Source organism: Aptenodytes patagonicus, chromosome 1 (assembly GCF_965638725.1).
Source record: "Aptenodytes patagonicus chromosome 1, bAptPat1.pri.cur, whole genome shotgun sequence".
Classification (NCBI taxonomy): Eukaryota; Metazoa; Chordata; class Aves; order Sphenisciformes; family Spheniscidae; genus Aptenodytes; species Aptenodytes patagonicus.
In genome coordinates, this window is record NC_134949.1 from 152,909,638 (window position 1) to 153,013,071 (window position 103,434).

At 40.1% G+C, this 103,434-nt stretch overlaps 1 protein-coding gene across 1 annotated transcript; it reads right to left on the reverse strand.

Moving 5' to 3' along the window:
* Positions 1–5,439: 5,439 nt before the first annotated feature.
* Positions 5,440–83,332, reverse strand: VWA3B (von Willebrand factor A domain containing 3B). The gene is made up of 29 exons (XM_076359101.1): positions 83,299–83,332; positions 81,022–81,108; positions 79,184–79,402; positions 77,246–77,340; positions 74,616–74,866; positions 72,368–72,527; positions 68,320–68,489; positions 66,289–66,413; positions 59,463–59,579; positions 57,020–57,216; positions 56,218–56,372; positions 54,234–54,372; positions 52,699–52,830; positions 49,474–49,572; positions 46,982–47,164; positions 45,384–45,511; positions 42,658–42,833; positions 41,842–41,979; positions 40,643–40,682; positions 40,366–40,522; positions 35,922–36,040; positions 32,466–32,516; positions 30,035–30,254; positions 23,268–23,388; positions 22,233–22,357; positions 20,940–21,077; positions 20,360–20,457; positions 10,396–10,637; positions 5,440–5,793 (listed from the first exon to the last, which is right to left on the reverse strand). The coding sequence occupies exons 2-29, from the start codon at positions 81,059–81,061 to the stop codon at positions 5,555–5,557; spliced, it is 4,074 nt and encodes a 1,357-aa protein (XP_076215216.1). The 5' UTR covers positions 81,062–81,108; positions 83,299–83,332; the 3' UTR covers positions 5,440–5,554.
* Positions 83,333–103,434: the final 20,102 nt, after the last annotated feature.

Here is a 103,434-nt window from a genome sequence, read left to right on the forward strand (position 1 = left end):
GTTGGAGTGGAAGAACTGGGCAAAAAGAGCTGGTGTTCAGTTTAGGCCACAGACGTGTTTGTATTTGTTTGCTTCTAACCTTTTCTTACAGCCCTGTAATTAGAAGACCGAGCTTACGATGTGCTGAAATCAACCCTCACACAGTTTTGCCCTTCAGCATGTTTTCTATTAAATTGGAATGTGGGTACTACTGAGCCGGTTTGAGGCGAGTCTCTCCAGAAGCAGCAAGGCTTCATCAGCAAACCTCATCTCGTGACTTGGTTAGGGACAGCACTTGCTTAGCGCTGTTGGCCTGGCTCGTGACTTGGTTAGGGACAGCACTTGCTTAGTGCTGTTGGCCTGGCTCCAGGGCCAGTGTGGGAGGACTGGCATTGCTAACTGCTCGGTTTTCAAGAGCAGTCGGCATAAGCCTGCACCCTTTTCTGCCAAGCACCCCCTCCTCCCAGGAGAGGCACCTCCCAGCTGGGGGAAAACCTCAGGTTTGATGCTAACACCCTCGTTTTATCAACAGGAGGTGGTTACAGGTGACCCCAGATCCACTCGGAGCAGTGTGGATGTGTGGTTAAGAGCAGCTGTGTGATCTCTCACAGTGTCGTTTATCAGAGGACTGAGCCCTTTGGAGCTCAGTTGTATTTATGCAGCAGTCAAGCTAGCAGTGTTCTCACTAGGCAAGGAAGGAAATAGCCATGGAGGAAAAGGTCCTTTGCATACCTGTGCAGATCGAGTCAAAGTTTGCTATACAAACTTCCTCCATGAAGCTGCCCTTTTTCTTGGAAGATAGGACATTGATCCGATTCCATGGTTTCACAACTGAGTAGGAGGTTACTGATGACTTGCTAAAGGAATTCAATCTCAAAAGCTTTTCCACTTCCTCCAGTTCAATCAGCTGGTCTCATAAAAGCCTTTACCCTCATTTCCCCTTTTATCCTTACTTCCCTTGGACCTCGGGAGTTTCATGGTCACACTGCCAATATGACAGCTAACTGGCAGGTGTTCTCTTCCTATGCCTTTCTTTTGCTCAACCAAGCAGCCCAGCATAAAGCATTTCTTTTTTACCTTCTTGTGCAGCACCAACGAATGCAGCTAATGCTGAATGCCAGGGGCTGAGTCTCAACCCCTGGGGTCCAGAGTTTGATCCAGAATGACAAATACAGGTGGGGGTGAATGTAACTTTTTTCTTTTTTGTTTTTTGTTTGTTTGTTTGTTTTGAAGACTATCTTTATGAAAAACAAACGGGGGGGGGGGAGGGGGGGGAGTGAAAAGGAAAAGTACCATCTCAGTAGTTGGAAAAGAATCACAAAGAAGAAGTCTGAGCATAGCCTTGGCCAGTCCCAAAGCCAGACAGGCAACCCAAACCCCACCACTGCCAACTTTGTATGAGGCAGCACGAGGAACCAGCAACCTGGGTTTTCGGTGGTCTGGTTATGCTCTATTAACAGAACCTGAAATTAGGCCATCCCGGTCAAGCAAATCTAATTGGAAAATTCATCTTGTTGACAGACCACCATAATACTACTTGCCTATAAGTAAGCATATGAAAACATAACCTCCTGTGCATCTGCAGCACGGTGTGGAACTCGGGACAGAGCTCATGTTGTGAGAACGGACCAACAGGAATGTTCGAATGAAAAGAATAAATCATCCTGACAATTCCCAGGCTTAATACAAAGCAATGCAACAAAACATTTGAGCAAACTCAGGCAGGAAAAAAGTCTTGTGGGCCGTGGTAGGGAAAGTTAATAAATGTTATCCCACAACAGGTGTTTTTTGAGGTCAGACTGCACACCCAGAAAGGAACAGTGAAATGGATCCTTAATAACAAGCGAAAAGAGAGCTCATCCATCACCATTTATTTCTATAATAAATTGGTCTTTAAATATAGCTTGTCTGAAGAACCGACAGTGATTGATGATCACCCTTTATGCAGAAGAAGAATTCACCAGCAGACTACCTGTGCTGCCAGTTTTGATCCTGCGCTTGGTTAACATTCCTGTTTGTATTTCTCACAAATTTGTATTGCACCCAGTGGAATACTAAGGTAAGGTTTTTTCAGCTATTTTTTCAAGAGGATCCCGGTCTTCATCACTGTGGGGTGGCATACAATCCATCTGCACATACTTCAACAATATGTACTTGCAAAATTGGCCCACACTCCATTTTGTTCATGTCATTGGAATTGCACACATTCAGCCTCAAATACACAGTAATGGCAAGAGACGTAGGTGGGATGATCATGTCAGTGCTCAATAAGTCTGATTGAGACGTATCTTCTTCTGCTAAAAATGTGAGCTGGTAGATTCCACGGTCCATGTGATTGGAAGCCGTTCTTGGGGGAAAAGTAGATTTTCTCTTCAACAAACTTTTCATTGAGGTATCTTTTCTACCAAAATTTATAGGGCTCTTCCATTCATTGGTAGTGCCATTTGCTCCAGAAAACCAAAGTGTTCATGTCCACAGTAGAAATATTTCTTCCCAGCTATCCTGGCCGAAAATTTCATGGATGCTGTGGTATAATGATACCACTTCCAGTTTTTCCTCTGGGTAGAACAGATCCCCAGTGACTCCCTATAACCAGGGTCTCCGTGTGTGTGCCAGCTTCATTCTCCAAGAGAAAACTCCAGGACACCATGGAGTAAGTAAGGAGGCTGAGCAGCAGAACAGAAGGTAACATGAACTATCCAAACTGCAACTTCCAGGATAGACCATTTCAGAATTACAGTTTTTCCCAGGTTTGAGTCTTCCCTGAATCAGGCTAGACAGAAATTTCAATCATCTCTCTCACATCCCACTGAAGTATCCTGGCTGCAAGGTCATTCTGGCTACACAAACTCTGTAATTCTCCTTTACTAAACAAAAATATCTCCACACTGAGACAGAAACAGGTATCAAAATCTCAAAATTTTCCAAAAACGGATAGCTCAGTGTTCTCCTGGGAAATACTTACCTACACAGACAGTGGATAGGATTTTCCTGGTCAAGTGTACACCTGAACTAGCTGCCTAGAGCCGGCACTTGCAATATGCCTAAAGGAAGCGCCTGAGAGGAGATGCCTAAAATATATCCTCAAAGACTCTGTTTGCCTCCATTGGCTCTAGAAATGTTATTTTTTATACTCTCTCCTAAATGATGGCATCAGGCTATTCTCGCTTCGTATTAATGTCTGTTAAAAATGTGAAGCACAGACAGAGTGGGGCTTGAGATTTTCACTGTGCTTGTATATGGAAGCACAGCCAGTAAATCGAGCCCAGGAGAAGCACGGTATTGAGTATGGTACTTTTAGTTCTCCTATGGCAGGGGACACCCATTCATCTGAAAATAATGTGGGACCTTCTCCTCCTCTGAGTCGCTCCTTGAGATTTGGCAATAAGCACCACGAGCAGCTCCAGGTGTTGTCTCCACACTGGCCTCAAGGGAGACTCTACCAGCTTTGCCATAAACCAAACGTCACCTTCCTGCATCTGTAAAATCAAACCAGAATGTTTCACCCACTCCATTGTACCGGGAATTTACCTCACAAGAGCAAGGCACTAGCAACACAGAAAGACCTTTGGTGGGAGCTGAGCATTTCACAGTGTTTGGGACGTCTTCTGTTCATTGCTTTGTTTCTTTTAGATTTCAGAGCCAAAAGTCAAGGTTCTCGCCATGCTATCATGGTTACATTGTGCTAAGTGAAATATTTAGTGCTCGGAAGAAGTGTGCTGCATGAAATAGAGATCCCTCACTCAAAGAAGGCGCTTCCTCACTATTATTCTAACCAGACACAAACACACAGAAAGACCGTAAGAGAAGCCATATGGTAAAACGCCTGGGCTCCAGCCAACCCCAACTTAGAAAAACCTTTCTTGAGCAGAGGAAATGTCTTCTGTATTTCTGTCCCACACATTTTGCCACTGATGGAAATTATTTCCCCACATATCTATGCAAAAGCCTCCCTAACAACATGCAGAAATCAATGCTCAGCTGCAGAGATGTCCCTGGCTCACCATATCACTGGCTCTGTCAGGGCCCTAGAGTCCCTGGGTACAGTAGCACAGCACCCCTGTCACTGCCGTTTGAAATCTGCAGTAACGATGTTACACTCTAGGCATCCAGAAGAGCCAGGACGGCCAGAACACCGTCTTGTAAGGTGAAATTGTCTCTATTACTCTTTGTTTAATCATGCAGCAATCTTTAGTATTTGCTAATTCATTCAGAAAGATATGGGGAATGTAATAATAATGCAGTATTAATCTAAGAATAGTCTTCATCTGAGAAAGACATTTAAAAAGAGAAGAATTGAAGTGTAGAGGAGATAATAAAGGAAAAGACCTGAGATATTACTGCTACATCAAAGCAAAAGAATATCCTAGCAGCCAGACCCAGTTATAAATGTGTCATTTATCTGAAACACAAAAAAGGTCCATGATTAAATTTGCTACCATAAAAGCTGGAATTCATCAAATATAAATGTACCACTGGGTTACAATATATACATGTGTATACATTAATTGGCCACCTTCTGTTTCTTTTTGGTTAAATGTGTCTTTTCAACTCCACTTTACTTCAAATGCGAAGATGAATACATACATCTGCCTGGAAATTGCATAGGTATCTAAAGTCAAGCTTGCAAGAATCTTTAATGTCCATTCACCTCGATATGTCAAAAGTATTAAGAATCAGTCTTCACCTTCTTAACAGAAAGCCCTACACAAGCATACAATTGTGTCACTACATCCACAAGTCAAACTTTGGTTGAGGCGAGGATCTTCAGCGCTAAACACACTACATCCCCCCAACTGTGTGCCATTTCAAACGTCATGTCTTAGACAGTGAATATCACATTACATTTTTTAGATAGAGAAAATGAATCTTTATTTGGATTTTTTTTTTTTTACTGGGTTCAGTCACCTATCCATTATTTGGGAGTTAAGAGTAGACATGCTCCTAAATGTGTCTAGGTGCAATTCCTGCTTTCATTTATAATGCTGTAACCCTGAAGCAATTCCTCTGCCTTCAGAGTAGCACTGGCTTTATATCAAAAGTCACAGAGAAAAATTCAGCCCTTGGTCTAAGTCTGTGTTACCAAGAGGTTAGTCTTCAAGGGCAAAGCACTTCATCTCTGTTCTCGTGGGACAGTCTCCATCAGTGGGAAAACTTTAGGACAGATACATGTAAAAGTCAGCACCAGTGGAAAACTGGGTAAGCTCCCTGCCGCAGGTCTTCCCGGATGCCTTACAGACTGAGTCTGTGAAAAAGGAGTTTTGGAAAAAGGCATTTTGTAAGAAAGACCCACAGTTAATAAATCAAATAGGTCTACTGCAAACAAAGGATACTCAGACAAGTACAGTTTTCCATTCGCTCTTCTCATATTGATACTTTTCAGCAGCACAGCTGAACCTCTGACACTGTTTCTCTTTCATACCTCCAAAGTAAGTCTGCAAAATCATAGATAAATCAGCATTAACTAGTCGGTTTATTTTTGATTCAAGCAATAAAATTTCACAGTTACAGGTGCTAAAAATCTTCCCTATTCGCAGCCTCATCCATTCCTCACAAGGTCCTTCATCGTGCACCCTTAACGTGGCTTCCTTTGCTCTGTGCAGTGGTGCTGAGGCTGTCTTGCCAATCCTTGCTGCTCAATGTTGACTCTAATAATTCTGGTGATGTGGCTTTTACCAGGCTCTGGAGACTTTTCTACAGCAGGACTGTGCAAGCAACAGGGATGCTTTGGTGAGCTGGGAGTTGAAGCACTCAGCAACTGCAGAGTTTGACGCCTTGATGAGCACCAGGATGATGAAATGGAGAATGAAGATGCTAGGAGAGAACAGGTACTCTTTAGGGAGAGAAAATATTGACCCACCGTGAGCTTGGATATAACAGTTCAACACCCCCCCAACACAGGCCCTGAAATTTATCGTGGAACGAATGACTCCATGACTATGGTAACAGAGCAGTAGCCTTGTGTAAAGAGGCTTTTCACCGCTTTCCTTTTTGCTTTCACCCTCACAAGTTCAAACCAGTCTGCTTTTTAAGTATTCTTTAAGCTTGTAGCTGTTGTTATTCACATGCCAACTGTTGTTCTTACTCTTCCTCAGGAATCATCTTCTAGCCACTGCTGGGGACAGGGTCCGGGCTACATGGACCTTTGTCTGACCCAGTACGACCATGCTGATCTTCTCTGGTTTGCTGTTAACAATACTGTGGCCCTGAAAAGTCACTTTTTACAATCATATCAAATGAGACCACCAACTACTAGGCACCTTCCTGGCACAAAATGATGACAATCATAATGAATGAATGGCAAAAGACTGGAAGCAGGAGGAAAAATGAAAGAGAATAAAATAGGAAGAAACAAAGTAAACAAAATCACATGCTCTATTTTGCTTTGCGTATTTCTTTAGGGGGGATTTTGGGCTTTTAAATGATCGTATAATAAACACTCGTGTAGCAGAAAACAAAATGGTGGGAGGCATCTGAAGAATAGTTATGATACACGGGGTGGGGAAGCAACAGCACAGACTGAGTATGTAGAGAGTACGAGACATGAGTATGATTAGTTTTAAGTATGCTGATCATCCATAGCTACCACTGAAAACCCTGAAGCTGAGGGCTTAAAAATCAAAAGCGTGCCTTTGGAAATTGTCTTATACATGCACATCAGCACTTAGATACACAAAAGGAACATTCCGATTCTTCTTGGGCAACCTAAGAGACAGACAGGAGTCTGGAGTTCACCTGTGTGAGGTTCAGGAAATTTCTTGACTGTATCCTATAAGCTGACGGTACCTGCCTGCAGTACAAAAACATTGCTGGACTAAAATACTGAAGGGTATTTCAGCCATACTGCTGCCTCGAATAAAATGAAAGATGCACTGTTAAATGAGTGTCCCCCATCACACACAGTTCACAAACTGTTTCTTTTCTTTACCCAGCGCACGTGCTCTCTATGTACCTTCCCAAGATGTTGAAAGAAATCATTCTGGTCTTGCTCCCAGAATCTGGACAGAATTACCCTTCCTCTCCCCCCTCAGACACCTCAATACGTGCCTCCTACACCAATGGAACTGCACTTTCTTCCCTTGCACATCTTCACGTTTCACTCTTTACGGGGAAAGAGATGGAAAGTTTAACACACTTTCCTCTTTCGATGAGCGGACAACCCTGACAGAAGAGAGAGTCGTTTTGGCCAAGCTGTAACACGCTATCAAGAGAAAAACAAAAGCTAAATCTGGAGGCTGTTGGGGAGCCCTTAACAACACACAGCTGCAGTAAGTACCAGATGCAAGCATAGCTGAATTGACATCAACTGCTTATTAAACAAGCCATGACCAACAGATGGGAACACTGCTTTATTATGATAGCCTTCTCCAAATGCTGAATGAACTATCTGGAAAATGGGATTGGAAAACAAGTGGGTGCTAAAAATGTGAAATCGTACTGTGGGAAACCCAGCCAATCCACTAGACTGCCAGGTGCCACAGCTGTTACACACTTGAAGCCAGTTCAGAGGAACTAGATTTGCCATAGAAAAGGATAGAAAAGGATCATTTTCAAAGGTCTCCCACCTACTCCATATTGGCAGTTACAGTAATTATCAGTGTAATTGCTTCAAGTCACATCTCATTATAAATTAAAAAGGACAGTTGGGCTCTGTTAGCTATGATTTGCTAATGCATCAGGCAATGCAGTCTATTACTATGTATCATACCTGTACTTCACTCTGAATTGTTTTCTGATTTAGTTTTTTACTAGATCACCATTTTGGAAAATCAACAAGGAAATCATGTGAAATGAACATTGATTTTAGGCATTACAGAACAGAGAGAAGACTAGAAAGACAGGGAGAAGAATTTTTCTATAGAAACAAATGCATGTTTTTTAAAGTATCTATAAAACCAATGCTTGCAATAACCACCGAGTTAAGCATTTGTGATCTTGTTCAAGCAAGTAGTTTTATTTGAGTTACCTAGGCAAAGAATCATTGGCCCACTAACAGCGGCTATTTGCCAGGACTTCATTCACTCTCTCATAAACATACAGAACTAACTAACACAATAGGAGTAGGCATGCACATTAAAATAATAATGTGTTAAATATAATAGTTCTGGAATAAATAAGACAAAATTACACATCAACACAATAATGCAGCTAATATACACTAAATAACTAACATAATTTCTTAATCTTTATTCACTTCTGTTAACGTTATTTCCCTGAGTGGGAATAACAGGAATGGGTTGTTGATTCCTCCTAACAATCAGCAATATTTTAGCTAAGCACAAACCAAACCACAAACATTCCAAAGTACTCCATTAATTCATACAGGACCCACAGCTCTGTGGAAATATAAGGCTTCATGGAAATACAAGGCTTCATCAACCACCTATATAAGAGCCACATAGCTGAATCCACATTATCTTGGAGAGCACAAAAATCCATCTCTATATTGGGCAATGCTCATTCAAGTTCAGGAGAACTTCCTCATATAACAGAGAAATGTACACATGAAGTCAGCAGAACCGTAGGAAGAAGTGTTGATTAATACATGGACTAGTTACAAAACACGGCCCAAACAGATTATTTAAAAAATATATATGTATCTGGAGACTTCATAAGAAGTGACAAGACAAACCTTTGGAAAGGAAATGTAGGAATTGCTGATGGCATCGAATGCTTTTAACACATTACACACATACTAACATTCACGGAAAACTATTCTTTATAAATATGAAGAGAAAGCCTTTATATCAGGCAAATAGATCAGGACTATTGAGCTTTTTTGAAAGTTAAAAGATATCCAAATTATTCAGGTATTAGATATTACAAGGAAAAGAATATGCAGGAGGATTGTGCATCTTTCAGATAAACCAGTTCCCAGTTTAACAGACTGCTTTTAGAAATCTTGAAAAAAAAAGTATAACCTAGTTACTGTAAAAGATATTTAGCTACCAAAGTTATTAGCTTTAACTATTAATGGTATTTACAGATATTCAAAACATTTCTCTGAGATGCTGACTCTATTTTAAAAAAATCTGCCTTTGTTATAAACAATCAAGAAATAATGAAGTATTGAAAACAACTACTAGGAAAATCAGGTAAGGGATCACTCTGATGAACATTTGTGCATCCAGCATATGAAGGGCAACAATCGAGATTTCAGGGTTATGTAGGTGTCTGAAGATGAAAACAGGGTGTTTCAGCTCTCTGACTTTCCCCTTTCTGATAAAACACAGAAGGATATGTAAATGAAAATACATTTAAACAAAAAAAAGCCATATCCAATGTCCATGGTGTCATAAGAACAGGACAGGGTACCCTCTTCAGCATGTTCAACCTGCATACCACCTTGAAGCCTTGTTAGAGTCTTGATAGAGTACTATGAGATTATTTGGTAAGGCTAGGCAGGATTCAAGTGCATAGATAGCCACAGCTCTCATCTGATCTTTCCTTCAGCCTGCATGGAATCAGTAACAGGACTTGCTGATCACATTAGCATTATTTCACATTTACTCAGCATCTGCATCTCAAAATGTCACACAGCTACAGGACAAGAGCAGCACCTCTGCTCTCATACACTTCTGACCAGGCCACCCCTAAAATGCAGTGGCACCATAATACCTGTTACAAGCAATGTAAATGGAATTTGCAGACAGTCTTTAAAAGATGAGTGAGAACATGGAAGGAAAGTTCAAGCCAAATCAAGTTGATTGACAACATGATGATTGAGTGAATCTATAATCCACTACTTCTGGAAGTAAATAATTAATGAGGATGTTGAGAACATGTTTAAAATAGTACAAGGAGGTACAACTAGCACATATGGATAAAAATCCTCTTACCTTTCCACTGACAGTAGGATCTTTAAAATGAAGAGCTGACTGTGGCATGTAATGGCATACCTACACTAGCCCAGGTCTCTACTGCAGAGTGACACCGAGTATAGATACTGACGTCCGCTTTAACTGAGCTAGCTCAGACACTAAAAGCAATTTAACCTCTGAAGCATTGAGCTCCGTATGCAATAATTTAATGTCTGCAATATAGACATACCTTTAATCTAACAAGTAACAAACAGTAGAGGGACTGGAATATATACTCTGCTTACTAGCAGGTGCTGAGGTTGGTGTTATTGCATCTTCACTGCTACTACAAATGTTAAGGAAATTAAGGTAGCATATGCCAGAACATGCTTTATTCAGTTCTTCCCTTTGCTGTGGAAACACATGCTGAGAATGATCAGTGTGAAGAATGGTTTCCAAAGGAGGTGAAAGAACCTTGTCACATAGGACACGGGAAAGCAGGCTGGTCTAACACCCAGAAATGCAGAAACCTGGTTCCCTGTGTGGGGATTAACTGAAGGTCCATCAGATTTGTTTAATCCCTAATATTTATAATTTTCCAGATCTACTTCTTTACCTTCAAATTCTTCTTCATTGCTAGGCAGTGAATTTCTTCCTCTCTGTTTTACTTCCCTTCTGGAGACAAACAAAAGATCATCAGAGTCCAACATCCTCTCCCTGGGATGCCTTTCGTCTTCTGCCCTTGTCTTCTTTTTCTTTTTTCCCCTATCTTCTTTCATAATACTTTTCTTTCCTTCTTCTCCTTCTTCATCTTCCACAGATGAGTGAGGATAGGGCTTTGTGGTCTCTCTGTCCAGGCTAGAAAATCAGGCAAGGAAATTCACTAAGCTAAAAGCACACATATCGTATACTATTTTAAATCCTTTTTTACATGACATAGATTTCACCTTTTCCCACATCTCTCAGTACTGACAAGAGAAGGACTTATCACACTCTTGACCATTTGATAGGGCTATAAATGTCTTACAATTCAGTTTCCCTTTTATTTATAAAATAAGTAAATAGCAGCCTAAAACAGGGCTCTGGCCCCTAATTCTGTCTACCTCTTATGACTCCAAAAAGGATTTGGACAGTAATTGCCTTTTATGGTGTGGGCCCAGAGCACATAGTGTTTTACTTTGCATATGGAATTTGTTAGTTACATTTGCAGAGTGCTTGTTCTGCCATAATTATTTCTTTCCACTGTGATGGCAGGAAAACACCCCAAACAGATGCTAGCATCTGATATTAAAATGATGAGAGCTATATTAGTACCTCTGAAGATTAGTGAATTAAGCATGACCTGTAGTACACACCACATAAACATCAAAAGAAATCCCAAAGAACCCAGAGCTGAAGAGTTAGCCAAGCTACTGTAATACATCTATGTGCACTGTAGACTCCTGGTCAACAGGGGATCCTGGGCTACCCCTTTTACTTTTTTTACCTTACTTCTACAGGACTTAGCACACAAGGATTGTCTCTTTTTGAGCTTCTAATATCGTACTGCATTCAAACTCTTTGTTTCCTTTTTGATTAAATCATGCTTCTACTTTCTTTGTTTCTATTAACAATGTCAGCATGCTCTCATTAGATCTGTGTGCACCCATGAGCAATACGCTGCACTGTTGCCCTCTGTAAGTATGACATGGGAGGTAGGTATCTTTTTTAGAATATAATAAATAATAAGTTTCAGCAGGAAGCACACTTCCATGCCCTCTAAAAGGTAGGGGCTCTAATGGAAACTCCAACTCAATCTGGGCTAGAGCACTACCATAGCATTGCTAATATTAGTAACTGATTAATGTGTAACTAATGAAACACAGTTGTTTAATGGCTTTGAATGTACACCTCCTCATAACAGAAAACAATAATTCAACACGGCACGGCGGTTACACAAAGAAACAAATATAAAGTAAAATCATGGCCAGTAACAGCTTTTTATGATGCAGCCACTGAGTTAATGTAGTCAATGCCCAGAAGAGGACATTATGTATGTCTATATGATACTGAAGTGACATGTTAAGCAGCAAGAAAGGAATGGGATTTCACTTTACAAGTATGTGGCTTTACAGAGAACTCAAAACCTAGCTGAGAACACTAAAAGCAAAAGATGAACTTTCTGAATTAGTAAGTGCAATGCCAGGGACTGTCTACTCAAATCTTACAAAGCAATTTACTGTAGAGAGTTATAGATCCAAGAAGTAGGAAACTTAAAAGACTCTTAACTATAAAAGCTCTATAGTACCAGGCTTCTGTCATTAATTCTTGGAAAAGAGACTAAGAATTCAGCAGAACCAGATATGACACATAATGTGGAAAAAGATGGAGAGAAATATATTGCAGTAGATGATAAAGTTGGGAATGTGCAAAAGAAGGTGCTGTGATTCTGGCAGCAAACTGTGGAATATTGTGGATCAGTAGTGATCACCGAGGTTTTTATTGGCACACCAGTGCACTTCATCTGGGTACCTGGGAGTTAGGTCTATGTTGCCTATATGCTAAAAATTACTGTTTATGTAGTTTATCCAATGCCAACAGAGGACCCTGGGAATCCCAAAGGCTCAAATATGTCTAGTTCAGGGCTGTAAGTGGGTATATAAGTTAAGAGAATCTCAGTTTCAGATGCTCAGCTCTCTTCGTCATTTCTTATTAGCTGCTTTACACATTTCACAGCACTCTGCACTATAAATCTCGACATTCAATATACATCCATGGAGCCAAAGTACCTAAATTCCACTCTAAGAGCTGCCAAATGCTCAAGTGTTACTGCTCTGAGTCCCATGATGCCCCTTTGTGTATCTGGGCCTTGATGTCTTTAAAACACTAGCAATCAGATGTAAGTAATAGCATTTGAAATAATATTGTTTGGAGGCACTTCTCATGTTCCTTTAATGGGGGTAATTTGAGGACAATCTGAATAGTGCTATCCTCAAAAATAGAGACATTTTGCAGTAAAAACATTGTCATTTCAAATGTGGTGGTTTGGTTCTACAATCTACAACTGCTGCGAGAAAAAACAGAAACGATGTAGTGAAAACTTCAGACCTTAAAACAACTGTAAGACATTGGTGTGCTCAATCATTATGCTTGCAAAATTTATGCTCTCTTCCAGGCCATGCTACAAACTGGTTTAGTTTCGTTTAAAGGCAATAAAATTAATACCTTAACTGAGAGTCCATTATTTTGTGCTGTAGCAACAATACTGTTTAGAATATTTTATTTAGATTTCATTAATTTAATTTCAATCATCTGCTATGCAAACTGGCCAGTGCATTTACAACCAAATCAGTGTTTACCAGCTGGAAACACTATATAGAAATTCACAATTAATATGACTTGAATATGCAGTTTCACATACTATTTTACCCAGAGATCTGCCAGATTTGATATCACTTCATCTAAAATTTAGATCTAATGAGTACATTTATTTCTTGTTTGCAAAAATTCAGTGTATTCACTTCAGTCAGTTCTCCAAAGAATTCCTCTGTTTGCCAGTGAATAACCCAATTTTCTCATCATTTGTACATAACAATGGCAAGTCAGCTTGCCAATAAAGTCTGTTTGGGGAATGAATATTAAATTTGATATTAAAGCACCCAGTCATGAAGCAAAGCATGTAGAATGGAAGCCACTCTTATCACTTATGCATTTAGTCACATCTTTTCTTAATAAGGTACCTCATTTAGAATATAATCCAACTCAGTGGAAGGGAAAGACTTCCACTGATTTTGCTGGAACTCAGCTCATTTATATACCTGCCTCTTTTCAACTGGTTGTATGCATTAAGTAGGAAACCATGGTCTTCAGGTTTACTTTTCGGCGAAAAGAGGCTACCATCATGTAGGTGATCCAGCCTGGAAAAAGGCATTGATGTATTTCCAGATTTGGAATTCTGCTCAGTAAAGTGGGGGTATTCATTTGTTTATGATGTGCTGTGGCTGCAAGCTGGCAGAAGAGCAAGTTTCAAACTGCGCTAGAATCACTACTAGAAGATGTGTGGGAAACAGGTGAATCAGTGTTGCTTTTTTGTTCCATCATTCTCAGGGAATCCATAGATTAGCTCACGACTGCTACCCTCACCCATCATTTTTAGATGTAATCTTTAACACTGATCATCATATTAGAACATTTCAATAAAAATGAAGAACTTCTAAAATTGCCTTTAAAGATGGGATTTGTCCTGTTCATGCAACCTCTTGGGAAGAAATCTCCCATGACGGAGATGATGATACAATTCTTTGGCAGCAGTGCCCATACTACGTTGACATACACGGAAGAGGAAATCCTTCAGTCTAGAATCCCTATGGGATGTCAAGGCAGATGGAAGATTCAAAACAAAAGTATATGTTTTCTCACACAAAATGTGAAACTGCGCAGCTCCTTCTGGGAAGAGGCTATGGATGATAAAGGTTTACATGGGTTCAAAAAAGTAACTGCAAAAATTCATGCAAGAAAAATCCATCAAGGCTGTTAATACAGAGACTCCAATTCTGCTTCAGAAAATCCTTAAAGCACAAATTGCTGTAGGTTGGGAATGTATTCTGAAGAAATATACCCAGATGATTGTTCTGATCTTATTCTACTTCCTAAGATCTGTTGTTGCTTGCTGTCAGAGATTGTTGGTGCTCTGAAGGTTATCATCACAATCAATTTCAATTGAAAAATCACTATTTCAAGTGGATTAAACTAGAATTTAATACAAGATGAAAAAGTGATCCACAATCACTTGGAACCACTGCACGTTCAGCACACACTTCACATGAGAAAAATGTTACCCCTGCTGTATGTAAGTTCTGCAGAACTTAAGTAGGGGCTCATATTCATCCTACACGCTCTCTCCCCATCATTCCCCAGATTTAAGCCCAGTGGAAGATTCAGTGTCTTAGAAAAAACTTGTAATTTAATGCATAGCTTTATATCACAATAAATATCTTAAAGAAGAATAAGGTCTACAATAAATAGAAACTCCATCTCACCTTTCAGCAATCCTCTAACAGCTTCCTGGGGCTAAGCTTCAAACCACCACATAGAATCATAGAATAGTTTGGGTTGGAAGGGACCTCTAAAGGTCATCTAGTCCAACCCCCCTGCCGTGGGCAGGGACATCTTCAACTAGATCAGGGTGCTCAGAGCCCCATCCAACCTGACCTGGAATGTTTCCAGGCATGGGGCATCCACCACCTCTCCGGGCAACCTGTGCCAGTGTCGCACCACCCTCAGCGTAAAAAATTTCTTCCTTATATCTAGTCTAAATCTACCCCCCTTTAGTTTAAAGCCATTCCCCCTTGTCCTGTCGCAACAGGCCCTGCTAAAGAGTTTGCCACCATCTTTTTTATAAGCCTCCTTTAAGTACTGATAGGCCGCAATAAGGTCTCCCCAAAGCCTTCTCTTCTCTAGGCTGAACAACCCCAACTCTCTCAGCCTTTCTTCACAGGAGAGGTGTTCCATCCCCCTGAGCATTTTTGTGACCCTCTTCTGGACCCGCTCCAACAGGTCCGTGTCTTTCTTATGCTGAGGGCTCCAGAGCTGGACGCAGTACTCCAGGTGGGGTCTCACCAGAGCAGAGTAGAGGGGCAGAATCACCTCCCTCGACCTGCTGGCCACGCTGCTTTTGATGCAGCTCAGGGTACGATTGGCCTTCTGGGCTGCAGGCACGCGTTGCTGGCTCCTGTCGAGCTTTTCATCCACCAGTACCCCCAAGTCCTTCTCGGCAGGGCTGCCCTCAATCCCTTCATCCCCCAGCCTGTATTGATACCAGGGGTTGCCCCGACCCAGGTGCAGGACCTTGCACTTGGCCTTGTTGAACCTCATGAGGTTCACATCCCACCAATGTTTCCAAAATGAAAATAGGGCAATAAATCGCCAGATTTATTTAATCACCTAAGTGACGGGGGGGAATGGAAACAGGTCCCTGCTCGGGGTGCCAGGTGAACCCCCTGCCCAGCCTCCCTCACCTTCCCAGTTGCCTTTACACAACAGATATGGGGCCCTGGAACTTGAGGGCCAGGCAAACGAGGATGTAGATGAAGGTCCATCCAGGAGGTTGCCTAGGGTGAGGCAGTCAGCCCCACGCATTATGACTGCCTCTGCTAAGAAAAAAAGGAGGGTAATTGTCATAGGCGATTCCCTTCTGAGGGGAACAGAGGGCCCCATATGCTGACCGGACCCATCCCACAGGGAATCATAGAATAGAATCATAGAATCATTGAGGTTGAAAAAGACCTCTAAGATCATCGAGTCCAACCGTCAACCCAACACCACCATGCCCACTAAACCATGTCCCTAAGCGCCTCATCTACACGTCTTTTAAATACCTCCAGGGATGGGGACTCCACCACTTCCCTGGGCAGCCTGTTCCAATGTTTCACCACTCTTTCAGTAAAGAAATTTTTCCTTACATCCAATCTAAACCTCCCCTGCCGCAACTTGAAGCCATTTCCTCTCGTCCTATCGCTTGTTACTTCGGAGAAAAGACCAACACCCACCTCGCTACAACCTCCTTTCAGGTAGTTGTAGAGAGCGATGAGGTCTCCCCTCAGCCTCCTTTTCTCCAGGCTAAACAACCCCAGTTCCCTCAGCCGCTCCTCAGAAGACTTGTTCTCCAGACCCCTCACCAGCCTCGTTGCCCTTCTCTGGACACGCTCCAGCACCTCAACGTCCTTCTTGTAGTGAGGGGCCCAAAACTGAACACAGTATTCGAGGTGCGGCCTCACCAGTGCCGAGTACAGGGGCACGATCACTTCCCTACTCCTACTGGCCACGCTATTTCTGATACAGGCCAGGATGCCATTGGCTGCCTTGGCCGCCTGGGCACACTGCCGGCTCATGTTCAGCCGGCTGTCGACCAACACCCCCAGGTCCTTCTCTGCTGGGCAGCTTTCCAGCCACTCTTCCCCAAGCCTGTAGCGCTGCATGGGGTTGTTGTGGCCGAAGTGCAGGACCCGGCACTTGTCCTTGTTGAACCTCATACAGTTGGCCTGGGCCCATCCATCCAGCCTGTCCAGGTCCCTCTGCAGAGCCTTCCTACCCTCGAGCAGATCAACACTCCCACCCAGCTTGGTGTCGTCTGCAAACTTACTGAGGGTGCACTCAATCCCCTCATCCAGATCATCAATAAAGATATTAAACAAGACCGGCCCCAGTACTGAGCCCTGGGGAACACCGCTTGTGACCGGCCGCCAACTGGAGGTAACTCCATTCACCACAACTCTCTGGGCCCGGCCATCCAGCCAGTTTTTGACCCAGCGCAGAGTCCACCTGTCTAAGCCGTGAGCCGCCAGCTTCTCTAGGAGAATGCTGTGGGAGACAGTGTCAAAGGCCTTGCTGAAGTCCAGGTAGACCACATCCACAGCCTTTCCCTCATCCACTAGGCGGGTCACCTGGTCATAGAAGGAGATCAGGTTGGTCAAGCAAAGTCAAGCGAAGTCTGCTGCCTCCCTGGGGCCCGGGTCAGAGACATTACTAGGAAACTCCCTGGTCTGGTACGGTCTTCCGACTACTACCCGCTGCTGGTTATACAGGCTGGCAGTGATGAGGTTCCAGAGAGAAGTCCTGCAGTGATCAAAAGGGACTTCAGGGCACTGGGGCGACTGGTTGAAGGATCGGGAGCACAGGTAGTGTTTTCCTCAATCCCTATGGTGGCAGGGAAGGATACTGAAATGAACAGGAAAACACACCTGATCAACATGTGGCTCTGGGGCTGGTGCCTTCGGAGGAATTTTGGCTTTTTTGATCACGGGGAGGTTTACACGGCACCGGGCTTGCTGGCAACAGATGGAGTCCAGCTGTCTCACAGGGGGAAAAGGATCATTGCTCATGAATTGGCAGGGCTCACTGAGAGGGCTTTAAACTAGGTTCAAAGGGGGAAGGGGATAAAACCAGGCTCACTAGAGATGAGCCTAGGGGTGGCATGCTGATGCTGGGGGCGAAATCGATAGCCCAGCTTAAGTGCATCTACACCAATGCACGCAGCATGGACGGCAAACAGGAGGAGCTGGAAGCCATTGTGCAGCAGGAGAGATATGACTTAGTCGCCATCACAGAAACATGGTGGGGTGACTCTCATGATTGGAGTGCTGCAATGGATGGCTATAGACTCTTCAGAAGGGACAGGTGAGGAAGGAGAGGCAGTGGGGTGGCCCTGTACGTTAGGGAGTGTTTCGATTGTCTAGAGCTCAATGATTGTGATGACGATACGGTTAGGCGTTTATGGGTAAGGATGAGGGGGAAGGCCAACGAGGCAGATATCCTGCTGGGAGTCTGTTATAGACCACCCAACCAGGATGAAGGGGCAGATGAAGCATTCTACAGGCAGCTGGCAGATGTCTCACAATTGCTAGCCCTTGTTCTCCTGGGGGACTTCAACTTCCCGGATGTCTGCTGGAAATACAACATGGCAGAGAGGAAGCAGTCTAGGAGGTTCCTGGAGTGTGTGGAAGACAACTTCCTGACACAGCTGGTAAGGGAGCCTACCAGGGGAGGTGCCTCACTCGACCTGCTGTTTACAAACAGAGAAGGACTGGTGGGAGGTGTGGTGGTCGGAGGCCATCTTGGGCTTAGTGACCATGAAATGATAGAATTCTCAATTCTCAGTGAAGTAAGGAGGGCGGCCAGCAAAACCGCAACCATGGACTTCCGGAGGGCGGACTTTGGCCTGTTCAGGACCCTGGTTGAGAGAGTCCCTTGAGAGACAGTCCTGAAGGGCAAAGGGGTCCAGGAAGGCTGGACGATCTTCAAGAAGGAAGTCTTAAAGGCGCAGGAGCAGGCTGTCCCTGTACACCATAAGAAGAATGGGCGGGGAAGACGACCGGCCTGGCAGAACGGGGAGCTCTTGCTGGGACTCAGGAAAAAAAGGAGAGTTTACCGCTTGTGGAAGAAGGGGCAGGCGACTCAAGAAGAGTACAGGGATCTCGTTAGGTCGTGCAGAGAGGAAATGAGAAAGGCAAAAGCCCAGCTTGAATGCAATCTGGCTGCTGTCATTAAAGACAACAAAAAAAGTTTTTACAAATATATTAATGACAAAAAGAGAGCCAAGGAGAATCTCCATCCTTTATTGGATGCGGGGGGGAACATTGTCACCGAGGATGAGGAAAAGGCTGAGGTACTTAAGGCCTTCTTTGCCTCAGTCTTTAACAGGCAGACCAGTTATCCTCAGGGTACTCGGCCCCCTGAGCTGGAAGACAGGGACGGCGAGCAGGATGAACCCCCCATAATCCAAGAGGAAGCAGTTAATGACCTGCTACGCCACCTGGATGCTCACAAGTCTATGGGGCCAGATGGGATCCACCCGAGAGTGCTGAGGGAGCTGGCGGAGGAGCTCGCCAAGCCGCTCTCCATCATCTATCAGCAGTCCTGGTTAACGGGGGGAGGTCCCGGACGACTGGAGGCTTGCCAATGTGACGCCCATCTACAAGAAGGGCCGGAAGGAGGATCCAGGGAACTACAGGCCTGTCAGCCTGACCTCGGTGCCGGGGAAGATTATGGAGCGGTTCATCTTGAGGACGCTCACAAGGCATGAGCAGGACAACCAGGGGATGAGGCCCAGCCAGCACGGATTCATGAGAGGCAGGTCCTGCTTGACCAACCTGATCTCCTTCTATGACCAGGTGACCCACCTAGTGGATGAGGGAAAGGCTGTGGATGTGGTCTACCTGGACTTCAGTAAGGCGTTTGACACCATCTCCCACAGCATTCTCCTAGAGAAGCTGGCGGCTCATGGCTCAGACAGGTGTACTCTGTGCTGGGTAAAAAACTGGCTGGGCGGCTGGGCCCAGAGAGTTGTGGTGAATGGAGTTCAATCCAGTTGGCGTCCGGTCATGAGCGGTGTTCCCCAGGGCTCAGTTTTGGGGCCGGTCTTGTTTAATCTCTTTATCAATGATCTGGACGAGGGGATCGAGTGCACCCTCAGTAAGTTTCTGGGCGACACCAAGTTGGGCGGGAGTGTTGATCTGCTCGAGGGTGGGAAGGCTCTGCAGAGGGACCTGGACAGGCCTCATCACTCTCTACAACTCCCTGAAAGGAGGTTGTAGTGAGGTGGGTGTCGGTCTCTTCTCCCAAGTAACTAGCGATAGGACAAGAGGAAATGGCCTCCAGTTGAGCCAGGGGAGGTTTAGATTGGACGTGAGGAAAAATGTCTTTACTGAAAGAGTGGTGAAACATTGGAACAGGCTGCCCAGGGAAGTGGTTGAGTTCCCATCCCTGGAGGTATTTAAGAGACGTGTAGATGAGGCGCTTAGGGACATGGTTTAGTGGGCATGGTGGTGTTGGGTTGATGGTTGGATTCAATGATCTTAGAGGTCTTTTCCAACCTTAATGATTCTATGATTCTATAATAAAATGGTAGGACAGACAGTTAATGCTCTTCTGATTGACACGCTTGTGGGTCAAATCACTTGGTTGCATGTGTAGAGCAAGCCAGTTCATAACAACTGTAGTTAGAGTACTACATGTGGAAATCTGACAGCATAGTTGAACCCAAAGTGCAACATTTAGGATTCACGTAAAATAACTTTTATATTTTTAGGTTCAAGCATACTCACGTCATATGATCCACCATCTGCACCATTCTTATGTACCGGCAGGAAAAGGCATACTTCGTCTGGCTGATTTTAATAAGCCCACTTCTTACACAGTGTTCCTGCAATAATACAATCAACATTCATCTAATTTAAATCTAAATCTCAGAAACAATGAAGATATATATATGTATAAAAAGCCAACTGTTTTAATGTAACTGCAATCAGCCTCTAAATAATGAAGATAAAAGTTTCAAGTACAAAGTGCATTTTCTTAATAGGCACTATGAAAAATACAGTAAGATTATCATAATGGCTAACAAACAAACAAACAAACAAACATAATGAAATGAACTGAAGACCGAATGGATTAAAGAGGAAAGAACAGAGTATAATTTAAGAAAAAATTACCCTGCAGAATTTCTTGGTTCATGTCTATTACATGAGCTCTTCATTGAGCCCTGAAATCTTATTTACTTTGGTTAGCTGGAGACAGGGATTGGGACAGTGAGCTCATTAGCCTGGAAAATTATATCTGCCTCATCAGAAACAGAACAATGGTAATAGCATTGCCAAATTGGTATCATCTTCAAGGTTTACTTACTTTCCTGTTGTTGAACAGCAGAACTGTGTAGAGTTTATCACCCGCTTCCACCCTCTTTGGTGTTGCTATGACAATGGCAGGTGCATAATATTCATTTCCTGTCTGTGTCCCAGTTCTGGCAAACACATAGTCTCCAACCTGCACACCAGGAAAGCATCAGTTTGCAAGAACAGTGTAACTTGTAAGTTTTACAAGACATAAAAGGTAAATATTAAGGTATTTTTACATGAATCATCATTCTAACATGTTCCCATGCTTTAATACGGATCTTTAAAAGAAAAGAAGAAGAACTTGGTCCTTGCATGTACTGATAACTCACAATTTCCACTGAATCAGGGAGAGAACACAAAGCAAAAATAAAGGACAGAGCCCTACAAAATGTACCAGGGCTCAACTAGCAATTCAAACAGAATGAGGAAACTCTTACAACCCTTCAGCCCCTTGAACTTCACACAGATTTGTATCTTTTTAGTAAGCTTTTAAACCAACCTTGGGAATTTTAGAGAATTCCATATGTAACTGACTTATACAAAATCAATTTAAAAATGAACACAGAACTCAGGATTTTCTATCAAATTCTGCAGATTTTCTCTAGAACTGGATGGTCCCCTTACAGAATATCAGGAACTACCTGATCAGGATTTGCTTTCATTTCAAAGGGAAAAAAAGGCACGTGTCTAGGTTTAAGTGTAACAAAACAGTTATAAAATGCTTTTTGTATTCAAAACAGCTGTATTCATTCTGTATCCTTTCTGTATCCATCATTACTCTCGTACGTAAAACAAGAATCACTTGAAAAATACAACTGTGATTACAGATAGTCAGCTGATAAATTTTGAACAAAACCAGAAATGGAATAAGAATTTTTTTTTTTCATTACTGTTATTTGCTGGATTTAAAATATGCTGTGAAAGACAAATGGTTATAACCTGCTGTACACTGCATTGTGTATACAAGGCTGTCCTTGATTCATAATCTATGTGCTAGGAAACAATCATTCTGCTGGTAGATAGCCCACCTTTCTTCTATACGTGGCCAAATATTCACATTTTACAAAGAAAATAATATAGAATTCTAATAAACAAAGGAATAGGATTACAATGAAAACAAGCTCCAAACATGAAAAATAGCATGTTGAAAATAGCATGATATTACTATCACTAAAAACTCTTCTTCAAAATAAATAGATGTATTTAAAAGATTAAAAAATCATCTATCCTTTATTCTATGTGTGACCATATGAACAAAATTAAAAATACGTATTTGCTGTCATAAAAAAATACGACTTTTCACCTGCAGATACGGGCATGGCATAGCACCTCCCACAGGTATAGCGAACTTCACAGGTACAATCCAGGTCTCCCCACTGTTGAAGTCAACAAGTGCACAGGTAGAACTGATATTCTTTATCACAGTTCCTAAAAAACCAACATAATAAAATATTAAAATGATTTTTCTTTTACCCCTTGTGGAAATTTTCTTTAAAAATCCTATAGGCTGTCACACATCACTGAGATCAAATGTATCTATACTATACATTCTTCCTTTTCATTTAGCTAGGGCAAGCTGTGCTAGGGCAATAGAGAAATTTGTACCTGAAAAAAATACAGTCTTGGTAACCATTCTTAATAATGCCATAAAAATAAAACAAAGAATAATTTTCAAGCCCAGGTCTGAAATTTGTAAGCTGATCAGGTGGATGACTGTTGACATAATGAAAGTATTACCACAGTTAGTTAAAAATATGTAATTAAAAAAAAAGTAAAGGTAACACAAAAATAAGCACACACACACACACTTTTTTTTATGAAACAACAGAACACAATATTACCTAGTAATCATTCTGGCTCAAAACTCAACAAAAAGGCAGAAGCATTTAGTGAATTCTTGGAACGTGCAAAAGTTCGGCCTTTGCCAAATGCTCAACAGAGACATTCAAGGGAGACATCAAAGAGGGATAGGTTGATACTCTTGGATACTCAATTACTTAAAAGGATTTCCTTCCATAATCTTCTTATATAAATACATATATTTATTATATATATATTTATTATATATATTAGTATTTATATATTATATATATTATTATTTATATAAATATATAAATATAAGAAGCACATTAGCATTGCTTTCAAACCTTACAAAATGTATGTCTTTTTATAAATGTATATATGTGCACACAAAAGATATATATTCATTTTTTCATGAATATGCACATGTAATATTAAATCTGATTAAGGCACAAGTAGCTAATTATGACCAAAACTAGTATTTTATCAGTATTAATAAACTCTAAAAAATATTTAAAATGTGGACAAAAATATATACCTGGATAATAAAATCCTGTGACATCTGATCTTGCAATCACCTTTTGGCTTTTGTGAGTCACAAGTACTTGGCCTTTTTGTCTTTTTTTAGACTTTGACTTCACACTTTCTTCTTCAAGTCTCTGTAATTTGATACAATTATTTCTTCCACAACAACTAAGCCAGTCAGCCTCAAGCTATCCTTTGGTATTAATTAAAAATTTAGGCAACGTAATGTTATGACCTCTGCAGGTAATTCAAAGTAAACTGGAATTATTTTAAACATTCAGAATAGTTATAAACAGAGGAAGCTATGTTACAGGAAGTACTCATGGATAAGATCATCTAAGAGTTTTCACTATAAAATCCTGTTTTACATGGTCATAACAATACCTATATCTTCAAGTGTTCAGGCAGAAATTTACCTTGATGAATTATGGTTCTGGCTGCCATTTTCCTAGAAAAAATTTTACAAAGTTGTACAACTCATATTCAAGAATAAGGTAAGGAAAAATCAACTTATTTTGCAGAATAAGTGAAGGTGCTATACACATCCATTTTGTCCAGATAGATGGATCTTCGCAATAATCTTATTTTCATTAAAAGTACCTGGCTGTATGGAATGACTGATTAAAAAAATCAAATACAGAATCAAAAATTTAAAATAAAATCTTGAAGTGGCTGGAAAAAATGTTTCTTTACAAACTCTAAATTCAAAATTAAAATTTTCAGCAGTTTCAAACCATTCCAGCTTAGCAAAATATGAAACCACATTTTCCAGAGCTGCCACTGTCCATCATTCTGCCCTGCTAGTTTGGGTTCTTCATACACTAATTCTCCTCTTTGGGGGGCAACTCCCCAGACTACAGCTCCTGTAACGTACCACAGCCACAAAGAACACCAGAGCTTACTGTTGAGTTGCTCATAAGTAAGTCTGGGGGACCTCGCACCGGATGGTGAGAATAGAAATACCAATGGGGCTGGCTGGCTGTGGACCGACTCAACTCCTAGTTGAAGTCAGTGACTGCAATTAGTAGTAACCGAACGAAGAATGCAAAAAGCATGATGGATCTCACACAACAACTGAGGCAGGGCTGTGGGAAGCACAATATGTGAAAAATAGTCAAAGGCTCACAAATCACAAGTGGCTCTATGTAAAAATATACCGTCGGGCTTTCTGAGCTTCTGCATACGTGACTTTACAGTCACCTTATTCTTTTGCCTTAAAGCCTTTTATATCTTACATTAACATTTTATGGAGTCTCGGTGTTATTTATTTGCCTTCAAAGTCAATCATGTTCCTGAATCCCTTTTTTTCTAAAAGAAAGAATTTCTTCCCATTCAGGGCATCTCTCTTACAGGAAGTTTTAAGAGGATCAGGGTATTATGTGTATATGTCAGAATGTGAAAGAACACTTTATATTTTGCTTTTCTGAGAAAATTAAGAAAACTGATGATATAAAAACATTTTCTTTCTAATACTAAAAAGTCTGTAACACCAGTATTTTTGTAAGTACATTTTAATAATCCTCTAGAATAACAATGCAATTTATATTTACTACAACAATAGCAGATTAATTCTTGAAAAAGTCTATTATTTTCTCCATACTGCTCACAATAATGCTTCTAAATATAAATTATAAGCATGCAAAGTTAAATAAATCATTGTTTCCCCATCAATTTTTAAAACACATTTATTAGCCTACCTCGTAAACAATTTGCAAGCATCCATCACTTATACAGTTCCTTTGAATCTCAAAAACATACAGCTTGAAATCTCAAACTTTTCCACATGTCTACACTCTGTTCTGAAAAACAACCATAACTCACAGACTCCTAAAAACCCCTGCTTGCTAGGGTGCGTATGACCTGCTTCCTTGTCTGACAATATTTTGCTTCCTAAAAAGATATATTTGATTTTGATACTCTATTTTCCCTAACAGGCAAAAGTGATGGAAAAGATGGGAATGACTTTGACTAAATTGTTTGTTCTCAGTTTCACTGTATCACAAACTCTTTTTTTCGAATCTCCCACTCAAAAATCACAAACAACCCTAAAAAAAAAGTCCTAAAAATAAGCAAAACACACACACACAAAAGCAAAGAGATATTTTAAATGGGAGCTATGTGGTTTTTTTCTAGTTTATTCTTTAGCCCTATAGAATATAAATTATATCAACACTGTTTTTCAGACTCAGTCTAAACCAGAGGCTCTTCACAGCATGTAACTGACTGCTTGAAGTACAACCTAACGAAGGCTGATTTGAGTGCAAAGACTTATAGCTCCGCAGACACAAAACGGTATTTGGGTAAACCATTTACTTAATTCCTCAGGCTCCAAAGGGACAGCTGCTGCTGAATATTTATTATCAACTAATTTGTAATGCTTGACTAATAACTTGGGCAACTTCCAGCACTCTGCATTAATCCAAATACTGAAGACTGCACAGGCATCCACAATGAGGACGCCGAGCCCTGCAGAATTCAGGTGGCTCAGAAATACTGTCTAAATTCAAATCCGTCTCCCCTACCTCTCACACAGCTTTCAGGTGTTCAGCGCGACTGACCCAGACACTGTCAGAGCACCCATTTCTGGGATATCGTTCTCCAGTATTTTCATTACGAAAGAGCCCCGTCTGATTCTCGAGGATTTTCACCCTGTTCAGCTCTGCTTCTGTTGAAGGCAATGCATTAAACTACATGAGGTGAAGGAGACTTTGTTTCCCCCTGCCAATACCTGTTGCATTTTAAAATTCCCTTTGAGAGAGATTACTTTTCGCACTTTCCTACTGTAAGTGAGAATAGATTGGAAGCCTACCACAGATCTCCATGTATCTTGGCTCTAACTTTGGCTTTTCACAACCCTGACACCTCCAGAGCCAAGCAACCACTGCTTTTCCCAGGCTGTCAATGGCAACAAGCCCATTCTGTGTAGACCACAGTCCATTTTTATGAAAGAGCCTAACTTTTTGTAGCTACATGCTGTCTGTCCAGCAGGTTACTTCACTGATGACGATGGAAAATTTGACCAAACATTTCTAGGTAGTTATAACTTTTTTGTTGTTGCACTATTTGGGATGCTTGTTTTCCCTTGTCTCCCTAAAAAGACACAAGAACAAAGGCAGGGTTTTACCAAGCTGTTTAGGAAATATATGAATGCGAAAAAGGTATCAACAGACAGCGATTAGTGATCCTTAAACAGTGAGGAAGAATGAGGAGTGTAAGGATTAGGACACCAGGAAATAGAATAAACTGCAAAGGGAGATCCAGAATTTCCATTCTTGTAAAGAATCAGGTCTCAGCTATAAATATTTCATTAGGAATAATTAAATAATAAATGCATATGAAATACATTTTTCAGAAAGAACAGACTCAATGAGCCACTAGAGGTCCCTTTCCACCCAAATAAACATGCTTTACAAAACACATTATGCTTATTAACCATTTTAAGTAATTTTTAATCAATTGGTGACCGTTCAGCAGGGTCACAAACAAGCGTAAGCCTTGCACGTTCGAGCTCATCCTGAGGGAAACACAGTACTTTTCAAAGTATATTCTTAATGAGAGTTCATCCTTAGCAATGAATGCAGCTTTATTTCTCTGCAGAATCTGAAGTACATTCATATGCAGAAACAGAAATATTTAGTACGAGAGGAAATGTTCTCCATCACTCTCAAAGGCCAGATTATAATGCTGGGGAAAGAAACACTTTACGTGAAAATGTTACGGCCATTAATGGAATGCACCAAACTGTCCGGGAAGCTATCATGCTTTGAGAAGAGTAACGCCATGACCCCAGTAGACCTGAGGTTGTCTAATGAGAAGTGGGTAGGGGACCCTGAACAATTCCTTTTACTCGGTGACATTATGTTGTAAACAGCTTTATAATTCAGTGAGAAAAAAACATAAGAAATGATGGCTGACTGTTATGCCTGACAAGTTCAAAATAGAAAACAGATACAATATTTTAAGTCAAAGCAGTTACTTATTAGAAAAAAACAAAGCAAATGATGCATTCTTCATTTTTAATATCTTTAGGTGAAAGCTGAGTGCCAGCCTGAAGAGGAACATTTTTGTCAACCCATGCTTTAATCTGGACAGCAAAAGGAACTGAGTAAACTGAGTAAAATACAGTCTACAATTAGCCCTCCAATTAGGTAATCATCAACGTTCAGTGTTTTATATTTTGCCTATATTATATTAGATAATAACTAAATGTGTTTGCTCATTTCCCAAAGCATTTACTTCTTGCATCACTAGAGGTCTTCAGTCATCTCACGGCCCTGTGCAGATGGATAGCTACTTCATTCTCCTCCAATAAGGCACTGGCATACCCTACCTTTCACAGATATGTGCAAACATAGCAGCCTGAACACAACTCCCAGAGAAGGTCAGAGAGCAGAGGGAGGCTAACTAGCCCATTAATTCGGTTGTAGGCTTAAACAGAAAGCTCTCATAGCAAGGACATCCAAAAAGGATTACTAATTCTTTTAAGGAGTTGTGAAGGTAATTAGGAACACTTAAAAGCTAAAAACTAAAGGGTTTTATTTTGAATTTAGTGAAAAAAATTAGCAGGAAATTTAAAAATCTGCTTTGTTGATTAGACCTCCAGGATAATTGTGATTTTTCTACCATCTTGCAATGACAATTTTCATTCAATGCCATATCAGCTGTTTCCTTGCTGTAATGTATTTCAGCCGGCAGTTTATCTTTTACACCCATTTTGCAGACAGACATCACAGTTGGAAAAACCTCCGACAGCATTTTTAAAAGGCTCCCCAGATTTTTCTGGTTTTTTTCACTGTTTTTTCCACCACATAAACAGAACTCTAATTACATCTGCACTTCTGCCTCTCACTCGTAAAGCCTTTCAGTTGCAGATTAGCAATTACTGAAGATGGTGATTAGGCTCCTAAAGCAGGTTGACTCAGGACAAGTGATTGCACAATGTTAATCATACCATGTCTGAGAGAACACCTTGGTTGTTTCAAGGCAACAGTAAAATTACAGTCAACAAGTGAAACATAAACATGTTTCTGCTGCTCTTGTGTTGGGCCATTATAGGGCAGAGGTAAATCAATAATCAAAATAGCTGTATTAGCAATGTAATATTTTCAGACTAATGTAAAATGAATCAAGATCATCTGTTTTTTGAAGACATTAAAATGTTTTCAGATGGACAGTCTTAATGCAAAAAAAATCTCAAAAACTACAGAAAACTGAATGTGATCCTTTCCATAATTGCTTATTTTCATACATGGCCTGTGCTATCATAATATATTCTATTCAATTTAACACAAATCATTTTTTATAAATTTTGTCATAGCATGTAAAAGGCCACAGCTCATCATGAAAACTATTGTTGATCTCGATGAAAAGAGAGGTATATCTCAGCCAAGGAATGTCAAATAAAACAAAAGATTTTTGGTATACTCTGGTAAGCAGAGAATATGGATACTTGGCATAATTTACAGTTGTAAATTCCAATTGTACATTCCCATTCATTGCTGAGAACTGTATAGGTTTGTAAGTTTGTATGCCGAGAACTGAGTGTAGGTTTGTACTGTGCTCATTTGAGTTTCACTTAGCTTACCTCTTCAAATTGATGTATGTGTGTGTATATATATACATATTTGTATACGTATACATGCACAGGTCAGGGCAAAAAAGAACTATTATGATCATTTGATTATATTTCCTACATAATACAAAGCATAGGACTTTCCTCAGCATTCGCTGCAACTAGGCCAACCACACCTTCAAGTTCAGTCAAAGAGTAGTTTCCCTCACCCAATGATATAAAACAATGAAAAAGAAAAGGAATATATTAATATATGAGATTTATGATTAATTCTCTATTTGTTTTTACTTATCCTCTATTGGAACTTAGAGGTCTGAGAAAAGATTTTCTTTCTTATTAATTTCCTAGAGAGCTTATTTTAATATTATCATAGTACTACTCTACCTAGACAGCAGTTCTGCAGAGGCAGCAGCACTCCCAGTACAGCACTGTTTGATGAAGCTTTTAGATGAAAAAACTTGAAACCGAATAAGAAAAATGGTTTGGTTTTTTCACAGAGAAGTACTTTGAATTTTAAAGCACCAATAGCGTATACAGAAATCTTTCAATTGGGGAAGATTAAATCGCTTTTAAAAACTTAAAAGTCTGTTCTTCATTTCCCTGAGAATTCATACTCATGTCTTGAAGGTAAAACCATTAAGGTAGAACCAATTCATTTTCAAGAATGTTCTGAAAGAGTGAAAATAATAATAGGAGAATACAACATTGTTACTAAGATATGTTTTCTGACCATATATATCACCACAAAAAAAGCTAAAATGAAAAAGTATATTCTCTCTTCCAATAGGGCAGCCTAAAATAACTTACTAGCCTTATTTTTATACTTGTTGCTTCATGTATTTCCATAGGCATTTCATTAAATCTCTCAATAGCATTCCAGGTAAAATCAGAGGTTCACCTGGGGGACATACATATATATCGATCAAAAATCACAAATTTCAATCACAGTTTCAGAGTAGCTAGACTACTTTCTGCTAATGTATTAATGGAGTGGACAGAGCACTCTGGCTCACCAAAAGTAGGTGTCCACTTCAGGATGAGCTCCAGATGCCACTGACTCGGTTCACAACACTGTGAGATTAGCCACCAGTTCATGTATGCCTACATTTTATGGACAACTAAATTTTAGTGTCCGAATATGAAGCTGAATCCCACCTCTTCTTGCCATCTTTTCATCTGGGGGGAAAAAAACCCTTCCAATCTATTACCTTTTTATTGTTGCTTATGTGTGATTCTGAGCTTTTCTCAGTTTCCTTTTTGACAGCTTCCTGAAGATCAGAGGCTTGTTGTATATATGTTAATGCTGCCAGTATCTCATCTTCTAACAATATTACATCTTCATAGGAAACTGGCCATCCCAAATTCTCTAAAGCCTCCAGCAACGCTTCTTTATGCTGCATATATTGAACTGGCCCATCCTCTTTAAATCTTTAAAAAAAAAAATTTTCAAAATTAGTAATCACAAGTAGGAAAAATTTCAATTTCATCAGTACTTTACAAATAAGACTCACAAAGCGTAAAGGCAGAATAAAACGTCAGATTCATCCAATCTATCGTCTGTATGCCACAAGTTCTTGTGTTTCATCCAGCTACCGTTGTGTTTAGTTGAACAATCACATCTGGCTTAACCATATCTCATAGAAAGACATCTACAGAGCAATTCAAGTGGCTGAGCATAGATATCTGGTGCCATTTTAGATGTCCTAGAATATGCGAGGCATCAATAAATAACTTGCAGATATGACTGAGAAATTATGGAAATCCCCAGGCCTTCTGAAGCAGCAGCTAGGGTGAAGTGGCAAGCATCTAGACAATCTAAAATGGCGCTAGACACCTATTAAGTCCTGATTTGCCACATCAGTCTTTACTGATCACAAAAAAAAAGAGATAATCGCTTGCTGTTTATTCCTCTGTCAGTCCTGCACTGCTCAATTTCACTCAGTGACCAGTTTGCTTCCATCCATGGTTCAGATTATGTCAATGTCCACTAGACTAAAGAGCCAGTTTGAAGCTATGCACTCTAGGTACTTATAAACCAAAAGGTGAATTAGATACGGTCATCTTGTTGATAAAAAACAAACAAACTGAACCGTCCAAAATCCAGAACAGGTAGAATTCTTTACATCTCCAATTGGAAGTAACATACTTCTTTTTAGTACTCAAAAAGTAGCTCTTTTGTGGCTCTTCTCTACAGCTTTGCCAACATTTAAAAAACCGTGAAACCTAGAACTGGGGAGAGTATTTAAGTGTCTGTCTTACCAACACATACAACCATGGTGATGCCTACCACATTGCCCTACGCTTTGTCACTGCTTATCTCTCTACTCCTCTAGGAACTGCTCTGTATTGAAATTAACCTGACCGGTATAGTTATTTACTTAGATTTTGTTCTCCATTACCTGAATCCATTATTAATTTATAATCAATGTCAAGCTAACTTATCTCCTGAGTTGGATCTCTCAACCATTTTGAACGCAAGCACAATATTACCACTTCTCTAGTAAATTTGAACTTCCCTAGTATCTGAGATAACATTTTAATACATGCTAGTGAACCAGAAAGCTCCTCAACCAATTACTTCAGGACTCCTGTGACCAAGTTAGTAGACTTTGTTTATTACTCTCTCCTTCCAGATTACTAATTTTGAAAGTATGTTGTCATTCTTTTGTAATACCTGAATGTGATCATTCAAATTGTAAATTTAGAAGAGAAATAGATCAAATATTTCAATTTCTATGCACCAATATTAACAATTTCAATATGCCCCTCTAGCAACAGACTGTACAATTGCTAGGACTTTTTTTTTCCTTATATACATAATTGGACATACGTTACCAACAATAAAATATTTTGAATACCACCCTGTCAAATTTCTATACTCTACAACTCATTGGCTATCAACAGACATCTACTTCCTTTTTTTTAAATTATATGCTGTTCTTTTGTTTAACAGCTTTCACTTCCTCTCTGCACCAGAATGGGGTTTTAGTTCTCCTTGATGATAGAACCGTGTATTTTTTGCTCATTAGCTTAAGTCTTCTTAAAAGCATTCTAGTTTTCATCCCCATTTTTCTGCCTAGGAATATTTCACACCCATTCAGCTTTCATTAATTGATCTTCACTTTATTCTCTGAAGCAAACAGACATTAACTTCACTGATGTCAGTCCTGTTTGTACAGTCACTAGTTTTCTAAATCAATAAACAGAAATAAGCTCGTTAAAGTAGTACAAACTTCCAGTGTGATATACAGCTCCAGTAGAGGCTGTAAAGGTGCTTATTATACCTTTACAAAGCAGCCACTGAAGTGCTTGTTACCAGATGAGAGAAGATTCACCTTGATGCCAAAGGCAATGACATGCTACCCTCCCAAGGCCCTGCCACTTGACACATTAAGAATAGACCAGCACCATTCAAATGGAATGCAGGTCCTTTCCTATAAAAATAATCAGCACTGCAAGAAGGAGGTCCAGAATTTAATATTACTCCATTTCACATACACATTTTTAAAAGTAAGGTATAGTTATGAAATATTTGAAAATAAAACCAGTTGGTTACAGAAATAGTGATAAAAAAGTATCAAATATTTATGACCAGCCTTTCAGAGGTAAGTTAGAAAACCACAAAAGGTGATAGCTTACTTGTCTTTTTCCTCCTGAGATAGTGCTCTCCAAATAACTAGGTTTAGGCGCCTATTAAAGAAAGCAAAGCAGTTTTTGAGGGAATGCAGTTCCTTGTGCATCTGATCATCTCAAAACTAGCAAATAATCACAGTTTATTAAGATATCTGCACTGATTTGTATTCCAAGAGCACTGTATCATCAAATTGTATCCTTATCATTCAGCTATGAAATTATCAACTGCAAGGGAAGATGGGAAAACAGCGTCTTCCATCAACAAGCAACATGACTATTTCAGGGTCATAGAAGGATTAATGGCAATCACTGCTGCTTCCTGCCAGGATTTTCTATGGATGGTTGTTTTCAGCACCAGCAAGCTAAATCAAACAACAAAACTGATTAAATGCCAGTTAAGCTAAGCACAGTTCCTCTGATCAAACAGTTTCAGAAAACTGTAGCCTGAAGACACATGGAGAGCAATGCTAATTTTTTTTTCTGCTAAGATAACCCCTCAGTTGTCCATTCAGGTTTCTACTTCATTAAACTCTGGCTATGAAGAAAAACTACTGACAGGAAAACAGAATTGATTATCCCAAAGCAATGCAGTTCTGAGATCTTTTAAAAGCACCGCTAAACTTCCTGCCTTCGCTTTTTAGACATAAATTGTAAACTCTTATTAGGTCATCTAACTTAACGTTTTCTCTGTTAACATCTCAAACAACTAAGCCATTACTCAATTACTTCATTTCATACTATAGAAACAAACCTCTACCGATGATCCTAATTGCCGTAATTATACAAAAATTTCCAAACTTCCTTTGGAAATACAGGAACAAATTCATTGTTAGGAAAAATTCAGATTGTAACCATTAGATTTTTAACAGTGTGCTGGTTTTGGCTGGGATACGGTTAATTTTCTTCATAGTAGCTCATATGGGGCTGTGTTTCGGATTTGTGCTGAAAACAGCGTTGATAACACAGGGATGTTTTCGTTACTGCTGAGCAGTGCTTGCACAGTGTCAAGGCCTTTTCTGCTTCTCACACCACCCCACCAGCGAGCACGCTGGGGCTGCACAAGAAGCTGGGAGGGGACACAGCCGGGACAGCTGACCCCAACTGACCAAAGGGATATCCCACACCATATGACGTCATGCTCAGCATATAAAGCTGGGGGAAGAAGAAGAAAGTGGAAGGATGTTCAGAGTGATAGCGTTTGTCTTCCCAAGTCACTGTTACGCGTGATGGAGCCCTGCTGTCCTGGAGATGGCTGAACACCTGCCCGCTGATGGGAAGCAGTGAATGAATTCCTTGTTTTGCTTTGCTTGCGTGCGCAGCTTTTGCTTTACTTATTAAACTGTCTTTATCTCAACCCACGAGGGTTTCTCACTTTTACCCTTCCGATTGTCTTGCTCATCCCACTGCGGGGAGTGAGCGAGCGGCTGGGTGGTGCTTAGTTGCCAGCTGGGATTAAACCACGACAAACAGTCTTGCTAGATTTACTGGTGCATGCTCATTAACACCAGATTTTGAATATGAATTTCTTGTTGATTTATTTTATCTACTACGAACCAAACCCCAGCATTTTTAGAATTTAAATTACTTAGTTCATTCACAATCTGCAGTCTCAGCATGCTCCACTGCCTTCTAAATGTGCACACTTGTAACTAACTTATTTGGAAAAGCCTCTGGCTATACAAGATCATACACATTTTGAGGCTTCCAGCATTTTTCTCCTCCAATACTGGATATTCTCTCTGCTAGAGAACAAAATTTCTGCCCTCGCCACTTTTTACCCTCTTAACCCGAGGCTAAGGTCAATCTATGTATGGGGAAGATACTGTCATGCTTGCTTCTGTTCTTGAAACCTTCATGCCCTGACATATTGCCTCATCTATAGATGTCAGAATAAATTTGTGACCAAACACTATTCACAAAGCTGAACTGCAGCCTTTGCAAATTCAATTACTGGAAAAGTACTGTGGCATTTACACCAAAATAAATTTGACTGGGTGGCTGTTTCACATGTAGAGGAAAAGCAGTGAGAAATCTTTTTTACATTGTCAATTATAAGGATCTTCAGGCAGATCTCTCTTCTATACATCTTTTTCACAGAAGTAGGGAACTCAGTCCTACCATTGTAAATACACCGGTTCATTGACCTCTATGGGTAAACATAAGTAAACAGTACTCCCAATCACCAAAGTTTTAGGGAGGCTGTGAAAATGCTGTCAGTAAAAGATCATCAGAGTTTAACCAGCAAACACTTTTCTTTCCCTCAAAATTGAAGTCAGTAAATGTAAAATATTCAATGGTATGGCACAGCAATGAAAAACTTGAATTTTTTCAGAAGTCACCACCAGAAATACACTAATTGAACCTTCTGTCGAAATGAGTGACAAATCCAGATTTCTATGAGTTCTTCATCTCCTGATAATAACAGTATTGTCTCAGTGGCAGAGCACACAAAACCAATAGATTTTTCTTCACTGAATTCCATTAATATTAGACATAGCAAGCAGCATTTGCAAATCATAATTCTTGATTTTTACCACAAAAGATGGATACATTTAGAAATAGGAAATGGGAATGAAAAAAAGAGTTATTACATGCTTTAAAAAGAACTGGTATGATCATAGAGCTACAGAGGAAAAAAAAAAACTTAAAAGGCCTCAGTGGAATTCATCAAAAAAACAAAGACTAAACATTTGTCAGCAAGGGTTTTTTGGTCATATAAAATAATGACATCTGTAAATGTTATTAGAATACAGCCTGAAGAGATATCTCATTTATTAAAACAATTCTAGTCAAAGCTCTCATAAGGTTACTGAATGATGTTAGTAGTCAAATAATTGCATTACTTCAAAAAAATGCACAAAAAAAGTTAGATCAAGGAAAGAAATAACTTAGAGATCTAATGTCCCTGTTCTGTTTACTTCTGATGTGCTTTTATCAACATCTAATTAATAAGCACAACACATATCTCTCAAAAAAAAAAAAAATTAAAATTGTCAGTATCTTACAGGTGCCTCAGTTACACTCTTGCATCCATAGTTAAGTGCTAGGCAGCTGGCAGCAAGAAGCAGGCCACTAATTTAAATGTCAGTCTATGGATTTAGGAGCTTAACTGTAAGTTAAAAGTCTGGCTACCACTGTATGTTTAGGGGAGATTCCTCCCCAGGGAAGACTGCTTTCAGGTTTATTTTCAGAAAGTAAAAAAATTATTTTTTTAATGTGTCATTGAACAAACATAACATGATCAATGTTATTTATTGTCTCCCTGCTTATTATCTGTTTTTTCATTCTGCATCTTTTTTTAAAGAAAATAAACATTTCTCCTACAGGCTGATGGTGGATTAAAGTGTGTCAATGTGCAGAATTACCAGTATTGAGCAAGGCACGTGTGAGCAAATACCCACTACATAGGAAAAATCTGAAATTAGACTGCAAACATGATAAATTTCTGATGAGTAGACTTGCCTTTCATAGGATTTAATTGCTTGTTTCAGCTTCTCTTTATAGGCATCAAGATTCACTGCCTGAGGATTAACTAGTGTGATCCGCTTCTTGTCGTTGCTAACATGGGCCAACGGTAGCATCTATTATACAATAAAAGACAAAGACTTCATTTATCATACAACTTTTTCTCCACCAGAATAACTGAATGCCTGAATGCCCACGAGTCCATGTCTGAGGATCAGAACAGACAGAAGGAACACTGTAAGGCCGCAGAAAGAAAGATCTGAGCACCCCAAAGAAATGCCAGAATTAAGACATGGTTTCCAGCCTGTTAATAAAATCTTCTGAAATGATACCATCTCTTTATGCAGAAGTTGCAAATTAAGATTCCTAACTGCTAGTTAATTCTAACTAAATCAGTACTGTCAAAAAATTCACTCTAATAATGGAAGGGTAGGTCAGGAGACAAGCGTGTCTAGATCATGACCATATTCCAGATTGTACTGCTTTAAACCAACACTCTCTTATACTTATTAGCATCTCATTCTAGCATACAGGTGTGATAGTTACTTATTTAAGTGTATTTAATACTCTTATTCTGGAGGACCATATTTTCTAAGGAATTAGAGTACTAAAGATGGAGAGAGACATTTTTCACCATCACACTGATCACCAAAGTGTGAACAAAGTGGATATTGCTCACTGAAACTAGTCTTAATTAACCACAACAAGGCTTAGGAACCTAACCAGGTTGGTCAGAATCAGGAAATACCTTTCAAATCTCACAATACAGCATCTACATAAGTGAACTTCATTATAAAATAGAAAGTCATACACTTACAAGTAGATCTTCAAAAGGCAGAGAAAAGGGTAGAAAAGGATGACAGAAAGGAGGAAAGATGCCTTCCCATCTCTCAGTCCAAAGTCCCACCATCCTTCAGCCTCTTAAATTACTCAGCAGTTCGTAGAAGAAAATCTGTTTTATATATCAATGTCCTGATGATGATTATAAACAGAAAAAATCCAAGAAAGAAATGGAGAAGACGGAGAATGTTACTCTCCCCAAAACTGTCTTCAACACATATGGTTGAGTGGGAAGTTTCTCCAAATGCCTGTCTGAGATCAGGATATAGATGACAAAAAGATGGATGAGGTTCAATTTAAATAAAACTAAAAGCCCTGTTGGGGGAATAAGTCAAGGAATCAGAAAATAAAACAATAAAAAGACTTCTTTAATTGAGAACATTTTTCAGTGATGTTTTATTTGTGTTTGAATCATCACAGCCTAGCTGGATTCCAAATTACTGCTGTATGACCATTTTTTTCAGGAGCAGTGGTGTGACTTCATATTCCCCTCTCTTTCTGAGGATGTCTCCTCTCTGATTAAGAAATCTGTGTCACACCAGTGCCAGACCACATCAAAGCTCCTCAAATTAATCTTAAGATCGCTTAGAAGCTAAAGTTAATGGGAACATGTCAATGAAGTATCTTGCCAGACACAGATGAGATAAATCTCTGCCCAGAACTGTGAGCCATGAAATCTGGCTACCTGCCATTTCCAGGTGGAGTTTGAAAGCTGAAAGGCAAGGAACTGAAAGTACCCCTCTTCCAGTTCCATACTGCCACGGTTGTTGTCTGCTGTGTTACTCAAACCAAGTTTATAGAAGTTCAGCAGGGCTTCACCATGTAGAAGCTCTATCCTACATTCCCTCACAAATTCCTAGAGTAACCCAAGTACAAACAGCATCGTTTGCAAAATGAATATTTAATACAGTTCATATAACACTTTGAATAGAATATGAGGGGCAGGCAAACATAAACACATTATTACAGTATTGAAGAATAAAACCGGAATGGAATGTGTTCTTAGCAAATAGTAAACTTGAAATATTATGCATACTTTGAGAGCAATGAAAACTGCTCACGAAGACAAGTGAAATTTGACAGATTCAGCTGAAAGAAATCACAGGGAAGCTTTTTTAGTGTCAAAATGTTTTGTCATTTTCTAAATTAAATACTTAAACTTTCATATCAAAAGAATTTACTTGTTTCAAAATGGCTTTTATTTCAAAACCAAAATCTCAAATTTTTAAAGAAAAAAACAAGGTACAATAACCCTAGAAAAATCTTTCTTATTTTAGACCGAACAAGATATTTTGGTTGGCTGAATCTGAACTTGATTCTTTTTAGCAAAGCATTGAGTCAAAACTGTGTGACTTGCAAAGCTGTACTTAAGATGCCACAATCTGCAACAGATACTCACATGGTTCTATAGGGAAGTTTTGCTCCAGAGCTACCATAGCATAATTTAGACAAGCCCCCAAACCCATTTTTTTTTCTGGATATGAATCTGATGGGTAATTTAATGAATCAATCTCTTTGAAACAACCCAGGTGAAACTGACAGGTCACGTAGAACGGAAAACAACAGGTCAACCTCTTGTTAACAGTTGTCATGGAAACCTTTTGCTTGCTGCATCTCCAAGGTGAGAAAACTGTTCATAGTTACTCCATCATCACTGCTAGCAAAGGCCGAAAATAAAAATTATACTATTCCCAGAGCAGCAAACAAGGATGTCTGCATTCCACACCAAGAAAACTACAATCTCAGAAGGAAGAATGCAAAAAAGTCTGTACATTATTATCTTCAATGAAGTCTTCTGAAGTACTGGAATAATCAAGATTCTTAATCAATTTGTTAATGTCTCCTATTCAAGCTCTATGTCTAGTCTCAGAACCTATTTTCTGCTTTTCCTTGACATGCTGGCATGAACCTTGAGGGAGAGTGGGTTCCATAGCTCATAAATTCTACTGGTTCCACCTTGTGTGCAACCCCCAACCTTCTTTTTCCTTTCTATAGTCTGCTTCAGATCCAGAAAAATCCACGCCTCTACACATAGAACAATAATTTTCCACTGCCTGAGAAACTGAGTGTCTCTATACAACTAATGGGGATTAGCAGGTACAAAAAGGTGGTAAAAATGATATATTGTGTTTATATCCCTGAAACTAAAGAAAGCCCATGGATTCTGTACCGCAGCTGTTCATTCTAAGAACACTGAACTTAATTCAGCCCTGAACTAGACTACCATAAGCTCCCATGAACTGTCATTAAAAATTACCTGTACATAGCACTTGCTGAATTATAGCTTTGACGATTTTCAAAGACCATTGTTTTAGAGACTACTGTTTTTGCAAATAGCAGTTCAAATGCAGCTCAGGATTGTCTGGAAAGGATTCGAAGGAGTCTTCATTTAGAACCATGGCAGAAAGAGCTCTACTTAGTAGGTGGATTCAGAAGAAGATGGGAAAAAAGTGACTGCTCAGAAATTGGACGTAAGAGTTATGTGAAAGTCACAGCGTCTTTTGTTTGACATTTCACTTACAGTAGATTGTTTTGTATAGTTTAGTAATCATTGAATATCTGATTTTTTTTTAAATGGCTATTTTACATCTGAAATGTTAAAATGTACATTTTTAAATGTTTTTGATGCAAAAAAACATTTTTTTATTGCATACCAAAAAAAATCTCACACTTCAAAAAAATCCTTGAAGATCTTGGTTTTGACTTGGTTTTACTAAAACAGAGGATCTGGTTTTGCTTCCACAATCTGCATGCTATAGCAAAAATTCCCATTCCCGAATTTAAAAAACAAACATGAAAACTTTAGAATCTACAAATGTGTACATTTGTTATAAATATTTTACTTAGCTCTATATCACATTCTATTCCAAAACACTTGCTCACCCCTTATTGTTTAAACAGATGCTGTTCAGCTTTTTCTTTGAGTATTGTTTAAAGAAACAGTTTTTATTAGTTAAAATGAGCTGCAGCATATTCATAGGACTTTCATAGGATGCATCACACAAGAAGAATTAGAGCAAGTTGCCACAAAATGGATTACCTTTAAGTGGAATGGCAATTACAGCTTCATGATACAGAATTCATCATGAATTTTGCACAATCTCACAATTGTCTACACCTGTCAGAATTAATTTTTAATTACTGAATTCCAATACTTTTCAAAATGTCTTAGTGGACACATGTAAACCTTGAGAATGCACAAATCCACAAACTGTGCACCTGCACAGTTTTCCAAATGACTTTATGTACCTAAAATACATACTCCAGTGAATTAATATGTATCAGTAGAGGCTGTGGTGCTCCAGAAATTGCTGAACACCTGATGGCTGCACACTGCCATCAACTGGTAACTGTGAAAGAAAAACATATAGCTCTAAAACTTAAGAGTAAAGTCTGCAAGAAATACTATTAACTGTCAGTTTTATCTTCTTACTGATGCATGAATGAACATTCAGATATGCATTATACATTTAGGGCACATCAGCCATCTACAATGAACACTAGAGAATGCAATTATGACATTTATAGAAATTAATTAAAAAATCATTTTGAAAACAGTGCCAAGTTTTATGTTTGCTTTGAAACAGCGTAAGAGTTTTACCTCATCAAATACTTTAGAAACTACATGCTTGTCCAGAACTGGGATGTATTTGGTACCATGAGGGACAGCTGTAGGAGCTAAGGCATCCATGATGGTGAGTCGCCTAGCAACCAAGCCATGAGTCTTTAACCAAAGAGCTGAAGACATATCTAGAGAACTAGAAAAAAGAAACTGTAAGACGTAGCACAAGGTAGAAATACATTTGAGAAGTTTGAAATGACTGAAGAAAAATATAAACTGTAATTTTTGTGATGTATCTGTATATGCATGCACATACCTTTTAGATGTCCTTTTCACAGCTTTCTGCATTTTCAGATCTAAAATAAAACATTTGCATTTCATTATCTCACAGTTTTTGTGCACACAAAAGTATACATAAATAAGCTGACATATAATAGCATCATTTTGTTACTTGAGCCTTCTAGTAGTGTCACAAAGACTACACAATAATGCCTATTTCAGTTGCTAAATTAATCAATGAGAATTATGTTTCCTGTGTTTCTTGGTGCTTGATCAATAGTAACAGTGTTACTATATGCCTCATGAGCCCTAATTAATCAATGAGGACATTTATAAAAAAGGTGGGGAATAATTTAATATTTTTTTTTAAATTGAACTTTGTATGCATTTATTTCTTATAATCCAAAAAGAAAGATTAACCAGTTTATTCCCCAATTCAAGATGTGATACCAAGTACTATCACTAATGAGACGGCCAGGAGTGGCTACTTTAAGGTATACCACTATGAACATCTGTATAAAAGGTATATAAAGAATTAAAACTAAGATGCTGAAATGTAGAAAAGTCAAACATGTTTAAGTATCGTAGGTGAGGTTTTAGAACAACTTAGAGGACCTATCATTAATTTCAGAGTTGCATGAATTACTGAGAGAAATGAAAACTATCTGGATGTATATCCAAGCCCCACTGGAAATACTTTTGTCTCTACATATGCATCTGTCCCAGAGAGCATGTTTTTTGCAAGTCTAAGCTTATTAATAAAGTGCAACCTCCTTTTACACTGGTACCACAGAATTAGAACCACCACTCTCAGCTTTAAGCTTTTTTTTTATGTTCAACATTGAACATAACTACAAATTACTGTATCACAACAACAATCTATTATTGTATCATAACAAGATTTTCAAGATCTATTTATTCTGTTGATAAGAAGCAACTGTGATCTCCTATCAGCAGACTAAGGCATAGCTGTATCACAGCTGCCGCATACTGTGGACATAACTAAGCTGTTGTAAACTAAATAGTTTGGGCACTGGCAGGAGCCTGGCTGCAGCTGTAAGGACCTTGTTACAATACCCTCCTGCATGTCCAGCTCTCTGCATCTCTGTTGCGTTCTGGTCCTTTGTACTGCAGGTCTGCACAGTTTTGCCTCAAATGAGGTGCTATTAGTTACAAACGCAGCAGGAGAAATGTTATCGCCTGCCCCACCCAGAGCTTCCTGTTCTGTCAACTTGCCTTTGAAAATGGTTGTACATTTCATCCTCTTTTTGACAGAAAAACTCTTTTTTTCAGGAGATACTCCTTCCTCTGGGCTTTCTTCCCTAGATTTCACACTATGGCTCAGGATTCGTAGCAGACTCGTCTTTGTTTGCTCTGTAGGTTTTGAAAGGGAAAGAAAGGAAGATCTGACTTACTGCTCAAATACATGCCTGGGATTTTTGAGTTCCTCTTTGGTATCCAGTCCCAATTTTTAAGGGACTGCCTACACACGACCTCAAACATGAAATTACTTCAGCGCTAATTTGTACTTTGCACTTTCCCAACGATGAAGACTTCTTTCACATCAGGCAGGTAAACTTGGTTTCAGACCGCATACACAGGATACTTCAAAGAGAAACGTAGTGTTACAGGTGTAGTAAAGAGAAATATTAGTGTAAGTAATGCTGTAACTAGTGAAACATAAATCAGCTCTTCATTCTTGCCAATGATGTACTTATTCAGAATAAAAAGAAATAAGGGTTTAATATCTACTATTGAAAAACTGCTTGCAGAGCTTTTAAGACATTCTGTCAAAATAGTTAACCTTTCATCGCAGGGCATGTGATGAAGCATAAATGAGCAGACATTTGTCTGTCTGTTTGGGTCAAATGAGTAAAATGGTTGAAAAGTAAAAATGAAGAAAAGTTAGTTATAATTTCAGAAAGATGGTTATTTAAACCATCAAAGGCTTCATTTGTTCCTACAACAAGGGATGCTTTTTGCTATTTTCAACAGATCTTTTCAAGTTAGTGAATAAATTCTGCTAACAACTACAGTTCATTTTAGTCTTACCTGCATATAATGCCTTCTTCCTTTGGGATGGACTGTCAGCAGTGGTTTGCCAGGTTTGCCAACGTGGTGTCAGTGCTGGCTCTTCTGAAGCACAGCACGGCCTCCTGCTAAGAGTAGTACTCAGCTCTTCAATGTGTTCGGTTACAGAAGACACAGTATGTGTCTGCTTGTGATTACTGCTCGTAAGTGACAAAAAGAAGAAACGAGCAAGAAATTACTTAAAACATATATTACTGCTTTAAAAAACTCTAAGCTGAAGTCTTCTGGTAATTTAAATACTCATTTCAAATGCTTCCAGCAGTGCAAAATATTTTCTCTATTATCCTAGTCTGCATTTCAAAGGGAAGTTCAAAGGAGCTTAAAATACTCTTAGCTTTTTAAACTATTTAAAAGTCGTTTCTTAGTCTATTTAAAAGATGTTCATTACTTTTAAGGCAACACCCTCGTATAACTTTAATAAGGCCAGAATGTTCTCTAATAGCCACTTTGAATCATAGAGTCATAGAATCGTTTAGGTTGGAAAAGACCTTTAAGATCATCAAGTCCAACTGTTAACCTAGCACTGCCAAGTCCACCACCAAACCATGTCCCTAAGCACCACACCTACACGTCTTTTAAATACCTCCAGGGATGGGGACTCAACCACTTCCCTGGGCAGCCTGGTCCAATGCTTGACAATGCTTTTGGTGAAGAAATTTTTCCTAATATCCAATCTAAACTTCCCCTGGCTCAACTTGAGGCCGTTTCCTCTCGTCCTATCGCTTGTCACTTGGGAGAAGAGACCGACACCCGCCTCGCTACAACCTCCTTTCAGGTAGCTGTAGAGACCCGATGAGGTCTCCCCTCAGCCTCCTTTTCTCCAGGCTAAACAACCCCAGTTCCCTCAGCCGCTCCTCAGAAGACTTGTGCTCCAGACCCCTCACCAGCCTCGTTGCCCTTCTCTGGACACGCTCCAGCACCTCAACGTCCTTCTTGTAGTGAGGGGCCCAAAACGGAACACAGTATTCGAGGTGCGGCCTCACCAGTGCCGAGTACAGGGGCACAATCACTTCCCTACTCCTGCTGGCCACACTATTTCTGATACAGGCCAGGATGCCATTGGCCTTCTTGGCTGCCTGGGCACACTGCTGGCTCATGTTCAGCCGGCTGTCAACCAGCACCCCCAGGTCCTTTTCCACCAGGCAGCTTTCCAGCCACTCTTCCCCAAGCCTGTAGCGCTGCATGGGGTTGTTGTGGCCGAAGGGCAGGACCCGGCACCTGGCCTTGTTGAACCTCACACAATTGGCCTGGGCCCATCGGTCCAGCCTGTCCAGGTCCCTCTGCAGAGCCTTCCTACCCTCGAGCAGATCAACACTCCCGCCCAACTTGGTGTCATCTGCAAACTTACTGAGGGTGCACTCATCCAGATCATTGATCAAGATATTAAACAGAACTGGCCCCAATACTGAGCCCTGGGGAACACCACTTGTGACTGGCCTCCAACTGGATTTAACTCTATTCACCACAACTCCTTGGGCCCGGCCATCCAGCCAGTTTTTTACCCAGAGAAGAGTGGGTACTCTTTCCTGGGGGAAAGAATAAACCTACCATCAGCAATGAAAATAACTCACACACACACACACACACATACGTATGCACATATATATATATACACACATGTATATACCTATGTCCCAGCATTAATAAAAAATAAAATATGCAAATTCTGAAATAAACACTTACCTACATTTTTATACTAGACATCCTACCTGCCCTTCCATACATATGAAATTGTTCCACAGGACTCTCCACTGTTGATTTATTTTACTTTAATACCTTTATTTTAACTTATTGTTTTTCACAGATTTCTGTCTTAAAAATCTGGGGTATTTTTAATGTACTTTTTTGGTTTTGTACTATTACTGCACAGATAAATAAGGCACTGGGCAAGCTATTTTTTTTATTAAGGCTGTGCTCCTGTAGAGATTACAAGTAACTTCATCTTTGAAGCTAGGTCTGTGTTTGTTCCCCAAACAGAAACTTGGTATAATCAGAGATGCAGAAAACTCTTCCACAGTGGCTCAGGAGTCTGCCTTCAGTATGCTGTGGAAGGATCTCTTTTTGAATGGTCATTCTTGGCACTGTGAAATTTTCAACACGTTTTTCAACTGATGCTGAACATGAAGCTATTTTTAATGATGAGATTACTTGTCTTTTGATAAAAAGCAAGGATAAATATGGCATGAACATACAGACATACATTGTAAAATCAAAAATGTGAAAAGCTGAATTTCATTCATGGTGTTTGTCATCTTTTAAACAAATACATTTGTATATAATTTATGTTTCAATCAGCATATCCCAATGAGTAGCAATTTAGTCATGAAGTACCAAGCCAGCTCTACCAATAGGACAATAATTTTTCATGAATTCTCTAGGTCAGAGGGAGCAACTTTATCATGTGCTGGAGACAGAAAAAAAAATTCACCTCTTTGCTTTAATTATTCCTAATAATTTGAGACTACTGAGATATTTGAGATCATTTTGTTTCAGGCATCACAGTATTAGTGTGTTTTTCCAGCTTTTTCTTTTCCATTACCGTAACTGTTTAAAAAAAAAACCAACAACCTTTCTTTTTACAAGAGGAGAATGTCAGAGGTTAAAAACGCAAGACAATGAAAAAGCAGAAATGTAGTAACTATGTAGCTCCTATCTCTTATTAACATAATAGCAGTATGAGGACATACTTATTCTCTGGATCATTTTCTCCATTATAACAATCCATCATCAGACATTCAGCATGAAAGGTCTTCACTTTCTCTAGGTCTCTTTCTCCTTGTTCAATCTCTCTTTTCAAAAGATGTATGTCTTCACTCTAACAAAAAGAAAATCAAATATTTTATTACAATTAATCCTAAACATGTTTCATTTCTGAACTGAAATTATGCAAGCTCCGATAATAATTTTGAATAAAGACTCAGTTAGGACAGCTGCATAATTTTGTACGCTTTTTCAGGTAGTCTCTTTGTTTCCTAAATCAAAGTTTGTTTTGTTCATTCTCTGTATGTATGAACGAGCTTATAGAAAACAAGATTAAAATGTGCCTGGCAATACAGCCTTTCAAATTATTCTTCATTTTTAGGAAAAGGACAAGCATTCCCTAACAAGCCAGCTACCCCTTGAGATATGAACAGCCATATTTCTGAATAATGTAATGAGGTCAATAGCTCCCCCCATCCCAAGCAAGCAAGCAAATAAATAAGTAAATAAGTAAAATACAATACAAGGTATGTACATTACAACTGTTGTCCTGTCATTCTACAGATCACAGCTGTATCACATACTGTCCCTGTGGGAAGTAAAACCCATACTCTTCAAGTAAACATTGGAACTGACTGGGAATCATTTGGACTACAGGAGGAAACAGGAAGGAAATTCCAACAATGATCCCTTTACAAGTCCCACAGGGCCAGAAGTCTGGAGATGAACAACATGAACTCTGGTCCTCATCTGTCCAACGTGCGCAGTGTCACACATCATCAGCAGAATCACCGAAATTGCCCAGTACACTCTCTGATATATTTCAAGAGCTGGAGTATTTTCACATCTTCCTTCTAGTTGGTGTCTGTAAAGTTCTAAATTTCCTGCTACTGTCTTGTTCGTGGTTGTTCTCATTGTTCCACTACGACCATTTCTAAAATTTGTGGAACTAATTAACTGAGTATTAACTTTAATTAAAAACAATGCTTTAAATGCGTCTTTCTGTTAGTCTATTCAGAAATTTCCTATTGGGCATTGTTAGATTGAGCTGCTTAGTCACACTTGATAGGTCACTGCTATTCTGGTCATTTTACTCATTATAGATCTCTCCCCAGTGGCTACTGTAGAGCAAACTTTTAGCAAAATTCATAGAATCATTCATTCATCATCATTCAAATTCAGCTCTGCATTCTCTCATTTAATAGGATACAAACCATAGTAATTTTAAACAGTAACTTATTTCTGAGACAGCAGAGATCACATGTGTTTCTTCCAGAGCTGAATTTGGTTTATAAGTTTTCCGGGTTTTGGTTTTCCTGGGCGGGGGGGGGGGGGGGGAGGGAGGGGAGTTGCAACAGTAGCACTACAAATGTACTTGGCATGATATTTGAGCTTTTTTGCTGTGGTCTAATAAAATTTCATAAGCAAAAAATGTCACACTGCTTCCACATCACTTCAAATCTGACTAGGATTAACCCTCTTTTTTTAATAAGGTATTGTAATATGAAATCACAATAATGCGAGTCCTGTGGTTCCTTCAATAACGTGAAGAAACAAACAAACATATTTATTTTCAGATACTCACAACAATAAACTCTGCAGCATCAGGATCAGTCAAATAAATGTTGTAATAATGAAACCGTCCCTCTGTTTCAGTAGATAGTTGATACAAAAATTTATTAGCTTCCATATCATCACAGTTGAAGGATACAGTATGGATGGGAATTTTACGATGAAGTTGGACTTGAGCCAAAATTATCGGGGGGGGCTGAAAATCAAAAAATGTATATTAAACATGTGGCATCTAGAAGTGTATTTATCAAAATATGGAGAATTTGTAAGAATTTAATCAGTCATACTGTTGCTTAGAGACACATATAGATCAGTTAAAAGCATACATTTTATATGGATTGCTATTTCATAATTATATAAAATGATCTAACTTAAAACTGAATTTGAAACACTGATAATGCATTAAGGCACAGGACATTAACAAAACAAAATGTGAATTATAATATAATCAGTACTCTGTTTCTGAAGTCTTAAAGAAAATTACTAAAGCATGGGAAATTAAACTACAACATTGGTGTTTAGTATCACTGGATGTATATAACTGTGTATTTTTGGATGTATATAACTGTTCATATTTTTATTAAGCTAAACTAGTTCAATGACAAGTTGATTCAATACCAGGAAACAAAATAGAGGCTGAGAAAATAGGAAAGCTAGTGTTTCTACTCCAATAAAGAAATAAAAATTAGGTGAGAAAATAAAAGATCTACCATGTCTAAAAATGTTGAAGGTTCTGGTAGAAAGAAATTATTGACTCAGTTCTCTAACTTCTGATAAGACTTTGGTTGTTCAGAATACTGTCATAAATCTTGACAAATTTAGCTTTCTCCTGATATTTGCAATATATTTGTTTGTTGTACTTCAATAGTTAAAAGCAATCTTGGTCATTTCCTCTTTTTCATCTAAAAAGTGTAATATAAATCATAAAAGCCATTATTAACTAGGTAAAAAGAAATGAAGTGTTCATTAATCTCTAACTTAATAAAAATATTAAGATGAAGAATCTGAATAAGTGTATGTTAAGCCAAATTATTCCTTCATAAAATATGAATATATGCTCCTAGCTAGCAAAAGTAAGTGTGAAACAATGCAAAGATTTTGATCGGTTGTAAATTGAGTTTTAATGAGTGACAGCCAATAACAATCAACTTGACTTTAGAAAATATCAAAGATTAAAAATAAAATTAAAAACAACATTAAAAGATGTAGGTCAAAGTTTTTCATCTGCTAATTTAAATCAGGTTAACATTTTGATATTCAAATGACTTTGAAGCATATAAATCCACCTTTCCTCATGGGCCACTTTCCTTTTATCAAGAAAAACAGAATAAAAAGAAAACTGAGCCTTTAGCATTTTTCTTATCAAGGTATAAAAAAATTATTTCTGCAAGTTTATGATGTTTTCTGAATCCTAGATTTATTTTATATGCTTCAGTAATTAATTTTATGTGCCCTTCAGCCCAGCTATTTACCTAAGTCAGAGTTTTGCTGCATATCTGCCATTACAACCAAGCTAAATTTTCAAGGGCAAATAAAGTTTTTTTAAAATGCCATTCTCAGTATACCAGCTAGTTTTCACCCTGCATTTCAGCTTCAAAGCTCAGTTCTACCTAATTTGCATCATTATATCTGATCAACAAGTGGGTTTTTTGCAGTTTTTAGTAGGTGTTAAATAATGCGATACAACATGAAATAGCATCATTTTAAGTCACGGTAACAACACTTTCAAAAATAAAAGCATACTTTTGATTTTGTTATCCACTTAAGCCTGGACTTAAAGCAACTCCAGACTGCTGCTACTCCAGAATTGCACCTACATGAGATCAAATTTGACTCAGTAGGATAAAAATGGAATGAAACAGCAACCTAATGGAACAATATTAATGGTAACGTCTTTATATGAAAATAATGTAAATTAATAATTAGGCCCTTACTCCTCAGACGTGACATAGCCTTTGTCTCAGTTCTCCAACAGAATGTAAGAAGGTACCTATTTATATATTTGATCTGTTCTTTGGGGAAAAATGTTGAACACAAACAGGTTTTTTTTATTTTGCTATCAATCATTTTCTTTTTAGGTTTTCAAGCCATCCCACAAGATTGCAGGGTTTTAATATTTAAATCCAACCATATCATGGGACCATCATTATTTTTTCATTTTTAATTCATGAGATAATTGTGCTAAGTTAGGGAGACATTTTATTTAACACAAATCCTAACCTTGATACTAACATAAAGTTTTACTGTTTAATCCATTACCAGATCCTTAAAACAACTCATGAGAAATGTCATGAGTTATCATGCACCAAAGACTGGGCTGTGGACGGAGAGTTCTAATCAAAACCCCTTCACAAACAGCACGCTTCTCAGACACAATTTTTCAATATTATGACAACATCCAAGAGACTCAGCTCTGCATTCATCTCATACGTTTGCTTCAGCCTTCTGACACCATCACTGTAGCACCACACTACTGCATTTTCTGTTTTCTCATTTCAGAAATACCTGGTCAGGTCTCCCATCAGTCAGGAGGTAAATAGCCTGCGTGCCCGTATCGGCAAGAGCAATCTGGAGAGCTTTGAGTGTATTTGTGGAACTTCCAGCCTAAGAAACCAAAAAGAAACAGACAAAGAAACAGCTATATATACTAACAGTTCTCACCCGCTGTTCTTAAATTAATAATGACAGTGTACTGATTCAAGGGATATTACAGAACCAAAATGAGTTATGTAACGGTGAAAATATTTATGTCAAATAGCTAGAAAAATCAAAGCAGGTGTCAAAGTAGCATATATTGGTACCAAATTGGTATTCAATGCTTATGCAAACACACAAGCAAAATTCTGGCAACAGAAATATGAGCTGTAGAAGCAAAAGCAATTACTAAAAGACTACAAACGGATAGGAAGATGTAATATAAAAGATACATTCTATTATATTTTCCCACTGCTGCTCCTGATTGCCAACTCATCACACTCCCTTGAAATACATATTTTACTTAATCAAATAATTCAAAAAGTCCACAAAAGAGTTGCACAAATTTATTTCTCAAAAATAGGTAAAGAACTTCCTCATTTTCTGAACAATTTTTTTTCCAGACTATCTCACATCTACCCCCTCAGCACATCAATGTAAACCTCATTTATTTTTTAGCACAAAAGTTAGCTATAACAACAAAAAATACACAGTAAAGCGATACTGTGCCCCCTAAAAATTTGTATTTGAGTAATACTAGCACTTTTCCTGTGTCACCCACATATTTTGTGATCATGATCTGTCTTTTTTCTTTTTAGACTAAATGCAACTCTAAACTCACCAAAATGCATTTCATGGCTTATAGGAACCTAAAAACTACAGTTTATGTCTTCAGATTTCCACCTTTCAAACATTCCGTGTACAAAACTTTCAAAATTTAAGGGAAAAGTAAGGTTTTATAAGAATGGAAAAGTGTTTCATCAAGTCTTAGTCTTAGTCTTCTAATCGGGCCAAAGCAAAATCCCTGAAAAGATATGAGTCTGTTTTATGCTAGTATAACACCTGAGTACCATTCTGGAAAGCAGTGAGGATTGTAATGATGTGAGAAGAGACTCAGGATCCACATATAGAATGCATTACAGAAGATAAATATACATCACTAACATTGACACATACATGCAAAAATATGTTAAGAGAGAGCATTATTTCTTCAGTCCTATTAATTGTGTTAAATCTTCTTCTGGTCTATCCCTCCAGCAAACAGTTCTATTAGAAAGGACAAAGTAGGTAAATCAGGTGAAATGGAACAGGAGGTACACTCTGAGAGTGGCTCTGTATGGCTGCGTAAGAATGTATGGGCCAGGCAACAAGGTAGCTAAGACGATACTTTATAATCCTATCTTCTAATTCACAAACAATACTTACTAGTACCCACTCATAAGAAATAACTAGCCTAAGCCATTTTCTTTTTGTTAAATATATCTAATATTCCTAATGTTTTAGTAAGCATTGTGAAGTTTTAGGCACACATCACTCATTACTATGTGTAAATTTGCCATCCTGGCCCTTTTCAATAATGGTACCTGGTTTTGATCTGATTTGAAACAAAACAACTCTTTCCACTATATCATGGGAAAATACTGTGGATGTTCATGATGTGAAGGAAAGAACTATGTACCTTATGGTGAAAGCTGTTAATTTTAGATTTCTCAGTTGCTACTGTTACAAATGAACACTGTTTTTATTAGTGTTTAAACAAAGTTGACATGCTTCAACTACGTGGCATAATCACCCCCAAAATTTTAAATGTTATCATCTCTAAAGGATTTTTAAGGAACGGTTAGTTACTGTTTATAGCTCAGTTTCCTTATTCAACATCCTGGGACCAAAGTGTATAAAATGAGATCAAAGGATCTACTCTGATTAATATTCCAGAGCAATCTCCTGTTCATTTCAGTTTCACTGTAAAGCCAGCTTTTTGATCTCAGACTTATGCCTGCACTGCTTTAAACAGACTAAAAGGTCAGCAGCAGATGTCATCCCCCCCAAAAAAGTAGACTGTTCTTGTACCATTCCCTGCACCATTTCAGATATCTAGGTCTGAACTTAGAAGGAAATTTATAATCAACAACTCACAACTTCATGAATAATGATGAAAAAGGCCATTCCCAAATGCATATATAAGATGTTATAAAATTATAGTAGTTCCAAGTATTATCAAATTTGCATGATTTTGTACCACATATACGGCTTAAACAGAGCCAACATTTCAAGTCTCAAGGAAGGCAGTAAAATTAAGTTTACTAACCTCAGTTATAAGTATTCACCAACTACTCAGTGAGGTCACACTAATACTTTCTTTTCTCCATGTGTTTGTTAGTATTTTCTGAGGATACCAAGTTATTTATCTTGCTTTGTAGTCTCAGAGGTATTACGTAGCTTCCCCAATTCCCTCAGCCCCAGGAATTTCATGACTAAGTCTGAGGAAGACCTGTCATAATGCTGAGGAGTTTTATTATATAAACATGTTCTTGTGTTAGAAAACATAACATGGGATATATCTGTACTGTTGTACGATTGATTTTCAGTCCTGTGCTCATAACATTGCTGTCCACTTTTGACACATTAACTGGTCCTAAAGCTGCTGACAGTTACAGTCTAGTGGCTGACTGTGCCTGACTACAAGCATTTCTACTCTGTTTCAGGGAAAAATCCTCAGATTTTGGCCACTGTCAGAGAAAGAATACTGGGTAGATAGTCAGATGTTTGGTCTGAGTTCGGTCTCATGTTCCTATGAAGGCTAAAGTCAGCGGTCTATCTATGCACCAAAAGGGACTAGAAATGCTCCTCCAGCTCACTGGCACCAGTTTCCTGTATCACCTCTGAGCTGTAAGTCTGCCAGCGACAGCCCTCATCCATGCAGCATCCCTGCAGCAAGAGTGACAAATTTAGACACAGGGTCTGAGCACTGTCATGGTTCCTACAGAAATCAAATTGGCCAATGTTTGCATTGTGGCTACTAAACATAGCAGGCTGCAAGCTGAATTAATATGGTCTTATAAATAGGTCCACTGTTAAAAGATTATTATTCCTGACACAGATAATAAGTTGTACTCAGATCTACTGAAGTCTATATTTTCAGCTTACTCAAGTCAAATACTTAGTCAATCCAAAAATAGCCCAGCCATACAGAAAAAGAAGATACAAATATAACTTTGCACAAACACACTTCATGATAATTAGTTTCCATGTTACCTCAAGCCCTTTTATCCAAAGCCAAGCGTCTTGCAGATTTTCCTCATTAACTTCAGCAAGTTTCTCTTGCCACGCCACTGCTTGGGCACTAAATTTCACAAAGTTAAATCTCTTTTTGTGTCTCAGTTGTTCCTGCAAGAGACAGCATCTGAATTTTACTCAGTGTTAAAAGAAAGAATACTTGTATCCTGAAATACTGACTAATAGGAGTTGTTTTAATTAATGTATAGTTGATTATATGTTTACAATAAATTATGATAATATTCAGTTATGGTATACAGAGAGACATACAGAGACAGAGAAAATTATTGCCTGCAATTATTAAGATTACTTGAACTTCCCAATGTAAGTCTCCATTTACTCATATTTCTCAAACTACTTGAACAGGAAATGTCTAGGAGGGCAAGAAAGAGTGAGAAAAAACTGGGTATGAACAGTGGTATAAGGAAGAGATTATGACTGCTTACCAAAGGAAATCGAAATCAGAATCAAAGTAAGACATCATCTAGAGGAGGAGAATAAGAATCAAATGTAGAGCACTGGCAAGAGGAACTAGGACAGCAAGACAGAATTAAGTTAAGAATTTGCTGAAGTTGCTTTTGGACAGAAGTTATAAGGAGTGAAAGATTTGTGCAAGCTAGTACAAACTTTCAGAGCCTGGAATCTTTGCCTCCCTTTCATCAACATTTCTGTGCAGCTGCATGTAAAACCTTCTGGCACAGTATCTAGTCATTTTCTAGTGCTGATCTGTCTAGAGTATCACATTATACTATGTCCTATTACTTATGTGCTTAGCTCAAAAACCTTTCTGTTGTAGTTTTAAATTTTCTAGCCCTACTAATGATTGCTATCGATGCCAGACTGATGGAATTTTTATTTGTCAGTTACTCCTCTCAGGAGTTAAGATGAATCATGTTTTTACAGTGCCTGTTTCTCTCAAATATTAATGTAAGCTTAGGTGACATCATCATAGATTTCTAAAACTAGGTGAGACAAATCCTACCCCAGTACTCACTGCTTTTGAGGTACTTCTGCACTTTGCAAGTCCCTTTGCAAATTTCTGAGTCACTATAAGATGCAAGCAAGTTCAAAACATTCTACACTCTCCATTGTAAAAGTATGAAAGTGAATCTAGAACACACATTACAAATCACAACATGCAAGTGGAACTGGAAGACACTGCTTAAAAATAAAAATGAACATGCCAAAAGGTGTTTCATTGCATTTTTTTTTCTTTTTGTTTTTTTCTTTTTTTTTAGGAGGGAGGTGGCTTGAGGGAAAGAAGAACTGCTTAAGCCTTTTTAATTTTTAACATTTTCTCCAGACTTTTTCCAAATATTTGTACAAATGAGGAAAAAAATATAAATTTTTAACTGAAAAATGAGCACACCGAGAGAAATCAAAATATTTTTATAAAGCTATTTTTTTTAATTCGTTAAAAAAAATAAAAATAAAAAATAGAGTAACAACCATCCAGAAAAGATCAGCCTACTCTAAAATGCTCCTCAGTCTTCAGAATCATCATTTTATCATACCTGTATCAGCTGAAATATTTTCTCCTTCACCAGTGGCAGCTTATTCTTCATAGACTGGGATGTATCAATAAGAATGTAGACATCATCTTCAAACACATTCCCAAAGAGCCCTCTGCTTCCTTGTTGAAGCCACTTAATCCTGTGGGAGGAAAAAAAAAAATCAAAACCTGGTCTGTAAGATCTTTGGAGCTTTGCGTATCAGAATCTAACAAGAAGGATCTTTTTATCACTGCTGTACTTCTTATTCTCTTTCCCTAAGCACCTGTTACTAGTCACTGTCAGAAGCGGTATATTGGCCTTGATGAACCAATCCTCTGTCACTATATAACAACACAAGGCATTTTTATTTCCTAATTTCAGTAGGAGACAGACAAAACAAAGCAATACAGAACCTTCATAAAGTCAATTATCAGGTAGTTTGAGCTGGGAAATCCCATGTGGAAGTAACTATAACTATTGCCCCTGTAACTGTTCTCCAGCCTGAACTCAGGAAATCATTTAAGCATATGCTAATATGCCTCCCTTTTCAGGAAACCACTTGAGAACCTATTCTGCAAGGAATTTGAGCACTTTGAAGAGTCTTCACAGCATCTAACACAGACGCTTCAGTGCTTTGCTGACCTTCAGCCTTAAATACAGACTTAGTTTTACATTTTAAACAGAATTTAAGCATGCCTGCCAGTTAAATACGTGCATACATACTGCTGCGTACAAGAACATTTCCTCATAATGGCTGCAGCAGGTCCAAATCTGATTTCCCTTGAGAGTCATAAACTACTTGTCTACTCTGGAACAGAGACATTTAACAGACGGAATATAATGGCCCTGGGAAAAATATTACTCATCTCCACAGAGGTTTAAAACAATGATATCATGGAAACGTAAAGGATCCTATTACATTTGCTACTGATAGCTATTTTGCCATTAGTTATTTCCCCAAAAGTGTTTGATGAGGTCTAACAAGACTTTTTAACAATGAGATGAACCATTCAAAACAGCAAACCCATAATCTTGGCTTGGATTTCAAAAATACATACTCACCAAAACCCTTTACCTCAAATTTTCCTTTCACAGTATGTTAATGTTATCCTAAATACAGTGAGATGAAGATAAACTAAAAGGAATAACAAAACTCTGTTTGACCTTGCTAAATGTAATCAGGCTGTTATACTTTTGGTAGAGAAGCAGCAATAAAATGAAAGTTCACATCCTGCTTTTTTCAGTAAGACATCTCATTGTCCTAATATACGAAACAGAGGGCAACATTTATTCTTTCTCTCAGTTCTGCAATAGCCATTTTGAAAGTTTCCTTCTTCTCCTAATGTAGATATAAAAGCCAATTTACTTTAGGGCATCTTTAGGACAGATGAATCAGCCCCTCAGATTGCCTATTTTTTGTAGATGTCCTACAAAATCTGAGTGTATCTATACGGCTGCAGAAAAGTAAAGTAGGGAGGTAGCTTGAGTGCTGAACTTCTGATCATATGCATTACTTAATAGCTCATGCCCTGACTCTGATCTAGACTGTTCAAACTTGTCTTCAACACAAAACTGCAAAAAGGGCAGATAACCATTATCAGTATGGGCACAAGCCAAGCTGTGCTACTTGGTGTCAGAGGTTTCACAAGAGAACCTAGGTACACAGGATGAATGTTTACCAAGTTTTATTGATGATTCTAGAAGTTCTCTGCCACCTTATGTCCTGACGCTTTTTGGCACTTTCAGCAGTATTTCAATAATGTGCAGACTGACTTTCGCATTTGTGTTCCAGAAGGAGAACAAAAGATAAAACTGTTCATCAGTTTTCTTATATGGCTACTAAGAAATCCTACACACAAGAAGCTGATCTAATAAAATGGATTTCTGGCTTAGTACTGCTACTGGCAGTTTACCAACCACTTCAGCTTATTATGACAGTAAATGTCAAACATTTCAACACCAATGTAAAATAACACAAACTGGTTTTATGTGACAGAACACTAACCTTCCTTCCACTTGTCTGAGAGCCGTCCTCATTTTCTGTTCATACTGCTTATACTTTTCTGTACTAACATATACATGAACTACAGCTCCATCCTTCCAGAAGGTATGTAAAAACTTGTCACAGTATTTTGCATTAATTACCTTCCTCTTTGTATCCTACAGCCAAGAAAAACATGTTTCATGTTCCAAAACACATTATTTTGCAGTGCCTTTAATATTTGGCGAACAAACTTCAAAGGTACATGCTTGTTGCACATGAACAGGTGCAGAAATAGACATGGGATAGGGTGGTCACAGAATTTGCTCCTAGCAAAAGTCAACAGAAACTGTTTTTATTCTTGTAGCTAGCAAGAACAGAAGCTTATCAAACAGTGTAATGGTAGGGCTTGAGAAAAACAAATAGAAGACAAATAAATCCAGATTTGTTTAAGGACCTGCAAACACTGGAGCAGCTGAGACCAACACTTCTTCTAAGGAAAAATAAAGATGACAAGCAATCTTTGCCCTACCCCACATAAATACATAGAAAAACAAGGCATTGCTTAAGCCAGCCCTGATTCTTCCTTGCAGATTATATGTGGACCAGGAAGGAGCCTTTGAAACAGACATTTTCAAATAGCCCTTTGAAACAATCTTATTTATGACCATCTTTGTCCCATTCCACTAATAAGCTGGTTTTGACAAAAACTAGATAACAACGGACCATACCCTTTATCATAAATTCAGCTATCAGTCAAGTTTTCAAATTTTAAAAGAAAAATCAATCAACTCACAGGACATGAGGGAAAATTATCAATACTCACAGCATCAGTTTGTGAAGATTCATCCTCTGGTTTAGTTTTTATGTCAACAATCCCATCCGCATGGCGAAAAGTACAATCAGCAAGCGCATCATACAGTGTGAGCTTCTGAGCTTTCAAGCCATATTTCTGCAACCACTTCTCAGAAGACAAGTATTTGTCAGATGTATGCTTTTGTAATGGATGATCAGCTTTGGTTCCTAATAAAGAAAATAAAACAAACAAAACCATATATATACGTATAACCTGATTCTTTTTGGATAAGGTATTTTCAAAAACAGGCTATGATGCTACGGTCAAAATTTCCAAACGTGTTCTGCTTCACTGACAGCTTTGGAGTGGGAGGATATTTCTGACTGATTTTTAATATTCTCTACTTTGGTTGTGGGGTTTCTTTTTCTCATCAGACATTTCTTCACAACAAATTCCTTTGTAAATGGAACAAACCCATCAGAAGACAGAGAGCAAAGAAGATAAATAGCTACAGGATCAACATATAAAGAGAATATTCTTAGTAATATGAAGGTTGACTTAACCTTCATACTGGTTGAATTACAAAGTGCCAGAAAAGATTCCTGTATAAGATGTCTAACTTCAGGGAGAACCATTTGGGAAAATGAAACAACAGAAGATATAATTGAAAATACAGTTGAGAACATTGGCTAACATTGCCGCTGGTCTTTTTCAGAGAAGGCCATTTAAAGTAAAAGGCAAACTACAATGTCTTTGGAAGAGATTTTTACTGTGTTTCTCTGCAATATTGCCTTTTTATAGGCTAAATATTGCACCATGTATCCCAAGTCACAAACCACTTGTGTACCATCTTGACATTTTCTCTAGTTCTACACCCTCCTTTTAGCATTTTTAATTGATACTGAAAGAAACAGGATATTTTTTGTCTGATCTGGTATGACTGTTATCATGTTTACCCTTTTATGTCATATTGTCTTAGAAATTTTCTAAGGACCACCTTAAGGTTGGGCACTGCACATCTCTGGATACTGGTAATAGGATACAGGGCTCTACACTCACTCATCACTAGCTCAATAAACCACACCTAAAACAAATGACCCAGCAGTGGGTCTCATAACAGGGTGAATTTATTTTGTCACACTTCAATTTTGGTGGACCGAGGTGGTATAAATGTCTACTCTGTTTACAGGCAGCTATAGTGACAACAGTCTTGAGATCCTGAGCCTGTAAACAAACCTATGGAGACATCTACTGCCTTAACACACACAGAGACCAGCCAGCATCAGGGCAGGTGCAGGGTCGGAGCTTGTTCATGTGGAAATATTTGCTTTCTAATTGCTTCTGGTCCTTAGAACAGCCAGTGTGGCAATTGTCACAAATGCACTCGCATAATTTTAAAAAGAAAACTGTCGTTTTCTTTCTTCCACATGCTTTATGTAAAAAGTCATGTCTCAGCTCAGGTAACTACTGCATTAGCTGGAGAGTCAGCACAAAATCTGTCTCTTTTTCTCTGTTTCTTCTCCTGAAAAACATTGCAATCTTCAGAACAAACTACATCTTGCAGCAGAGCATTTTAAAGAGATCAGGAAGGCAACACCAGGAAGAAATGCAGGCAAACAGAAAGACTGCAGTTATTTGGATCAATGGGCAACAGTCAAATAATGCTGAAGAACTGACAAAATAAATCACACGGTAATTTCATTTCTTTTAATTTATTTATGAAGTGATTATGTATGAAGGTAAACACTAAAAGGACATTAAAGCTGCATAGTCAGGAGGACATAAATAAACATTGAAATTAGGGCTGCCCCTGCAGCTTTATTGTGGTCTTTTTGTTCAAATGCATTATGGTATAGCTGTTTAACTTCATATGGGAAGTCCTGCTAATTCAGAAGATGCTATTATCAGCATAAAAACTGTATTACGCCTTCACAGAAGAATAAACTCAAGCTTAAGTCCTGCAGAGTTATGTTATTGACAGATGTTCAAACCCAGTGCAGGCAGAGAAAGTTCCCAGCTTCAAATCTTCACCATCACCACCCTACAACACACCGCTGAGAGTTCAAGTGACTGACAAACTGACTGTACAAAGTGTTCCTCAGGAGGTGATCCAGAAAAAGGCATCTGGCCCCAGCCTCCATTTACTGGCCCAGGCAGAGAGGAAGAGACCACAAAAAATGAATTTCAATACCTTGAAATCTAGGCAATTTCTAAACCTAGTCACCAGTGAACTAAAAATGGTGTGTTTCAGCCTGAGTTGTTACAGTTCAGCAAGTTTAGGCAGTAGTAAACAGAGATTTGTAATGAAAAGTTTTAAGCAACCCTAAGTTTAGATGCCAAGTATAGGTGCTACCTGTATATAGACATTTCTGAGAAAATCATCCCCAAATTGACGTGTAATCAAAACTGTTCACAAATAAAATATTGATCATGAATATAATGGTAACTTGCTTGAAAGAAACATGAATGATACCATCTCGAGAAGCAGGCTGGTCAGATTCTGATAAAATTTTCTGAACTTGTCTCACTGTACTCCTGGCTTCCTCCAACTCCTTCCAGATCAAAAAGACATCTTCACGGACACCAGCTACTGCAAAAGAAATCATAAAATGAACTTGACATTTTGAGATAACTTCTGCTTTTTACAACTCCTCAATTACCACAAAGTCATTGGGTTCATCCAGATGTTGCCATATAACCTTGTTTTCTTGAGGTCCCAATTGAGTGACAAGTGCTGTTCTTTGATAGACTTCAAAAAAGGGCTCAAAGCTGGCACCAGGGCATGAGACGTGCTTAGCCTGGTAGAAGTAACCTCCAGAGTTGGCCACAGATTGTTCCCACAACAGAAGCAAATCCTTTTTAACACTCTCAGATAATAATAAGGAAACTCCACAAAGAAATTCACATGTTGTCCCCTAGACTTCATTGCAAAAGCTGGCTCCAAATATGAGATCCAACTTTGAAAATTTAGAGAGAAGATATTTTCAACTCTTTCAATTCCCCTAAAGTACATAAATACCTTCATTTAAGATTAAATCTTCTTTTCCTGAAGAGTATGTGATGAAATTTTGCTAAGATAAGTTTATTTTCATCCTAATAATTCTCAACAGTCATAAATAAATGCTAAAAAAAAAATGTTTTACTATCAGGCTATATTCTCAAAAACTTGGAAAAATCCAAAGCTGGAGTTGATACAAGGTTTTCTTAATCTCAATAGATATGTTTGTCTTGATTAAAAAATTAAAATATGTATTTATTTAGTAGAGTACAATTATTAAAATTGAGGCACCATGTATACCTAAGCAGTATGAACACTACTAAAAAATGTGTTAAATTAGGTTAGTCTCAGAGTTTAAATTGCAATATAGGACAATACAGAAAAACTGCGTGTAGTGTTACAGTAAAAATATAAAAGAAACTGAATCATGAGCTATCCTAACCACAATAGCAGACTACAACCTATTGCAGATTACAACCTATTACTGAATGGCACGTAAAGATGCTCAACAAGGCAAACTATATCTTAACATCTACTGGTTCAGTTAATATAGCATGCTGGGTTCACTGTATAAAAGGTAAGACATGCAACCTTGTCTACTGAAGTAGGCTATCAGTAAACAAACAAACCTGGTCATTTTGTTCTTTGATAAAATTCCCTGAAATAATAATATGAACGTTTTACAAAATACCAACTCAATTTTAATTGTGAAATGCTTTAAGTTTCCAAGAAATATTTTGAAATGTGTTATTGTACACTGCCATCTCCTGGGACCTTTCTGCATTTCAAAAACATCTGTTTCAGCCATTAGGACAAAGATCAACATTTCCTAAATCACAAAAAGCTTTAGTAAAGCAGATCATTCCACAACATAAAACACAAAAGGGAAAAAAACCTCAGTCTATTATCATTACCTTTTAATTTCAAGAAAAGTATTCTGTTCAAATACTTCAGAAAGAAGTCAACTTTTCTTTTATAAACAATCCTTTCCCAGAAATGCAAAACATACATACAAAATCTGAGCATTCGCAAAATTCCAGCAAGTAGGGAGCTAGAGATTTTCTGATGAGTAGTCAGCCATTGAATATATATATACACACACACACCTGTTGTCACAGTTAAAACCACAAAACACATGCATTCACACCACACGTGCACGTATTTCTAAGTTTAAGACTGTTGAGAATGCAATTCCAGTGGAGTTGTCTCCAACTAAATCTGGATATCCTCCATAAGCTATCAAATACTGGGATCCAGATTTAATTTTATGAACGTTTTTAACATTATGTTTGAAAATACTGGAAGAAGTATGCATATTTCAACTACCTTTAAAACAAAACTGATGATATCATTGTGTTGCTTCATTTCCCCTTAAATTGATGCTATGGACTCATCAAATTTACGGGATTATTGTTAGTGTCCCCAGTAAGATATGTGTATTGAACTGGTATTAACAAGAAGGTAGTTTTGCCTTACTTATGCTGCAGCACAGCAAAGTAAAACTGCGTGCACTTTGAAAGCAAGTATGTTTGATGACACCTATTATACAGGACAAATGCAGGCATCAACAACTGCACGTTGTGAAGGTCAAGTTGCTTAGAAAACCTTTTATCTGGCAACAGTTTTTCCTGGATTTAACTGGGAGAGCAGGTTGCAAGCAGTGACAACCGAAGCAACTTTCTCTCTCTACACGGGAGGCTCACCTCCACCTCCACCTCAGCCTCTTTTCCTCTCCAGCTAAGGAGGAGTGGGAAAGAAAAGCTGTGCCTTTTGAAACTGAGCCCCCAAACTCAAAATACACATACACATACACCGCTTAGTATCTTCCGGGTGTGGTTCTCAACCTGTGGCCCGTCCCTCAAAGTGCATCAGTGCAAAATGACCAAGAAAGCACAAACCTCTTCTTGGTTTAAATTCCCTGCGCTCGCACCTCAGCTGTGCCATTTTTGGGAGCTAGCAACTGAAAAGCAGCTGAAAGTCACCCCCCTGGGGGGCGCAGTCCCCAACCGCTCCAGGCCCACTGGCTCTTGCACGCCTTCAGGCGCCCGCATCCCAGGAAAGACCTTGTCTTAAAAAAATCGCTTTATCCCCAGAGGGAAAGGGCCCTCCCCATCCCCTCCGCCATGAAGCACCCACCCCAGCCGCCCTGGCTGGCGGTTTAACGGCCAGACCCCTGGGGACCCCTTGGTTCCGATTCAAAAACTGCCACACGGCAACGGCAAGAGGGCGGCCACCAGACACGCATGAGGGAACCGGCCTTAATGCCCTGCTGCCTGCCCCTGGCTTGCACTGAGCGCAGTCGGTTAGTTTCAGCTCTCACCACGGCCATCACGACCCTGCAGAGCACCTCACACTGGGTAACATTTCAGACGTGCCCTGCCCTCGGTTAAATGGCATTTCTGCTCTGGAGGAGGGAGGCCCTGAAAAAGAGGAAGAGGATGGGGAAGGGTGTGGGGAGAGCCTACAGTGAGGGGCAGAAGCATTTTGCTGACACTGGCGAACTGAGAAGCAAGATGGCAGGTCTAAGCGAAAACACAAACACACTTGCACGGTACATGGAAACTCATAACCACCCTCATTTCCATTTCCCAGTTATTTAACGCTGTCAGGCAATCTTAGAAGAAGCAGCTTTTCCACACCTACCTCCCAGCAGACAAACTCATCCAGTTTGACAAGTCACTGTAACCCATTTGATTTCATACTCAAGATACAAAACCTGCTAAGAAAAAAAGCCCGTACAAAAAAAAAAGCTTGCAAAATCTACAAATATCTTTGAAACATCAAGCAAATACCAATGCAAAAGTAACTCATGGAAAACAGAAGCATTTCTTACTTCTCTGATTATCTGCCTTAGACCGTGGAAGCAAGCAAATCCAAATATAATGGAATAACATCTATTTTAAACTTCATTTGCCTTCAAGGCAAGATGGGCAATATCATTTTTTCACTGCTGGTCCCTTCCTCGGCCTCTACGTGGCAGCAGAACATTCCCTCAAGCGTTGATTTTTAAAATCCCCACTTAGAGGGGGTTGAATGGAGGTACAAAGGAGCACAGGAGGGGAGTACGCAGCTTTACCTGTGTACCTGCCAGGTCAAGCAGCACTGAAACTCACTGCAGCCCGATCCTGCCCCTTTCCCACTGGGCAAATGGACAAAGCGAATGAACTTTGTATCCCATGTGGTATCACAGAGCAGCTATCTGCATCACTCTCTACACATTAGCAAAGAGATTGATTAAAAAATTGGTTAAAAAAATACAAAAAATTGCCAGGCCAAGTTTAGGCTGCTAAGACTAGACAAAGCACACGCAAGGAAAAAGCAGAGGCAATGACCTTTGCTCCAGCTTGTAGGCAAAGTAGCTACTCTTAAGTCATTATCCTGGCTCTCCAAAGGGAGGGTTCGGTCTCTCCAACGTCTGTGTACATAAACAGTGCAGAGTTCATTGACTTCAATGTCATACGGGAGGCTGGCGCTCTTATGCTTCCCATTTTGCACACAGCAACCTGAAATTTTCCCTGTGACCATCAGGTAAACATGGAAAATCAAGCACACCTAAGAATACAGCCTTACACTGTTCACAAGGAGGTCAGACACATCCGTCTTTGGATTTGTCACATCAGTCAAATCCTGATTTCAGTCAATTTGCATTTTCTTTACACATACCGGCTCATCCATCCCACTGCACAGAAAAACACTGTGCAGAGATTTACTGTTTTTTCTATTTCAGCCAGCGAGGACCCACTATTCATTTCAGGATCTAGTTCAAAACATCATCACTTTTCAAGCCCTGTTTAGCACTTATCTCCCTGTCATTCCAAGCAGATGACACAACTGTGCCCCTTTTCGGCAAGAACCTTCTTCTCCACATCTCCCACCATCTCTTGCTCTCTATGTCTTCAAGTTCCAACTTAAATTTCCCCTCCCTTCCACTTAAAATTTTAACTATGTAACAGGCTTGCTTAATTCTGCAGCTTTTTGCAGATGAAGAAGCTACACAAAGAATGTAGGCAGAAGTGATAACAGGAAAATCAGTGCTGGATGAGGAGATACCACCACATTGGTGAAATCAGGCTTTATGTAAAAGCATTTCTCTGCCTTAAGTAAATCTGAGTCTGCCAACATAAGGACCTTAATTCTTTGCTGGCTTACACCTGTTTTGATCTCAAGCACCCACTCAAAATGAGTGTAAAAAAAATTCAAATTTGGCAGTTTCTCACGCTTGCTTTCTAAATGACTGCTCAAGATGCAAAACAGGGGAGAATAGAGTTCTTATCTAAAGTCTTAAACAGTTCACTTCCGACTTGCTTCAGTTAAGCAGATGAGAAAGAATGAACATGAAGATATCCTGTATTTGCAAAACACTGTTATTCAGCAGGTATCCCGAAAACTATCAGATGTCCTTAAAACAGCTTTTCCAGTCCATAAAACATAATGATGAGTTTCAGTTTCCAGCTGTTGCGTTTGTGGTGCAAAAAGAAACATAATCAAAATATTCCTGTGCCTCCCCTTATTTTCAAGAAACACCACATTTGGAAGATTAAATCTCTGGTTCATTCTCTATTTATTTCCTTGTATAGTTTATGCCACACATCCAAGAACCGGTTTCAGAGCCCATTAGTGAGTAATCAACACTTTTATTATTATTGCCTTCTACACCCTTGAAGGAGTCTCTGAAACAAGAGACATCAGACACAGACCAGAATAATGTCTCCAGTGTGTTTTCTTTTCTGAAAGGACTTTAGATTCTGCATACGACTGAAACGCTCGGATTGGCTGCCAGTGATGTCACGACTGTGCTTATAATACCCAGTAAATGCAGAAAGCTAATTGTGTTCCTTTTTAATGTGTAAATTCTACTCCATAATAGCAATAAGACACAACAGACAATGCACTTCAAGGGGATTACTGCCCTTTTGAGCGATTAAAGCTATTCAGCTTTCAGCTTTAGAAACAGTGGTGAGGAAGTAATTTCAGTCATACAGGAGCTCTAGGCCCATCTATTGAAACAGGCTGACTGCCCCGGGGGAAGGGGAAGCCAGCTCCCCCCACGCACACCCCCAAATGGGGTCCAGCAAGGAAGCACTCAAAGCAGACTGAAGGCAATCATTACACTGCTCTGAATTAGTACGAAACGAGAGAGAAGATTTTGAAATATACTCTGCTGTTGGTTTCTAAACCCTGCGTGGGTGAGGCTTGAGCGTCCCTTCACGAAGCAAAAAAACAGGTGACACCTCACTCTCTTATTTCTGGCCCTCCACTACGGTTCTCTTGTACTGTTATAATCACGGTACTAGTGAAGGATAGATTAGGAACTAGACTACAACCCAGGAAACATGGGCAAGTTAGTCTAAGACTGACAAACGACTTTAGGTGAGTCACTAAATCCACCTTATGCCATACATTCCCTAGCAGTAAGAAGAGGATAACGCCATTCTACCTTTGGGGCAACACTAATGCCCCGCAGCATAATGGGGATGTGAGCCATTAGAATAAAGAGGTCTTATGCCTCCTGATATTTAAAAGAAATCATTTTTTAATTTAATGTCCTGCTGATAAAGATATCAGACTTGACATAGACAGCCTCACTTCACACCACAAGCTGGTCTCCTCCCAACCTGGCTTAAACCCCAGTTCAGTCCCACTGAACACTAAGGATGACTTACCCAGAGGAAGTAGCACTGTGATTAATAAGAAACACACTGAGAGCTTTTTGCCCAGCTCCACCCCCCCAGTAAAACTGTTTCTTTCTGTTACCTGTTTCCTCCTGGGTTTTTTTCCATCAATTTTCCACCCCCCTCTTTGCACCTTCTTCTCTATGGTTATTTTACTGTGTTTGTTGCCTGTCTTTATGACAAATTCAGATCTTGAGAGAAGCAAGTCAGCCTCAGGTGGATTTAATCCCCTTATATTACATATGAACTTGGCCTCTATTGATGTGGCTATTGTATCAGATGGTCTTCCACACTATTCCTCTTCCTTTCTGCCATTTCTCTATACATTTCCACAAGGTCACTGGTATAAGCACACCAGTACTATTCTTCATTTGCCTAAATAATTGTTCTTCTCCCTTTTTTCACTTCTATTTCATTTTCACATGCACATCCTCTACTCTCTTCACTTCTCTTTTCCTTTCCCTCTCCTTCCCACCCACAGAATTTACATTTGACCAGTCCTGTCCTCACCCCACCCATGCCTACAGAAGGCTTCTTTTGATTTTACACTTAGCAAGTTCCTGTATTACATTTCTATTCTGAAACCTCACTGAGAAAATCAGTATCATCTTGGGTTTTATATTGTCTACCTAGTGGCATTCGCCCTTTCACTTTTCTGGAATTCAGGGCAATTAGACCTTTTCCATCCTCTTCACATTTTAGTGCAGGTCCAGTAGCATCTCTATAGTCATTCTTCTCAGCAAAAGCATGGAATCTGTAATAAAAAATGAGTTTTCACCAGTACATAAACTACATAAATACTTTCCTAATTTTAACGAGATGTATGTCATGCAAGATCATAGTGGTGTACAACTTCGGACTTATTTGCTTATCTATTCAAGATATATAAACCTTCAACTACAACAACACTACGAATATTATCAAACCTTTTATACACGTTTATGTACATTCGGAAGTCTTCTCATGAAGAACATCCTTTCATTTTGGTGTCATTTACTCTGAGGCACCTTCCTTTTCAATCTCCTGGAAATCTATTTTTAATTAATGCTTTTAACATGCTGAGCAAGCATGTCATTTGAGATGCCTGAGATGACACTAACACCTTTTTATCAGATTATCCTCCCAGTTGAAAGCCCAACAGGAACATTTATTTCATTATCGACATACAAATCAGGAAGTCAAGCAGACTTCATTTACCCTCATTGTCAAAACAGAAAAGCTCTCAGAGCACGAAAAAGATGCATTTCTAAAACAGAACTACACTAGAAACAGGCTCAAGCCATGAAAAGCCCGTAAACTTGGCCATTCCTATGGGAAAGCTGACTTAAACTTATAGACAGCTATTGGGCAAATACCCACCAGCAAGATATTAATTGGCCCAATAAGTCTCTGCACTAAAGCTAGACTCATGTAGAAAGAAGATAGTGGGAATCATATCAAACAAAACGATTCCTCTCAGCTCCTTGCCATTACCCTTCTTGCCTCTTTTTCTACGATACAAGAACCGTTCACTTTCCTTTTATAGAGGTAGAAACACTACCAAAGAAAATGAAGGATGGTGACTGGCAGTGTACCTGGTATCGTGGAGGTACCACGGTTCTAAATGACCACAGTCATTTTAGACACACATCAGACCAGAGCAAACATAACACTTTCCCACAGTCTTGTTTTTTGGCAGACACTCCATCTCTTAAAAGCTACTTCTAAACACAGATGGCTATGAAAGAGCTAAGCAGCTGCCATCTTACCAATTGCTCTGCTGGCATTTGGGAGATTTCTACTGTTGGAGGTCTTCCCACTCTTGCACAAACAACAGTGAAACAGAAGGAGCTAGCAGCCATTTCACAGCTCTGTAACTGTACGGGGACTTCTGTTAAGCAGGCAAACACCTACTGACTCCTACTGCCCCCCTGCTGTTCAGCATGAGTTTGGTACTGTGGGGTTTTGTGTTTGTTCGTTTGTTTTCCTTATTTTGATATCAGAATCAAGATTAAAGTTTTATTATCCCTTTCTACTGAAGGCTAATTCTCACCACATGGCTGATTCCCAGGACAAAGTAGCCAACAAGCCATGTGGAATGTATCAGTTTCCACCAACCATACCAAACAGATGCTAGAGAGCATGGTATAGAACTGCGTTTCCACACAACCGGGCCTGATGGATAACACCACATCAGGTTTCTGTTGTTCCAGGAACTGCCCATTTAGGACAGGCATTACCTTTTCAGTACATGTCCGTATGGCACTTGATCCAACAAAACTCTAGATTCTTTGCCGGTGCCTGTGGATATTACCAGAGTACAAAGCAATACAAGAAAAACCTGTTTCAGTTTATGTTGTGACCCCTTCCCTTGAACAATTTTTCAGACTTCAAAAGAGGAGCAGATGACAAACTATTTAGGATATAAAAAACGAATGGCCTTTCTGCAAGCCAGTGAGCACATATGTGGAGAGAAGCTGGTCTGTTTGAGTAGGCCCTGCATTTTAGTCATATCTCTTAGACGATTTCCGCAGTTTCCCCAGATTGCTTACTGAACTGCTGTGTCTCATTTTCCTCATGAGTAAAACAGGGATTATATTCAGATATCTTCAGATACCATTCCTAGCAGCAAAGCACTTTACAAGGACTGAAATCATTACTGTGCTTCTTCTTTGTCATACCTGCCAGAGGCCAAGCAGCTCAGCTCCTTCAGAAAAAGAATAGTTTCATCTTCTCTAGCATTGAAAGACACAGTGTTGACTGGACAGGGGCCATCAGAAACCTTCTCAAGGAGTAGCTGCTTTGTGTCCACTGGAACATCACCCACAGCAAAGTAATAAACAGCTTCAACCTGTCATTAAACAGAAAAAAAATTCGGAATTGGAAGACATTGTTTTACATAGATGCCTGGTACTTATTCAAGCACTGTCCTGTGCTGAGTACTGGTAGGAAAATTTGGTAGAACCAATGCACTACTTGGGCTATAAGATTTTCAGATCTTTGGTTCTCCCTCTCATTTACACTAGTAATTCAAATGAAGCCCACACAAAATTTCCTGAAGTGAGAAGAGAACCTGGCCCACAGCTCCTGGGTCTGATTCTGTCCAATGCAAGACCCTTTCCACAGAAGTTAACTGAAAACAAAGAGAGGTGTAAGGAAGGACGACTGTATTATTAGTCAGGACAAGGCTCTGTGCCACATTCCACTTTTATGAAGAGAGATGCTATGCTAGTGCCTTGCCAGGGCTGAAAAACAGTAGGAACTTTTATACCAGACATACTTTTACTGGCAGCATGTATTTTGAGGGTAGGAAAGATGCATCATTCTTTGAATGCTACTGCTGGTATTTACAGATAATTCGTATTTTTTATACTTCCCAAGGCAGAGGGAGCTTGGCAGGTTTATTATTATGACCACGCACACTTATATTCTGAAAACGTTATTGCAAGAAGAGAGAGAAGCTGAAGAAATGTCCTTTAGTTATTGCTTGAGTATTACAAGGGATTTGATGTTACCTGCACTTATCCATGCTAACAATCCTCATGGTAAGTATGCTGCTTGAATTTTCACCATCATTAAAAACAAATGTAACAACAGCTGTCCCATAATGATGTTCAAGACAATAAGTAGAGCATATCAGTCCTATGGCATGGTACATACCAAGTGATAAATATCTGATAAGTAGTTGTTTAACTGAAAAACTACACTCAGGTATGACTAGGAATCCTGGGACATGCACCACAAAAGAGAAGACAACTATTTGAGTCTGGGACGGCACTGAGGAAATGTTTCTGCACCCACATAATTTCATGCAGTAGTAAAGCAAATTCAGTATCACCTGTAAGTGTGTTCATGCATTTTCACTACTGCCTTTGATACTGATTTGTATTTCAGCTCCCTGAGCCAACACACTGGCACATGAACATCTTTTGTCCAGTTTGTACTCGAAGCTTCCAGGCTGTAGGATCCCTGCACTGTCCCACATCATAAGCATGTTGATACAAACTGACACAGACTTCTGGATTTCAAGCTCTCTTCCTCCTCTACCTTTTGCCACAAATACTTGGGCTAATCCTCAGCACTGGAAGACATCTCTCCCAAGCAGCAACCCAATCTCAGGCTAACCAGGCAAATTAACAGAGTAGCACCTTGCCACCTCGGGCTTCCCTTGGATCTTGTAGAGGGGGCAAGACACTCCCTGTGGGAGGCAGGGCCCACAGTTACAGACCACACTTGCTTGGGAGCAAGCAGGTCTGTAGTCCAGCAGGTGTCCTGGCATCACTGTTAATGTTAGACAAATACTAAGGTTAAAGAGAAGAATGAATGTGTTTCATTGAAGTGCAAGATTAACAAAATACTTATTAGCTTTAGAAAAAGGTGCATAGAAAGAAAATGAAAGAACTCTTGCACCTATCTGTGCTTTAGTTCAGTTTTACAAGATTCCCTTTCTGTTTCATCCAGCTAAAAAGCTATCCAAGCATGCACACAGCTCTCCCAGCTGAGACCCAGGCCTTGGACAACACCTTGTTCCTATTCCTTTTGCTGAAGAGGCTCCTGACCTGGGGGAATGCATGCATATTGCACAACCACTTTTCCCTCTGTTCCTTCAGATTCACATCTTCTCCTCCTCTCTCCTAAGACTGCCAATAATTCATAAACTTGATATTCAATAAAGATTATCGATCTTCATACTTGCTCCAAAGGACTTACTGCCTGCCTCTGCAACTTTTAAAATGCTGACATTTCTTGAGCATAGCTGATACAGAACCAACTCCTCACAAGAAGATAAACAAAATTGCTAACCACAGACAATTCACTCTACTTAACTACAAACCCAGCAATACCATATCACAAAGGAAATGTTCTTGACAGATTAGTGGGGAAAAGTTAAAACCTTTCTATTTAGTCCTTCATATTTTGAAAATTATAATTTATGCAGCCACCTAAACAAGCAAACAAACTTCATACAAGAACAGGAAGGAGAACAACATGAACGGTTCCTCACAGTCTTCACCTTGGTGGGGAGGTGTGTTTTGGATGGGTGACACACGCTTTGTGGAGTGGCACCTGTACAGAACCGCAAATTAAACACTGCAGATGTATCTGTGGCAGGTAGAGCTCAAGGATTGCAACCTTACAGCAGAGTGCTCTTGAGATTGGGACTGACAGGTCATGAGGAAAGGAAATCTAGGGAGTCACCACACATGGGAAGTTAAGCTCAGCTGAAGGAATGACAGGAAGAGCCAAGCCTAGGGAAAAAAGAGCTATTGTTTTGGAGCAACTTCTGTTGATGAAGCCATTTGTGAGGAATGAGTCATTTATGACTGTTCAGTGAGTATGCAGCTTTTGCCTAGGACTGAATGGGGTTTCCCCCAGCCTGCAGTACAGTGAAGCTTGCACTCAAGTGAACTGTCTGTTATGAACGATAATGACTGTATTTAGGAGTAATTGAAGTTTGTTTTATGTTGAGCACCTGCCACAATTGACTCCCCCAGATTACCCATTAGCCCACCGATGTCCAGAAAAAAATAATAGACGTCTCACTGTTGGACAGATTTTAATTTCTGTTTATTCATACACAGACCCACCAGGTCCAACAAGCCTTTTTTTCATCCAGACAATACTGAAATCTAAATAGGATCTTTTTCGTTTCCCACCAGGAAATCAGTAATACACTGCAAATTGAAAAAGTTAATAAAATTTATGAAAGAGGCATTTAAAAAAGCAGTCATAAAACATCTCACTGTTGCACAATTTGTTCCTCACCCAGTTCCTTTTTAATATCAGTTTCCAAACATCAGGGTTCATCTGGATGAGAATCCACCAGCACAGGGAACCAGAAGGAAACTCAAGCCAAATTTACCTTCTCCTGCAAACAATGTCTCAGAATAAGATTTACAATGGAGTTAGGATTGGATCTGTGCACAGGAATGGATCTTAATGGCAGTGAAAACCAATGATTCTAGTCCACACACAGTAGGCCAAATTTTCCATTAAATTCAGGTGCTAGGGAACTGAAACAATGTACATTGTAAGCAAATTTCATAAAATATCTCTTTAACAACACAAGTTTTAAGTGATGAGCTCAAATTATGGCATATATGTTTTATGTCTTGTAACTCTGCTATAATGAATAAAGTAATATGGTACTTTTAGAAACAGACAGAATTTAATTGCAGCAATACCTGTGCATGCCTTGTCTTTTTGTCCTGGAAGAAACTCTAGCTATAACCTGGCTGATGAAAAAGGATTTGCATACCCCTACCATGAGTTAATGCTTAAATAAATCTCTGTACTTACTATTTTAGATTTTAAATATAATTTTTCATGAGCACTTTGGATACATAACAAAATAAAAATGGTTCCCCTGTCTTCAATAATGTTGATACTAGCAATTTTTTCATAAACTTGAAGCCCTGAAAAACAGATGTGGCAAAGAAAGTGAAAGGGAAGATGTTTTCTCTTTCCCGTAATGACTGAATATGTTATTTATTCTGTAGACTCTAGAAAAGAAAATAAAAAAGTTTCTGCATTCAAAATACAGTACATTTACATAAACAGGCCATCACTAAACATAGTATGCAGTTACACTTGGGGGAAAAAAAACTTTCCAAATGCCATCATTAATATTTATCTTTGCAATATTCATCAGGGCAAATCACAGTAGCTAGTCTGGCACTGAATATTCTTGGATTTACTTGAGGCTTCTGAAAAGATGCATGAGCTTACCGCATCATCACTCATGGCTTCCAGCAGGGCATCAGCAGACCTGGTATGGCTGGCAGCTGTCATATGGTCCAGCTTCCAGAGCCATGTAACAGCAGACTTTACAGTATGCTCAGACACAGGAGTAGATTTCTGTTGCCACTTCGTAAGATCCTGAGCAGCCCTGAAAATGACATTAACTATAAATCAGAAGTAATGAGAATAATGCTGGCAGAGCAAAAGAGTGGAGCTCCGCTATTGTTACTGTTCTTTTATATTCTTAAGTAATAATTACAATAAACCACAGATACTAACTCTAGACTTGCAATAAAAGAAGTAGGGGAAAAATAAAACCCTTAGAAAAATACTGTGATTTTTATAAGAATTTTTTTTGAGACAAATATTTCCAAAGTAGGGTCAAGAGAGCTAAAGTACTTTAAAAACAGTTCCTAATTCATATCTCCCCTTAACATAAAAACACAATCAGGTTTTTAAAATATGTGTATGAAAAAAAAATCTGGCTTCCACAGGTCTCTTTCCACAACTTGTGTCAGATGATTTTAACTGACACGCTTTTTTGGTAGTAGGGCTGATCTTTATATACCCACCAAAATAAAATTTGTGATGCTAAGTTTTTTGATATTTTAATTGATCAATGGCCTTAGTCTTAATGGCAGTACAGAAGTACAAAGTATATGAGCATGTATGCCTGTGCATTTGTACATAAAAAGAGAGAAAGCAAATTAAAAAATAAGTGGTTCCAGTATCTGTGACATTCCATCAAGCACTATTTTGAAGAGTTTCCTGCCAATCTAAAAGACAAGCATGTTTTCCAAGATTCTTTTAAAGTAATAATTTATATGCTATATTGTCCCTTGTCTCCCTCCTGCACAAACAAATCGATGAACACAATTACCGTGCCTCAATTTTGACTCGGCTTTGCAGATCATTTTTAAAGCAAATGTTTTATGTGCTTCTCAAAAGCTATGGAAGTTATCTTCTACTTTTCAAATCTCAGTTGTATCACAAGCTAGAGAATTCCGATAGGGCACCAGAATCAAATCTGTAGGACAAAGCTTGGGTAAAACAACTTTAAGAATCACAGTGTAGTTGCAAGTTATCATTGTGGAACCAATTGTAAAATTATATGACCTAATTTGTGCATAATTTTTTTTCATAGTCACAAAATTCCATTCATCTATCCAAATCCAAGCTTAGGCGTTCAAACCTTTATGCATATATAAGAACTTGTGCAGAGAGACATAAATTTGAATAACTGTTTCTGCTCTTCTATTTGTAACTAAACCCAAATTCATTTACTCATGTTAGGGAACAAGCACTTGTCTTTTGTTATGGAAATTTAGTATTGTTTCCTAGTTCTGCTACCGATTTCTGTGACCATGGAAATCTATAGAAATACAAATTACTATGCCTGTGCCTATGGCACTTGGGGGAATGTACATGTAGCTGTAAGGCAGAAACCTGTAATGCCTAAAGACACAAGAATGCCTAGGCAGTCAGACAGGACCTCACTGTTTCACTCTCTAATACTTAGATGCCTGAAGACCATTACTGCTACTGTAAAGTCTCCCATATCTTTCTGGTTTTCTGTGCTACATTTGTAGAAGACATATATCAGTATTTGGGTTCTGCTAGTCTTTATCTGTTCTTCAGGGTAACGATGGTCGTCTGTTAAATGGAAGTAGCAAGCTCAGCATGACTGTGGGTGAAACTTGGTGGAAGATCTATAGATATTACCATGACATGAATCAGTACAATTTCCACTACAGAAAGCATATAATCCAAACACATGACTATATGATATGAGACTCCTTTTTATTCTCCAGCAATGGGCAGACATGGACTTCTTTGTTTAGCCTGGAGAAGAGAAGGCTCCGGGGAGACCTTATTGCAGCCTTTCAATACTTAAAGGGGGCTTATAAGAAAGATGGGGACAGACTTTTTAGTAGTGCCTGTAGCAACAGGACAAGGGGGAATGGTTTTAAACTAAAGGAGGTAGGTTCAGACTAGATATAAGGAAGAAATTTTTCACAATGAGGGTGGTGAAACACTGGCACAGGTTGCCCAGAGGGGTGGTGGATGCCCCATCCCTGGAAACATTCAAGCTCAGGCTGGATGAGGCTTTGAGCAACTTGATCTAGTTGAAGATGTCCCTGCTCATTGCAGAGGGGTTGGACTAGATGACCTTTAGAGGTCCCTTCCAACCCAAACCATTCTATGATTCTATGATCCTATGATTCTTTCTGCTTACCGAATAAGGTTGAATTTGGCAATTTGGGTCACCTGTTCCACAAGTACCATAGAAAGTGCATCCCGACATAGATCAAAGTCAGCTGGAGCTGCAGTGCCAAAATCCAAAACAATGACAATGCACTGTTCTTGAATCACTCCAAATATCTGCCGGCTCTCACTGGTTAACCATTCCATTCGCTGCTTATATAGCTCAATAGCTCCCATTAGGCAATCCACAAAATGAAGAATCAGTTCTTTTTTGGCTGTCAGCTTTATTTAAATAAGGGAGAGAAAGAAATTGAACTTCAAAACAAATAATACAAATGCAGCCCCAAGCTTAGCACAGCTGCAATAGCTGGTTTGCAAGTGCCAAATATGCCAGCCAAGGTAGCAGTGAAAACAACCCGTTTTTCTTCCACTATTTCAAGAGCAAATACTTGACAAATGCATCTAAGCTATAATAGAAAAGACACTGCATTTTGTCCTGATTGCTTTTCATAATCTTTTTATACAAGCGTGGGACAGTGCCAGTGGGTTGTCTGACTTGTCTGTCTCAAGACTGGAGCAATTAGAATGAGCTGAACACAGGCTAGGATGTAGAAAGGGCTGCAGGGCAGATGGGTGAACAAACAAGGACATAGAAACTTTGTACCTTCTTAGACTAGAATTTTGACTGGCTCTTAAAATTTTGTACAGCAATACAAGGGAGCCTATGGTTTGGTTCTGGGGCACTTCAATCTCCACCTTCTCTTTAGCATTTGAAAGGAAAATGTAAAATGTTTCCTGTTTGTACTATTATTTCACTAACAATGCCCAGCATTACAGCTTAACTATTTGTGGGTAGGTGCTTAGGCAAATTTAGTTCAGGCAACTGCAATCAGCAACTAAAACTTCCCATACCATACCAGTAAAGTAAGAAAAACCTAGATTCAGTATTAAAACCAGCAGACCCTCCCTATGAATATATGTATACACATTCACCATGCAAAATGGTTTGTGGGTTTAAAAATTCACCGCAGGTTCCAGTAAAGACATTCCCCCAATATCTCTGGCCCATGTAAGCTAATTTACCAGCTACCTTCTACCTCCAACTACCCTTCCGGGGCTAAGTACAAAACCTTGGAGATACAAATGTTTTTAAACAAGAATATTTCTCAGGGAGAAGATATTTTGTGTGTCAGTCTGCACACTTCTTCCTCTCATTTGTATTTTTCTCTGTTCTTTAACATCAGCTAGGGTCCTGTAATGTGCCTCCCAGATAGAGTCTCAGGCTGTCTGCCAAAGGAATGTAGGCCTGGGAAGGAGCACGTAGAAAATCCAGTTTCCTCCTATGACAGCCAGACTCATACAAAGAAGCTTATTGCACTACACCGCTCAAACTCCATCTTAAAATAAAGCAGTTTTCTTGCACCACCCCTTCACTTGTAGTTGGGCCAGTCCAGATTCCCATTTCTCTGAGGGCTGGAAAACTTGTGACTGTCCAGCTTAAATTTATTCATGGCAGTTCATACCAATTTATTCTCGGACTAGCATGCCTTTTAGCATAGAAAACTACAGCTTTTCCCTATCCCTGTAATTTGTCTTTCTGTAGGCATTCAAGGGCAATAATACCACCCTTCGTCAGTCTTCTTCAGTCTGACTTACATACATCAACATCAACCAAGCCCTCTTATAAGATCAGCACTCCATTGCAGTTCATCCTACTAGCTCTTCCCAGTACCTGTTCTGGTTTGAATTGCTTCTTCTCAACCTGTGGTAACTGTACACAATATAGTACACAATATCCTAAATGAGACCTCACCAGATCTTGTATAGTGGCATTGCTACCTTAATGCTACCAGAAATGTCTTTCCTACTGCTCCCAACATGTCCTAAGATTAAAAGACATTATGTAGAAATTTCATATGGAATTAATGGGAAAAAATGAGGGGAAAAGGCTCCCTGAAATGGTTCTTTTCCCATATTTAAGCCTTGTGCCTCAGAAGTGACTCTAGTTATCAGAAAAAATGACAAGCCATTTGCTTTTGTAAAATCCTTTATGAATTAACTCTCTCCCCTCCTCGCTCACATGCGTATCTCTTCAATCAGAATCCATCCCCTTAACAATGGGGCCGCCAGCAGCTGTTGCTAAGACATTCCTTAGAACATGAGCCTGGGCAGAGATCCAGCTAGCTGTCTCTATAGAGTAGGCTGAGCCTTTTGTGACCCGCTGGCACTAAGCAAAGCAGCACTTTGCATCAGCAATGACAGCGCATTATGTCTTCTTATTTCAGCATCCCCATTTGTTTTATTGACTACGATTTTATTTTTTCAACTTGGCTGAGCATCTTCTTTTTAAGTGTTCCCTCTTTCAAGGCAGGGTAAATGTTGCTTAGAAACTGCAGTCTTGTCTGGAAAGATTTACTGCAATGCTGCACCAAGGCAAGAGCGTAAGACTTTGCAAGGGAAAAAAGAAAAAGATATCTAGCTTCTCTACCACTGATGGTTATCACTAACAGTTTGACAAAACAGAAAAAAAGATCAAAAGATAAAGTTCTCACAAAGAATCTAAGTATTTCATGCCATAGGGAGACATTTTAGTCACATCATTCTGCTACAGTGATCACTTCTAAGTCCACAGGGAAGTTACCACAAGTCAGTCACACTTACATTATACACGCTGCCATCTTGTGCTCTCTTGTATTGAGGAAACAGACCATCTGCATACCGAGAAGCCACAAGTTTCCCCAAGGTGGTCACATAATCTACAATAAAGGTTACAAAAGATCAAGTTGCTAATCGTAAGGATTACTTCAAACAGGTATTTTTCAGGTTGATGTGCATACTATCCATGTGTGAGCCACACGCATCTCTGTTGAACTCTTGATGTTAAGAAACTTGAGAGAAATTCTAATTATGTTTTTGTTTTACAGTTTTTTCTGGCTATGTCTATGCTGGGGCTCTGAGGGCACCAACAGGCTTTGGTTGCCCTGATCAGCCTCACCTGGGGTTTCCACTCACAGGGCGCTCAGGCCTGGGCACCCAGTCTTTGCTTTAGCTGTGTTGTAGGTGTACCTGTCTCAAGTTCTGCTAGTGGACCTCTCTCCTGGATAGACCTCTCAGCCCTGTATTATAGCCTCGTCTCCAGTTCTGTCTCCTGGATGTGGCTCTTAGGCCTATGTTGTGGCCTTGTCTCCAGTCTTGTTTCTGGCTCCATCTCCTGCCGCTCCTGGCTGCACTCCCTGGCTGGACCCTAGACATGGTTCATCACCTCACCCTGTCTTGGACTGTCTGTGGACACTGTTAGCAGCACCTTGCTCTGCCTGCGGTGCTTAGATGCTGCAGGACTGCATCCTGGTCAGTGAGGGCACTGCCTGGGCTGCGGTCCCCTTTGGCTCCTGGCTCATTTACCCCCCATGGAGCAGCCCTGCTCTTGCTGCTCCCTGCCAGTTTAGTCCAAAGTGGGGAAAAACACCAAATTTAATTATTTGTAGGCCAAAAAGCTACATGGGACTTTAATAAATTAAAGGTTTAGGCAATTAAACTTCTGTACTATCCATTTACCTCACGACAGGACTTGCAAATATTTGTCCATCAAACAAAATACAAAATCTGGTACAGATAATGCTGTTCTCTTACACAACTAAATCGGTGCAGAATTGGGTGCAACTAAGGAAAAGGTTGCACTCTGCTCTTTCAGTAGCTAGAAATCTTCGACAGGATCTCCACTGATAGGAAAACATTAGGGGTGGGAATATTTAACGTCACAAAGCAGCTATTCCGTACAGCATGCTAAGCTAGTACGTTCTGCTCCTAAAATTACACTGTAACAACATTAACCCTGCTTAACAGTTTCTTCATCTGCAGCATACAGGATTTCAGGATCTGCACTGTTGATCTTTGAATGCCCCATGGACACAAGCCAGCCAAAATCTTAAATTATGCAACCTAGAACAATTGCAATACATTACAATTCCTACTTCTCAGGCAGCAAGCTCTTCAAAGCAAAGAATATCTTACTGTGCTCTGCAAAGCACTATTATGACAGTGATTAATAATTATTAGTAAACTCTTCCCCTCCAGCTGTCAGATAACTGCAAAGGAGCATTTTTCTATAGCCCGACTTTGCACGAAAAGCAGACTGAATTCTAATAAAATTTAACTGCTTCCTTAAAGCTGGATCCCTGGAAATAATATACTATCCCCAAGCAGGCTGGCTAGCCCTGATCAACTAGTAGATCACAGATTATGGCACGGCATACATTATATTTGCCATCTAAAAATGGACAGAGATCTTATGGTGTGTTATCTATAGCTAAATTGGAGAGGATTTGAACTGGAGCCTAGGGTAAAGCGACAGTACAGCTGAGTAAGGAAAGCCCTTCTCAGATCCTAAGTCCTTCTCAGATCAAAAGGAGATGGAGTTTCTCAGTTCTCTGAACTGGCAATGTCAGCAACTGTGGATACAGCTTCTCTTTCTGCCATTATCATAAGATAAGAGACATGAAAATCTCCTCTGTGTACACCGGGGTGCAAAATGAGCGTGACCCTATAGACCATTCAAAGTTGGGGGTTTTTTAATTACTCTGTTATTGATTTGTCTTATACCTTTCCTGTGCTGGAATCCAATCTGTGACAAAATCTGGGATAGGGTCAATTTGTTTCTTTTGAGCCCATGAAGTTGAAGCCATTTAGAAGATGAAATGAGGGGTTGTACATCCATGTCCCACTGACTGACTGCCAGTCTCCTTTCCTTCTCTTTTGACTTCTTCTTGTGGGCCTCGTGAGAATCTTCAGAATCTTGTCTGTGCTTTGAATCAAAGGCATCTGTTGTAAAGAGAAATGAGGGAGAAACAACATTTATACTTTAACCAAACAATTCACTTGAACTGCCTCCTTTCCTTGCCTGTATTCTGTGCTACTCTGTACACATATAGCTCACCTCTTGTTTTCTTTTGTTATACTGAACAATGTTCTTAATCTGGAAAGCTGCTCTCAGTCCTACACATCTACATGCTGTTATGTCTTTTTATTCATCCATATACATTTACCTTCAATTTATTAAAGAAAATGTCTCTTGTATGCTGAAATCCAAGCCCTGAAAGCTAAGTCCAGTTTGCCAAATGGTAATTCTTCCAGCTCCTAAATCTTGGGAATCAGAACTCATAATAGGCATTCAAAGATTGTCAGACCATCACTACATACACATTAGAAGCATTATGCAATAAACAAGGATTTCTTAACAATTCTATGTTGAACTCCTACCATAAGCAATAGCAGCACCAGATCCTGACTTTATTGCAAGGCTGGTGAAACTCCCTCTCCTCACTCATTTACCTCAAGTGTAAATGATGGTTCTGGCAGTATCTGCTCCAGGCTGTGATGGATCATGTGCATGCACAGGAAATCATGGACATGAAGGTCTGGTTTCATTTTAGGTTCTACAGAACAACGAACGTATCTCAGCACTGATGTATAGTTGGCTGGGCTAGCTCCAGTTGAAACTGGCAGCAGAGACGGCCCAGAGCTTAGAGTGATTGAGGCAGAAATGGAAGTGATGACAACAGTAATGCCTCTGTTCCTCACACAGAGGTTCTAGGAGGACTTTGGTATTTCCTGTTCATTCCCAAAATACTCTGCATGAGCTAAGCTGGCTCTAGTTGATTAAATACCCATGCTGTATCTAAGTTTATTTTCTGTGGACTGTTAATATTTCTGTCCATTTTCCCCAGCATCAACATTATCTGGAGTATCCCAGTCCCCCATTGCCCATATACTGTAAGCTGGCTGTAAATGTACCACATGGATCAAACTGGTCCAAAATACAAAGAAGGGTACTTCCATCTTTAATGACTGAAAAATAACCTTCAGTCTAGTATGGAATACGATCAGAACTCTCTGCTAAGACCAAATGTTACAACAACTGACCTGGTTACAAAGGTAGAGATAGATTAGATAGACTGTTCCTCAGTTAATAATACATAAAGGAAATGAGACTGTATCTTCAGAAATCACCTCTCAGTGACAGTAGCCTTCTACATGGTGCAGACTGGCACCAGCTCTTTCACAGTCATCAGTCCTACAAGCAGGGCACTGGGCTGGCTGCCTGTAGAGGTTGACATTTTACCAGCCCTCCTCCTCCACTCAATTCAGAAGCAGCAGTGACATGTTACCTCTAGAGCGAGGCAGGTGAAGGTTTGCAGCCGTTTGAGCTTTGTATATAGTCAGGCACAGTTTCTAGTCACTTGAACAGTCATTCCCAGTTTCCTCCTCCGAAAATGCAGAAAGGCCAGCACAGCACCCCATACGCAGCACAGGTGAGACTGGCACAGTTTCAGAATGGCTTGTACACAGCTAGCAGCATGCACACCACAATGCTGCGAACGAAACTGGAAGTTATCCAGGAAAACATGGAATCTATGCAAAAATAGTCCTGAAATACTCACAGTCACTCCAGGCAAGTCGCTTACATGGATTGCCAGTCATGATAGATCTCTTGATTGGCACCTCCTCTTTGATTTCTTCTTAAAAACCTGAGGAATTATTGTATTTTTAAAAAATTAAAATATTGCCATGCATAGGTCAATATAAATTGGAGACCAGCTCCACAGGCCCAGGCGATAATAAACTGCAGAAGGTTGAGATCAAGATTTTCCTCACGGAAAATAATACTATAAATGAAAAAGGATAGCTACTCCCCATGTCAAGAAAGGCTGAAGTCAGATTTGACAGGGAGACCCATACTCAGAAATGTGAAAGTGGGAAATTGGTAATATTCCCTCTAAATTATCATAAAAGAGCCAATGTGGAAGTTTCCACACAGATATGCTAGAAAAATGAGTGTGGTGGTTTGGCCTGCTGTCAGCCAGTTGTATTATATTCTATTACTGCTTTGCATTATACCTTCCCTTTGCTATAATCCAACTCATGACTAAACCTGGGAGTATCTGAGACGCAATTTTGTGAAGAGGTTCATAACTTTGCCTATAAGACTACAAGATGATTCACAAAGAAAAAGAATTATGCATATATACATGTATGTCTATGTGGTATAAGGCCCAACTGTGAATAAGACACAACATACAAATAGAAAACAAAACACCAGACCAAGCAAGGTAGCATATATTGGCTGAGTGTATCGCTTTGAGACATAGTGTTTTGCCATTTACTTGGTTCTTCTTTTAATAAATAAGATGAATGAATGAGGAATATTTATGAATCACTAACAGGCCAGATGCTAGCTATTGTCATTAAGTAGCTTTTCCTATGGGAAAAGCAAAAATGGGATAAAATAATAAGCCAAAGACTTAGCCTCCTCCCTCTTTCTTCATTACAGAACTGAACATGCTATTTATTCCCCTCATATGGCTTTAAATACCCATACAGAAATACATAAGCCATTCTGGTCTCTGTCCTGCTCATGCAGAAAGACACCAACAGTGTGAAAGGCAGGGAGGACGTTAAAGAAACGGGAGTCCATTCTGCACCCTAACACCCCAGGTATTGCACAGGAGATGCCCCCCAGCAGCACAACCCCTGACTAGCAGGGACTTGGTGTCAGCACAGTAAGAAGGAGCCAATGCCACAGAGGAGCCACAGCGGACAATGCCCATAGCGAGCCGCCAGACTTGTGCCATTTCTCTCTCAGGCTGCAGAAATAGTGCCGCAATGCTCTAACAGTAATAACAGAGACACATTTCAAGCAGCAGCTTGCATCGGAGAACGAATCCCAGGTGCCATCTCATGTTCCAGATGCCCAGGGGTATGGCGACAGGTTTTCCCTTGCGCTAGCCTCCAGCCCCAGCCCCAGCCGCTTGAACAGCACCTGGATGTGAAATGCTGGCGCCGTATGAAAAGGAGCATTTGAAAGGAAACGAAGCGACTTCCAACAGAAACAGCAAGTTTACCTCAAGTCTTGGAGTTCAAAAATTATGACAGCCAGGACAACCTTCAGCCCAAAGTCAGGATCAAAACAGGTTATTTTCGAAAGGTGAACAAGAGTTCATCTGGGCACCTCTACCCTTCCGCTCTGGCCAGTGCAAACAATCTGCTAAAACCTTCACCCCCAACGCGCTTTGAGTTTTTAACGGATGTGACAGTGTTTGCCGAGGCCGTACGACCAGCCTGTCCCAACACACAGGAACACCTCAGCTTACAGCCCGAGAAGCTGCCCCACGCCACCCGCAGCGCCAAACCCCAGATGAAACGGTGCGCAGAGGGCTGAGGTGGGCAGCTGCCTTCTGCGGAAACAGGGCTGAGGGTGTCATTGCAAAACCACAGCGGGGCCCGAAGAAGAGGGGGAGCGCGGGGCAAGGCCTAACCCGCCGCCGGGGCCACCCAGGGTGAGGCGCGGCTATGTCACTCGCCGGTGTCGGCAAGCGGTAGCCACGCTACGCCCTCGCAGCCACCCTCACAGCCGCCACCTGAGGTGTCTGACTGTCCCCAGACACACTGCACGGAAATGGACGGGGAAGGAAAACCGAGGCCCCTGGGGTGAAGGACTACGGGTCGGCGTCACGCCTCCCGAGCCTGCCCACCAGCGCCGGGGCTGGGCAGCCCTCCGCCCTGTGGCGGGACCGCGGGGGGGGAGGGCCGCCGCGCTGGGGGCTCCGCCGCTGCCTCTCCCCCCGCGGCGACCCGGGTGCGGAGCCGCCCCCCGCCCCGCGGCGCCCCCTGCCGGCGCCGCCGCCCGCCCCAAAGCGGCGGCCCGCGCCCGCCCTCACCTGCCTCCGGCCGCGCCGCCGCCGCCGCCGCCGCCCCGCTGTTGACCTGGAGACCGCCCGGTTGCTACGGCACGGCCTCACCCCCCCCCGCGCCAGGCCCGCGCCCCAACGCAAAAGTGGGGGAGGAGGAGAAGTGAGAGGGCAGAGCTGCCCCAAGGGCGGCAAATAGGCAGGGCGCGGGGATGGGCGAGGGCTGCTCCAGGGGACCGCTGTGCGGGGGCGCTGCCGTGTGCCCCTGCTGCGGGGAAATAAGCGCGGAATAAATTCATTGTCAACAGGCGGCACAACAACGACGCGCATTCATTTCTTCGGGAGCCAAAAATACACGAGCCAACTTGGAGAGTCACAGAAATCTATATATAGTGGATCCGAGCCCTCTGGTCCTGTTCATTCTTAATTTAGACTAAGCCACTGACAGTATTTATACTAAGAGCAGCCGCATGTCCTTTGTTTAAATCAGAGGAACGATACGAACTGCCAGGGAATTGCCATGCTCCTGGAGAAGCCTAACTAAAAATTACTCTAGTGTAGTAAAATAAACAAAAAATGTGTGTCATAAACCTGAACTCGATATTAAAAAGCTCCTGCTGATGTCGGATAGCCAGAAACCCAGGTCTGTATATGCAATATTAGGGCTGTAAATGTGAGCATAGTTTCCAGCTAAGAAACAGATAGTGCTGAGCTCTGCACTTTCTCTGTTTTGCTTTGGTTTACTATGCAATCACAAAGTAATAAAAGATTGGTCGCTTTGTAGGATCAACTCATCAGTCTTATCTATGTATTGATGTTCAGATGGAAATACACACCCACAGGCATGGACGGGGCCGTCTTGCGGCACGCCAAAGCATTGGCTTCAGCTCTCTGAGATGGCTTGGTAAACAGCGATAGGGAAGAAAAGTTCCTTATAAGGCATGCGGCTGGGATGGGAATGCGGCTTTCTGGAGCTCCAGCCTCTGGTACAGTTGGAACCAAGGGTTTAAAGACTAGCCTAGGCATGGCAAGTCATTCGGGATTGCACAACTGTCCCCCTGAGGTATGGAAAAGGCATTTATTTCTCATGCATGAAACAGTTTCCCATTATATCATTAAAAACAGTAGGTACTGAATGTTCTCTGGATCCTCTCGGACACTGTGACTGCCATAGCACAAGCTTCTTTAGGGACCCATATTTTTTGGGAGGGCTTTTAAGATTTCTCTTGAAAGTGCAGGTGCAATGGATTTAAAAGTAGATGCCCAAAAATCAATCTAGTCGATCTCCTGACTTGTTTTGCTGCTTCCAGCAATGGAAGTTTTTTATCAAACACCTAAAATCATAGAAACATAGAATCATAGAATCATTAAGGTTGGAAAAGACCTCTAAGATCATCGAGTCCAACCGTCGACCCAACACCACCACCACCATGCCCACTAAACCATGTCCCTAAGCGCCTCATCTACACGTCTTCTAAATACCTCCAGGGATGGGGACTCAACCACTTCCCTGGGCAGCCTGGTCCAATGTTTAACCACTCTTTCAGTAAAGACATTTTTCCTCACGTCCAATCTAAACCTCCCTGGCACAACTTGAGCCCATTTCCTCTCCTCCTATCGCTTCTTACTTGGGAGAAGAGACCAACACCCGCCTCGCTACAACCTCCTTTCAGGTAGTTGTAGAGAGCGATGAGGTCTCCCCTCAGCCTCCTTTTCTCCAGGCTAAACAACCCCGGTTCCCTCAGCCGCTCCTCATAAGACTTGTTCTCCAGACCCCTCACCAGCCTCGTTGCCCTTCTCTGGACACGCTCCAGCACCTCAACGTCCTTCTTGTAGTGAGGGGCCCAAAACTGAACACAGTATTCGAGGTGCGGCCTCACCAGTGCCGAGTACAGGGGCACGATCACTTCCCTACTCCTGCTGGCCACACTATTTCTGATACAGGCCAGGATGCCATTGGCCTTCTTGGCCACCTGGGCACACTGCTGGCTCATGTTCAGCCGGCTGTCGACCAACACCCCCAGGTCCTTTTCCTCCAGGCAGCTTTCCAGCCACTCTTCCCCAAGCCTGTAGCGCTGCATGGGGTTGTTGTGGCCGAAGGGCAGGACCCGGCACTTGGCCTTGTTGAATCTCATCCAGTTGGCCTGGGCCCATCGATCCAGCCTGTCCAGGTAAAATGCCTCACTCAGGTAGCTTTTTCTGCACTACAGAGAACGATCCCATCTATCCTCGTGCCTAAATGTCTGTAAATGTAGTAATTACAAGTTTAAAAAAAAAAAAATTATATGTGCTATAACTTTTTATGCAAAGAGTCTGCCAGAAACCTTCACTCTAGGCTTGGCTACGCTAAACAAAAAGTGTTGCAAGAAAACATTCCTTACAATGCTTTGAATCGCAGCTTCTACAACTGCCTGACAAGCCCAGGGGCAAAGGCTGGCAAATGCAAAGCTACTTCTAGCTCACGCAGGCTTCGTGATCAACTGGCTGTCTTTCTTAGTTAAAGTTCTTAGGAAAATAAGATGCTCTCTGCATATCAAATAAACATTGTTCCTGGTTCACGTAGAAGCCCTGCTTTGGCCACTGCCGCCCTGCAACTCGTGCGGAAAATGAGGAATGTATTCTCCAGATGCTGCCTGCTAAATGGGGCAAGGCTGAATAATAAAGGAGGCGAGGATCCAAGTGACTGAGAAGTGGGAATTCACTCCTCGTACAGGGATGATAAAAATAAATCTTGAGCCATTCTGTCATCTGACCTTTAGGCTGAGTGACAAAGTGATATTGATGGCTGGAAAGCACGTTATTATGTCATACATTAGAACATGTATTGTAATGTGGGCCTGAGATTGCATTAGCAAGCATGACTGTGTTGCGACTCTAGAATATTTCACCTACCAATAAATATATTTGGTCACTTTTTCTTATGGCTAAAAATCAGCATTGTCAGCATTTCCTCTATGTTAGTGCTTACAACATGGAACTACTTGCTTGGGGTTTGTGACGATTCTTTTTCAACCAAAATCAAAAGATAATCCACTCTTTTTCTGTCTTCCATTTGTTTAAAAAAAAACTCTTTAGCATTTTCCCTTCTTTTTTTAGATAATTAAACCCATATTTAACATAAATTTGCAAAAGTTCTCTATCCATGCAAAGCATTGTACATGGTGCATCTAATCTAACTGCTATTGTGTTAAGAAAGAGACACTCTTATAGTGATACCTAGGATCAGTAAGTAAGGATACTTATGGCACTGATGCTTATGGCTATGATAGTACAAATAATGGAGCTTCTCCAGGAAGTTGAACGCTGTCACACATCCTGCCCCGCGGTGTCATGCTTCCTGTTGACTCCCTCTCAAAGAGAGACAGGAATCGGTTGCAAGAGGTAAGGAAAAACCAAAAGCAAGCTGGATTGAAGCTGAGTTAATGCTGTCCTTACTAGACACGTTGTTTACAGTGATTGTCTAAAAAAAAAATGCATACATCTAAAAACCAGTTTATCAGCACAGGCGGAATATAAAAAGCATAAAAAGAAAGTCAAAGAAGTGAAATATTTTAAATACTCCTTTCATGTGTATGTTGTTCTCGCCCTTCAAGAGCCTCCTAAAAAAATTTCTTCATAGTATGTCTGCAAAGTCAGAGGTGAATGAGCTAGCCATAGAAGGGCTGACCCTGGTGTCAGCGGTGGTACAGTGACATGAGCGTGGGATTTCACCTGTTCCTGCCTAGAAGGCAGGCAAACAAGGCAGGACAGAGCATTGGGCAGAAGAGCCGGATTTAGAGTAGGCTTAATCTCATCTGTATGGCATTGCACTGTACCTTGTACATTTACCCAAAGAGAAGTATTTTAAGTTTCTAGACATTCCTTAAATTGTTCCTTCAGTTTTTTAAGATATTCCTTAAGTTCTGCATGTCAGAACTGTGCAGCCTACAGCCTGTGACTGACTTACAGCCCATGGGCACCTTAGTCTGCCTAATGTGAACTTAAAAAGAAGTAATCACACTTTTGGGTGAGGACATTGTAGGGAGGTAGCGTGAAATGAAAAAATAGGCACTGTGTAGTGGGAGGGTGGAGGATGAAGGGAGGCATGGGAAAGGGCAAATGGGGATAAACTAAAACCTTAGGGGGAAGAGCTAGAGACAGGAGGGGAGCTAAGGGGTATGCGACTGATGTGCAATGGCAGGGAGAAGCAACAATTCAAGCTGTAGAAGTGGGATCTGCATTAAAGACATGGATACACATAATAGGAAAATGGGGAAGGGCTGGACTGGCATGCTGGAAGTGATGTGTATAGGGGCTTTCTACCCCTTGCCCCACAATCTGCATAACAAATTGGGTGCGCTGGATAAACTGTGAGTCCCATGCTGTAGGAGCACTGTACTGGAGGAGGAAGGCATGGAAGTAGGAGGCTAATGTCACTGCACATAGGTCTAACCAAACTATAATAGCTGTAGGACTAAACTGTTAGCCATAGAGTAATAATAAAAAGCTGGGCATCTCCTGTGAATGTCTAGTGCCCATGTTTAAACATCTAGTTTCAGGCCTTGAGAAAAGAGAGTCGTGTTTCCAACAGAAGCCAGTAACTGGTTGTCTTCAACAGCCCACCTGTGTTTTAGAGTTCTGCATGTCTTCTCTACATAGTCATCCTTTGCTGCTTCCCGAATCTGCCATGTGCAGTCGTGCAAGAAGGATGGTTGCTGAAGATGCACATACCATTCTGTGGCTTTTATTTTTTTCTCTTCTTTTTACTTTTCTTTAGATCTATACTTAACTAGAAGTGTTTCCAAACTGACAGGAGTAAACAGAAACTTCTCTGTCCCTGCAAATTTCTGTCTTCCAGTTACCACATGTAGCATGACCAGGTGCTAATGAAGCTGAGCTTGTCACTGAAGAAGCAATGCTACTTGGGATAGCGCATAACAGATTGATCAGAATTTAAAATAATAAATAAATAAATAATAAAAAAGATAGCAGTGCTCAGTGACCTTTGTGTTTGACAGGCACTGCACGTTGAGGTTTGCCACTCCCTGGTACCCACACAGGGTTGTGTCTTCTGGAACAGAGGATGAAAGATAGAAACGCTGCTGATTCCTCACTGCCCTGGGGTGATATTGCCTTACCTATATCACATGAATTTCTTTCCAGGTAGCGTGCTTGCACAAGCACAAAAGCATGCTAGCAGGCACCGTGCCCATACTGGAGAGACTATACTGAAAGGAGGAGTATGAGGCATAAGCTGCATGAAAGTGCTTCCTGTCCTCCTCAGCAAATACAGGAGAGGCTCTCACAGTTCTTGTTCTTCCCCAAGTCCTTCGTCAGTGATGTGCTTCTTCCCCTTTCTGAAGACACTCCTGTTTACACCTTGCCCTCAAACCGAGGGCTTCTTTTTAAGGGGAGTGGAAAGAAGGGAACTAGTTTCTTATTCCAGTGAGGAATTGCCGCATTTGCCATGGTATCTCTCTCCATCATCTTCCCATCTTTGTCTTTCCGCCACAGGATGATTATACTTAACATGAGTAGCAAGTCCCTGCCTGCTTCCACAAACATCTGCCTGTGAATATTCTTTGGGCTGTGAACCCCCAAGACAGGGCATATCCACCCTGGAAGATCTGGAAAGTGCTTTGAACATCATAGGCACTGGTAGTCTAGAAATTGTTTAGTGAGAAATGAGGAAAGCCAGAACAGGTAAAGAGTCTAGGAAGCATATAGAGCAAAAGTGAGAAAGTAAGAGGGTTTTTTTTCCAATGCTGGTACAACAGGCAAATGAAGGAGATTAAGCTAGCCATTAATAACTCTAGTTTAGAAAACACAACAAAGTTCTTACATGTGAGAACGGTGAGGACTTGGAACGGACTTAAAGCTGGAGTATTGGTGGGACACAAACCGCTTATAAGATAGAGGTTGATATACAAGGGACCAAAGTGACCAAGAAGGTCCCGCCCATTCATCTGTTCTTAGGAGTAAGAATGCAAAAATGCTAAATACGAGATATAAAATGAAAGAGGATAGAGAGGAGTAAATGGAGAGAGAGGAGGAGTAAGAGAAGGAATGAATGAGTAGATTAATTTGCATCAGAGGGGAAGTTTCCAATGAAGTATTTAAAATAAGATCAAGTAAAACGTTTATTAAAACTTGCTTTGGGTTCAAACACTCATTTTGCACCATCAGAAAAACACTGAATGTGGAGAGACATTTGGGGCACAGCTCATACATACATACTGACAGAAGTTTATATTGGAGATGCTTGGATTGTTCGGGTGCCAGAAGAGTTCAAAAATCTAACATTCTGCAGAAACATTTAAAAGCTAGTAAATAACTTAGCAAGCTGAATACACTAGGATAAGCCAAAGCTAAAAGTTCATTCTTCCAAGGCAAGATGGAGAATGAACATTTTCCTCCAGTAAGGGAAGGTTTGGCTTATCATAAGCACTAGGGAACAACAGTGATAGTCATGGAGCCGTTTATGGAAACCAACAGATTCGGTGTTGGACACTAATAAACAACAATTGTGCAAATGAAGGGAGCGTCACCAAAAACACCAAAATCTTTCTGGCAGGATCTGGTGTGAAAGGGTAGAGAGAGGTCATGTATGACAAAGTCATCAAGATACATCAGGGTCCCTGGGATTCCAGCCAGGTTGGAGGCAAGTGTTTGATGGTATCTAGAGGCTGAATCCAACTCAAAGGACATTTATAATGAAAACAGCCTTTATGAAAGTCAGGTTGTTTTGTTTATAAATACCTAGAGCCACACTACATCCATAGTAATCTAGCTGTGCCGTGACCCTGCCATTCATAGTCAAATCCACCCATCAATGCATGCACAAGGAATTCTGTCACTGCATTTTGTTTCCTTAAGTGCTTGCCAGGTACATGTATTTCTGTCATGTTGTCTGCCTTCTATAGAGAAATATGCATTCACTAGAAATCCTTGTTACAGTGACTAAGCCTATGAGACCAGGGAATGTTGGGAATGCCACAAAAAAAGACCACTAATTGTTAAAAACATTTTTTTTTTAAAGTTGCCCATCTTGTATAGCATATAACAGGAACTTCACTGCAACAGCAAATCAAAGTGGGTATGTTAAGATTTCTAATCGAGCCTAGACAAGAGGTATTGTAATACTATTGTATTACTGCCAAAACTATAGTAAGGGTGGGGTAAGAGAGGCACCAACTGAGGAAAGTTAAGTCCAAGTCCCCAAAGCAATGGTTGCTGCAGATGGAGGCAGTGGGAGGGTGAGCAGGAGGCAGCTACAGATGAAAGCAAGAACAGCAGGAGACAGAGGAGGGGAATCCAGAGGAACGGGAGCTGCCCCAAAATACCCCACTACCATTCTGCAAGGTATATAGTATTATATAACAATAAATTCAACACTTTAATGTACAAATGAAAAGCCTACATCAGTAAGCTGCTCCAGTCTAGACCAGGTTGGGTATTTTACTGTGGACAACTGTGAAAGCAGCTTTTTCCATTTATAGGTAAAGTTGGTCTGGACTCATCTGCTCCTCAACCAGTAAGCATACAGCAAAGGGCAGTGCATCAGCTTGAAAAATTATTTAAACTAAATAATATTGCTTTCTTTCACATAGAGTATAGTATCGTGGCATTATTAAAAGGGATAACGAGATAAGAACTGCAGGTGACATGCTGCTGGTCACTTAGGCCCACAGAAAGGGACTTGCCTCACATGACTTCAGTCATCTATGAAATGGGTGATTAATCAAAGCTAGTCACCTACCCTGCTCGACGAGCCAGTGGAGAGAGATGGGTAGCCATCTCCCCATACCCACATATGCTCTGGCTGCCCAGGCTGAGCATGCCAGCTTGCACCTCTGCCGAGTAGGAAATGTTCGCGGTCTCTCCAACTTTAGAAATTATGTGAATGATGGGCAGGTGTGGTCCCGCCAGCGGGCTCAGACCTGTGCTAGCGGCCGAGACAGACACACCTTCATGCGTCTCAGTGAGAGAGGAGCCTGTTTTCAGATGCAGCGCTCTGCGCACCAGCAGCAGAGAGCTCGTGGCAGAGCAGGGGCCACACCATTTGCTCTGCTCCCATCATTTACGTCTGCACCAACCCTCCATAAGGCAGCAGGGGAGATGGGACTCACAGCGTGGGTGAGGGCCTTGCAGTTCTGCCAAACCTGAGCTGCTGGGGGTTATGTGCCAAAAGGAAGGGTCTCAAAGCTGACTCCTAAATCTTAAGCTGAGATTGCAAGGCTGGCAGTTAAAAGGGGAGAAAAAGATTTGTTTCCATTTGTAAATGCAGCATCAGTCCAACAACAATCACTGAGAGATTATAAATATCGATCCTGAAAGCAACATTTATACCCAGTCACTGTGTTTATACCGAGACCTGTGTTTTGAACAACAAATGAATTACTCTACATTCATTCATGCTAAGGGTTATTTGACCAAAAGAAATATATCATAGATGACAATTCTTTACCAAGCAGGATGTACACTGGACAGTTATTTCATATAGAAAAAATATCTAGTGTATAATTTGCAAAATGTAGAAGAATATTTAAGTATTGGCTTTCTCTTCATTGGCAGATATGCAGTCTTTTCACATTATATGAGTTACACCAGATTCTATAGGAGACATTAAACCTATTAATGCTATATTTTAAAACATTGTACTGTCTTTTAACAATATAAAATAGATTTGGTGTTGATAAAATCCTGCACAACATTTTGATAATACAGGAAAAGAAATGTGTTAAGCAATTAAGACATGTTTTTCACTTTTTAGCTTTCATATATTTCCATATTACATTTGTAATGGACATGTTGCTTAGAGTATTTTTAGGCAGGACTTTGTGTTTCAATAACTTCAGCTCTCTCCTCACTTTAAAGCATTTTAAAGTATTTTACTACCACAGAGCTCATTCAGAAGAGATCAGTATCCTCAGTGCGCTGTAATTATTTTTCCATTCCAAGCACAATTAAGATAATAATTCTCAAGTCTGAATAACTCTTTACAGCGTATTTTCATAAATACTCTATGGAGTTATGAAATAATTCATAGGTAACAACTTTCATGAAGTACTTGCTGACATTTTAATCCCAAGGTGTCACTATGGGCAGGACACGTCTCTTAGAGATAGTGCAACTGGGACACTGCCCGGGTGATTTATAACTTGGCCCTGGTTCCTCCTGCTGGGATTGTCATATGATGTCCGTGAAAAGGACAGTGACACACGTCATTCTGTAGTAACCACCAAAGAAGCTGTATTTAGTGACATCTGCACCCACGGTCCTCCAGGTGAGGATTTTGAGTGCACGTGGGTTTAGAACGAGGAAAGAGCCAGAGACTGATGCTGGAGGGGATGTTTTATATCATCAGGGAAGTGCATTTTGTAAGGGCTTTGAAAGGTGATTAATAGCATTAAGGCAAAAAAAGAGACTTATTGGGTACTGATCGCAGAAGCTGCCAAGTAGGCTTTTTGTTTTAATCAGTGTCTCTTGTCTCCTTCCACTATGGCTGCCAGCTTCATCCCGCGGAGCAGGAGCCGGGATGTCTGCTCACGGCTGTCTTGCTGCATGGCTGGCAGGAGGTGCTGATACCGAGTTGAAACCAATTCACACCCTGCTTTTGGAAACCAGATGCACGGATGTGATTATGTTAATCAGTGGAGTTATGCCCCTCCCACCTTTCCCATCTCTCCCAGCTGCAGTACTTTTATTGTAATTGAAGTAGTATTATGTCACATTAATTTTAATTTTCCATAATACCCCCCCCAGTTGGTGCGTCTTCATAACTCAGGCCCCATTTTACAGATGACTCATGTAATAGTCAAAGTTATTAATTTATTACAAGACTGCCTGCAATCCCAATTTTTACAGTGTTCCTACATTGCTCACAGACTTAAAATCTGGAGCCACTCATGTTACTCATTAGTCAAGCAAAATAAATGGAAGAGTTAGCGTAACTATTGTTTTACAGGGCTCCAGGCCATGGCATTGCATGCTGGAGAGTCAGTAGAGCCTCTTATCCCATCTGGGTGGCTTGGAGCTTCCCAGCCAGCCTTTGTCCAGGCCGGGAAGCACCTTTCTTCATGAGCAGTCCCACAGGCTGCCACGGAGCGACTCTGAGGTACGCCTCCATGCCACATGAGTCAGGACACCAGAATGTGCCCCTTAGGTGCTAATTAAAGTCCACTTCATGCACAGGAATATACTTCCAATTAACATAGTAGCCCTGGAATGCATTGTGGGATGTGGAGAAGAGCAGAAGCTATTGCAGAAAAAAGTAATTGGAGCGCTTAAATGACAGGGCCCTCGTGATTAGTCTATGTCGTTGTATGAATTATCCCACAATAACCTGGCTCCAGGTTCCAAAACAGATGCTTATGTGAAGGTTCTTTCAGGACTTCCAAGAGCTGGGCTTCTCAGCAGTCCAGAAATTTGAGGATATCGGGCTTTTTCAGTTTCCTCGCTCTTGAGTTTCCCACATCACAGCATGGTCAAGAGCCAGAGCTATTGGCTCTTCAAAGACCTTGAAGAAGAATTTGTAAAGGACAAACAAATATGTCATTCAGAATGCTGTCCTGGAAAAAAATCCAAAAATCTCCTTCCATGGGAAATCTCAAAGTTTATTTTTTTGTTTTGGCATGACTTTTTATTTTGGAATTTCACTTGGAGTAGAGATTCGAAGAGTCTGCCAATTCAAGTCTCAGTTGTGATTCAGCTGTTGCTCATCCATAAAATTAATAACTTTATGTCCTGTTTCTTAATTCATAGAAGTTTACCATCAGTTTATCATTACCCTTCCACATACTTCCTCAAATACTATCCAAAGCACTATTCAGGAGAGAAATGAGAAGGAGAGAGTCTATCTGAAAGACTCTGCTGAAGCCCAGGGTATTTATTTTTCTACAGAGAGCTAGTATATTTTGCTCTTTATTCTGCTTTGCTTAAGGAAATATTGTAACAAACCCTTCCACCATTTTGCACCTAAAAGCTGTGAATCCTGTACCAAAGATCCACTTCAACAAGAAAACCTGTGCCATCAAGTGGTCCCCGGTGTGCCCAGGACATTTGCAAGCAATAATCACATCAGACTCCATTTCCTGCAGCTACCTACATTGGCTTCCGATGCACTTAAATTCTGTCTGTCTTGCAGTGGTCTTGCAATGAATATTTATATAAAGCTGTGATTGCACACTGTGTCCACAGTTTGTGGTCTGTGCCAGCAAAATAAAGTGTCTCAACACCAAAGAAGGTTTTGAGTTTAGCTATATAAGCGAGCACAAAAAGCAGTTTAAGATGTAGCCAACTAGCAAAAGGGTATTGGCACTTACGGTTCATATTCTTTTTGCTAAATCATTTACTTTTACAAGTATTTAAACAAGCACATGGTGACAGGTACACAACTTCTGAGTAGCTTTGTGTATCTGAGATTGTCATCATGTGACAACGGTAAACATAGAAAACGCTGTTGCCATCAACAGCAAACAAGGAGCTCTCTCAGTAAAGTGCTACAGAAAGCCCTCCTCTCCCTCTTTCGACTTCTTGCTAAAGAGTCCTCCCAGACACTCCATCAGCCTTCCCCTTTCAGGTCTTCCCAGCACAGACTCGAAGAAACAGAAAAAATCTCACTGCTGTAACAGCCCCCATTCCACTTTTGGACACAAAGTATAAACATGCAGCACCAGAATCCTGCCAAAAAGGATCTGGTTTTGAAAAATATTATCAGCATCCTGGAAACCAGAAGCTAGGATGACCCAGTCTTTAGCCTTGGTTAAACGTGTTGAACTGAGGGATCACGACTGATGGGCTGAATGAGAACAGCCCATGAGCCCAGGGCAAGATAGAAGCACGTTTCGTCCCCTCTGCAGCCCACATACTTGGATGGATCTGCACATGTAGCAAGTAAAATAGGATTATTTTGCACTGCTCCAACAGAGTCTTCTCTTTTGGTTATTTTTATACTACTTTTGCTTTGTTTTACCTTGTCCTGTGATTTCCATCACTCTGAAGAAATTAATATTTGGAATACAGAACTATATCATCAGAATTTTCTGGGAAAGGAGGAGATTGAGGCAGCTGGCAGAGGAGGGCTAATGTTTCTGACTGACAGAAAAATGCAGAAGTCAGCACAGTTTATTAGCATCTTCAGGTACTTCACTCTTCTGATTCGGGAAAGGGCACACTTCATTTCTTCCTCCCTGTTGTTGCTTGTTATTCAGTAAAATGTTCTTGTAATAACAAAAAAGGTCCTCAGCATATGCTTCACTAAGTGTATACATGAATCCCTTCAGCACATATGTAAAAACTTTCCAAATAGAGAAGGACTTTTCTTAAACAGGTCTGTGAGAGGAAAAGTCACTGTAATTCTGTACATGACATTTGGTTAGTCTGAAAAAAAAACCTAGAGTGACGATAAGGACTTCCCTGTCTCCGAAAGGAACTCAGACTTTCTCCACTGTATTTTTCACACCCTCTTCCTTTTAGAGTCAAATCCCCGTGTCTTGTCTACACTACGGAAGTGTACATGTTTAACTTGTCAATACACAGTAGTGATAAACAACTTTGCAATATAGTTGGTAATAAAAGATGAAAGTTGAGCCTTTCACTTTTCCTAATTTACCATTCTGGGGGTCAACTGCTAAGTGCGAGCATTCATTCTGGGTATGCAAAAAGGATCCAAACTTTTACTGAAAGAGAGTGTGTTATTTTTCTGGTTGAAGATTAACTCGGTCATAAGCTCTTTTTTCCCTGAGAGAAATAGCTTTCAGATTTTTGAAAACATGCAAAATAAAGCTCAGCAGCTATTCTTCTATATGAACACCTGCTTTACTTTTCCTGAAGCTAAAGATTATTTTGCTCTGTAAGAAGAAAGTATTCTTTGTTGTGATAGCCATATATATATATATAGCATTTAAATAATTTTGATTTAATTTTGAGTAATTGTTATCTTTTTCATTGCATGTATTCCTTTCTCACAGATATGTTTGGTAAATATATGAACATGCTGTAATTTAAAATAGGAAAGCAGGCTTTTACTTCATACTTCTGCATATATAAAAATAACATTATATGCATGGCCTGGTGTATAGCTTGGCTGGTGCTAACATTCAGAAAAAAACAGTGCACAGACAAACACGTGATGTACATGCAGGTGCAATTCAGACATTATTTTTCAGCTCATTGTTGTTGACACCACATAGGAAGGAAAAGAAAGACCATGAGGACATTTCTATGCAGATCACCCAATCCTTCTGTGTTTCTCAGTCCCTCTCACTAACACAGAATGAAGCACACTTACATTCATCTCAGCTGATGTCAGATTTACTCTCCAGTTAATATTTGCAAATCACAGTAAAATGGAATACGCTAGACTAGGTAACTGTAGAATATTCTTATTTATTCATTGCCACAGCTGCGGCAGCCTTTTTTTTTTTACTATTTCCTTTTCCATTGGTGTTAATGGTTTTCTTATGCTATTGCTCTCCCTTATCTCCATATACTCAGTAAAACTAACATAAAAATGCACAGCTCTGGGAATTAATACTGATAACTAAGCCCCCATAAAAACACTTCTCAAACAAAACTTTAAGGAGCACAGTAATAGGTTCATTTAGCAAATACCTGAGGAACTTCCAAGATATTATTATTAAGATGTTATTCTATTTTTAAGCTAGCTAAAATTCACTTGTGTGCTCTTTGCTGCTGTCCCTTTTGATTTTTTTTTTTAATGATGCACGGTCAATCTGTCAGACCTATAAAAGTGATAAAAGAACGCTTTAGAAGAGGTTAACATCTGAGAATGAAGAACCTAACTATTACAAACACACGACACATATTATCTATTCCTGAAAACCTGCCTAGTTGATCAGTCTGCTGAAAACCATGTGAAAATGTAAATGGGAGTGACCACCAGCATCTCCATGACACGGAGTAACAGCTATAAGATATGTCAGAGTCGGCTCTGAGGTAAGGCATTGTGTTTGGAAGATGCTCCCTGGTTTAATTTTGAGAGGGGAAGCTGGGTCCACAGCCCATTTCATTATATTGCTGTAAGCAGTTCACCCCTCTTCATCCTTTACAGAGAGTTTGTCCTCTGCCACCATCAGTTTCACAAATGGAGGGCTGTAGGAACTGCACTCATTTCTGAGACTCACTACTGGAGAAAATGGCCAAGATGTAGCAATTTAATAGATTTCATATAAAAAATAAAATGGCACTTAAGAGCTCTGGCTCTTGGCAATTAGTGAAAGTGCGAGGTGATTATAGCTCTGTTAGGGCAAAGGTCTTCCCCTCTCAGTACTCCCAGGTTACTATTCAGCACTTTCACATACCTGCAGCGCTGTGCAAATTACCATCCTTTTCTAGGAAATCCCTTTCATTTGCATCGAATTAGGTCATTGCCCAGTTGCCTTTCCCACAAGCGCAGGAAAATGCATAGATGCTTAGAAAAAGAGAGAAAGGACACTTCCCATTTCCCAAAGAAGCAGAGGCAGGCACGTAAAATGTCCGAGAAATGACACTAAGTGTAAAACAATCCTGCTGTTCTACTTCTAACATGTTTTCTTAGTCCCACTGATCTGCGCTACTGCTCAAAAGATAATCCCGCTCAATACAAGTATAACCACAGAACCAATCGAAGACAACAAAATATATACAGCTGCATATTAAAAATGACAAGCAGAGCAAATTAAGCCATAATTAAAGCACAGCATAGCCTCACAAAGGTGGCTTCGTACATTAATACAGGCAGGAAAGCGGCTACGGCGGCGGCTGCTCACATCCTTCCGTCACTGGCTTGTACCAGGCGCCTCCGCCGCCTGCAGAAGCCCTGGGTGTTAAGGTGGTGTCAGAGGCAGGAGTGTAGGAGTCCCAAATAACACTTAGCTCCTAATCTTGCCAAAGTGCTTTACAAACATGAAGCTAATCTCACGGCAGCATGGGGAGGTAGGTGTTATCTCCTTCTGCCCAAAGTCAAATGACTTGTGTAGCCACACGTGGAGTCACCAGGGCAGGGCCAGAGAGAGAATACAGAAATAGCTGATTTGTTGCCTTCTCCTAATTGCTCTCTATTGAAACCATCCCTAACTGCAGACCCCATTTCTTTCCTCAAAACCTGAATTCACCCTGAACGCCATGAATGCCAGACAGTGCCTTAAACGCAGCCCCTTCAATCCAACACTGAGGAACATCTAGCATTTAAGGATTATTTTACTGCCAGTCAGGGCTTGTTGCCTACTATGGCTTCAACCAGGCTTTCCATCTCAGATTGTAAAACTGGATTCATGTGACTATCCGAAACTGGCAGTGGCACAAGGTAGTTTTACAAATCAGAAAAACCTATTTTCCAGCTATTTTTGCCAAGCAGCAAAGAAAGTCCACCAGCAGCAAAATGGCTGCTTATGTAACCAGCCTCAGTTAACTGAGGTGCATATATTATTGTTCTTTTTAAATATTTAATTAATGTTTATAAGACCCTCCCACAGGTTCTTAATGCTCCATGTTGCACTTGAGTTGCCTTTAGTAGATGAAACTCTAAGAGAACAAGCCCCATACCCGTTTTGGAGAGGGGGAGACTGTCAAATGTAAGAAAAACTGTATCACAGTTTCTCATGCTTTTAACGTAGCTCCTGTTTTACAAGTGCCTCCCTCAAGCTGTTAAACAGCAGCTGTTTTCTTACAGGCACCACAGAAGAGGGACCTGAAAACGCATTACAGGAAGATGAGGTGACCTCGGGGGACTTCTTCCATGCAGAAGAGGATGCCACGGAGGAATGTGTTATGGAGGGAAAGGAGAGAAAAAGGTATCATCATAGATATCCCAGATAAAAGGGCTGCAAGAAATGTAACCTATTGACATTAAATCTTAATCTTCCTGACAAGTGTTTGCCTAGTAAGACACGAAGATTTGTTGATTTTCAGTTCAGTTTAGAGTTGGTGAGGTCTTCTTAACACAAGCTGTAGGTCCTACTTGAATTAATGCATTCCCCAGCCCAGTAGCTGTAGCTGGAGCAGAAAATACCTCTTGGAAAAGTCTTTCATTTGGATTTTGAAGTTACTTGTGAAGGAGAAGCAATCTTTGGCAAATTGTCCAGGGGTTATTTTCCTTCCCAGTTAAGACAGTTTAAAAGATCTATCAGGACAACTCTGGGAAGCATGTGTCGTCCTTTAAACTTGTTTTTCACACTGCGTCCTCTTTCTTGCTTATTACTCTAATGGCATTTTCATAAACATTGCATTTCTCTCTGCGTATTCTCAGCCTGTAAAGACCTGTGCTGCGCAAACTATGTAACTGTCATAAATGACAGGACTGCAGCTGAAGACAGCAGCAATAACATCAGGCTCTGCATAGAGAGTCCTATTTTTAAATTTTTGCTTTGTTGAGAGGGGAAGGGGTTTCCTGTAAGTATAATGAAGTGGTGGTTGGCTGCATGCTACAAATAATTTCTCATGCAAATTTTACCCAAGGTTGTGCTTAAGGTTCTCTTATAGCCTTGAATGAAGAAAATAAAGTCATCCATACAGGGACAATAGTTCATTAAAAAAAAAAAAGAAAAAAAAAAGTGATACGTCATCTTCATGACAAAAAGGATAAAATAACTTTCTCCAGAGAAACAGGCATATGAAAATAATGTACCAACTGCAATTTGTGCAACACAGCTCTAATCCATCTAATCCAGAACCTATCGGAATCTGTGGGAGCTGCCCTGTAGCCATCCGTGTGTACCAGGCCAGGCCCGGGGGGTTCTGAGTAGCAGCTACTGGGAACCTCAACTCTAATCCTGCTCCCCTACCGCAGGAGAGCAAAACCTCTGTAGTTTACTATAGCACAGCAGTGAGTTGTTCACGTCTTCAAAGTCCTGCAACAAGCTTCCCAAGATCTTATTATGCCACTCAAGAAACAGTGAGAAACAGTACTCTAAAATAGTTTCATTTCATCGTCGAATCTTTCTGATAAATGCAATGAGGATTCAGTCATTCATTATTTACTCAAAAAATGGATTAAAATGGGCCCACCACTGAAATCAAAACAAACCTTTTAAGCTAATCTCAGTAATAAACAGTCCAGTCATTTCTTTCAGCTCTGAAAATAAATGTACCGCAGTCAAAAAAATTATTATAAAAGTTAATTAGCTGAGTACAGTTAATTGATGTGTTCTGTAGCATCTTTAGAATTTAAATTCTGTAATTTTAAGTCATAAATTAAATAAAATTAAGAAACATATTTTAATTCTTAATCCCATAAAACACGCACTGTATTTTAAGCATGAGGGAGCCTGAAATTCACAGTAGACATTTAATGAATAATCAGATCTGGAACATATAATTTGTCATAGCCACAGAAAGAGCTTGGTAAAAGCCAAGCCTGACAAGTTAATTAAATAAGTCTGAATGTACTGGATGGTAAGAATATTTGCCAGCATTTATGTATTGGTTTTTTGCTTTAAAATTTATTTGGGGATATAGAAAAAAAATTAAGACAAATAAGAAAATCTACAGCATATGGAATTACAAAACTTGACAAAAAATGTATTTAAATATTTAATGCCTACTGGATGCAATTCTTCATGCTTTTTATACAAAATTTCCTTCTTGGAAAACTCAGCCAATATTTAAAAGCGTATTTTCATAAATGGCTTGGCCTTACAACCCTTTAACCTGATGAGTCATTCCAGATCATGCTAAAGCTTACTCATGAGGAAGAATATAATTTTTGGATCCTTAGCTTCTGACCTCACAAAGTATGATGCAAACTTTACTACCACGAGTGAGAAAACTAAGTGCAGTATCAGGGTGCTGGAATCTCTTGCTGGAAGAGACGGAGCTCTTGTGCTCCTTCATGGGTAGCTCACACCCCCCCCAACTACCACCTCCACCCACGTGAAAAGCTGCTCAAGTGGATCAAGTGCTTGCAAGACCCAGCCGTAAGTGTGCCGTCTCCTGAGGGACCTAGTCTGGCAGCATGCTGAGTCTTCTCCAAACTGGCTATGTACCTCCAAACTTTCACTAAGGTTTTTTTTTAGAGGGCTGGCATTGCCAGTGACTGCCTTCCAAAAATGGAAATCCTTGCCTTCACAAAGATCATGAGATATTTATGTCTCTCTCTCTCCCCCTCCCTCCCTCCCTCCCGATAGACAGATAACACATGGATGCACCCATCCATACCATATATACATATACCCACGGGTGTATGGGCGTATGCACGTGTATGTCTATACACATTAAAGGTGGGTTTGTTTGCTTTCTCTTTTTTCAGGCTTCAGCAAGCCTGCGGTTTCAAATACTTCCATGATGGCTGCCAACATCGTCCTTTGACAGGAGGGGAAGGACAAGAGGGAAGAATCTCATAAAATCCCATGGCTCAAGAAGCTGGGATTCAAGATAAAACCTTGTCACTCACAAAGAACCTGTGAACATTGGCAGCGACTGAACCAAGCCCAGAGCACAAGTTTCCCATTTTGAACTTTTGTATTTTGAGGTACATTTTTGCTACTACAAAAGAGCAGCTAATAAGAAACTTGGTATTTCTGTGACATTAAGAAACTGTCATCATTTAGGTATTATTGATCTCTCAGAGTAATAACTGACTACCAGCCATTTCACCAAAAATAATGTGCAATTGCAGGTAAAGGTTTGACCCCTGGCTGGTGGTTTGTTGCCATATAGCAAAAGGTATGTTTTGTAGGAGTTGTCCCAAGTCAATCTCCTGACACCAGAAAGCCGTGTCTCTAGTAGAACCATGTGGCCATAAAACCTCCCTGCAGCTGTTGCCTTTGCAGTGGACCCTGTCCAGATCCTCCCTCCCAGCACGGAGAACATAACAGAAGACATATTGCAGCCTGGGACGCTCTATTCTATAGATAATTTTTCTGCTGGGATCAAAGCTGACAGTGAACTACAATTCCTTTCCATGCTCTTTCCTTGTAATAGCTCCCTGACTGCAGATGAGAGCTCTTCCTACTGTTTCAGAGGAGAGACTACAATGCTGGGGAGATGAGTGGTACTTTCTGCTCACACATATGCTCCCAAGGCAGAGCGTTTACCCCCGCTTTTCCACCGCGTAACAACTAGGGGCTTCATTAGTAAATAAAGCAGGCACCGAGCCTGGAATGGGAGGTTAATCATCCTGCTGGAAAGTCAGCAGTTTTAGTCATGGTGTAAAATCTCCCGTGACGGCATTCCTTTCTGAAACCTGATCCCGGAGAGAACAGCTTACAGAGCTGAAGAGACGCCAGGCAATGATCTACAGCCCTGGCCTTCCTGAAATGTATTCCTCCCCAGCATCTGTAAGCGGTCAAGTCATCCGTGTAGTCCTCACATATGTGTAATACATCCCTGAGCCATGACTTTTCTCCTGTGGTTCAAAGCCATGTTTTCATGTGGCTCTGAGCGCTTTAACTATGTGCAACATTGGGATACAGGTCCAAACAAAATTTTATATCAGCTTCCCTGTTTTTAAAAGATAGCTAATGTCCTGCTTGGCTGAGTGAACGGAAACGTTTGGGAATCGCCCCCAACAACCTTGTAAGCTGGAAGTCTGAATGCTACAGCTAAATCCGGGCAATCACATGATTATGAGCGTAATCAGGACCATATATCTGAAGGATGTCTTCAACAGTTCCCGGGAAGTTTGGATCTTCACAAGAATTGCAGAATTTTTAAAAACTGAGTACTCTTTCTGTTCAAACCTGTTATTACATACAGTAAAATTGTTTCTAGCTAAATAAATCTATAAACCTTTAATGATTTGGGGGCTTTTTTTCCAGATTTTGGAACCAGGGGCGGGGGAAGGAGGGAGGGAGAGGACTTCTTGGAAACTTAGGCATTTAGACTTTTACCAGTATTAATCTGATTCCCAAAGAAATTGTAGCCTAAATCATAAATCAACTAAAGTAAATGAAGTAATTTTCATAAGAGATTCCGGTGCTGAAGTGTTCAGTCTCTTTAGAGTTTGGGATGGACGTACCATGTTTAGGACTTTTAGCCAACCTCTGGAATTAATGTGCACTTTTTCCATTTGAGCTGTTATGCCACAAATTCAATCTCACCGTTGCAATCACAAATTGTACAGAGAGCAAAGCAGAACTCAGAAACAGAAGGCAGCTCTTCTGCATGGGATCTGGCTGGCTGCATGCAGGAAAGGCATGACTGTTTCCAGGTGCCTTATTTCCTGAATAAAGTTGGACAAAAATGTAA

Coding starts and splice junctions, on each gene's coding strand:
- VWA3B (XM_076359101.1), bottom strand. CDS start 81,061: ATGACTGGCAATCCATGTAAGCGACTTGCCTGGAGTGACT. Junction 68,490..72,367: donor AAGCCATGAGTGATGATGCG/GTAAGCTCATGC, acceptor GTTTAATGACAG/GTTGAAGCTGTTTATTACTT. Junction 49,573..52,698: donor TTTGGATAAAAGGGCTTGAG/GTAACATGGAAA, acceptor TTGGTTTCTTAG/GCTGGAAGTTCCACAAATAC.